This window comes from Pleurodeles waltl, chromosome 1_2, assembly GCF_031143425.1.
Source record: "Pleurodeles waltl isolate 20211129_DDA chromosome 1_2, aPleWal1.hap1.20221129, whole genome shotgun sequence".
Taxonomy (NCBI): domain Eukaryota; kingdom Metazoa; phylum Chordata; class Amphibia; order Caudata; family Salamandridae; genus Pleurodeles; species Pleurodeles waltl.
In genome coordinates, this window is record NC_090437.1 from 373,756,888 (window position 1) to 373,901,066 (window position 144,179).

Sequence of the window (144,179 nt, forward strand, 5' to 3'; positions counted from 1 at the left end):
TTTTGATTAGGCAATCAGACTTGCCCCATTGATTATGCTTTTGTAAATGCGTGGTCCTTTGGAGAAGTGCAGGATTTTGAAGTTGAGCAGATAGAGGGCAGTGATCACTCGCCACTTCAATTAACAATACGATCAACTGATAAAAATCAAAGAGAAAAGGCAGTGATAGCACTAGTTGAGTACCCTCATAGAATAACGACCGTTTGACAGAAAGCAGTCTAGAAGTACTTAATGAATTGATAGTCAATTATCCATGGAGGAAGATTCAAAGATGCGTTTAAAGGTTATAATAAGGTCATTGCGTTAATGGTGGATTGCGTAAAAACAAAATTAAAAAAACAGCAAGTGGGAAAGATGAAGGGAGAACAATATAAGATTAATAATAGCAAAGCATGGTTTGATTGGGAATGTAGGAATAAAAAGCAAAAGATTAGAAGATTAGAAAGGGAATTAAGGAAAAGACCTACTACCGACATAGAAGTGCAGCTCTGTCAGGCAAAATTGAGATATAAAACACTCATAAGACAAAAGAAACGGGAATATTGTGGTAGGCTTCTATACGAGCGGATCAAGTAGAGTCAGTGAAGGGGTATATATGTTTTATGCTTGAAGTTTTATTCTCTGTTTTATTCACAGGATATTCACTTATTCAATGTTTATAGATATTTGGTAAGCCTCGGGTTTTCTGCTCTTCTCAATTTCTTTCTTTCTTTCTTAGGTTTCCTCTCCCTCTGGTCTGTCCCGGTTGTGAAGGATGTGGGCGTCTCTCTCTCTCTCGAATTCCGGGCATGAAGGGAAAAGAAAGGAACAGGTAAGTCCTTCTGCAGAACCGGACTGTTTATTGTGCTTGTGAGGGAAAGGGCAGCAATGAGGGTAAGTCCGTGAGGGGGTGGTCAGGGTTGGGGTTTAGGGTTCCTGGTGTCCGTATAGTGCCTGGTTCCCTTCCTTCCCCTTCCCTTGTAACTCCTTCACCCTCCCCGTACTTCCTCCCGCCTCCCTGGTGCCTTTTCTAGTGCCCGTGATTCCCCGTAACCCTCCTGTCCCTAGGAGGGACCGTACCTTATTGAGCCACGACCCTCCGGGATCGTGGCGGCATTCTCGTGTCTCCGGCGTCTCTCCTTTCGCCGTCTCACGCGTTTCTTCACTCCTTCCGCGGTCTGACTCCTGCTTCCTCGAGGGGGCTGCCGGTGACTCTGTTCTCCCGGTCGGCGTTCTCTCGGTCTCGTTCGGCTTCTCCGTCGCATTCTGCCTTTTCCCAGGATCGTTGTCCTTTTTCTTTACCTCTGCCGGAACCCAGAAGTCGTCGTAGCTGTTACGGCGTGGCGTCCCCTCGTTGCCAGAGGAACGCAACGTCGTCTCCGGGGAGCCTGCCGAGTAATGGCGGATTCGGGGTAAGTAAGAGGTGGTCTCCGAGACCCGTCTACAGTCCCCTGCCCATGATCGGGACTGCTCGAGGACCGAGGAGGACGAAGGAGGAAACCGGGAGAGGTAGTCGGCTGGACCTTGTTGGGAACCAGGGATGTGGCGTACCTGGAACGTAAATGGTTGCAGTTCTAGGAACCATCTCAAGATTCTGGAGTTAGAGTCTTTGTGAGAGGCAAGCCAGGTGAGAGGGGCATGGTCAGTAAATAAAACGAAGGGCCTGCCTAAAAGATAATACTGCAAGGAGTCCACAGCCCATTTGATGGCGAGACATTCTTTTTCGATAGTTGGGTAATGGGTCTCTCGCGGAAACAGTTTTCTACTTAGAAAAACCACAGGGTGGTCGAATCCCTCTCCATCGGGCTGGGTGAGTACAGCTCCGAGACCGACGTCCGAAGCATCAGTATATAAGTGAAAACTGTTTGAAAAATCGGGACATTTAAGTATCGGGTCTGTGGTAAGGGACTGTTTCAATCGTTCAAAACTACTCTGTTGGGATTCGGTAAATGGGGCCAGTTTCGTGGGGCTTTGTTTAGTCAGGAGGTCAGTCAGAGGGGCTGCAATGGTAAAATAACTGGGGATAAATCGGCGGTAGTATCCTACTAAGCCTAGGAATGATCGTAGGTCTTTCTTCGTTCTTGGTTTAGCTGCTTGGAGTATGGCCTCAACTTTGCTTTTCTGCGGTTGTAGAGTGCCACTCCCTATGACATAACCTAGATATGAGACTTCAGTGCTTCCTAGAAACATTTTTTAGGGTTGGCAGTTAAACCGGCCTCAGTTAAGGCAGAGAAGATTGTATGCAGATGCAATAAGTGATCTTGCCAGGTTTCGCTAAAGATGACAATGTCGTCTAGGTAGGCTGCGGTAAAGGTCTGGAAGGGTTTTAAGAACCTTCCCTAATTTCTCTAAGATGTCATCCACTCTGGGGATAGGGTAGGTGTCGAACAGGGAGATCTCATTAAGTTTGCGAAAATCAATACAAAATCTAATCGATCCGTCTGGTTTAGGAACCAACACTACCGGGGAATTCCAGGGACTGTTAGAGGGTTCAATGACCCCTAACGCTAACATGGTTTCGACTTCGGTTTCAATGATGGGTTTTCGTGCTTCAGGCATGCGATAAGGACGAAGACGTACTACATGTCCTACAGGTGTTTTAATGTGATGATATATCAATGAAGTTTTTCCCGGTATTTCTGAGAAGAAATGGGGATGTTGTTCGATTAGGGTGTATAATTGTTTTTTTTTAGTTTCGGCTAGGTCCTCATTAATACTGGGTTTCTCTTCTGGATGTGTTATTCTTAAAGGGCATAGATCTAGTTCCCGTTCTTTGGTAGAGGAGACAAAACAGCCGGTGTCCGTTTGTTCCTGAGTCTCTTCTGAAGGTCTCCATTGTTTTAATAAATTTATATGGTAAATTTGGGTTTTCCTCGGGCAGGTGTTTATCTCTAATAGATAAGTAACAGGAGAGACTGCTCTAATAACCCTATAGGTTCCTTGCCATTTAGCAATCAGTTTATGATCAGATGTAGGCCGCATGATGAGGACCTGGTCATTGGGGAGAAAAGACCGTATTTTGCTTCCCTTGTCATAGTATGATTTTTGTTGTTTTTGAGCCGTGACTAAATGACTATGGACGTCTTCCCAGAGGGTCTGTAACTGATTTTTGAGTTGGTGGATATAGTCAATCAGAGGTTTCCCTTCTTCCTGTTCTTCCTCCCACGTCTCAGCGGCCATATCTAGGAGACAACGAGGTTGTCTCCCGAACACCATTTCAAAGGGACTGTGTCCCGTAGAAGACTGTTCGTGGGTTCGTATGGCATACAGGACCAAGGGAAGCTTCTGATCCCAGTTGCGACCGGATTCGTCCACAGTTTTCCGCAGCAGTGTCTTTATAGTGCGGTTATTTTGTTCTACCAACCCGTCTGTCTGGGGGTGATAGACCGAGGTCCGTAGTTGGGTGATCCCTAATATCTGACATATCTGTTTCATGAGTTTTGACATAAAGGGTGTACCTTGATCTGTCAGTATTTCCTGGGGAAAACCTATCCGGGAGAACACTGTTATCATGGCTTGTGCTATTGTTTTGGTTGTCATGCTGGAAAGGGGTATGGCTTCGGGGTATCTAGTCGCATAGTCAACTATGACTAAAATGTAAGTATGTCCTTTAGAAGAGGGAAGTAGGGGCCCTACGAGGTCCATACCCACCCGTTTAAAAGGAATATCAATAATGGGTAAAGGGCATAGTGGTGCTTTCCTGGGCATTCCTGGTTCAGTTAATTGGCATCTAGGACATTGGGAACAGTATCTGCGCATCTGAGCATACACTCCGGGCCAATAAAATTTTCGCATAAGATTTTCTTCAGTTTTTTCCCGACCATAATGACCTCCCCCGGGTTGATTATTGGCTAAAAACAGTACTTGGGCTCGAAATGGTTCAGGGACTACTAATTGTTGCTTGGTTTCTCCCGTAACAGTTATAGTTATTCGGTATAGGAGGTTTTTCTTGACAAGAAAATAAGGACCCACCTCATTGGGGATCTCAGTTTTGGCCGAACTCCAGGCGTGGGAAAGGGTAGGATCTTCTCTCTGGCTGGTTTGGAAGGAAATGGGCCTGCTACTAATTTCTGCTACTAGTTTAGGAACTTCCTTTGTCCTTCGGGATTCCTGATATTGTCTTCTCTCAAGTCTTTTCTCATTTCGTGTGAATTTCTTTCGGTGGGGTGGTACTTCAATGGTGGAATCGGAAAAAGGGGCTTCGGTCCACCACTCGGGAGTCACAGCGGGTCCGCGGACTTGGTCTAATAGGTCATAAAATCGAGTATAATCAGTCCCTCTAATACAGTCCTCGATTAATCGATCCATAACCCCTATCAAAACCATATCGTGAAAGGGACCCCATTCAATTTTAACCATTGTGAGGGGATAACTTCCTTTGTCTCCATGTATACAACAGCTGGAGACCCAGTGGTCAGTAACAGAAGTATCGAGATGGATTAGATCCTTCCGGATTACAGATTGGCTGCATCCTGAATCAATTAATGCCGAAATGACCTGTCCATTTATGGTGACAGGGTATCTAAATTTCTCATTCCCTTTTCCTGTACATAGAACTCTACGTCGCGTGACCCCAATTTCCATGGGTTCCGGTCCTTCAGCTTTCCTTGGACATATTCGTGCAATATGGCCCCACTCTCCACAGTGGAAGCATTGGGGGGACTGCATAGGGTGATGTTCAACGGGTTTAGGGAACCGGATTTCTTCTGGGAGATACCTGGGAACTGGTTTTGATGGAGGGGTGGGAGGTTTTAGGAAAGGTCTAGGAGACAAGGGTTTAATTTCTGCGGAGTGATGGAAAGCACAAGCCAAATCAATAGCAACCTCAGTGTCCACCTTTGGGTGTTGTCGGATCCAGTTCTTAGTACTAGGGGGCAGGGAATCTAAATACTGTTCTAAAATAATTGTCTTAATGACATCCTCCCGGGTTGTCCCTATGGGTCCCAACCATTTTAGAGCCAAGTCTTTCACCTGGAAGTAGAAGGAGCGAGGGTCTTCGTTCGTACTCCATTTTATTTTTCTAAATTTTAAACGATAATATTCCGTATCATGTCCGACTCGCCCCAGGATACTCTTTTTTATATCTTTGTAAGGGGTAGTACCGTCAGGGTTGGCGGACTGGTATGCGGTCTGTAGGAATCCAGTAAGCAGGGGTGCCACATACTGACCCCAGCGGTCCTCTGGCCATTGAGCAGACGAGGCTACCCTCTCAAAGTTAGTAAAAAACGAATCTGGGTCTTCCCCCTCTTGGTACTTTTGTAGGACCGAACTGGGAACGTTTGGATGCACCTTACTGGTCGCTATTGTATCGGTTAACTTTTGTAATGCGGTCTCATGTACTAGTTGGTTATTGGCTAAGATTGTAGCCTGACTTTTTAAGGCCGATTGTAAGGCCTCCCGGTCTTCCTTGGCCTCTCTTTGGTGTGCTTCCCACACCAACTGCAGATGTCTTTGTCCTTCTGCAAGTTGCTTAATCATATCCTCGAGGGATGGGGATTCACTCATGATGAAGCACGCTCGTAAGCCCACCTGGGAATTCAAATCCCACTTCTGACACCACTGTGGTAGGCTTCTATACGAGCGGATCAAGTAGAGTCAGTGAAGGGGTATATGTGTTTTATGCTTGAAGTTTTATTCTCTGTTTTATTCACAGGATATTCACTTATTAAATGTTTATAGATATTTGGTAAGCCTCGAGTTTTCTGCTCTTCTCAATTTCTTTCTTTCTTTCTTAGGTTTCCTCTCCCTCTGGTCTGTCCCGGTTGTGAAGGATGTGGGCGTCTCTCTCTCTCTCGAATTCCGGGCATGAAGGGAAAAGAAAGGAACAGGTAAGTCCTTCTGCAGAACCGGACTGTTTATTGTGCTCGTGAGGGAAAGGGCAGCAAGCAGGGTAAGTCCGTGAGGGGGTGGTCAGGGTTGGGGGTTAGGGTTCCTGGTGTCCGTATAGTGCCTGGTTCCCTTCCTTCCCCTTCCCTTATAACTCCTTCACCCTCCCCGTACTTCCTCCCGCCTCCCTGGTGCCTTTTCTAGTGCCCGCGATTCCCCGTAACCCTCCTGTCCCTAGGAGGGACCGTACCTTATTAAGCCACGACCCTCCGGGATCGTGGCGGCATTCTCGTGTCTCCGGCGTCTCTCCTTTCGCCGTCTCCCGCGTTTCTTCACTCCTTCCGCGGTCTGACTCCTGCTTCCTCGATGGGGCTGCCGGTGACTCTGTTCTCCCGGTCGGCGTTCTCTCCGTCTCGTTCGGCTTCTCCGTCGCATTCTGCCTCTTCCCAGGATCGTTGTCCTTTTTCTTTACCTCTGCCGGAACCCGGAAGTCGTTGTAGCTGTTACGGCGTGGCGTCCCCTCGTTGCCAGGGGAACGCAACGTCGTCTCCGGGGAGCCTGCTGAGTAATGGCAGATTCGGGGTAAGTAAGACGCGGTCTCCAAGACCCGTCTACAAATATATTAACAAAAATTGGGACACAATGATTGAAGTGATAAGAACAAAGAATATTAGGGGATTCTGGCAGTTGGTAAGGGAGGGGAAAGTATCAGGAACCATGCAGTGTTTGGTTGGGGAAGAGGATTGGTGTAAATATCTGTCTATTGTATATGATGGTATTGGCACGAATGAAGGACATGGTGTCATTAGGAAGATGGGTGAGAATATGAGATTAGCTTTTGCCCCACAAAAAAATAAAAGAAACTATTGCAGCACTTAAACTAACTAAAGCGTCAGGCCCGGATAATCTCCCAGCTATAATAATAAGAAAAAATATTGATTGGTGGTCTAAATTTTTAATGATACAGTTTGTAAGATTCTTGATCTCTGCCGTTTTCCAGAGAATTGGAAGGGAGCCTTGATAAGACCTATCCATAAGAAGGAAGACCCAACACAACCTAAAAATTATTGGTTGATAAGTTTATTAGATGTAGGTGAAAAGGTATTCACAAAGATATTGCTGGGGTTAATTAAAGTCTGGGCAGAGGAAAATTATTTGATACCTGTAGAACAAGGCGGATTTAAGGAAGAGCACTCGACAATAGTTCATTGCTTTAGTTTATGGTCTTTAGCAAAAAAATCAATGGAAATGCGAGGAAGCCTGTACTGCTGTTTTGTGGATTTGCACGCTACATTTGATCTGGTAGATACAAATTTGCTATGGAATATGCTAAGACAGTTAGGGATTGAATTGAATTTCTTATATCTCCTTCAAGCCTGCCTTCGCAAAATTGGGCCCAAGTAATTTTAGACACAAGTGGCTCACTGTCAAAAAAGATTCCTATAAAAAATGGTTTGCGCCAAAGTTGCGGGTTGGCACCAATTTTATTCACATTATTTTTGTCAGATTTGCCCGTGTTTCTGCAGGAGGTCAAAGGCCTAAGCCCAAAAATGGATGATGTACACGTTTCCTGCTTATTATATGCTGACGATTTAGTGATGATGTACATGACGGAGTTAGGTCTACAAAGGAAATTAGAGGTGTTCCACTTTTATTGCCAAAAGAAAAAAATGGTCGAAATTTAGAAAAAACAAAGATTATGTCTATAGGGAAAATGAAGAGTGATTTTGTTTACCGGCTAGGAGCACAAAAAGTAGAGAGGGTAAACAAATATAAATACTTAGGTATGTGGTTTGACTCAGACCTGAAATGGAAAGATCACATTGAATCCTTAAAAAAAAAAGCTTTATCCTAGGTCTGGGGATTGAAACATTTTAGTAGTAAATATGGGGGTCCTTCCCTCCAGCCGGTTATCTCTGCCTTTAATGCAATGGTACGTCCCCAATTTCAATATGGGGTGGAAGTCCTAACACTATCGGGGAAACAAAATTGGGAGACAGAAGAAAGCTTTTGTGTAATGCGTCTGTTATCATTACCTCCATCAAGTATGTTACAAGCTATAAGAGCAGAATGGCAAATGACGGCAAGGACTTATCAGGGATTACAAGTACCACTGAAATTTTGGTTAAGCGTTAGAGATGAGGGGATTTGTAAAATCGCGAGATTGTGTAAACAAGAAATAATAACAAGTGAATTATATTGGGCGCTACAAGTGAGAGGTCAGTTAGAGAAGATCTGTGTTCTCTTAGCCTTACCTGGCAATCAGTACACGCAAAAGTGAAGGAAAAGGCAAGAGAAATAGACCTGAAGTATTTACAGTGTAAAATATCAACCCAGGCTACGGTAGGGGGGTGTTGGCACCTGGAAAACCTTCCCTATATGGAGGCCCTACCGAACCAAAAATTAAGGGATGCAGTGTTAAAATTCCGAATTGGGCTGAATCCAGGCTATATGGACCCTAAAGCAAAATTGTTTCTTAAGGATACCTTGGGTGTATGTACATGTGATTTACAACAGAAATTTAGCATGCAACACCTACTTCTGGATTTCTATTGGTTTTTAGATGTGCGTAAGAAGTTTTTAAAACCAGTTTTTATGGAATATAATATTATTAACCGAGTTCAAGCACTTAGACTATTAATAGACATGAGATTTCTGAATGTAACTTGTGCACTAGGCCAATTTGTAAAAGGTTTAAAAGGGGTCTTAACTGAACTTACAGTGCCGGGTACATTGTAGGGAGGAAAGATGAACTATGAATTTGAAATGGCACAAATTGATTGGTTTTTAAACTAGACAATGGAAATATGGAAATTCTGCTATGTAAAATGTATAGCACTTTAGGACATTGCACTTTATGTCATTATAAGGATGTGAGTCTTGTTAAAACTGTATATGGGATGATTTGTTTAGTATGTTGTACTTTTAAATATTTACAAGGAAATTAAATTGGTCAATAGGTAAAATAACTTAATGAATTATGTATGTTGAGTTATAGGTTTTTAAATCAGATTTTGTATATCTTTTTATTATTTTTATACTTTTAAGGTTTAAGCCAAATAAAATAATTTATGACTGACTGATAACACCATCATTGAAAAGCCACACAGCTGTCTCCTTTTTTTAAAGTGATGGGAGACGGTACCACCCATCAAGGAAATGTAGACTCACATTTTGGGAATGTGTCAAAGAGGCCCAAAGACACAATAGATCGTCTATACTGTAACCTACTGTCAGCAACTTTCACACCTCTAACTGAAATAGGTGTCACAGGCACTGTGGTTCCCTTTTATAAAAACCATTTATTTCTCGACAGACAGCCCATTGATTATACACTTAATTGTGCTGTACGTGATCAGACGACCCAACTAACCCCCGCAGCTCTCCCAGAAGGGAAACTCAATGTCAGCATATGTCACTCTACTAAACTTAAAGCCAACAGAGAGACCAAAAAAATAGTAGACATTATGCTATATATGAAACTGTATATTAATATATCTATCATAGGCCATGTGGTCCCATTATTTATTAGAAGTTTGTATTCAGTAGTCAATTTGCAAAGTGGTATAGTTGGTGAATGAATCTATGTTTGTGTTGTCAGTCAGATTTCAGGGTGCTTAAGCTGTGACAAAAACGTCCAAATCGGCATCAGGGAAATTGTAATGATTTTCTTTGCACAGAACCACTTTTGAAACATGATGGTGGACTGATGGTAAACTGAGTACAGGTTGGTTTCTCAGTTACCTGTCATCTCTTTACCACTCCTCTTTCTCACTTGTCTTTACAATGTGGCATTCTACTTTGATTCTACATGATTTCATAACAAATAAGGCTAGATTACAGCTGCCTCATTCTCTCTATGTAGATTGTTACTAACAGTGAGTTGTTTTGCCTATCCTTTGTAAGGTATTGTTTATTTTTTTATTATTGGTAACTTGAATCAGAATAAATACAGTGTTGTATCTAGGCAACAAAAAGTGTGGTGTGGAATAGTAAACAATCTGGTTGTATTCCAGTTCATAATTTTTTTCTGACTGTGACACTACGGATGGAGATCAACTTTGACTGAGCTCCAGTACAAACAGTCCAGGACAAACTACTAGGCCATAGCCCCTCGAACTAGAACCACAAGCAAGTTTTAGACCTGATTTAGCATTATTAGAACTCATCAGTTAGGTAAAGCTTAAGTTCTAGGCAGGATAAGCTACAGGTCCCACATCACGGTATACCTACTTACAGTGCTTCACTGACAAATACACAAAAGCAATCAGTGAATTAGTCTCATCCCGTGGCTTGACCGTTTTCCATTGCTTGTTTGTTTTGCTTACCTTGCCATTACAGATCGGAGTTAGCCATATGCAAATTCAATCTTGGTCCTTGTAGGAGGTGGGTGAAACCTTACTCAAGCAGAAGCCACAATGTCTGTCAGGGTGAAGTCACAAGCAAACTACGAATTAACCTTTGCTTCATCTTCTGGTAGCATAGGACATAGCAGTCAGGCTTAACTTAGAGGCAATGTGTAATGTATGTAGGCAGCACTTCAAACAGTGATAGAGTGAAAACACAAAACAAGAAGAATCCCACACCAATTCAGAAAATTGAAATAACATTAAAATAAATATTTGAAAATAAAACAACAAAAATCCAATTAATAAAATCAGAGATACACAATTTAAAAGTTTTAAGTATTAATAGTGCCTAAAAGCACAAAATTACAACTGTGGTTATGAAGTCAGGCTGCGCCGGGACATAGTCACAAGTTCGAGCCAACCGCAATGGAATTTTGGCTAGATACATGGAGCTAGTTAGGCCAGATGAATAAAGTACCTTAAATCCTGGTTTTCAGGATGCTGCAACATCTCCTGTTGGGGTGTGTTGTGCAGTGGTAGAATGAAGGAGATGCAGAGCTGAGATGTAGAGTACCGTGTAATCTGCTAGGTTGCTTTAGATGAGGCGTTTGCAATGCAATATCTGGCATCGAAGATGTGTTGTGCAGCAGCAGTTCAAAGAAGCTGATGGGCTTCTATGCAAAGCCCCGTGTTCGCATTGAGAAGGCCATCGACCATGGACTTGTGATTCGAAGGCCTGTGTTGAGGTTGTGTCACTGCAGGCTGCGATGTGAGGCCTGGTGTCAGGGATGCATCATGCTTCAGCAGTTTCAATGCTTTTGTGGGGAGATGCATCAGATTTGATTGGTTTTGCTCACAGGGCCAAAGCTGGGCCTGCAGATCAACTTCAGGCTCACTTCCAAGGGTCCAAGACTATGGCAGTACTTTATGAGATAAAGCTCACAGCACACAAATTACAGGTGCTGGAGTCAAGGTGGTTGCAGCCTTTTCTGTCCTTGATGCTCTGATCAGGGGGCCAGCAACTAGCACTTGGTCTCACTTTGGTGGTCCTGTGCTCAAGATGCATGTCCAGTCCTTTTTACTCAGGCAGCAGGGCAGCTGGGCAGTAGAGAAGTGGTCCTTATTGTAGAGCAATGCACCTGTCCTTCTGAATTATCCACAGGTCCAGAGGTGTACTGAAAAGTTGGGTCTGAGGATCTATTATTTATACATAGTGCCCACTTTGAAGTAGGAGAAGGTTCTGAGGTTTCTACTGTCAAAGCCCTTTATGAGTGTGCTCAACAGGGCCTCTGTGATGTGCAAGTGTGGAAGGTGACAGGTCCTTCTCCTCAACAAGTCAGACATGGCACATCCTGCTAAAATCAATAGCCCCTTTGTTTCACTGTCTGGGAGCAATGCACAAAGACCAGTTTCCAGCTAGACCTAGTCATGTGACTTCAGATACAGGCTGCAGGCACCAAATGGTTGGGATAAGAAAATGCCAACTTTCTGAAAGTGGCATTTTCAGAATGGTAACATAAAATCCAACTTTACCATTGACAAAGGATTTTAAATTACAGTTCTTTAGACACCAAGCTAGACATTCTTACATGCCCCCATTTGAGAGTTATCATTTATTAAATGTAATAAGCTAACACTTGGTTACCTTGCAGTAGTGAAAAATTAATCTGAGTTTGTCTCTACCAGGACACTTCAGAGTTAAAAGTTCATGTCCAACGTTTTAAATACACTGCACTCTGCCCTTTGAGCTATTGACGGCCTACCCTAGAGGTGACTTGTATGCATTTAAAAGGAAGGGTGATGCCGGGCAAAATGCTTAGGCCCATATTTAAAAGAAAATGACGGAGCGCGATGTAGCCAAAATTGGCAGTGCCACTCACCGTCACTTTATCAATGCAGGGATGCACTGTATTAAACTGAATATGGTGCACCCCTGTGTTGTCCCCTGGGCTGGCACTGAATTGAGCTGCCTAGTGCCAACGGAGGCATCCTTGCACCATCATGCAAGGGTGTGTTAATTGAGGGGTTTGATTGTTTATGTGCGGGAAGGTGTCCCTTCCTGCACATAAATAATCACTAATGGCAATTTGGAGCTTCTGTGTGTGCTGAAGAATGAAATGCATCATTTTGACATGAAGGTACACCTTCCAACACATGAACAATCATGTCTGGCATTTTTCTCTTTCTATGCCTGCTGCATAATGCAGCACACACATAGAAAAAGCATAAAAACAAGGAGGAATAAAAGTTGCTTAATGTCACCTTGTAAATACTGCTCAGGACATTGCACTACAGACGTTCCGATGGCGCTAGGGGCTCTTAAATATGCCCATTATTTTGCCAGGTCAAAATGGCAGTTTACAAACTGCACACAAATGTGCAATGGTAGGCTTGGGGAATGTGTTTTGAAAGTGGGTGACAATATGTGCTGCAGGCCCACTAACAGCACTTCATTTACAGACCCTGGGTACATATATATCACATTTACTAGGGACTTGCAAGTACATTAAATCTGTCAGTTGGGTGCAAGCCTATTTCACCATGTTTAAAAGAAAGAGCACACACACTTTAGCACTAGCCAGCAGTGATAAATTGCACAGAGTGCTAAGGCCAACAAAAACGAAATCAGCAAAAATTGAGGTGGAAAGCAAAAACTCTGCAGGACAACCACCATAAGGATGACAGGTCTAACAATTATGTTCCTGTCTGAACAGTTCAGCTCAAACATCAGTGAGAAGCAGCCTTGATTCCTAGGCACAGTGACCCACAGGATGCCCTGCCCAGCAGTACCCATCATGCAAAGTGTATCTCACTGAGATAACCAGAATTTTTTTTGGCGGTATCCTTGTGTTAATCTCCGCCTCTGACAATTAATCTGGGTCACATTCCAGTCCATTGATCAAAGTGGTCAAGCTGGACTATTCCTGTTGAAATGGGGATATTGAATAAAAAAGTTTTTTTTTAAATTATCTTTGTAAAACTATCACTTTAGAAAATGTAGTTGTATATACTATCAATTGTGTTATGTTTTATTTATTTTACTGTGATGTATTTGAGCTGGTGTGTTTAGTAATGTTTTTAATGTGTGTGTTTAGCAAGTCAAAGTATTATTTTTTACACATTTGAAATGTTTATTTTCAGTTGTATTAATCTCTAAAATTATTTAAGATATATTTTTCTTTTTTTAGTAGAGGGATTTTGGATTTTAGGCAAAAAAGGAGGGAAGATTTTTAGAAAGTGAATATTTTAATTTAACTGTAATGTATATTTTTAATGATAGGCAAAATAATATTGTAAAATTGAGACATTTATTGTTATAAATTATTACTTTTATTAAACATTCTAATAATACCTTTTAATGTATTGATAAATTGAATTCATGTTCAAAAATTGAATTTTATTGCAAATACTAAAATAAATATTTTAATTATATAAATTCTGAACATTCGTATTTTTTAATTTAAGTTGAATAATGTAAACTCTTTGGGCCCCAAATATGACTGTGGCGGTCCGAGTACCTCCACACTCACGTTGATGGTCATACCTCTGCAACTTTGGTGGTCTGACATCCCAATTACAACTCTGGTGGGTCGATAAGGCAGGGGGCCGCCATCCCTATCTGGAGCATGGTTCCCAATGGCATAACAGCGGTCAAGCTTGTAACCTGCCAGAATGGTGCTGAACTGAGCGCTGCCTGGGTGATTACAACCCCTCATTCAACAGCCTTTCCATGGTGGGAACCACTCCATGAAAAGGCTGGTGGAGAGCCATTGCCAGGGCCCCTACACCACTTTTGCAGACAGTGTACATTCCGAGGGTGCTGGAGTGTTAGGATATTGGCATTGGCTCCCTTAGAGGAGCCGAGACCAATATCCTAAATCCATTCCCGCTGGTCAGCCCGGTGGAAATGTGTATTGCAATGTTCCCGCTGGTCAGCCCTGCGGGAACATTGTAATATGCTTATGCTTATGCTTATGACATGTCACTGCTATGGAGGTTATGTCCTCCTCTTGACTTTGGCGGTCCCGTGGTGAAACCGCCAAACTCATAATGAGGCTCTTTGTTATTTTTATTTTTTTACTATATATTTTATAAAGTCATACATTTTTTGCTATAAATTGTATCTTGAAAATGTTATAGGGCCTCATCACAGGTTTGTCAGGTGAACTGCCAGACCGCCATAGCGGCGACTGCCAAATGACCACCATGTTGATGGTCCTACAGACAACCGTATTATGAGTTACACAGACAGGCCCACCAAAAGCCAGCTAAAAACCCAACTCCCAACCGGACTCTCGAGAGCAGGAAATAGGCGGCACTCCCAGACCCTCAACCATCCACCAAACCTATTACAAGTCGAAAAATTACCATGGCGGTCTTCCAATGGTGGTTTGCACCACGGCGGTCGGCGTTCACCACAGTAATACACAACACCACATTGGATGTATTTGAAAACAACACAGCTGACACACATTACCACACTTGACACACCTGTAAAGCACACAATAAAACACATTCCTTGACACACTACAATCCTTTGCAACTCCTACATAAAATACACCATCCATCAATACAATCTTTCCAATTAAATAGGTACCCCTCCACTCACCATACATTCCACACCATCAAAACACCCACATCACACACATTTGCACATCTCCACAGTACATAATCTTCGTCACCTGTTCAGCACCCAGCACCCATCTGTTTTTTTAAAGAATGGTGGTGGTCCCCTATCTCCTCCCCTACAGCACACATCATGGAAGGGGAAGGTCTTGGCCATCCTGCATTCTGAAGGCTTGACAGGAATACCTGGGGGAGCTGAGTCAGGTAAGTTACAACCACAAAAAGGGAACACAAATCTTTTGTCATGCATGCTCACTGATCACCTTTGGCCATCTTCACTGTCAACCCACCCATCAGCCCAGTAACCACCTGTCCAAAAACCACTGTCTGCTACCTCACATGGGAACTAGACCCACCGGGGGGAACCACGTCTCCGTATACTGGGTGTAGCACAGGGAATTGACTGCACCACAATTCCCAGCAGGCACTATACTACCATTAGTAAGAACAGAACTGTGAACACACTTAAGATTACCATGTCCTGCAATTCCTTAGTGGACTCCACTCACCTAAGAGGAGGACAACTCTACAGTGTATGGGAGTAGGGCAGGCACTGACAGGAATGGAAAGGGCAGGGGGCTAGTGTAGTGTTACCCACCCCTAGCCAAGAAAGAGTATCCCCATACAAAACACCCTTCCCCCTCCCCACCCATTGAACTATACTCACCTGCCAGAAGGACAACTATACAGTCTGTGGGATACATGGAATGAAATGGTTAGTGCTCATAGGAGGATCCCTTACTCACACCCCAAGCAACAGTACACTGTACATCTGGCAAAATACCTTTACCTGGGAATACACACTTGACGTGCACACATCTGGGAGAGTCAAATTGAAAAACTGCATGTAGTACAGGGAGTCGCATGACTGGTGAGACCAAGATGATCTGTCTACACAATCCAAATACCCAGCCCACCCTGCATATGGCCAAATATCCCTGTTGGTATACTTGCTATGAAAGTCCACTCACATCAGAGGATGGACAATGTGAACTGTGAGTTGTGATAAGAGTAACTTCTGAATAAATTCCAGGAGGAACAGGCCATGCAACACCAGACACCTGGCCATATGACATTGTGCCAGAGTCCCTGAATCCACTAATGCAGGGGCAAGGATACAGGTCACACCCTGTGATGTGGCAACACACCCAGATCCATCTACAGCTGCTATGCCAAGATGACAGAGGAAGAACAGCTCAAAATGCCATGAAAGAACTTCCTACAAAGATTAAAGGCCCCAAATTGTGTCTGCCATCTGGGCAACCTGGCCAGATGTCACCTGTCAGCCTCAGCCTGACCACATCGACTCCTCCCTTCCCTGTGGCCTCTACATTGCAGGCATCCAATCACCCCAGACCTGTGTCTCTACAACTGTCACCAACATCTTGTGGCCCCAAGTCCAGGTTCCTGAGTCACAACATGCCAACCCTGACAATGATGGACCTGAAACCAATGGAAGGTGGCAGGCTGCACCTAGGGCACAGGTGTGGGGGTAGGGTGCGTGGGAGGGATGGTGTGGTACAGCAGGAAGAGGCTGCTGGTGATGCCCCTGGACAGGACACCATCAGCCATATCTTGGGAGCCTACTAACAGTCCCAAGGCGTGATGGGCCAGGTACTGACTGAACTCAGGGAAATCAAGGAGCTACAGAGGGATTTCCATCGTGAGATGTGGGAACAATGGGAGTCCCACAATTCTAACATGGCCTCCTTAACAGGGGTGCTGAGGGACCTTAGGGGTACCCTGAGCAGGGATAGGCAACAACCTCCACCCTTCCTATTACACCAGGCCCTTCATCTGTGTCAGCCACTGGAAGGGAGGCCCTGCCAGGGGAAGCACCTGCCTCAGTCACCCCAGCCTCTGTAGTTTCTGACTCCCACTGCAATCGGGGACATCCAGCCAAGCATCCAGGGGTGAGGATGACAAGACAATCAACACTAGACCTCTAATGTTGTAGCCTCCACCATGAATGATCACTTCACCTTATCATTTTTCGTTTTTTTTCATTATTACTATTGAGTTCTGTAGTAATGTAAATAAACACACACATCATTAAAACACTTCCTACTACCTCTCTAACTGTCCAGAATGTTGAATGCTAATCTCATGTATGGCACATGATTAAGACACAAAAAGGCAATGGATGGAGGGAGATGTCTCAGGTAGTGTCATGCTGAAGATGACTAGCAACACAATGTCACAAGTGTCTGGTCACAGCAAACATTTTATTGTATTGTGTAGCACATAAGGTGTTAAGAATGTCTATACAGTCATAGCCAAGAATGTCCTAGCCATATGGGGTCAGGCCAGATATCCTATTACTACCGTGCCCCAGACCATACCAGAAAGGACTTTTAAAACGTTATCCCGTAGATTAGGCTAACAGAGTATGGGATGTTATCTTCAGTTTGATCCTTATCACTTACCAAAGCTAGGCCTACCAACTTAACATATGCCATGGCACAGACAGAGGGCAGTACAACAGAGCCTGAGCCCCAGACCCTTTCCATAACAATGAGCAAGCATCTGATGGAATATCACAAACATGTTTCAGTGTTGTGGCACAGGAACACTTGCCTACCATGACAACCAGTAACAGGTCATACAGGATCAATGCCAATACTGTGAAGGTAGAAGTAATGGATTTCACAGGATGACATGTTACAAGGCCACACCATAACAAACAGGTTTATTGTGTAGGTCTGAGTCCTGCACTCCCAATGTCAGGCAACCTGGCCATAGGACTCATATACCCCCAAATCTGCGACCAACATTAACTAGTTCAATCCATGTCGACTTCACATGTCAGACCAGCAACAGCCACCTGCCAATGACACAACTCTGAACTGCCCACATGACCATGGCATGATGAAGGCACCTGGAAGGAAAAAGTGACAAGGATGTTAGGCAGGTGAAGGCATGCATAAGACACAAACCTCATTGCCAACTTCAGTTGTTTCTCTGACAGTGCAATGCGACTGCCCCTAACAAAGGAGATCATCAAGAGAGTCATATTTTCAAGTCTGATTTAGCCACCAAACATTAGCTGTATGATGCATAGGATGAGATATCCTGCCACATGGTGACAGAGATACCGTTCTCAACAAATCCTGACTCCTATAGTACTCCATGCAGTCACAGTAATCACAGAACATCACATACTTACACTCAAGTGAAGCAGTGATTGATGAGATATGCCAGCATGTCTCCACTTTCGTCCTTATTACTGTTGTCCTCACTTGGCATTTCCATGTCATGTTGCTAGCTCATGTACCACAAAAGTCACAGTGACCTATCTAGTCAGTGCATGGCCTGAGCTGGAGAAGTGTATAGGGCACCCCCTTTTGGGGTGTGTTTGTAGTCATGTCCCTGTGTCCAATGACTGCTATGTACCACAGGTGAACAGGATGGTCAAGACAGGATGTTATTAGCTTGGTGCCCTGACATGTATGTGACTCAGCCATTTTATATGGGATTTGAGGATGTGACATCCTGCCTTGTCTTTTGCTTCCATGCAGGTCAACACCCATCAGAAGAAGGGGATCTGGAGAGCCATAGTCAAGAAGGTGCGGACCCTAGGGTCCACAGCCAGTGAAGTGCTCACTGTCGGAAGAGGTGGGAAGACCTGAGATGCTGGAACCGGAAGATCGCAGAAGCCCAGCTTGGGCTGTCCTCTCAACTAAGACGGGGTGCCTGTCGGACAATTATCCCCCTAATGGCCCCGTTTTGGTGTTTAAGGGCAGCACATCAGCCACAAAGGTGTAAGTATAAGGCAAATTAATGCTTGACCCTTTTCCAGGTGATTGACGGAGGGACTGACTGCTCCCTCTGACAATGTGGGATGCGTCATGTGTCACAGATCATCTGTGATGAAATTGATGTAGACGGGTCATGTGTTTCTAACTGGTATGCTCATCCTTTTGGAGTTGGGGTTCCAATTGCACAGCAGGGAACACATATGGCTGTGTTTAGTGTACAGATATTATTCTTTACCTACTCTGGTGATTGTTAGTTATCACCAACAGATCACTTCTCTCAAATGTCACAGTACAACACTGGGTAGGATGTGGCTCACTGTCCTATGCCATGAGTCTGGAGGTATGTGTATGCAGACATCTGCCACCCAGGGGCACATTTTCTCCATTGTATGTTGGGTGCGTTACAGCAGTCTGTGATGCTTGGGTATCCATCATGCATGTGACATGGCTTACATGACCAAATCTTGGCATCAGCAGCAAAGTACTTTCACTTGATAAGTGAGGAATGTGTATTGTCATGAGTGATGTGTCATCACTGTAGTCAAACTTCCTTTTGCCTATGTGTCTGCATGTGCTCCATTCTCACTAGGATACATATCTATGCATTAGATGTAGGCATGTGCTAGCCATGCAGATGGGTTGATGTCTGGAATCTCTCACATATAGGTACATGGGGTCCTGTTGTCGCAATGGTGCATCTGTAATGGTTGTCCATTTAATTTGTTGCCCAGACAGGACTGTTTCACCATCATATGTCATCTGACAGATACATTCATGCCTCATAATATGTCATTAGTCATGTGTAACTGCAGTAGTTATGACGGACATGACCGGAAGGGCCAGGATGTGGATCCACTTCATGATCTTTGGTACCCTTGATGTGGAATGATGGCTGTAGGTACACAGCACCACTATGATGAGCAGGGATTGTGCCCTGACTGTTGGGATGCATCATGGATTGAGTTGCAGTGATGTTTGCATCACATGTGTTTGGGGTCAGGAATTCATCACAGACAGATGCCATATTTGCCATGTCTGAGATGTGAGTAGTGATGTTGCTTCTCCTTGAACAACAAGTTGGGGTCCTTCTGTTAGTGATTGCAAGATTTGTGCCACTCCTTCCTGCACTGTACAGTTGTCCACTACAAGCACACTCAGATGTAAATCTGGAAATGGGTGTGAGACATTGGTGGGGGCTAACCAGGATCTTACAGGATCATTCTTGTGTGTATTCTGGAGATGTCTCTTCATTAGGGTTAGGACCTGACTTCATTGTTGTTCCGTTCAACACCACATGTGGGGCATGTCTGAATGACCTTGCTGCTACCTCCTTGACTCATTTAGGGAAGGTGTTACTTGTGGAGCTATACATTGGTGGGATATGTCCATAATGACATGGGTGTTTCCATGTCACCTAATCCAGGTATGGCACGTCTGTACCAATGTTGTCTGCATTTCTTAGCTCTGTTTTTGTTGGTACATTACGTCAGTGCATTTCATATGTGTGTTTAGGCTTGTGTTTGTGTAATTGGTAGGGTATCTTACAATGGGATCCAAATGTTGTCTACTGGTTCCCTGGGGTGTCCTGCATGTGGCACAGGTTTGGGGTGGAGTGGTATGGTTAGTGTGGTAACTAGACTTCATGCTTGATATTGTAGTTGTCTGATGCCAAGATTTATTCATGTGTTACTTTTGTAATTCCAGATGGCATGCATGGTTTTGTATTGGCACATGTTGATACCACTTTGTTGGCATTTCATACAGAGTGGCACTTGACATGATGGTATGTTTTATCTTTCAGAGTTGTGACTGAAGTGATTTCATGTTCATGTTATGACCCTACTTCACTTTCTTTTGGCAGCATCAGCACCAGCAGGTCAAGGAGACGGGCTGAGCTGACAGGAGAAACAGCTGACCATGGGACGTCGGGTCAAGACATCACTGACACAGAGGGACCCAGTGGCCCGGAGGGCGAGGGGAGTGCCATGGGGGAGCACGGACTTGCACCATTTTTTGACGTACAATCTCCATTTTTCCCTACATCGGCGCTGCCTGGTTTGAGTCATTTGTTTTACTCTGACCAGCCCGCAGCGCCGGCTAAGGTCAATCCTTAAATAAGGCGCCCACCTGGCGCATAGGAATGGCGTTAGCCGGCGGTAAATCTTTTGATGCAAACCAGCTCTGGCGCTGGTTTGCATCAAAAAGTATAAATATGGGCCGAAGTGTGTTGAGTTGTGATAGTTTGCTTTGCATTTGAGTATGCATGTGTCCATTTAGGAGTGGGTCCCTTTCAGCTGGTTGGTGAAGGGTATGTCCTATGGAGTTTGAGTTGAGTGTGCTTTGTTTACTTGCCTTCCCCATTGTGTGACTGTGCATGACAATTGGTTTTGGTATTGCTTGTCCTTGAGATCCAATTAGGGCCAATTGCTGTGTGCATGTTGTTGAGGCCCAGCTCAACATGGTATGTATCCCACTGCAGCCTTCTTCCATCTGTGGGCCTGCTGATCCCATACCAGATGTGCATGCACTATTGTCGTGGTGCGCTTTGTCTCTTTTGCCTATTTGTCTCTCTGTGTTTGGTGCATGGCATTGTGCTTCCATTGTTCTATGTGTGTGTGTGTGATGTGTGTGTCTATTGCAGGGTTGTTCGATGGTGGTTTTGTGGGTGTGCCATGGCACATGGATGTATATGTGTGTTGTACATGTGGACAGTCCCAGGCCAGTGTTGGGTGTGAGTGTGTGGAATGTATTTGTATATGGGCAGTAGTTGTGTTGCTGTTGCTATGTGTATGAATATTGTGAGGCCTTCAGTGTCCCTGAGCCTGTGCTGTGTAGCTGTATGTAAATGTGTAGTGTTTCTGTGCAGGGTGTGTGTGTGTGTGCTGGCTTAAGTAAGCGTGTTTGAATGTTTGGGTGTCCGTGTTGCAGTATGTGAGAGTGTGTGTATCGAATGATAGGTGTAGTTGCTGCCCATGGCATTCTCCCACGATGTGTGTGCCGGTGCAGCGTGCTGTTTTTAAAGGGATGACATTACAGGTAGGTGTGTATACTTACGGTTGATGTCGTCCACGTCGGTATTAATATCATTGTCTTTCGACAAGCAGGAGCAGAGGCATGACATTTGCGAAGGGATCCATGATGACTCCAGATATGTATGGCAGTCTGCAGGTGAGTGTCTCCCTTTAAACTGTCTGTTTCTACCAGCTTGTAGGTGGTGGTTGGACTGCCTCAGCCACATTTGCAGTTTGCAACCTCGTAATAGGGCAGACAGAAACATGGTCTCCGTCGGCCTGTTTGTGCTTCCAGGAGACTGTGGTGGTCTGTGCTGCCTGGTGGTGGCAGAGGACTGCTGACGATCTTCTATTTGTTCAACCATCAAACTCGTAATATGGCGGTCCGCTGAAGCTCATTGGCGGTCAGACTGCCACCGTCAAGATGGCAGCCCTCAAACAGCCAAACTCGTAATCAGCCCCTTTATTTTTAATGTGTTTTTAAATGTTGGGAGTTATACTGTCACAGTTGATATGTTGTTTCGAGCTTTTTTAAATTTTTTAATTTTTACATAAACGACATCAAACTATGTATGAAAATAGAATAAATATGTATTTTGTATTATGTATTAATTAGTATGTATTTGTATATGTATTTGATATGGGACTATCTATTTTAAAAGTAATTGACAATTGTATTATTTATAATAATGGAATAAGATCTGTTGTTGGAAGTATATCCTCTAAAATGTATTAATTCATTTGTATTATATAATTATAAAAACTGTTTCATGTGTTTTTTGTATAGTCAATGATTGTATTCTTTAGGTTTTGTTTCAATATTTAGGAATCTTAATAAATAATAATAAAAAAATATCATTTTTAAATAGTGATTAACACATAATTGTAGATGTTAATGCTTCATTTTAAGTATATATGTTTTTAGTATGAGTTGCTATGTCTTCTAGGTAGTTTTCATTTTGTATATTTGTATATATTTATTATATTTTGTATATACAAATTATGTAAGATTATGGAGTACTGATTGTGTCCACCACCTTTCCCAAAAAGGTGTAGATTGGGGTGGGAATAGTAGCTGTTACCCCTTTAGTGTCCAAGACCTTTCCCTAAATGGTTACGATTGGAGTGGGAATATTAAATGCCACTCCATTAGATGGGAACACCTACCTTGCAACTCATTGGCGCAAGGTAGGTTTTCACATCCAGAAAACAATGTTAACTTCATTACTTTGGCGCTAGATGTGTCTAGCGCCAAAGTATAAATATGGAGTTAAGTTTGCACTGTATTAGCGTAAAAAAATAATGACGCTAATTCAGCGCAAACTGAATATAAATACGGACCTTAGTGTCCAACACCTTTCTTAAAATGGTTTAGATTGGAGTTTGACTAATAAATGTTGCCCCTTTAGTGTCCAACACCTTTCCCAAAAATTTTTAGATTGGAGAGGGAATATTACATGTTGAAAGTTTAGTGACCAACACTTTCACTAAAATTGTTCAGCTTATCATGGGAATATTAAATGTCACCCTTTTAATGTCCAACACCTTCCACAAACTGGTGTGGGACTAGTAAGTGTGACCACTTTAGTGCCCAAGACCTTCCGCATAATGGTTTGGATTGCAATGGGAATTGTAAATGTCAGTCCTTTATTGTCCAAGATCTTCCCCAAATTGATTTAGATTGGAGTGGGAACAGTAATTGCCACCCCCTTTTACGTTGGAGTGGGATTATTAATTTTAACACTTTTAGTGTTAAATTACTATGTTAAAATGTATTCATGTGTAATAGGAGAAGTTTATGTCATTTAATTAGTATTTTTGAAATGTATAAAGACAATAAACATAGTAATTATTTGTATATTTTTAATAAATACCATTATTTACATAGTTTCATACAATAAAGATATGTAACATATTTTTTTCAATTTTTACTTAGTTTTTCACATTTTACTCAATATATATTTTTTAGTACTAGTCATAAAAACATGTATATAGTCATACATAAAAAACACATGTTTACTACTAGCTAAACAATGTAAATAATATTTTAATAGTATTGAATGTTTTACATGTGTCAGGATTTTTTTCATTGTTTACCATTTTTTGGTACATTAATTCAGTTGGTTCATATATACATATTTGTAGCATAATTTTTACATATTTGTTCAGCACATTTGAAATATTGTATACTATATATATTTAATTTATACTTATACTTTACAATGTCATTTCACATTTTGTTAACATTTCCAATATATTTTTACTTATTCTATAAATGTTCTTTTTTTTACAATTTCTAAAACATTTTTGAATATTTTAACTCATATTCTCATTTCTTTCACATGACAGCCCTTTTTTGCTTTCCTCTATTTTATAGCCCATTTATCAAATTTTTTGTCTATTTTTCAAGATCCAGGTTCAGGGAATGTGGGAAGGTGCAGAACAGGTAAGACATTTTTAAAGGTTTTAATTAGGATTTTGCGGGTAGGATGGACCTAGGGGGGAATGTACTGATATGTTATGATGTATTGTGTTATGTTACTTGCTTTTTGATGATTATGTTTAATATTTATGTAATTTTTTATTGTACTGTGTTTTTGCGGGTGGGTGTTCTGTTTTACTTTACATGTTTTTCCTTATGAATATGTCTCATGGACATTTGGATTTAGGGCCTGATTATGAGATTGTTGGTCAGACCACCAGACCACCCTAATGGTGGTCGCAAAAAGACCACCATGTTGGCAGTCATATAGATCGCCGTATTCCGAGTTACACAGGCAGGACCGACAAAAGCAAGGCAAAAATCCAACAAGGTCAGTACCATTGAGGGCAGGAAACAGGCAGTCCAACCACCAGTACTGACAGCCCATCAACCAACCACCGAATGTATTACAAGTCAAAAGTCGCCATGGCAGTCACCCATGGAGGTCCACCAATAGTGTTCCAAACGATGGCAGTTTGAGCTCTACAAAGTAATACACAACACCACATTGGCTGGATTTGAAAACAACACAGCTGACACACATTGCCACACCTGACGATCCCGCAAATGACATCATAAAACACACACCTTCACTAACCACAATCCTTTGAATCTACAATGCCAAACACTCATGCCATAGCACAGCCAAAACTTACAGAACCATAGATTAGGCACCCCCACAACTTTGTAAGTACATAGCCCACACCCTTAACACACTCCTATTTCAAATCACATCTATTTGCAATTCCCAACCCCATTAGCTCACCATCACCTGTTCATTTCCCACCACATATTGTTTTAATCCCCATCATGTCACCCCACAAAAATCCCTGTTTCACTGAAGATGAGTTAGGAGTCATGGTGGATAAAATCATAAGAATAGAGCCACATTTATTTGGAGCCCAAGTCTAGAACACTACTATCGCCCGGAAAATGGAACTGTGCCAAAGCATAGTCAACAGAGTGAATGCTTTAGTCCACACCCCGCGCACAAGGGATGACATTAGGAAGAGGTGGAGCGACCTCTGGGAGAAGGTCTATACCATGGCATCCAGGCACCAGCTGCAGGTCGAGAAGACTGGTGGTTGTCCCCACTCCTCCTTTACAACTCACATCCTAGGAGAAGAAGGTCTTGGCCATCCTGCATCCTGTGGGCTTGACAGGAGTACCTGTGGGAGTGAAGTCTGGTAAATCACAACACAAAAATATCACCTAAATTTATTGTCAAACATGCTCACTGATTACCTTTTGCTACCTTCACTGTCACCCCACGAACTAGCCCAGTGTCCACCTACATGGACCCCGGCCTGGCATCCCATATGTGAAGTAGATAAGCCTGGGGACACAAAATCTCTGTATATTGTGTGTAGTACAGGGATTGACAGCACTACAGTTCACAGCAGGCACTGTCCTACAATTAAAAAAAACCAGAACAGTGTATCCTACTCAAAATTACCTTTTTTATCAACTCCCCATTGGAGTGTACTCACCTGGAAAGATGACATCTTTATAGTGTGTGTATAGTACAGGCACTGACAGGACTGCTAAGGCCAAGAGGCACTGGTCCTGTCACTCCACATAACCAACACAGGGGCATATTTATAGGCCCCTAGCGCCACAGGAGCGTCACTTTTCATGACGCTCCTGTGGCACTAAGCACTGCACCGTATTTACAAGGTGGCATTAAGCCACATTTTGTGGCTTAACGTCACCTTGTAAATAATGCCCCTTCCCATGCAGCATTGTGTGTGGAAGGGGCATGCAATTGGTGTTGCTGCAGGCGTGCAACAGCAACACTTATTGCATTTTGACGCTCTATCAGATTTATGAAATTTTGTAAACCTGAGGCAGCGCCAAAATCTAACACCATCCCCAGGGGTGGCGTTAGCAGGGCGCAACGAGGAGGAATACTTTTATTTCTCCTTGTTTTTTGCTTTTTCTATTTGTGCTGCATTCTGCAGCACGCATAGAAAGAGCAAAAATGCCAGAAATTATTGTTTATGTGACGGAAGGTGTCCCTCCTGGCACATAAACAATCATTTGAAAATGACACATTGGCACTCCTATGTGTGCTGCATTGTGCACCACACACAGAAGTGCCAAAGCACCATTAGTGGCTGTTCATGTGCAGGAAGGGACACCTTCCCACACATAAACAATCACACCCCTCAACGCAGACATCCATGCACGATAGTGGATGGATGCCTGCGTTGGAGCTCATAGCTAAATTTAGCACCAGTTCAGGGGACAACAAAAGGATGTGCTGTATTCAATTAAATACGGCGCATCCCTGCATTTCTGAAGTGACTCAGTGCGGTGCTGCCAATTTTGGCACAGCACCGCGCTGCTCCACTTTTCACAAATCTAGCCCACAGTGCCCACTGCTCCAATGACCCTTGTCCCTGAACTCCTCATTGAAGTGTACTCACCTGGAAGGATGGCATCTGTATAGTGCAGGGCTATTCAAACTGGGGTGCCTCAAATTATCCCAGGGGGGCACCAGACTCTGCCTAAAAGAAGCATTATGCTGATAACAGGACTTTGTTTTAAGCAGAAGAAGTTAACAACAGTAAACCACTTTGTGATGGACCATCACTAACATGTTTTGTCATTTATATTGAAGCTGAGAGTGTGTGTTAAAAGGAAAGAAACTGCAAAAACCCTTCGAAACCCCCACCACCTCCCCCAATAATCACTTTTTGTATACATTTACATGTTAGTAAGGCGTGCTGGACCAGAATATTATGTTTGGCATCATGTATCACAATTTGCAACACAGTAACAGAACTTAACTGCAATGTTTAAATAAGTCTAGACACATTTAAACGTTGCCAGTTTAACAAAATAATTCTTAAAAATGTGGAGGTGGGGCTGATGATTTTTTTTCCACTGGGGTGCGTGGTGTTAAAAAGGTTGAAGACCACTGGTATAGTGTGTGTGTCGTACAGCCACTGACAGGACTGGTAAGGCCCGGGGGCACTGCTACTGCCACTCCACTGAGCCAACACAGTGTCTTCTGCTCCAATGACCCTTGTCCCTGAACTCCCCATTGAAATGTACTCACATGGAAGGATGACATCTGTATAGTGTGTGTGTGTGTAGTAAAGACACTGACAGGACTGATAAGGCCAAGAGGCACTGGTTCTGACACTTCAAACACCAGTGAAATGTCCCCTTCCCTAAAGACAACAGTATTTCAGATCTCAAATGATGTGTACTCACTAGGGGAGTTGGCATCTCTCAGGCATTGTGAAGTAGTGACAGTACTGCAACTCACAGCAGGTAATGCTCTTCTAACTACAAGGAACACAACTGTGTCCATCCCCAAATTGCACCTGTGTACCAAATCATCATTGAAGTGTAATCACCTGGGAGGAAACCATCAGTTTGGTGTGTGTAATACAAGGAGTTACATGGCTGTAATTCACAGGAGACTCCCATACTATCACTCAATACACCAGTCAAGTGTACACTAGCAAATATACCCTTATTTTGGAAATCATACATGAAGTGTACACACCTGGGGGGTGACATAGAACAAGTGCATGAAGTACAGGGAGTGAAATGACTGCTACGACCAGCAGGCTCTGTCTCCCCAAATCCAAACACAAGCCCGGTGTGCAACTGTCCAAATATCCTTGTTCGTCAGCTTGCAGTGGAAGTGTACTCACCTGAGAGGATGACCTATGTATACTGTGTGCAGTACTTGCAGTAACATGACTGTAGATCCCAGGATAGCCAGTACCTGTAAATCCATTAACCAGGTCAGTGTCCATGTGGCATTGTGCATCTGTCTGCGAGCTCACAAATAAAGTTTGCCCACCTAGGAGAGACCAAGGGCCAGATGTAGGAAACTCCTGCATTGCGACTTGCAAATTGTGAGTCTGAACGACTCGCAATTTGCGAGTCGCAATGCAGGATGCAGGATGGTGTCCCTGACACCATCTGCGAGTCGCAAGGGGGTCGCAAAGGTCCATCTCATTAATATTAATGAGGTGGGTCGCAATTTGCGACCCCCTTGCATCTCGCAGCACTCACAGGGATGGTGGCCTGCGACTGCTTTTAAATAAAGCATTTTTTTTTTTGTAATACAGCCCGTTTTCCTTAAGGGAAAACGAGATGCATTACAAAATGAAAAAAATGAAACGTGTCAGTTTTATTTTTTCAGATGAAAAAATGTTATTCAAGGCCATTCACAAAGGGGAAGGGGACCCATGGGGACCCCTTCCCTTTTGCGAATGGGTTACCACCAGTGTGACACTGGTGGTAACTGTGATCGCTTTGCGACCGCGTTCGCAATCACAAAGCAATCCTGCATCGCACTGCGACTCACAAATAGGAAGGGGAACACCCCTTCCTATTTGCATCTCGCAGTCCCTTTTTGCGAGTCGGTAACCAGGTTAACGACTCGCAAAATGGGAATGGGCATCGCGATGTGTTTGCGACACGTAAAACCCTTTCTACATCTGGCCCCAAGATACAGATCATGGGATACTCTCTGATGTGGCTAACCACCTAGCTCCATCTTGAGGAGCTAAGCCAAGATGAAAAGTTTGTGGACAGGAAGGACAGTGCAAGCTCTGTGCAAAAAAAAGAAAAAGTCAAGGGCCTCAAATGGGAGCAGAGACATTCACAATGCACTGACTACATGATGACAGCAATCACATATACAACAAAGTTCTAAGTCTGCCTGCATAGCAGTCAACTAGGCCTTAAAATTATCTGAACCACATTCTGCCCAGCCAAGGTTTTGTCTGCATTGTGGCAAGAAGTAAGTATATGACCATCCTCCCAAGTGCTAATGAACTCATACATTCTGCAGCTGATTGACTGAAATGGAAATGGTATGTTACTCAAATGTCAGGTCAGTACAATTGATACCATATGTACCTGTAACATAAGGAAAACCTGTAAATCCAATATGTACATTGCCTGCTACCTTCTTTTCCACATTTTGAAATGTTGAAATGTAAGCCTGTGTGATGCACATGAGGAAGACACAGGATGGTAATGGAAGGAGGGATATGTCTCAGGTAGTGTCATGCTGATAATTAATTGCCACACAATGATGCAAGTTTCTGGTCACCTAACATTTTATTGCACTGTGTAGTACATAGGCTGTTAAAATGGCTAAGAATGGCTGAACCATATTGAGCCAGGCTAGATATCCCAAGGTACCAGACCCCAGACCAAAGAGGAAAGGTTTTCGTCAGACCTCATTCTGTAGAATAGGCTAACAGACTGGTGGATGTTGTCAGCAGCTTGAGCTTTATCACATACCAAAACCAGGTCTGTCAACATAACATATGCCATGGCACAGACAGAGGCAGTACAACAGTCCATGATTATAGGTCTATCCCATTACAATGACCAGACATCTGGTGGTATGATACAATCCTATGTCAGGTTTGTGGCATGGACACTGTGGTCTGCAATTATGAAACACATCTAAGGCTACAAAAAGGTCACACTGGATCATTGACAGCACAATGTGAAGGGAGAATACCTGTTTGCACTTGAAGAGGACGTATTTCATGGCTGCCTGATCACCCACATGAGACAATTGAACCAACATACTACATCAAACCAGTGTATTGTGCACTTCAGAAGTCCCACTGTCTAAGCTGCATTGGCAATAGATTTATACATCCTAAATCTGTGACCAATATTACCTGGATCAATCTATGTCCAATTCATATGTCAGAACAGCATAAGATACCTGGCAATGTCACAACTCTGAAATTCCCACATGAGGATGGTATGGTGATAGTACCTGGTTAAGAACAATACAAGGAGTTTAGGCTTGAAAATGTATACCTATGACAAAAACCTCATATCAAACATCAATAGATCCACAGACAAAAAACAGATAATCAAGGTAGTGAAATGTTAAACTCTGACTTTACAAGCAAACCTTGGCAGTATACAGCAAAGCATAAGATCCCCTGTCTTTTGGAGAAAAAAAAACCTTACTCAACACATCTTGACAACTACAGTTCCTCATACAGTCCCAGTAATCACTTAACATTACATACGACTCAAGTAAAGTAGTAATTGACAAGATCTGCCCACAAGTCTTTACCTTCCTCTCCATCACTGTGATCCTCACTTGGCATTCCCAGGATTCCCCCCGGGTGGCACAGCTAGCTCCTCTTCATCTGGAATGTATGGGATATTCCTCCACAACTCAATGTTGTGGAGAATACAGCAGGCTACAATGATCCTGCAAACTTTTTTGGGTGAATAGAGGAGGGTTCCACCTGTTTCATCCAGACACCTATAACTCGTGTTCTTCCATGTGCATCATTAAAGTGGACTTCCCCTGGCGTAGTTTTGTTCCTCACCGGCATCAACAACCATGAACGGTTTGGATATGCAGAGTCCCCTGTTATGGTATGGGACAAATGTGTAACTATGAGTCCCTCTCGTCGCAATTTGTGCAGCAGACATTGCACACATACAAACAGGACATTTGTGACTTACCAACCAGCCAAGCCCACTCTAGGTACAGTCGTGACATCCCCTTGGGGATCATGCTGTTCCACATAATGAAGGCATCATAGAATGAACCAGGATAATGGGCACAGACCTGTGAAATGTAGAGGTCCTCCAAACAAACAACTTGGAAATTGATGGAATGTAACTTGTTCATTGTCATGCGGTGGGACCAAGGCAATATGTGTACCATCAATGGCTCCCATCACATGTGGGATGTGTGCCAAACCATAAAACTCAGCCCTTACATGGGAGAAATCCTCACACTGAGGAAACCAGATGCAGCTGTCAAGGTGCTTCAACACTGCTGGGAGTATATTCTTCAAAACAAGACCTAACATAGGCTGGGACATCCCAGAAGATAGCGACACTGTATTTTGGAAGAACCCTGTGGTCAGGAAGTGGAACACTGCCATGACTTGTGCAGTGGGTGGTATGCTATTTGGATGATGAATGGCAGGCATCAGATCTGACTCCAACTGACGACATAGATCCATGATTGTTTGCCGATTCAGATGGTAGATCTGTATGATGTGGTGTTCTTCCATGGTCTGGCAGTCCGGAAGTGGACAATAGACAGGCTGATCCACTTCCTCTCTGGGTACCTATGCATGACAAGAAATGATTTTGTCCATCATTTAATGTGTCCCTTGCAACATACATGATACATATAAATGACAAACTGTGACAAGGCATGTCGTAAGTTGAGGACATGATAGACAGTGCACATCACAACTATTAATCACACAGAAGAAACATGTTACTTGCTTGCTTTTCAGCATATTTGTATATATCATCTATCCGCTCATCAAAATTTGTGCATGGAACAAGGCACTCAGACTGTGACTTCAGGTCCCAAGCTTTAAAATGACCTTTGTCGGGGGGGCTGTGCCCCAAAGTAAATAGCCATATGTCCCTAACAATGTACACACATTATATCTGAGTAGTAGGACCTCCATGACAGGCACTTATCACTGGAAAAAACAAACGTTTTGGAGTTGTGTCACTTTTTTCTGAGGCATATAACGCATTTCAGGCCTTTAAAAATTGCAGCTGCCTGACCTACTCCACTGGACATTAGGGCCCATATTTATACTTTTTGACGCAAAACTGCGCTAACGCAGTTTTGCGGCAAAAAAATTAGCGCCGGCTAACGCCATTCTGAAGCACCATGCGGGCGCCGTATTTATTGAATGGCGTTAGCCGGCGTTAGCCGACCGGCGCTGCCTGGTGTGCGTGAAAAAAAAACACGTACACCAGGCAGCGCCGGCGTAGGGAAAAATGGCGTTTGGGCATCCAAAAATGGGGCAAGTCAGGCTGAGGCAAAAAAAACGTCTTAACCCGATTTGCGGCATTTTTTTTTTTTGCCCAGACGCCATTAACATGACTCCTGTCTTAGCAAAGACAGGAGTCATGCCCCCTTGCCCAATGGCCATGCCCAGGGGACTTCTGTCCCCAGTGCATGGTCATTGGGCATAGTGGCATGTAGGGGGGCACAAATCAGGCCCCCCTATGCCAAAAAATTAAAAAATACAAATACTTACCACAACTTACCTTTTCTTCCCTGGGGTGGGTCCCTCCATCCTTGGGTGTCCTCCTGGGGTGGGCAAGGGTGGCAGGGGGTGTCCCTGGGGGCAGGGGAGGGCACCTCTGGGCTCATTCTGAGCCCACAGGTCCCTTAACGCCTGCCCTGACCCAGGCGCTAAAATCCGGCGCAAATGCGGGTGTTTTAGTCCCGCCCACTCCCGGGCGTCATTTTTGCCCAGGAGTATAAATCCGACGCAATAGCATTGGAGTAATTTTTTTAGACGGGAACGCCTACCTTGCATATCATTAACGCAAGGAAGGTGTTCACGCAAAAAAATTACGCTGACTCCATGAACTTTGGCGCTAGACGCTTCTAACGCCAAAGTATAAATATGGAGTTAGTTTTGTGTCGAATTTGCGTCGAAAAAAACGACGCAAATTCAGCGCAAACGGAGTATAAATATGCCCCTAGGAATCTCCCACGATCAACGGTAGCAGTCATCTTGGCGGTAGACGGTTGCAAACACGACAGACACAGCCAGAGGCTAATGTTGTTGCCACAGTCAGCCACAGGCCAATGGCTGGGTATGCCAGTGGTGACGAAACATTCATGATGGACGTGACCGCCATGTTCTGCAAAATCCCTCACTTGACTCCTGACACTGTTGCCAGCAAGACCTCCGCTACCTGAGCTGCTGAGTACCCCATCTGGGAGCAATCAAGCCACATCCAGAAGGTGATAGTGCCCCTGCCTTTTCCCCATAGGAGCCGGAGAGGGTGGTGACTAAGTTCCTACCCCTGTATGGATATCTTTATGGTGCACCAGAGGAGCAGGTAAGTGCCTCATGTTGACATTTATTTTTCTGTAGTTCACCATTTATTCCCTCTACACAGGCTAGATTGTGCCCGCTTGTGCCAGAGTGTGTCAAGACTATGGAGGTGCAGTCACTGTAGCATCAATGGGAGTGTCAATGTACATGTATCCGTGTTCAGTACCAGATGTTGAGTCCACCTGCGTCAGAACAAGGACCTCCTTACCTTCAGGAGACATCTCAGGAATTGGCTGTTCGAGCAGTAGCACCCCCCCCTCAGTGCCTTGAGACCCTCACGGGTGAGTAGTGCGCTTTACAAATTCTCTGATTGATTGATTGTTGTGTGTGTTCTGAGTGTACCATGAACTACCTTATGTTGGATGCACCAAGCTAGGGACCAGATTTCTAAGGCCCTAGCACCACCAGAGTGTCACTTTTTGTGATGCTCCGGTGATGATGTACAGTGTGCCATATTTTCAAGGCAGCAGCAAGCCACTTTCTTTTATCCTGCCCCAGATCTACGAGAAGGCATAAATCTGTGACAGCACTAAAAACAAATGCCACCCCAGGGATGTCGTTAGCGTGGTGCAACAAGGAGGAATACTTTTATTCCTCTTTGTTTTTGTTTTTCCATGTGCGCTGCATTCTGCAGCACACATAGAAAGAACAAAAGCCATGAATGATTGTTTATGTGCAGGAAAGTGTCCCTTGTGTTCATTGAAAGTGTTCCCTGTGCAGCACACTTAGAAATGCCAAATCGTCATTGTAGATTGTCAGGGATTGTCTCTCCCTGACATATTGAACCAGACGTCAAAAGTATTCCTTTTAATGGCACATGTGAGGCCTCTCTGAGTATCATGGATACTACCTCCTTGACTCCATTGGGACAGGTGTCACTTGTTGAAGTATACATTGTTGAAATGTTTAAAGTGTGGCATGGGTATTTCCATGTCACCTACTCCAGGGTATTGAACGTTTGCAATCAACATAGGAGGATTTCACTGCATCATTTCTAATTGTTGGTACATTGTATATGTGCCAAATAGATGTGTGCAAGACCTTGTGTGTGAAATGTAGGAATGGACTTTATAATGGGATACCATTATTTGCCAAATGTTAACTTAGACCTGCTGCATGTGGCACAGCTTTGAGGATGGAGAGGTCTTCTAGTTGTTGTATGGTTATTGTGGTTGCAAGACTTCAGCCATGCAATTGTAATTGTCTGAGGTCCTGATTTTCCTGTGTGCAACTTTAGTAAATCCAGATGGCATGCATGCATATGTTTGGACACATGGATGTGCCACTCAGGTGTAAGTTTTTGCTGGTGCATACTTGACTTGTTATGACCCTATTTCTATTTCTTTTTGCAGCATCAGCACAGGCAAGAGGAGACGGGGCTGAGCCAAGTGGGGAAGCATCTGGCTATGGGACTTCGGGTCAAGAGACCACTGACACAAAGAGACTCAGTGACCCGGAGGGTGAGGAGAGTGCCATGGGTAAAACCGGGACATCATCATCATCCTTGGATTCCTCCTCCAGTGGCCACTCTCTAGTGGTGGCAATCCCCCAGTACCATCCTTGTCTGCCACCATCCATTCTATCACTGTCTTCCCTGTTGCTCCCCACCCAGTTGGCTGTGCTCGCTCACCCAAGAGTGTGGGGATCTCCTTTGCCACGGGCACCTCTGCCAGAACCCCTGTTACCCCTGCTGCCCTCAGTGAGGAGGCTATTGCCCTTCTGAGAAGTATATCTGTGAATGCCATCCAGGGATTGACATTCAGCTCCAACGGACTAATGTATTCCTGGAAGACATTCATGGTGCAATGGATGTCCTACAGAGATCTTTCCAGGCTCTGGTCTCCACACTAATAGCAACCCATCACCCTCCCATCTTCCACCCCACCTCCAAATCCCTATTCCCAGTCCAAATCCCCCCTTCCTCTACCTACCCAAAACACACTAACAGATCTGCAGACATCAACCTCGACAGAAAGATGGAGCACACACGAACACAAACATGACAAGTCACATCGGCACACACACAAACAACATCCAACTACAGACATACCAACACTCACAACTTCCCCTGACACCCCTCCACATCCAGCAACATACAGACAACATGAAGCATACCTAGAGAAACCACCACAACAGTCACTAACACAGCCACCAGAACCATACTACGTGCACACCACCCCACCAGACCTACAGCCATCCACCACAAGCACCACAGACACCACAACTGCAGACACACATACATCCACCACATCTACCATACCTGCATCACCACCACAAGGGACACCCATGCACCACGTCATCCCCCAGCACCTCAACCCCTCCAAGCCCAAGACACATAAACACCCTCACACAGCCACACAAAGCCTACCTCCCTAAGCATATACCCACGATGTCCACACCTACACATCAGACAACCACTCTCTTAACCACCAAACCCAGACCCCCTTCTGATGACTACCTAGTGTGTCCACAAAATGTTTTTTCTTTGACCTTGACCTATGCCCTCTCCCCCATCCCAGACCCAAAAGGACCCCAAACAGCTCCCAGGCCATTTTTCAACCCCAATGCCTCACCTGCCCCCCCTACAAGTACCCATACCTCTTGCCCCTGAAGAGGCCCACCCCTCCCATAAAGAAGCCCACCCTTCCCAAGAAGACCACTCCTGTCAAGCCCAAACCTCCCTCCCAAATCTGCTCCCCTACCCCTCTTACCCCCAGAAAATCCCTGAAGTGCCTGCCTTCCCCCTTGATGCCCCCTCCTGTGAAGGTTAGATGGCAGTTGGGAGTGAAGATGAGGCAAAAACTGTGACATTTTTGGACTGTTTTATGGACTGGACAATGGGGTTTGGACATTCCAATTTTTCATATTTGATAAACCCTAATCTTTGGGGCCCAATTCACAAAGGTATACACTTAGACCAAAAGTCGAACCTTACTGTGAGTACAGTTAAACTTTTTGTCTAAGTTTAGACTTTTGGTCTACCCTTAGACCAAAAGTCTACCTTTACTATGAGTAAAGTTAGACTTCCGGTCTAAACTTAGACTTTTGGTCTAAGCCTAGACCAGAAGTCTCATCTTAGAGCAAAAGTGTAATTTTACAAATTGCGACTTTCTAAATTAGAAATCGCAAAAAAGGATTCCTTATTTGCGATTCCTTAGCACATATATGAAGCAATTCCTAAATGTGATTTTGGCATTTAGGAATCGCTAATTACCACCAAGTTGAATTTGGTGGTAACCATGTGCAAAATTTAAAAATGCATTTAAAATGCATTTTTAAATTGTACATGTAAAGCACACATGCCCTTTTGGCATGTGTGCACCTTACATGTCCCCCAAACCTTTTTTGGGGTGCAGCAGAGTGGTCCTTAGGCCCCCAGCACCCTGGGGTTTTGCATTTCCAAAATTGCGATTTCTGGTTCAGAAATCGCAATTTTGGAAATGCAAAAAATTTGTAAAATGGGCCAACAGGCCCATAGCTGCGAATGGGGCCGGTATCGCAATTTGCAATTCGGTAATTACATTTGCGATTTTTAAGAAATCGCTATTGCCGATTCGCAGATGTGATACATGGCACTTTGCGAGTCGGAAATAGCGATTTCTTAAAAATCGCTATTTCCGAATCGCAAATGGCTTTGACAATACATCTGGCCCTTGGTCTTATATTAGACTTTTAGTCTAAGTTTACCTTTGTGAATCGGGCCTTCATTTTTTTGTGGGTATACATTTGTTATAGTTTATTGAGATAACTATAACTACAACTGCAGAATTTCTTTGATTTTGTGTGTGTAAAATCTGAACCTAACTCTAGCATCCCTGTAACCTTTGATTTTTTCATGAAAAAAACATATATATATATATGTATATATATATATATATATATTCCATTTATGTGTATATACATATATATATATATATATATATGTTTTTTTTTTTTGTTCATGAAAAATCAAAGGTACAGGGATACTAGAGGAGTTAGGTTAAGATTTTACACACACAAAATCAAAGAAATTCTGCGGTAGTAGTTATACTTATCTCAAGAAACTATAACTCATGACTGATGTAGTATGTGAGGTGATTAGCAGTCCATGGCAAGGGCACAAGTTATGGTTACCTCAGGGCACAAGTTATAGTTTTTTGAGATAAGTAAAGCCATGAGACTGAGTTTCTATGGTTTTATACATCACAGAAAGGAAAACAGATATTAAGTCACATTGGCCACACCTACAAACTCCTAAAAACAGGAAAGTACATTGACAGAAACTGAATTGGAAACATCTTAAATATTACTATAAATCATGCCTGGTTCACCGCAGACCTACAGACCTCCAAACGAGAATGCCGGAAAGCTGAGAAAACCTGGTGCCAAGAACAATCAGAGAGCAACTTCTCCGCCCTCAAATCAACCATGCGCAAACACCACAAGCTCCTCCAGACCACCAAAAGATCTACAAAGAATGAATTGACAACAACACACACAAAAGCAAGGAGCTATTCAACATCATCAAGGAACTCACCAACCCCAAGTCCTGCTCCACCGACCCTCCCCATTCACAAGACCTCAGTGACTCCCTCTCCATCTTCTTCCACTGCAAGATCACAGACATTCATGGAAGCTTCACAACGAAGTCCCCCACCACCGCCACCACCGACATGGTCGACCCCATCGTACCCTGCTGCACCAACGTACTGAGCGCCTGGACCCCCACCAACAATGAGGAAACCACCAAAACCAAGAGCACCATTCACTCTGGCTCCCCCGCAGACCTCTGCCCTCACCACATCTTCAATAAGGCCAGCCAAATCATCGCTCCCCAGCTCCGGACCATCATCAACAGCTCATTCGAGACATTCGCCATTTTTCCGGAAAGCTGGAAACACTCCGAAGTCAACGCCTTACTCAAAAAGCCCAAAGCTGACCCCGAAGACCTCAAAAACTACCGACCTATCTCCCTACTTCCCTTCCCTGCGAAGGTCATAGGGAAGATAGTCAACAACCAACTTTCCCGCTTCCTGGAGGACAACAGCCTACTCAACATCTCCCAGTCTGGAGTCGGCATAAACCACAGCACTGAGACCGCCCTCATCACCTGCACTTGACAACATCAGGACCAGGCTAGATAAAGGTGAAACCGTTGCCCTCATCCTCCTCGATGTCTCTGCAGCTTTTGATACCGTATGTCACCAAACCCTCTGCACACGCCTCTTCGATGCCGGAATCTGCCACAGAGCCCTGGATTGGCTCACCTCCTTCCTCTCCGAGAGAACACAAAGAGTTTGCCTCCCCCGTTCTGGTCTAAGGCCACCAAAACATTCTGCAGAGTCCCCCAGGGATCCTAACTCAGCCCCACCCTCTTCAATATCTACAAGGCTCTGCTCGCCAACATCGTCCGATCCCACGGCCTCAACATAATTTCCTAAGCTGACGACACCCAGCTCATCCTCCTCCTCACAAGGAACCTCGCAACCGCCAAGAACAACCTCCACACCGGACTCTTCACTATTGCCAACTTGATGACCGCAAGCCACCTCAAGCTGAACTCAGAAAAAAACGAGATCATCATCTTTGGCCCCAATAAGTCAGCATGGGATGACTCCTGGTGGCCAGCCACCCTGGGGTCGCCCCCAATGCCCACCACCCACGCACGCAACCTCGGCTTCATACTAGCCTTTTCACTCTCCATGACCCAGCAAGTCAATGCCATCTCGTCCTCATGCTTCAACACCCTTCAAATGCTCCGCAAGACCTTCAGGTGGATTCCCGTAGAAACCAGAAGGACGGTCACCCACGCCCTCTTTGGCAGCAGACTGGACTACAGCAACGCCCTCTATGTGGGAACAATGGGCAGAAAAAACTCCAGCGCATCCAGAACGCCTCAGCACATCTCATCCTCAATCTCCCTCACCACGAACACATCTCTGCCCATTTCAAGGACCTCCACTGGCTACCCATCAACAAAAGGATCGCCTTCAAAATCCTAATCCACACTCACAAAGCCCTCCACGACCCCAGACCGGTCTACCTCAACGATCGACTCAACTTCCACATCCTGACACGCCAACTCCGCTCTGCCAACCTCGCCCTCGCAACAGTCCCTCGCATTCATCGTACCACAGTCGGCGGCCGATCCTTCTTTCACCTCGCAGCAAAAATCTGAAACTCACTCCCCGCCAACCTACGTCAGACCCCGGACCTCCTGACCTTCAGGAAGCACCTAGAGACCTGACTCTTCAAGCAGTAGCACCCTCCCCCCAGCGCCTTGAGACCCTTCCGGGTGAGTAGCGCGCTCAACAATAAATTTGATTGATTGATTGATTGATGCCTTGGGAGAGCCACTGCAAAGAAACATGCTGTAAATAATGTAAGGAAACACACTCATTCTCTATATGTGACAGGAATGGATATAAGGGAGGTATTTCAGGATATAAAAGAGGCAAGCACTAGCTCCCAGGAGCTACAAACAGTGAATTTGCCTTATATCAATAAAATGAAGGATAGCACTAGCCTATGTCACTGTCACAGTGATAGCTAACCACTGCAATGCACTAATAGAAAGCACATTCTATTAACAAAATGAACACAGACTACCCCCCTAATGGATTATTTTGAAGACACCTAGGTTGGCAGACTACATTGGTCCAGATAAAGACGCCAACCCACGTTTCAAATGCCATAGTGGAATGTCTATGTCAGTACCTTGGCACAGGAAGCCAAAACAAACAACACAGTCTAAGGATGGCACAATGCCTTCCAATCAACACTAAACAGAATCCAAACTACACTCCATAAATTTATAGAAGACCATCAAAAAGAGCCAAGCTGCAAATAACTATGAACGGAGCAATCCTGATCCTAAATTGCACCTACAATTAGCAAACAAACCAAAAGAATGTAGGACATGCTACAATTTAAAGTAAAACTCTCCACAAACAATGAAGGAGTAGATTAGTTAGAAATAATGGGCAAAAGGATATTATGAAATAAATGCTAACCTACAATACTCCCACAAAAGTACAGCATAATGTTAACCAACATTGCAAATTGTTTGTTATATAAATAATAAACACAATGGGGGTCATTCCAACCTTGGCAGTCGGTGTTAAACCTGCGGCTAAACCGCCAACAGTCTGGCGGTAAAAAAAATTGAATTCCGACCCTGGCGGAAACCGCCAACAGAGACCGCCACTGCAACACACCACCCGCCACGGCGGGACAAACAAACAGCGCGGCGGTCACCGCCAACAGACAGGCGAGAGTCAATGTACCGCCCACCCCATCACAACCTACCAATCTGCCACCTTTTCCGGGGCGGTAGCCCCGCCGATAAAAACACGGCGGAAACAGGCATTTCGAACGGAAAACGCTCACCTCCATACACCCCACGAGGAATCTGGACAGCATGGAACCCGAACTCCACATCCTCCCAGCGATTGTCTTCCTGCTCCTCTACCAGGAGCACGAACGCCGGCGCAGAAGACAACGGTGAGTACTGCACCTACGACACAGGGGAGGGGGGCGGGGAAAAAGTACGGGGACACACATACGCGACACACCCACCCCCACCCTCACCCACTACAACACACACATCAATGCATAGCAACAACTCAGAGTGACACCCCCCAAACCCCCCGGAAGAATGCAAAGACAAAAGGAAATGATTCGAAACATTGGAATATATTGTATCACTGGCTTAAAAATATATCACACATCTAAAACCTTTATATACATACATTTTAAAGTCCGATCATTGTAGCAGGCATTGTCCGTGGACCACTGGGCCCAAATCACATGGGCAAAGCCCACACAGGATACCTGACTCCAACGGAGAGAACACTGCAGGGGCATCAGATAGCAAAACTACAGGCACCTCAGGGGGAAGGGAAGGGGGGGCACCTCAGCCAGATGAGTCCACGATGCCAGATCCACGAGGGGCCTCCATGGCCACTGTTCCATCCTGGGGAGTGCAAAGCCACAGTCTCTCAAGTCTCTACAGTGGGTGGGTTGCCCACTGTTCCATCCTGGGGAGTGCAAAGCCACAGTCTCTCAAGTCTCTACAGTGGGTGGTTTGCCCACTGTGCAATCCTGGGGAGTGCAAAGCCACAGTCTCTCAAGCCTCTACAGTGGGTGGTTTGCCCACTGTGCAATCCTGGGGAGTGCAAAGCCACAGTCTCTCAAGTCTCTACAGTGGGTGGTTTGCCCACTGTGCAATCCTGGGGAGTGCAAAGCCACAGTCTCTCAAGTCTATACTGTGGGTGGGTTGCCCACTGTTCCATCCTGGGGAGTGCAAAGCCACAGTCTCTCAAGTGGATAACAGTCTCCACTGGTTCTGGAGGGGGACTGGTGCCCAGAGTGCTTCCTGCAGCCCTGCCCGACACAGATGCAGGCCTGCCCCTTCTGCCAATGGGCCAGCGGTGCTTGAGATGAAGGGCCCAGTGCAGCGGTGCTTGAGACGGTGGTGCCCTGTTCAGCGGTGCTTGAGATGAAGGGCCCAGTGCAGCGGTGCTTGAGACGGCGGTGCCCTGTTCAGCGGTGCTTGAGATGAAGGTCCCAGTGCAGCGGTGCTTGAGACGGCGGTCCCCTGTTCAGCGGTGCTTGAGACGGCGGTGCCCTGTGCAGCGGTGCTTGAGACGGCGGTGCCCTGTTCAGCGGTGCTTGAGATGAAGGGCCCAGTGCAGCGGTGCTTGAGACGGCGGTGCCCTGTTCAGCGGTGCTTGAGATGAAGGGCCCAGTGCAGCGGTGCTTGAGACGGCGGTGCACTGTTCAGCGGTGCTTGAGACTGCGGTGCCCTGTTCAGCGGTGCTTGAGACGGCGGTGCCTTGTTCAGCGGTGCTTGAGATGAAGGGCCCAGTGCAGCGGTGCTTGAGACGGCGGTGCCCTGTTCAGCGGTGCTTGAGATGAAGGGCCCAGTGCAGCGGTCCTTGAGACGGCGGTGCCCTGTTCAGCGGTGCTTGAGACGGCGGTGCCCTGTTCAGCGGTGCTTGAGACGGTGGTGCCCAGTGCAGCGGTGCTTGAGATGAAGGGCCCAGTGCAGCGGTGCTTGAGATGGCGGTGCCCTGTTCAGCGGTGCTTGAGATGGCGGTGCCCTGTTCAGCAGTGCTTGAGATGAAGGGCCCAGTGCAGCGGTGCTTGAGACGGCGGTGCCCTGTTCAGCGGTACTTGAGACGGCGGTGTCCTGTTCAGCGGTGCTTGAGACGGCGGTGCCCTGTTCAGCGGTGCTTGAGATGAAGGGCCCAGTGCAGCGGTGCTTGAGACGGCGGTGCCCTGTTCAGCAGTGCTTGAGACGGCGGTGCCCTGTTCAGCGGTGCTTGAGACAGCGGTGCCCTGTTCAGCGGTGCTTGAGATGAAGGGCCCAGTGCAGCGGTGCTTGAGACGCCGGTGCCCTGTTCAGCGGTGCTTGAGATGAAGGGCCCTGTTCAGCGGTGCTTGAGACGGCGGTGCCCTGTTCAGCGGTGCTTGAGACGGCGGTGCCCTGTTCAGCGGTGCTTGAGATGAAGGGCCCAGTGCAGCGGTGCTTGAGACGGCGGTGCCCTGTTCAGCGGTGCTTGAGATGAAGGGCCCAGTGCAGCGGTGCTTGAGACGGCGGTGCCCAGTGAAGCGATGCTTGAGATGAAGGGCCCTGTTCAGCGGTGCTTGAGACGGCGGTGCCCTGTTCAGCGGTGCTTGAGACGGCGGTGTCCAGTGCAGCGGTGCTTGAGATGAAGGGCCCTGTTCAGCGGTGCATCGGATGAGTGTCCAGGTCAGCGGATCCGGCCATGGCATGGAGGTCATTCAGCACCTGACCTGTGGCTGGTGGTGCCTTCCTGCCCATCTGTTGTGTGGCTTGCGGGGCCCTCCTGGGCTGCAGTACCGGGCCTGTGGGTGTCCTCCTGCCCACCTGGGATGGGGCTTGCGGGGCCCTCCTGGGCTGCAGTAAAGGGCCTGTGGGTGTCCTCCTGCCCACCTGGGATGGGGCTGGCGGGGCCCTCCTGGCCAGCTGGCCTGCTGGCGGACTTGTCAGGCGTGCTGCCCTTCCCACCCTTCCCTGTTCGCCTGTGGCCCTTCCCCACCTTTGGCGGTGTGCCAGGTGGCACCACACTTCCTGCCGGAGCCATGGTAGGGATTTTGGTCCCTGGTGTCTTCGGCCTCTCGCTCCGGCCACTGGCAATCTTCGGATGCTTTACCGGGGGTGGGCTGGCCGTGCCTTGGCTCCTTACTGAACTGGCTGCCCTTGAGGGTGGGGGACTCCACAGTCCATGGCAGACTGTCTTTACAGGTCCCGCTTTTGTGGTGGCTGAGGTGCTGACTGGAGTCCTATGAGATGGACGGGGTGGGGGAGTTGTTGGAAAGAGGTCAAGTTTGGAAAGGAAAAGCAATTTAGGAAGAGAGGGATGGGTTGGTGTAGTGGGTATGGGAGTGGAGGAAGAGGTAGTGGTTGTAGGAGTTTTCAGTCTGGTATCTTTGGGTGCAGGTGCTTGGGCTGGATGCTGTCGTGAGGTGGATGGCTGTTGGGTGGGTGGCTGCCTGCGTTTGTGTAGCTTGGAAGAGGGGGTCACAGACACAGTGGGAGAGGACACAGGGGACGTGTAAATGGTAGTGGGGGTGGTGACTGCACGTGTGCGGGGTGTTCTGGTGGGTGTGCTGGTGATGGACGTAGTGGCTGAAGATGTTGTGCATGCAGGTGTGAGTGGAGACGTGACAGGGAGGGAGGAGGGAGACGAGGAGGGGGACACAGTGGAGGCAGTGGGTGTTGGTATGTCTGTATGTGGATTTTGCTTGTGTGAATGCTTGTGTGATGTGTGGTGCTTATGTCTGGATGAGCTTCCCTTGGGTGTTGAGGTGTGTGCAGGCTGGTCTGATGGTGTGTCTGGGATAGGCACAGGTACATGTGATAGGGTATGGGTGGAGGAAGTTGGAGGGGGGAGGCTAGAGACAGGTACAATTGCTGCCATCAGTGCTGAGGCCAGAGTGTTGAACGATCGCTGATGGGCAGCCTGACCAGAATGAATGCCCTCCAAGTATGCATTACTCTGGTGCACCTCCCTTTCTACACCCTGGATGGCATTCAAAAGGGTAGACTGCCCAACAATGAGCGTCCTCAGGAGGTCAATGACCTCCTCACTGAGGGCAGCAGGGGTGACTGGGGCAGAGCCTGAGGTGCCTGGGGCGAAGGAGATGCCCACCTTCCTGGGTGAGCGGGCACGGGGCAAACGCTGAGGGGCTGCTGGGAGGGCAGTGCTGGTGCGCTGGGTGGCGGCTGTACCTGTTGTTGCGGGGGGCACGGATGTTGCCGCCACCACAAGGGAGCTCCCTTCAGAGGACGAGTCGCTGTCACTAATGCCTGCACGAGTCCCCGCTGTGGAGCTCCCCTCGCCCTCCGTCCCACTGGTGTATTCAGACTCCGTTGCATGGCCCTCCAGGGCCATGTGGGATGCAGCTCCCCCGTGCTCCGATGCCACTTCTCCTCCGCCTGATGATGCTAATGCACACATGAACAGGAAGAACACAAAAAAGGGAGGGGGGAGAAATAAAGACATGTTGAGTGCATGCATTGGCGACACCGTTGGCGGAGAGGACAGACACAGAAGCCCCCTGCACTACGCCGCGCACTTGGGGTCCACTACTCAATCCGCGGGACATGGCCTACAAGCCTATGGATGACAACTGCACACATAGATGACACAGGGCCATGGATAACTGTACTTGGCACCCTACAGAGGTGGGGGGCGGGGGCACAGCGCCATGCCTTATGGAGGGGCCTAGCCTACAGAAATCGCCCTGGCCTAGGGATACCCACAGCCCTCCTCCCCCACCCAGACACCTCCACTGCACGCAAAGTCAGCAGAATGAGTTTGTACTCACCCCCTTGTGTCTGCTGTGATGTCCTCACGCTCCCATCCAAATCGGGGTAGGCCACCGCCAGGATCCGGGACATCAGGGGGGTCAAAGTACAACTGGCACCCCTCCCACGTTGGGAGGCCATCCCCAGCTGAGCCTCCGCCATCTTCCTGCTCCAGCGTCGGATGTCCTCCCATCTCTTCCGGCAGTGGGTGCCCCGTCTCTGGTGGACCCCCAGGGCCCGGACGTCCTTGGCGATGGCACGCCAAATGTCTATCTTCTGGTGGGCGCTGACCTATGTGAAATGTACAGGGGGAGAAAATAGTCATCACCTTCTGCACCCTCAATGTGAGTGGCCCCCCATCCCTACCCTTGCCATGTGGCACATCCTGTCATCCGTCGTCTGATGCATGCCTCATTCGCTCCCCTCCCCACCATCTTTCATCCACCCGACTCAACACAGGCATTGGCCACAAAGCATGGTCCCAGTGTACTTACCTGTTGGTCTGGAGGACCGTAGAGTAGCGCATACTGGGGGAGGACCCCATCCACGAGTTTCTCCAATTCCTGAGCAGTGAAGGCAGGGGCCCTTTCCCCAGTAGCATGAGCCATTGTCTCTTCCAGACCGAGGTCACAGCAGCACTTGCAGTGTAGGTCCTCTCCTGTCGAAGATCAGGTATCGAGTGATTAAGCAGATAGAAATAGCGGTCACGCCCGCGGCGGTGCGTACCGCGACCGCCGGCGCACATTGTCATTGGCTCCTGAGACCCATAGGGTTCAATGTTAACCAATGCTGCTTTGCGTCGCGGTCTTCGACCGCCTACCGCCACGGTTTGTCACGCCAGCGCATTGACCTCACATCCCATTGTCACACTTCACAGGTCAGGCAGCCGCCATTTCAAGGGCCCACATGGCTTACTTTTAAATGCGTCACACATACCTAGGCCTTGCATCAACACTCCTACAAACCATTCAATGCATTGGGAATTGTGTTTTGTGCAAACTGTGGTTACGTACCTGTGGGCTGATTGACTCTGTGCTCGCTGTTGTCCTTCCTAGGCACCATCCGCTGGGACATGCGAGGAGATGGAGGAATCTTCCTGTGTACAGACCGCTGGTAGACCTGTCGACAATGGAGGAAAGGCATGTCATACTGACATACAGGCTTGACCGAGCCACTATTCAGGAACTGTGTGCCCAGCTGGAGCCAGACCTGATGTCACCCATCCGCCAACCCACAGGGATCCCACCTCTAGTGCAGGTGCTGTCAGTACTCCATTTCTTTGCAAGTGGGTCATTTCAAACAACAGTGGCCATATCATCAGGGATGTCCCAGCCTATGTTTTCCAAGGTGTTGTCCAGAGTGTTGTCTGCCCTTCTGAAATACATGTGGAGCTACATTGTTTTCCCTGAGGTGGAGGATTTGCCTACAGTGAAAGGTGATTTCTATGCCCTTGGACATATCCCCAACATCATAGGTGCCATTGATGGGACCCATGTGGCTTTAGTACCTCTCAGCAGGAGTGAACAAGTGTACAGAAACAGAAAGTTATCATTCGATGAATGTACAGATGGTGTGTGTAATGATGTAACATGGCTCCATGCCAGAACACTGGGCATGGAACCAGCTTGTTCTGAGGTTCTGTCATGCAGGGTTCTCTGCATGACAGTTGATATGCTGGCTGTTGGTTGAGGCTGTAATAAATACCTCCTACCACATATCTTCATCTGGTGTGGATTCACTTTATTACACTGGCGACGCTTGGGCGGAGAAAGGAACACAGAGGAAGGGACAGCCTCAACAACAACAAAGAAGGAAGAGCTTGGATTATTTAAGAGAAAAACTGAGATAACTTACAGAGACGTGCTGGGAGAGGATCGAGCGTCTTGCAGCATGTTCTAGCGGAGAAAAGTGTGAAATTGCGGTTGTAGGAGCTTTGTGGAAAGCTGTTTAAGCATTTACTGAGGATCAAAGTGGTCTCTGTATGCTTCACGACGTCAGACGGTCAGTGAGCAATTGGATAAGGACTGAAAGCTGTGGGAATTGTTGGTGGCCATCTTGAGTGTGGTGAAAGGAGAAAAACAAGCCAGATTGACTGAAGAAAATAGACTGGATGTTTAGTTGCGGCCATTTTGAGTGAGGAAAACGATCCGAGATTGCTCAAAGAGAAAGCAAGCCCAACTGCCTGAAGAAAACGGACCAAATGTTTCGTGGCGGCCATCTTAGATGAGGAAGAAGGAATTTTTTTTTTAAAAAGATTTTTTTACAGCGCAATTGTTGGAGGACATCGAAGAAGAACATCGACGGTCTATTGGAAGTTGAAACTTAGACGGAGACTGGATAAGGATCACTATATTGGTTTGTGGTCACGGGAATATACATTTCTTTGGAAACTTTATTGCACTTGTGGAATACAAGTATTGGGCGTTGTAAAATGAATTAAACTGAAAAGGTCGTCTCTGCGGTGACAAACACACCTGAAGACCCGTGTTTGATATAGTGGCATTGTGCTGGGACATACAGTGACTGGCACACCTTTTGGACTTTAAGTACTTTTAGCAACTAGTAGGGTTTGGAATATATTGTGGGGAAGAAGTGTTTTAGACCTCTTGTGAGTATGCAGAATGTTACGGCGCTGCCGTTTTTCTTGTCAGATCCAGGAGAACCGGTTATTAAGTGGAAGAAATGGAAAAATATTTTTGAGAATTATGCCAGGGTGTGTGGTACGAATTTGAGTGGTGAAAGGAAGCAGGCACTTTTGTTACATTGTTTAGGGGGTGAAGGACAGGAGGTGTTGGAAAATCTACCTCCATTGTCGCAAGCTGATCAGAGGGGGTTGAATGAATATGAAATATGTGCAAGACAACTAGATTTACATTACTTGCGAAAGATTAGTACTATTATGGAAAGGTACCATTTTGGTTTGCGGGAGCAAGGGAAAGAGGAGAGTGTTGAAGAATATATTACGGCTTTACGGAAGTTGGCTTCAAGTTGTAAATTTGGGGCGTTGGTAGAAGAAAGGATTAGAGATCAGTTTGTGCTGAGGTGTTGCAGTGATAAAGTGAGGGAAGAACTCTGGCTAAAGGACGAGCCACCGTTGGATGAGGTTGTTAGTATTGCAAAAAGGGTAGAGCATATGTTAAAGTGTGTTGGAGAACTAAGTAAAGCACATAAAGAAGACAAGGTCAGTGTAAAAGCACAAGAAGTGGAGTGTCAAGTCATACAAAAAGATGAGAAGGAAAAAAATATGAGGGTGTCCGTGAGAAAGGTGTTGTAATAGAAAATAGCGCAGGAAAGACACAGGGGAATAGGAGGTTTGCAACACCTTTTCAAGGAAATTGCTACAGATGTGGAAGATTTGGACACATGGCTAATGCAAGTGAGTGTCCTGCTAATAGGATTACTTGTAATGTTTGCGGAAAAAGAGGACATTTTGGAAAAAATTGTAGGATGAGGAATAGGAGAGATTCTAGATCAGAAATAAAGGAAGTCAGTTTTCAAGTTAGTGAGAGTGAGGTGGAACATCCCTCTGAGTGGGTTTTGGTGGGGGATGTTAGAGTCAAAATGAAATTTGATTTGTGCTCTCACATCACGTTTCTCTCAAAGGATTTTTTTATGAAGAATTTTTAAGGAAGGAAGAAGCTGTTCAAACCTAATATTAAACCTACGGGTTATGGTGGGTTGCCAATTAAGTTATTAGGTTATTTTGATGACTGCATTGAGTACAATGGTAGGTTCACTGATGCTAGGATTTATGTTGCTGAGAGGGGTGATAATTTGTTGAGCTGGAGTCATCAAGCACGCTTGGGTGTCATTCTCAATCCTAATGCACATCCATCTGTTCAGGTACAATCTATTGAGGGTGACGAAAACAAGTTTGTGAGAGCTTTTGGTGAATTGTTCAGTGACACCTTGGGGTGTTTAAAGGGGTACAATCACCATATTAAGTTGAAACAGGGCGCAGTACCAGTTGTGGCAAAAGTTAGACGCATTCCCATTTGTGTCCAAGACGCTGTACAAAAAGAGATAGATAAATTGTTGTCCACTGGTGTTATACAGCCTGTAGAGGCAACGGAGTGGTTAGCTCCCATTGTTGTGGCACGTAAACCAAATAATGAAATCCGTCTATGTGTGGATCTTCGTGCCTTAAATAAAGAAGTGGTGGTTGACAAGTTCCCACTTCCCAATATTGAGGAATTAGTATCATCGTTGGATGGTGCTTGCTATTTTACCACTCTGGATATGGCATCAGCATACCATCAGGTTCCGTTGAGTAAAGAGTGTCAAGAATTAACAGCTTTTATTACGCCAATGGGGGCCTTCAAGTTTTTGCGTATGCCGTTTGGGCTGGTTTCTGTAGCCTCAGTATTCCAGAGGATTATGGAAGATCTTTTTAAAGGCATTTCAGGCGTAAAGTGCTACCAGGATGATGTATTAATATGTGGGAGAAACGTGAGAGAACATGATGAGAGGGTGCATGCTGTGCTTAAAAGGATGCTTGATGCTGGGTTATCTCTTAGGCGAAGCAAATGTAAATTTGGAGTCACTGAACTGGACTATTTGGGTCATCATATTTCACGGCAGGGGGTGAGTCCTAAAAAGGATTTAGTGGACACTATCGAAATGTTAAAAGAACCGTGTACAAAAGATGAGGTTTCTTCATTCTTAGGTATGGCAGAATTTTATAACAAATTTATACGAAATTTTGCAGATAAGACAGTAAATCTAAGGAAGTTGATGTGTAAGAATGCAGAGTTTGTTTGGACGGAAGAGTGTGGTACAGAATTTAAACAAGTAAAAAATGATCTCAGGAATGCACCAAACTTACAAGCTTTTGTACCTGGGAATCCCACTTTCATTGTTACTGATGCGAGTATAAAGGGGCTGGGTGCTCTTCTTTTTCAGATCAGGAAGGGCCAAGAGGTGCAAATAGCTTGTGCTTCAAGATGCTTGAAAGGGGCAGAGATATGTTATTCTGTTATAGAGAAGGAAGCGTTGGCAATTTTCTGGGCCATAAACAAGTTCAAAAAATTTGTGTGGGGATCTTCTTTCGTAGTCAGGTCTGATCATAAACCCCTGAAAGAAATTTTTGAGAAGAAGGGTTTGGACTCAATTTCCTCAAGGATCAGGAGATGGGTCATTTCCTTACAGGAGTATAACTTCATGTTTGAATACATTCCGGGAAAGACAAATGTAACGGCAGACTGTCTGTCGAGATTGGTGGAGGTGGTAGAGAATGATAAATCTCAGGATGAAAATGATCAATGTGATGCTGAGTGTGGCATAAGAGTTTGTGATGTTACGCTGGGGGCTGTAAAGGAAGATGAATGGAGGGATGAGTTGCAAAAGGATAGTGAATTGTGTTCTGTGATGTCTCTTTTGGATCAGCATAAGTCTCGAAGTCTGGTTAAACCTTGGTCGTTAGTTGCGAATGAGTTAGCCGTTGTTGATGGTGTTCTAATGAGGGGCACAAGAATGATTCCCCCATTGAGTTTGAGAGAAGTCATTGTGAACATGGCTCATGAAGGGCATATGGGCATTTCTAAAACCAAAGAGCGCATCCGTCAGGATTTCTGGTGGCCTGGATTAGATTTGATTGTGGAACGTACTGTTAGGGAGTGTACACCTTGTCAAGCTAGTGATAAGGTACTCAAACCAAGATGTTCACCTATGGTTTGTAGAAGTTTACCAAAAAGTCCATGGGATGAATTAGCTATCGATATTGTGGGGCCATTGCATGGAGAACATCAGACTCCTTACCTGTTGGTGTTGCTGGATTTGTATTCACGATGGGTGGAGGTGAGTTTGGTGAGAGAGATCACTTCTCAATCTGTGATCAGTTTTTTAGAATCTGTGTTCAAACGCGAGAGTTTTCCTAACTCTATTCTTTCTGACAATGGTCCGCAGTTCTGTTCTGCTCAGATGGAGGAGTATTTTGTAAAATGTGGAATTGTACATAAAAAAATTGCGTTATATCATCCAGAAAGGTAAACCGTTTAGATTGGAGAAAAGAACTGCAGGGTCGTATAACAGCTTACAGGTACACTCCTCATGCATCAACGGGGAAGACTCCTTTTGAACTGCTCAGGGGAAGGTCTCCAAATACTTGTTTGTGTCCTGGCTGGATGGTTGCTGGGAAGGGTTTGAAAAACAATGGTATTGGGGAATGGAGAGACAAAGAAGTGTCTCTGCAAAGCAAAAGGAAGATTTATGTTGATAAAAGGAATAATGCGAAAGTTACAAATTTTGAGGTTGGAGATAAAGTAAAGGTCAAAGCTCCTGTTGGGTGTCAAAATTGGTCAAAATATACCTCTCCAAAAACTATCATTAAGCTGTTTAAAAATGCTGTTAAGACGGATGATGGTCGCATCTGGAATCATAGTCGTGTAGCACATTTTGGGGGGTGTGGTGTGGCCGACAGGAGAGATGATACTTCTTATCTTTTACCCTCTGACATTGATTTAAGGTCTGATAATACTCGTAGGAGTGTCAGAACACGCAGGTTTCCTTTACATTTGCGTGATTTTGTGTAGTTCTTTCTACCCTCTTTTTCTTTCTATTCAAATGTGTTTTTTGTTCTCATGTTATTTCTGTTCTAATGTAAAGAGGAAGAAGTGTAATGATGTAACATGGCTCCATGCCAGAACACTGGGCATGGAACCAGCTTGTTCTGAGGTTCTGTCATGCAGGGTTCTCTGCATGACAGTTGATATGCTGGCTGTTGGTTGAGGCTGTAATAAATACCTCCTACCACATATCTTCATCTGGTGTGGATTCACTTTATTACAGTGTGTTTGGCAGACCAGTACATCTCCCATGTTAATGCCAAGTTCCCTGGCTCTGTGCATGACGCCTACATCCTGTGGAATAGCAGCATCCCTTACGTGATGGGTCAACTCCAGAGGCACCGTGTGTGGCTAATTGGTTACCCCAACCTGTCATGGCTACTGACTCCAGTGAGGAATCCCCGGACAAGGGCAGAGGAACGGTACAATGAGGCCCATGGGCGAACTAGGAGTGTGATCGAGCGGACCTTCGGCCTCCTGAATGCCAGGTTCCGCTGCCTCCATATGACAGGTGGATCCCTATTGTACTCACCAAAGAAGGTGTGCCAGATCATTGTGGCCTGCTGTATGCTTCACAACCTGGCTTTGCGACGCAAGGTGCTTTTTCTGCAGGAGGATGGTCCAGATGGTGGTGTTGTAGCAGCTGTGGAGCCTGTGGAGAGTGAAGAAGAGGAAGCCGAAGAGGACGACATAGAAAACAGGAGCACAGTAATACAGCAGTATTTTCAATGACACACAGGTAAGAGTCCAACCCGTCATATTACATATACTTAACCCCTACTAACTCTCTACTGTCTGACCTTTTCCCCCTGTCTATGGTAACTGAGTTGTCACTTTCCCTTCCAATTCCAGAGATGTGGCCCATACTGCGTGACATCTGCTTTGTTTCCCCATGGACTACAGCTGTGTGACAGTGGTATGTTGGCATCACAATGTAAATATGCATTTTGAGACGGTAATGTCTAACACATTAGTACAAAATCACAGCCAGACTCCTGATTGTTTTGTGCAATAACTGTGTTTATTTCAGTGCTCTATTATGGTTGGTGATTGCAAATAGGTGAGGGGTGATGGTGGAGGATTGTCCATGGCAGAGACCAGACTATTAGTATCACAGCTGCAATGTCCAAATGCCTGTGGAAAGTGGAGCATGGGCAGTACAAGAATGGACAGGGTGTCAATGTGGGACAGTGGGATGACAATCAGGGAGGTATCCTTTCCTGGCGGGGGTCTTGGCATCTTACTCTGTCTTCTTCCTGGATCTCAGGGCCCGCTTGAGGGGTGGTTCTCCTTCTGCAGGGGGTGGCGTGCTGGTGGCCTGTTGGTCCTGTGGTGGGGCCTCCTGTCCACTAGCGCCGGCGGAGGTGGTAGGCAATTCTTGGTCCATGCTAGTGTCAGGGGCCCTTTGTCCTGCCACAGTGTCCCGCAATGTGGTGACTACCTGATTCAGAGCCCCTACAATGGTGGCCAGTGCGGAACTGATGTTTCGTAGTTCCTCCCTGAACCCCAAATACTGTCCCTCCTGCAGAAGCTGGATCTCCTGAAACGTGGCCAGGACCGTCGCCATCGTCTCCTGGAAGTGGTGGTAGGCTCCCATGATGGAGGAGAGGGCCTCGTGGAGAGTGGGTTCCCTGGGCCTGTCCCCCCCGTTGCACAGCAGCCCTCCCAGTTCCCCTGTTTCCCTGTGCCTCTGTCACCTGGACCGTGTGCCCACTACCACTGCCCCCAGGCCCCTGTTGTTGTTGGGGTTGGGGGTTAACCTGGGTGCCCTGTAGTGGTGGACACACCGCTGATTGACGTGTCCTGGGGACTGAGGAATGGGCCCGCTGGGTGGGTGCTGTGCTGGTGTTCCCAGAGGGGGGAAGATCTGCTATGGGCTGTGGCTGTCTGAGGGGAACCGACTGTCCTGAGGTCCCCAATGGGCCGGGCTGGTCATCTAGATCCAGGTCGACAGAGTTGCTGTCCTCACTGTGGGCCTCTTCTGGGGGTGGAGTGGACATTTGTGGACCCTCCTGCGCGGTGACGTGGCGTTCGGGTCCTGCAGGGGTGTAAAAGTATGGTTATTGCATTTGTGTGTGCCATAGCATGTAATGGGTGGGTGCCCTTGTACCCCAGTGCTGGCATTCCCGTGTGGGGGCTTTTGTGACGGTGATTTGGTGGGGGATGGGTATGTGCAGTGGGCATGCTTTGGTGATGGGTGTCCATGCTTTGTGGTCACATGCAGGGCTTGGTGTTGGGATGGGTGGGCTGTGATGGTGAGACATTTGCAAGGAGCAGGATGTGATGGGGGTGAGGGTGAGGGTGGGGGTATGAGTTACATGCTGCTGGGGTGGGGGGATGAAGTAGTGAAGATGAGACTTACCAGAGTCCATTCCTCCAGATACTCCTGCGAGGCCCTCAGGATGCAGGATCGCTAAGACTTGCTCCTCCCATGTTGTAAATTCTGGGGGAGGAGGTGGGGGTCCGCCGCCAGTCCGCTGCACCACAATGTTGTGCCTGGATACCATAGAACGCACCTTCCCCCGTAGGTCGTTCCACCGCTTCCTGATGTTGTCCCTATTTCTTGGGTGCTGTCCCACAGCGTTGACCCTATCGACTATTCTGCTCCATAGCTCCATCTTCCTGGCAATGGTGGTGTGCTGCACCTGTGTCCCGAAGAGCTGTGGCTCTACCCGTACAATTTCCTCCACCATGACCCTGAGTTCATCCTCGGAGAACCTGGGGTGTCTTTGCGGTGCCATGGGGTGGTGTGGGTGATGTGTGGGGTGGATTGTGTGGTGATGTGTATTGGTGTGTTGTGTGAAGTGCGTGGAAATATTGCTGGGTGAAAGTAAAATGCGCGTCTGGGTGCTCAGTTCTCTTTTTCTCAGTGCGTGGTCCCGATTCTGTAGAAGTGGGGGTTTGTGTGTGATGTCGGTCTGTGTTTTATATTGTAATGGGTGTGTGGGAGTGGTCTGTGTATGTGTATCAGGTGTGTGTTTTTCGATTTCTCCAATGTGGATGTGTTTTGACCGCCGCGTGGATTCGTGGGTCGTGATAGTGTGGGCGTATTTCTGTTGGCGTGACGGTGGAGGTTTGGTCATCGCCAGTTTCTCGCTGTCCTTTGGTGTGGCGGACGTTTGTGGATGTCTGTATTTTGGCGGTTTGCCTGTTGTGGGTCAGAATGACCGTGGCAGTTTACCGCGGCCGCTGCGGTATGTTGGCGGTCTTCTGACAGCGGTAAGCGGCTTTTACCGCCAAGGTTGGAATGACCCCTCTAAGAGTCTCATTACGAGTTTGGCGGTCCCGGAACAGCCATGCTGGCAGTCTGACCATTAGTGGTCTGGCAGATGTGACTGCTGTATTACGGGTTTGGCGGTCGTACCAATAGAAGACCACCAGCGGTCCACCGGCAACACCATGCAGCAGAGACAGTCACGGTCACAAGGAAGCACAAACAGGCCGACGAAGCATGTGTTTCCGCTGGATTCATTCAGATGTTGCACACAGCCAATGCAACTGTGACAGTCCAACCTCAACAGAAGGCATCAGAAGGCAGAAACAAACTATATAAAGGGAGACACTCCCCTTCAGGCAGACTTACACATCCGAAGCTGCCATGGAGCCATTCACAAAAGTACACACACCTAACTGTCTTACCATCCTTAAAAGCATATTGTAGCGCCGGTGAACACGTTATAGGGGGGGGCATGCCATAGGCAACAGGTACATGTCACAAACACACACTCACAAATGTACATCAACACAGACATGTACACAGTCACAATACACACACTTTGGGCAGCACACTCACACAGCACTGTAACACTACACAAATACACATGGCCACACAGCTCAGGTCCAGGGAAACTGAAGGCTACACAAAATTGTCATACATATCAACAGAAGCACACCTACAGCACATATACAAATACAACTCACACACTTGCTTTCCACACTGGCCAGGGACTGTCCTCACATACAACACACATATGCAGCAGTGTGGCAAGTAACACAAACTTCACCACCGCTAAGCAACACTGCAATGGACACAAATACCACACACATCACAGCACAATGGAAGGACAATGGCATGCACAAAACACAAAGACACAAATAGGCCAAGAACAACATGACAACTATACCTACGTAATTGGGATGGGGCCACCTGGGACACCCAGGGAAGGAGACTTCACTGGCACACTTTGAACAGACCCCCAAACAACACAGGAAATGGCTCCACATGGGTCTCAGGGACAAACAATACTAAAACCAATAGTCATGTACATCTGCTAAATGGGGAAGGGTAAGTAAAAAAGCATATACATCTCCAACTGTATGGGATATACATCTACAGGAACTAGCTACAAGGGACACACAACGAAATGGACACATGCATTAGCAAATGCAAACACAGCTAGCACAATTGAGCACAATCCATGTCTACACAAACAAAACTAAAGATGACACACATCACATACGCCACATCAGGGGGACATGTCTAACACCATGCATGCCCACATTGGACAACGCAAAAAGAAATAATTACTACAAAAAACAGTACACAATGCCATGACACCACCATTGCATTTACACACACATGCCTAGACACACAACCTATACCCTTCTCTTGGGGAATAACAGCACTGCACACAAACTCACATACCGCTAACAATAGCACATGGAGCACAAGAAGGCTCAAACACACACAACTGGAGGCACACAACCAAAGTCACTCAGGAACAACATCAAGCTAGAAAAAAAATATATATATGTATATGTAAGTATAGATATATACATATATAGATAGATATATACACACATGTATAGATAGATAGATAGATAGATAGATAGATAGATAGATAGATAGATAGATAGATAGATAGATAGATAGACAGACAGATAGATATTTTATATTTGTAGTTTATATCATTGTTTTAGCTCATGTTGTCATGTAGTGAGGAATAGCTTTATTTGGGATGATTTATAATAAGGATCTCAGATGTTTTGATTGTTAAACATAGATATCTTGTTAAATATTTAGTTTAATGTTATTTAACATACAATCTTGTTATTTGTATGATTATTTATGATAATATAATTATTTTGGCAATAATATTGTAGTTGATACTGTGTGAGGCGATTTTGTGACTACACATATGTTTATTCAAAGGTGATATTTTAGGTTATGATATTTTTGTTTTCAACATTAGTAAAAAACATTATTTTTAAAAGTGGTGGCTGCGGCCTGACTGTTGTCCGATTGGTGGTCCAACCACTGTATTATGATGCATGCAGTTACCTAGACCAAAGACCTCTGCTGTCCCACCGACACCACAAGGCAGTACAGACTACTGCAGCTGTGAGACAGGCCAATGAGACAGTTGGAGCCTGTTAGACCTGACAGCCTTAGGGTGGTCACCCCTAACTTTTTTCCTGCCTCCCTCCACTTTTTGGACACTGTTTTTGTTGGTTTTAGACTCTGTGCACTTTACCACTGCTAACCAGTGCTAAAGTGCATATACTCTCTCCCCTTAAACATGGTAACATTGCATCATACCCAATTGGACTATTTAATTTTCTTATAAGTCCCTAGTAGTGTGCACTATATGTTTCCAGGACCTGTAGATTAAATGCTACTATTGAGCCTGCATCACTGGTTGTGCCACCTACTTAAGTAGCCCCTTAACCTTGTCTCAGGCCTGCCATTGCAATGCCTGAGTGTGCAGTTTCACTGCCAATTCGACTTGGCATTTAAAAGTTCTTGCCAAGCCTAAAACTCCCCTTTTTCTACATTTAAGACACCCCTAATGTATGCCCTAGGTACCCCATACGGCAGGGTGCTGTATAGGCAAAAGGCAGGACATGTACCTATGTAGTTTACATGTCCTGGTATTGTAAAACTCCTAAATTCATTTTTACACTGCTGTGAGGCCTGCTCCCTTTATAGGCTAACATTGGGGCTGCCATCATATCTTGTTTGAGTGGTAGCTGCTGATCTGAAAGAAGTAGGAAGGTAATATTTAGTATGGCCAGAATGGTGATATAAAATCCTGCTGACTGGCTAAGTCGGATTTAATATTACTATTTTAGAAATGCCCCTTTTAGAAAGTGAGCATTTCTCTGCACTTAAATCTTTCTGTGCCTTACAATCCACGTCTGGCTGGGTTTAGTTGACAGCTCCTTGTTCATTCACTCAGGCACACCCCAAACACAGGATACTCAGCCTCACTTGCATACATCTGCATTTTGAATGGGTCTTCCTGGACTGGGAGGGTGGAGGGCCTGCTCTCACACAAAGGACTGCCACACCCCCTACTTGGACCCTGGCAGACAGGATTGAACTGAAAGGGGCCCTGGTGCACTTCTAAGCCACTCTTTGAAGTCTCCCCCACTTCAAAGGCACATGTGGGTATATAAACAGGTCCTCTGCCCCTTCCAACTCAGACACTTCCTGGAGAAGATAACTGGAACCAGAACCTGCATCCTGCCAAGAAGAACTGCCTGACTGCCCAAAGGACTCACCTGACTGCTTTCTGTGAAGGACTGCTGCCTTGCTGTTGGTCTGCTGCCTTGCTGCTCCCAGGCTGTGGTGAAGAAGTGCTCTCCAAGGGCTTGGATAGAGCTTGCCTCCTGTTCCCTGAAGTCTCAGGACCAAAAATACTTCTCTCTTACAACTGGGCTCCTTGTGCAGCGACAATTTCGCGCACAGCTTGCTAAAACTGGCGCACAACCTACCCCGCGGTGAGAAAGTCACCGCACTCCGAACTGGAATGACGCAGGGCGACTTCACAAGAAGAAGATCGATGTGGCGCCTGCGTTGCGACCGGAACTTTGACGCATGGCCCACCAGATCGATGCACAGCCGAACTGGGATGATGCAGCCCGACTTCCTAAGGAGAAAATTCCACGCAAAGCCCACCGGATCGACACAGCACTTGCCCAGGATTCCACGCACAGACCCCGGAGCATCTGAAAACCCCGCAAACTGAAGAGGATCCATGAGCGAGCACCGGAAATCGATGCACAGCCGTCCCTGCGTGGAAACGGAAAAACCCATCACCATGTGCGGCCCGAGAAATCAACGCACATCCCTTTGTTTCCACGCTTCTCCTCCTCTGCGGCCCTTTGTGGAGATTTTTCACGCGAAGCAGGTACTTTGTGCTTGAAAGAGGCTTTGTTTGCTTTAAAAAGGATTAAGACACTTTGGCCCTTATTACAACCCTGGCGGTCAAAGACTGCCAGGGTTGAAGTGGTGATCGTACCGCCAACAGGCTGGCGGTACGATCACCGTATTTTGACCGCGGTGGTAGTACTGCAGTCACACCGCCGGGACCGGCAGTTTTCCGCCATGGTTGTCCTGGTGATTTTGACTGCCCTTCCCGCCAGCCTGTCCATGGCTGTAGAGACCACCATGGAAGGGCTGGCGGGAAGGGGAGTTGCGGCGCCAGTTACGGCCGACATCCCAGCTAGGCCAGTTTCCGCCTGCCGGCCCAGCAGGGATGTCCAAATGCGGTTGTAATGAGGGCCTTTATATCACTTTTCAGTGATATCTCTACATTTACTTCATTGATCATTTTAACCTGCAAATATCCAGATAAATATTATGGCCCTCATTCTGACCTTGGCGGTCGGCGGAGAGGCGGCGGTCGGACCGCGAACAGACCGGCGGTATTAAAAATGGCATTCTGACCGCGGCGGTCACCGCCGCGACCGACCGCCACTTCCCCACTCCGACAGCCACGGCGGTCATGACCGACGGGCTGGAGTCTGCGCACTCCGGTCCGGCGGTCGACCCAAGAACGCCAACGGTATCATGACCCTGCTTACCGCCGCGGTTTCTGGCGTTCGGGAACCGCCATGCGAACCATGGCGGTAGGCACTATCGGGGCCAGGGAATTCCTTCCCTGGCACTGATAGGGGTCTCCCCCACCCCCCACTGCCCCCCCGAGTCCTCCCCCCACACCCTCCACCCCCCTGCCACCCCCCAGAGGTGGTACGAACCCCCTCCCCACCCCCACCCCGACATGCACATACACGCACCCCGACATGCACACACCCCCAACATGCACATATACACACCCCGTACACACACACATACACAACGGGGACACATACCCGCACACATACATGCCGACATGCGCACCCGCCGAACTACACACATCGCCCATAGGCACAGCAGCACTCCCCGCCCGCATGCACGCACTCACACACCCCCTCTACACACTCACACGCACACCCCCATGCACGCACACATCACACAACACCCCCCCACCCCCTCCCCTCACGGACGATCAACTTACCTTGTGCGTTGGTCCTCCGGGAGGCGACGGGAGCCATAGGGACGTGACCGCCAACAGAAGACCGCCAACAGAAGACCGCCACACAGAAATGTGGGTCGTAATTCTGGGGGCGGTGTTCTGCTGGCGTGGCGGTGGAGGTTGACCAGTCTCCACTTTCCCGCCGACCGCCAGTGTGGCTGCTGGCGGTATTCCGGCGGAACGCTCCCAGCGGTCGGAATACGCGCAGCGGCATACCGCCGCGGTCGGCGGTCTTTACCGCGGCGGTAACTCGGCGGTCTTGCGAAAAGACCGCCAAGGTCAGAATGAGGGCCTATATGTTTTTCTAAACACTGTGTGGTGTATTTTTGTGGTGCCATATTGTGGTATTGTATGATTAATTGCACAAATACTTTACACATTGCCTTCTAAGTTAAGCCTGACTGCTCAATGCCAAACTACCAGAGGGTGGGCAAAGGATAATTTGGATTGTCTGTGACTTACCCTGATTAGAGTGAGGGTCCTTGCTTGGACAGGGGGTAACCTGACTGCCAACCAAAGACGCCATTTCGAACAGAGCCACTGTTTCCGCCAGACAGATTATGATGTTGCCTTGTGTGGACGTGACTGTGGCGAACCAACCACCACATCCCAACTGTCGGAGGCAGAATAGGCAAGAATTCACTTGGAGATAGCATCACACATCCTGTGCTACCATGGACCTGATCATTCACGTCCTACCACTGCTGCTGCTTATAGATGAACCCAAAATCGGCAGGTCACTGACACCGCACCACCACACTCCACAAAATCGGACATGTCTGCTCATCCAAGTTTCAGGGACAGTGAAGCATACAGAACATTGCGTCACCCAACAGCAACATCACATGAGCATCAAAACTAGTTGAACTGACACCCTCACTCTGCTCACATGCAATGGCCTCTCCTGATAGTGAAGATACATATGTATGGATGTGTCATTTAACACAAACACCCCTTCCATGAAACAGCCCTGTAATTGACCCACACAAATCACCTACATTGCAAAACAATGGAAGGTCAGGGGGATGCACAATATATTATGAGACAAACATCCTAAGCTTACAATGTAAACAATACCTGTAGACTAGGGATGGGGCATCAAGGGCACCCCAGGAAGGATGCTGCCCTGGAACACATTTCACTTTTCACATGCCCTTAAAAGGACTACTTGCACAGGAACTGGACCTTCATGTATCTCAGGAACAACCAATAGTAGAGGCAAGTGACATCCCAATCTGCTAAATGTGTAAGTGCAAGTCAAGAAAGCAAATGCAACAGCATGGATCACACATGTAGATGAAGTAGCTGGAAGGTACACACATGAAGATGGACACATGGCCAGTCAAATGTATAGGAAGGCAGCACAATTGAACGCCCTTCATGTGAGGACAAACAAAACTCCATGCCTCACACATGATACGAATGTCGACTCTACATCAGGGGACAAATCAAGCACAATATATGTTGACATTGGGCAAGCCAAGATGAAATACTTTCCAGATCAAACATAACACAATGCAATGACACTCAAATCGGATTACCACCCACATATCCATCCAGTGAACATCTACCCTTGTCCTGGTTGACACAAGCACTGCCCCTAAAGTCAGATCTTGCCAACCACAGCAAATGAAACAACAATCAGGGTGAATCATACACAACTGTAGGCATATATCACAAATTACAATAGAACAGCAAAAAGGTAGAATTGTAATGGCAGGAAAAATGTGTACCCCAAAACACCTTGGATTTATTAACTCAAGAGTAATGAGAATTAAAGGCAATTGACCAGTCTATTAGAAAGTCTCTGCACAGTGTTGTGCACCAGCTTGACTCTGATCACTGCCAATGAACCTCCACAGGAAGGGGCATCAAGTGGGCATGCAGGTACCTCAGCAACCATCCTTGGTTGGGGTGGGGTTAGATTTGGGATAGGTGGGTTTGGGAGGGGTGGGCTTCACTTTGGGAGGAATGGACTTATCTTTGGTAGGGATGGGCTTCACTTTTTTATAGATGGGCTTTTTCTTCATGGTGGGAGGGATATGTATGCTTTTGGGGGGTCAAGTGTGACAGGGGAGAATTCAGATGTGGAAGGGATGGATCAGGATGTGGGGAGTGTCCTTTTAGTTTTTGGAGCGGGGTGGGGATGACAGGTGTAAGGGCAAGGTCAAAAAGGAAACTTTCTTTGGGAACATGGGTAGGGACCTCAGAAAGGATTAGGGGTTGGGAGGTTGAGGAATTGGTTGTTCTGACTGTGGGTGTTGATGCCACTGGTGTGCGTGTCTGAGGCATGCTTGGGTTTGGGTAGTATCTGTTGCATGTGTAAATATGGGCATTTGTATTTCTTGGAGGACTGTGAGGTGGAAGTGCTAGGTAATGTGGGAGTGGTGGCTGTTTTTGTGGGTGTTAGGGTGGTGTCCAGGGATATGGTGTGTGTGGTTACTGTGTCTGTAGGTGATGGGGTGGTATCTGGGGGTATAGTGTGTGTGGTAACTGTGTCTGTGGGCGCTGGGGTGGTGTCTGGGGGTATGGTGTCTGTGATGTGTGGGTCTATGTGCGTTGGGGTGGTGTCTGGGGTATGGTGGCTGTGGTAGCTGTGTCAGTGGGTGTTGGGTTGGTGTCTATGGTGTTTGGGTCTGTGGGTGTTGGGGTGGGATCTGATGGTATGTTGGGTGTGGTGTGTGGGTCTGTGAGTGTTGGGATGGTAGGTGTGGTGTGTGGGTCAATGGAGGTGGGGGTGGGGGTGGTGTCTGTAGTATTGGTGTATGGTGGTGTGTGTGAGTGTGTGACTGTTTTATGCCGGTGCGTCTTGTGGGGCCTGTGTTTATTTATGCTGTTTGTGTGTGTTGAGGTGTGTGTGTGGATGTTTCTGTGTGCCTGGGACAGGTATGGGACTAGGGAAATTGGATGGGGAAAAGGTAGGTGGTAGCGGGTAGGATTGTTGGAGGAGGAAGACTGCCATCATTGAGGAGGCCAGAGCCTGAAAAGATCTCTGTAGGCCAGACATGGCACTATGAATGCCTTCCGGGTATGCAAACATCTGTTGGAGCTGGCTGTCCTGACCTGGATGGCATTCAGAAGGCCAGTCGTACACACAGAGATACTTCTCAGCAGGTCAATAGCCTCCTTACTCAGGGCAGCAGCGGTAAGGGTGCAGGAGCTGAGGTGACCGGGGTGAAGGTGTCCTCTGTGGCACTGCCCTCACCCTCCGGGCCACTAGGTCCCTCTGTGTCAGATGTCTCGTGACTGGAGGTACCTTGGCCAGCTGCTTTCCCACTTGGTTTAGCCCTGTCTCCTTTGCTTGCCTGTGCTGATGCAGAAATTACAAAGACAAATAAGGTCACTACAAGTGCCTGATCACACTTGAACAACAGCTGTGATTAGCAAACATTATCATAATGTACAGTAGCCCCCAGCCAAAAGCTCCAGCAAAGTAGTTCCAACATTTGCAACAGCATCTGGATGCATGTTACATGAACTGGGAACAGTTGCCTATAGGAAATTCAGAATCACACACAACTCCAATTGCATGGGTGACATTGTGCAATCACAACAGCCATGGAGCAAGTAGGAGACCTTATCACCGTGAATGGTTTGCCTTATGTAGCATCCCTCAGTAACCTGTTGTCACAAATTTTATGGCAATGCCATGTTCAATCTCACAGATCCCACACAAGGTCATGCATCCAGCTTATCTTCATATTCCTAATATCATATCATGATGAAATGATGGCAAAATAATCCAGCCATGTTGCTGAAAGAAGTAAAGTAGCTGGAAGAAGGTGACATGGAAACACCCATGTCACACTGAAAACAATCCCCAAAGGTAATTTCACTATATATGTACATTGTCTAAATAGACTCAGGCAGGTAGTACTAAGGTTGCTCAGATGGATAACTCAGCTTGCACAGAAATGTACGCTGGAGACAAAGTGGGCAAATGTTCTGTGAGATTTGTCTATAAATATCCACACCACAATGAATCAGCTAACCCTAGGGAAATCACCTCTCTTGATTGCTACTCCTGAGAATACCCTACTCAAATTACAGAAGTAAAAGCCAATAGTTTTTTGAATGTTGTAGAGGCCCAGGGATTCTCAAGTAACCATAGAAGGCCCCTAACATGTTGCTTGAGAAAAATATAATTTCCCTTTTTGTCAAGCAAGCACAGATTCCCTTGGATGAATGGTTGTACACAACCACATATGATTTCTACATTACTGCAAGTTACTCCCTGATGCATGTCAACATTTAGGTAATGAACCTTCACCATTTAACATGCTAACTACTTTGTTAAATGATTCTACATAAATGGCATGGAAATGCACATTGAGAGTAAACACTATAGCCCTGTAGCCATGTCCTTCAACGCTTCTGCAATTGTACATGCCAAATTATGTGGAATGACAGGTGAAGGTATGTGTGAGCCACCAAACAATGGTGGCACACTCCTGTCTGTGGCACCGCATGAACTGTAGCCCCATCACATATGTCCAATTCAAAACACATGTTCGCATGCACACATATATGAGGGAATGAGACATCATCCAATGATGACACGTCGACCATGCATCAAACAGCAGTGAAAATGATATGGCAAAAGTAAAAGGGAGAAATGCTAATATGTAAGCATAAGGGATGATGACAACAGTGATGTCATCAAAGTCATGTCAATGGGCATTCACTACTTACCAAGGGAAAGTATTGATCTGTGACTGCACCCAAAGAGCAATCCCTTCTCTGTCATATGCATTATGGCCACCTTCACATGGCAGACAGTATTGAGGCACCAGCACTCGTTAGACACTGAAGACAAGTTGCCTGTGGGGGACAGATGCCAATATACTCACTTGAGCAGACACATGGCTGATAACAGTGATCCATTACTTCATGTTGTTTGGAATGACACATTGACGGCAAACAACAAACAATCTGACCTGATTTATCACTGTACTCAGCCATGTGTTGGCCCTGGAGAGTGTATTGGTTCTGTTGTGTCCTAGGTCAATGAGCCAATAGGCAAGGAACATCAACATGCGCAAGCTTCCATACCTACACAAACAATTACTCAGTTTGTATGGCACACAAAGCCCATCTCAAATCTCCAGGGGGAGATGGCAGACTCTAACACATCCACTTGGCAGTGTAACATGCAGGAATATGCACAGGACTCACCCCCTTATAGCTTCTGTTCTTCCCTTGAACGCCCATCATACTCAGATGGCCGGACATTAGGAGGGTCAGGCTCTGACATGTGCCCCACCCACGTTGGAAGGACAGCCCCAGCTGGACCTCTGCAATCTTCCAGGCCCAGCATCTCAGGACCTCCCACCTCTTCTGACAGTGGGCGCTTCGCCGGCTATGGAACCCCAGGGTCCACACATTCCAGGAAATGGCTCTCCAAATCCCTTTCTTCTGTTGGGTGTTGACTGTATGGACGCAAGAGACAAATAAAGAGGTTATAAATCAATTTTTTGGCCAAATGGCTGTGTCACACAGATTTCAGAAACAGCAAACACAAAAATGTTGTAATTGTCAACACACCACTGGTGTAAAGCACACATGCTGATAAGTACAGGGACATGGCTGGATACTTTTGGAGTCATCTGCAGACTAACCCACTGCAGGCTAATGGTCTATACTGACTAGTAGTGCAGACTCAGGCAACGTGTACTGTGATATGAGCCAAAAAGACACACAACACACCATTGTGGCCTTCTGGAGGGTAACCTCCTTGGGCCTGACTGGACATATACATTTAGAGGCATATACCATAGCACAGACTTTACCCTAAGACTTATGTGACAATGAAAGGGCTGTCATGGGTGGCATGGAAAGTCTTTTCCCTATGCATATGTGAACATGTGGGCTACCCAATGTAAACTCATATCACTTCAGGGTGGGTTTGTGTGGTATGTACTTGTACACAGAACATGTGTGGCAGTCCTACAGTGATGCAATTTAACCTACTAAGGAATGTTTGGATCTGATTGTTTGCATGTAACCAAGCTAATGAATCACGTCATGCCCTCCCCGGAATCAACAATCTACACGATTGGTTTGTCACTTGTGCAATATGCCGGTACTAGACAAATATGACTTAGGTAAAGGTGACAACAGAGCTGTAGGAGTAAGCGGCCTGTCATGAGTCAAAGACACACATTGACAATGATGCAAAATGCACTACTAGGTCAGGGAGTTACCTCAGTACCCATTCCTAATGTAGTTAATTGACAAAGGCCTTCAGGCCAAGGGTTACCCCTGGGGACTCATTTTGGCCACATGCCAGAATCTGCAGGTCTACAGGAAGTGGGCCCAGTGCCACAGCTGTATATCCACAGTAACTTTGGCCTACATTCCATACAGAGAGATACATTTGACATGTTCTGGTCTCTGTCGGCTGAGCATACAGAACCTACATTATAGTCACATGTCTATCACTGCCATGCATGTCAGTACAGCATGTGCCCATTCTCTATGTGGGTTGTGGCTTGTGTGGCACTCTGAAGTTCACAGTGCGATTTATACAGTTTTCATACAACATTTTGGCAAGGGCAGGTGTGTGCTGAGTGTTCTGTGGCACTATACACATCTCTTACAAGATCCTCAAATGACCCAAACAGTATACATACATCGCTCATGCTGTGATGCACATATATGCCGTTTGACATTCACAACCATCATATCCAAAGATATGTCATCATATGACTGTAAAGTCTCCCTGCCTAGTGTTGGACCTGGCATCCTTGGTGTGGTCTTCCTTGTCTTTTTTTGCCTCTGCTTTCCATGTTTTGATTGTTTGGACTGTGTGCTGGACTCAGTTTTTGCTGTTTTTGGTACTCTCGGCACTTTATCACTGCTGACCAGTGCTAAAGTGCAAGTGCTCCTTGTGTAAAATGTTTGTGTAATTGGATTTTCAATGATTGGCACATTTGATTCACTAGTAAGTCCCTAGTAAAGTGCAGTGTCTGTGTGTGCAGTTTTAAACTGCCAATTCGACCTGGCACCCAAACCTTCTTTTTCTATACATGTAATGCACCACTAAAGTAGGCTCTAGGTAGCCCCATGGGCAGGGTGCAGTGTATGTTAAAGGTGGATCGACGCATCACCGCTGGAGAAAAAATACAATACCCGCATGTGGCTGCTGATAACGTTGCAAACCCCTCACAGCGTGGTTTTCAAACACCGTGCAACTGGATTTCACATGCATCATTGCTGGGTGTCAAAGTCATCGTGAGCCTGTGCGGATTTGAGGTGCCCTGTCCGGAAGTCGATGCATTGCTCTCCTGCGAGGGAGAAAAATGATGCATCGCCAACAGACCGGAGAAGAAACAACACACGGCCTCACTTGCGTGTAAGGAATCAATGCATCGCTGGCTTTTCCGATGCACACTCGCCCGTGCGGCTTTACTATTTACGCAAACCAGGTACTTTGTGTAAAATCAACGTTTCCATTGTTTTCTATGAAGTAAAACTCTTATTCTTTTGAAAATTAATGTCTTGACTTGTGTATGTAGGATTTTTGTCATTTTGGTCTTGTTTGATTTAGATATATATTACCTATTTTTCTAAACTAGTGTGATGTAAATTTTGTAGTATAATGACAATTCTATGTGTGTTGGTACAAATACTTTACACATTGCTTCTGAGATAAGCCTGACTACTTGTGCCAAGCTACCAAGGGGGTGAGCAGGGGTTATCTAAGTGTGTATCTCCATTGCCCTGACTAGAGTGACGGTCCCTGCTTGGACAGAGTGCAAACTGACTGCCAACTAGATATCCCATTTCTAACATTGGTGATCAGCAGTAAGGATTGGACTTGTATTTGTACTTGACATACAGTGATTAAGTGTATACTACTGTTTTCAGTGCAGCCCATTATGTGACCACATACTACTTGTTTTTGCTTTTTCTCTTTTTGGACTTTTTTCCTGCTTCCATATTATTGGTGATCTTTTTGTTGATTTTTAAACTTCTCATTGGGAACTCTTGTTTCTGCCTTCAAACTTTGCACTTTTGATTTGTCATCATGTCTCAATCTGGAGATGCACCAGCTTGAGTTATTTTTGAGTTAGGGAAACTGGAAAGTTACACAGTTGCTCAACTGAAACTGTTCTGTAAGGGTCTTGCCTGTCCAGTTAAGAGTTCCATCAGGAAGGAGGAGCTGCAAAAGGCACAGAGGGCCTGGGTGACAGCCAAGGATTTTGCCTGTCCCTTTAAGAGTTCTACCAGGTAGAAAGAGCTACAAAAGTCACTGAGGGTCTGGGTGACAGCAATGGAGGGCGGGGGGCACACATAGGAGAAGGATGAGGATGAGGAGGTGCAGAGTGTTCACAATGGTGTAGTGGATGAACCTGTTATGCCTGGGGGAGGGTCTCTAGGGCAGGTGACAGTGTGTCCTAGGGTCTGACTCCTGAAGAGTTGCAGGACAGACAGGCAGAGAGGATGCACCTACTCAACATCAGAGAAGCTTATGATGGAAGAGAGGAGGCTGGCCATTGAAGAGAGAAAGTTGCTCTTGGCTCATGAGCTCAGCTTAAAGGAGCTGGACCAGAGGAGCCAGTCTAGCAGAGATGGTGGCAGTAGTACCACAGAGCAGCCTGAGAAGAGGGTGCACATTTCTAATGACATAGTGAAGGATTATAAGAGGGAGGATGACATGTACTTGTGTTTTAAGGGGTATGAGTCTGCTGTCCACATGAACATGGTCCCTGAAGCACATTGGGTGGAGGTCTATGGAAGCGATACTCTGACAACCTTAGGGGATCCTCAGGGGCTCAATTACTCTATCATGAAGGATGCTCTACTCATAAGATATGGTCTTACCGCTGAGCAGTACAAGGACAAGTTTAGGACAAGTTTAGGTTCTACAAAAAGAAGGAATCCCAAACATGGTTAGAATGTGTTGACTCTTTTTGCAGATCACTGGATGGTTGGGTGAAGGGCAGTAAGGTAATAAAATTTCAGGGGCTGTACAATGTGATTGCTTGGGAGCATTTGTATAGTCTTTGGCACCAGCACCTGATTGACACCAAGCTGACAGACCCCAGGAAGCTTGCACAGGAAGCAGACTGTTGGGAGAGCACCAGGGTCCAGAGGAGGAATGGGGGAGACCATGCCAAGGGTAGGTAGGGTCCCTCTCAAAAGAATAAGGTGGTAAGGGTAAACAGGGGGAGTTCGCTAAAGGCCCCAACCTAGTTCCCAAGTTAAGGATTCCCAGCCCCAAGTTTAAAAGAAGCCTCTGTTTTCTAAAGGGAAACTTGCAGAGGGGGGTTCCGGCAAATGTTATGCATGTGACCAGGTGGGTCATGTGAGGGGGGACCCCGAATGTCCCAAGTGGACATCAACATCCACTGGTGACTAGTCACAGGGCTTGGCGAGGAGTTGGATCCAGGTGGGTGGGAGCCAGCTGAGATGACCCTTGCCTCACTAGGAGACAGTGAGATGGTCCACAAAACCCTTGTGCCTGAAAACACTAAAAGGTACAGGCAGTGTAAGAATATCAATGGACAGAGGGTAGAGTCTCTAAGAGACACCAGAGCCAGTGTGACTACTGTGAGAAGTCACCTGGTGTCTCAAGAGCAGCTACATCCCCATGTACCTTACCAAGTAGTTGCGGGTGACAACTCAGAGAGCCTGTGCAGAGTGGCTCAGGTTCCCTTTGAGCCTGAAAGGGTGGCCCAGGTGTTGGCCAGAAGGAGGAAGGGCAAGGACTGTGGGAAATCCATCGCAGGAGTTTCCACAGTCCGGCAGGAGACTGAGCCTGAGGGGAATGCCCCAAGCCTACAGGGGAACAGGTGGTTAAGCTGGGGGAGGTCCCTGAGCTGACTCAGTGGCAGCAGGAAGGAGGACCCACCAGGGAGGCATTCTGTGAGACACAGAAGACATGCCCTACTCTGGAGGGTTTGTGGCAGCAGGCTGCAGACCAGGCATCTGACAAGGAGCCTGCATCACACTTGATCTACTGGGAGGATGGCCTCCAATATAGTGAGCCTAAGGTGGCTAGGCCTGGGTTAGTCTGTGTGCTGGTGGTACCCCAGTGCTTCAGAGCCTTCCTAGTGGGTCTGGCTCATGATGTGCCTTTATCTGGACATTTGTGGCAGGACAATACCTTTGAACGGCTTGTCATCCACTTTTACTGGCCCCAAATGCACAGGCACTCAGATGCACACTGTAGGTCTTGCCAAACTTGTCAGGCAAGTGACAAGTGGCAATAGTGGGAGGAAATGTGAGGCTCCTCTCCAGACTTTTCCTATTGTCAGCACCCCCTTTGAAAGGGTTGGTATTTATATTGTGGGGCCTTTGGATCCCAAGACAGCCATGGGCAACAGGTTCATCCTGGTTTTGGTGGACCATGCCACCCGGTCCCCAGAAGCCATTCCTTTGAGGTCAATCACCTCCCCTGTGGAGGGACGTGCTTTCATGTTTTATTTTACCCCGCATAGGGCTCCCCAAGGAGGTGGTATCTGATAGGGGTACCAACTTCATATCAACTTATACGAAGTCTCTGTGGAAAGAGTGTGGGGTGACATATAAGTTCACCACTCCTTACCACCCCCAGAGTGGTTGAGAGATTCAACCGCACCTTGAAAGGCATGATCATGGGCCTGTCAAACTCCATGAGGAGTAAGTGGGACATCCTCTTGCCATGCCTTCTGTTCACCTACAGGGAGGTGCCTCGAAAGGGTCTTGGATTTAGCCCTTTTGAGTTACTCTATAGCCACCCTGTTAGGACACCTTTGATTCTGGTTAGGGAGGGCTTGGAGAAGGCCTCCAACATGCCCCCCAGAACGTATTCAGTTACATGCTGGCTTTTAGGAACCATAAAGGAATTTCAGGAAGCTCACCGAAGAACACCTGGAAGCAAGGCAGGAACTCTGGTTGAGTTCAAACCTGGCCAAAAAGTTTGGGTGATGGCCCCAGTGTAGCCTAGGGCTCTCCAAGATAGGTGGACTGGGCTATTTGAGGTAGTGGAGTGCAAGAGTGAGGTCACCTATCTGGTGAACGTGTGGACTCCCAGGAACCCTTTGAGGGTCCTGCATGTGAACCGCTTCATACCTCATTTTGAGAAGAGAGAGGAAACAATGCTCTTGGCAACAGATGATAGGGGGAAGGAAGAGAGTAAGCCTCTTACTGACCTCCTGTCTGCCAAAGAGAAGGATGGTACAGTGGAGAGTGTGAACCTCTCCCCCTTGCCCCAGAGGGACTGTGGCCAAGTGCTGTAGCAGTTTGCCTCTCTCTTTTCCTTGGTCCCTGGGGTCACTCATCTGTGTACACATGATGTGGACACCGGGGACAGGCCTCCTTTTAAACATAAGGTTTAAAGAGTGACTGACAAGGTTAGTGCCAACATAAAGGATGAGGTATCCAAAATGTGAGCGCTTGGTGTTATTGAGTTCTCCAGTAGCCTTTGGGCCAGCCCTGTTATCTTGGTCCCAAAAGTTGCCGCTCCTGGTGCCACTCTAGAATTCAGGTTCTGTGAGGGTTACCGGGGACTCAATGCTGTCACAAAGACTGAAGCGCACCCCATCCCCAAGCTGATGAGCTCATTGACCGGTTAGGGGCTGCCCAATGTCTAAGTACTTTTGACTTGACCTCTGGATATTGGCAGATTGCTCAGACTCAGGAGGCTTGGGAGAGGTCTGCATTCTCCACCGCAGATGAGCACTACCATTTTGGGGTGATGCCCCTTGGGATGAAGGATGCCCCTGCCACCTTTCAGAGGTTGGTTAACCAGTTGTTGGCTGGACTGGATTATTTCAGTGCAGCCTACCTGGATGACATTGCTGACATTGCTGTATTTAGCTCAACTTGGGTGGAATACTTACAGCACCTCTGCAAAGTGTTGGAGACCCTGAAAAAGGCAGGACTCACTACTAAGGCTAGTGACCGTCACATGGAACAGCGTTATGTCCATCCCTGGAGTGGAATCTATGCACCCGGAGTGGAATCTCTGCACCTGGTGTGGAATTCTTACATTTGGGGTGGATCTTCGCCCCGAATGCAGATATTCTGCTCCTAGTATGTAGGAAGATTGCCCTCTATGTAATGTGCAAAGCTACATATACTGTCCAGGGGGTACAGGCAACCACAAATTGGTTTACAGGGGTAAAACCTAGATCACCTAATGCTCTAATTTTTAAGGTAGCTCAGTCGAAAAGTTAGGGAAATATTGGAGAAGTACAAAGCATTTGTTATACTCACAGTATCAATCTTCCAAATCACATACTCAAAGGAATAACTCCAGACCAATTTATAAAAATACTTCAGATCTTCATGCAATATTTAAGAAGATTATCAATGGGTTAGAGTACTTTTTGAGATGTGGATTTTTGAAGTTTAATAAAAATAGTCTTTTTCTTCGTAATTACACACTGTAGGAATCAATGGAAAGTCTTCTTTTTTGAAGGCTGGTCGAGATCATCAGTGGGCACGCTGTGCCAGCTGGAGAAGTTCGACCGGCTCCTGACTCTGTTGGGAGCAGCGGTGAAAAGTCTCTGGAGCTAGTGCAGGGCCACTGCGGGGGACCCCTTGGAAAAGGACTACACAGGTAAGTTTAGTTGTGGCTCCTCGGGGTCCCCATGGGGTGTTGAGGTTTCAAGGGAAGAGGGACATTTAGGGCAGAGCAGGTTCTTCGTTGCAGAACACACTGTTGCCTGGTACAGAGCGAATCGGTAAGCCAGAAGCTTTGAACAAAGATGTCCTTTAGAGCAGGAGGTAATTCAGTTCAAGGGTTGTTTGCAGGACAACAGGGGCACTTTAGCGAGAGGTCTAGAGTGTTCCTGAAGTCCCTTGACTGTGGCTTCCTCCTGGTCCTTTTTCAGCCCTAAGCTGCTGGTTTTCTTGGTGTCCGATGTCAGCTGACCAATACCCACGGTATTGGTATGGTTCGACCACTGGAGTGTGCAGTGCCACCAAACTTGGCACACTTGCATGGTTTGTCCTCGCCGTCGTTGGTGTGTCATAGAGTCCACCTTAAATTTCCATTTCAGGAGTTAGCTGCTGATCAATTAAGTGACCCTCACTGGTTTGCTGGTTTCTTCTTGTAGTAAAATGGTGCCTCTACTATGAAGAGAGTTCTTAGGTGATTTTTTAGGTCTGGAGGTCCTCTGGGAGTTTTTCAAGTTGTTTAGCAGCTCCTCAACGGCAATGCTCGGGTACCTGGGTGCAGCAGGCAAGGTTTGGCACCTTTTCTTTGTGCATGTCCACAGTTCTTGTGCTTTGAATCTATTAGGTGCTAGTCTTCTTTTTGTCCATCAAATCTGATTACTTGGTCTAGGGGTGCCTACTAAATATTGAATTTAGTGGGCGTTTAAGGGGGAACCTGCTAGTGTCCAATAGGAAACTTACCTTTGGGTGGCTACACCCACTACAGTGACAACTTCCAAATAAAAGGGTCACTTCTCTATCCCTGATTCGCTATTTTCCTTCCATATAACATGAGAGGGAAGAAAATGAAATGGAGGGTCCGCCTCACAGGCAACACAGGTGGTACATACCAGGTGGGGCCACTCCTCCTACTCTTAGTATAATTTCCCATCTTTGCTCCCGCCAAAAGTGGGGGTTTCCAAACGGGTTAAACATCTGCTGTTAGCAGCAGGCCTGGGGGTCAAGCTTCAAAGGCAGTAAGCCCTTTGAAGCTCGCCGCCAGGGCAGTATTCATTCCTGAGGGAGAGGTTGTTAGCACCTCCACCCAGGAAGGGCATTGTTCTACAAACCAGAGAGACAGATCTCTCCCCGAAGGTTAGTAGATTGGGTTTTTGGAGGTGGCAGTCTGGATAGAACCAGTCAGCAACCATGCCAGGGTTTGTTAGCTTTTGCAGGGGGCACCTCTAAGGCGACCCCTGGGTACAGTTAGGGATTAATCCAATACTGGTACCAGTTTGGATTTGTCATTCTAAGTTGTTTGTTACCAAACGAGCCAGGGTTCAGAATGGCCATCATGTAGCTGGGAAACTCGTGTTGTCAGTGTCCAACACATGTGTTAAAATGGCTGCTCTGTTCACTCACTATATCCCAAGTTTGGCAAGGACATAGTGGGAGCATATTGCTCATACAGCTATGCCCTCACACATGATATGGTGCACCCTGCCTTAGGGCTGTAAGGCCTGCCAGAGGGGTTCCTTAGCCATAATGTATGCAGTGTATGTGGACAAGGCACACAGGTAGGGTGCCATGCCGAGTTTGTGTTTTAGGTTTGCACCAGTACACTCAGCCTATAATGGCAATGCTGGATGTATGGCCCCAGAGAGTGGCACAATCAGTGCTGCTTCCCTCAGGGGCCTACCCATAGTAGCCCATGCCCTGGGTACCTAAGTACCTTTTACTAGGGACTTATAGTATTAGCTAAAGGTGTATCCAATTGTACCAATGCATCAGAACAGTTTTAGGGAAAGAGGTCTGGCATGAGGAAACCTGGTTAGTAGAGGCCCTGGGCACTGTTACTACTAAGGCAAAAACGTTGGGGCTAACCATGTCAAAAAGAGGCCTTTTCTCACAGAGTGCAGATGTGAAGATATTACTCGTAACTTTCTTTAGTGAATTCCAAAAAGTCACACACTTGGGGCCTGATTACAACCTTGGTGGATGTAATACACCATCACAAACATAACGGATATCCCGTCCATTATTTTTCAGGTCCCATAGGATATCATGGAACTTATAATACGGCGGACGGGATATCTGTCACATTTGTGATGGAGTATCCCATCTGCCAAGATCAAAATCAAACCCTTAGACGTTTGGTCTAAACTTAGACCAACAGTCTGAGTTTACATCTGTGATTCAGGTCCGCAGTGTCTTGACCCCAAACAACATGTTAGGTGTTAGGTGTTAGGACCACCACACTCCTGGGTCCTTAACCTACCATAGCTACATATCTACTTACCATACATAACCTACCATACCTAATCTAGCATTCTTACCATTCTTACACTCTTACTCTAAACAAATGCATTTCTAAAATAGGAATAATTAAAGAAATGTAATCTAATATACTTTCATTTAAGATAAGTATTACAATTCCTTTCTATTACTTCTATTTTAATGTTGTAAGTATATGGATGCAGGCAGTAAGTATGGGAGTTAGACTTGGGTGTGAGATAAGTGAGCCCTGTTAGCTCAGGAAGGGCATCCTTTGAACTGTTCAGGAACTTGAAGCGGTCCTGAGTGAAGCCTGCTCATTCATAGTTAGGTGTAAAGGAAGAACTGGGGCAGAGAGGGGTTTGTTCCCTTAGCTATCTTTAGCCAGATTAGCACCAGCCCCATGTAAGGGGGAACACATTTTTGAACTAGTTTGGCGTAGTTGAAGAGGAGAGGAATGCACATTTCACTAAATATAACCCCAGCTGGCACATCATCCTCCTAAAAGGGCTAAAATGTAGTCTAATATTGGATTTGATTTTACTTAGAATAGTGCACTGTTGAATAGCTTACAGTAAGGCAAAGATGAAGTCCTTCGAAAATGGGAAGGGTTGCCCCTGGACAATTTTGTCTCATTGATTAGGGAGTATCCAGGAACCAGCCCCACTCATTGTTGAGTGAAACTTACAGGAGTGGCACCTCACCCACATGTAGACTTAAGAAAGAACAGAAGAGAAATGGACCTGTTGCCTGTGACTTTTGTGATGAAAATAATGACTGGACCTTTTCCCTCTTGTACTCAGGACTGTGAAGTTGGCTTCAAAGGTCAGTTAGCTGACCTTTTTTGTAGCTACAGAGACACAACAAGCTGCAAAAGGCCCTTTTTCTGAAGTGCCAAGTTGACCGCCCATTAGAGGGCACTAGCAGTCCTAGCTGTCCCTGAATTACTGGTAGCCCTGGAGGTGACCAAGAAAAGCTGTTCCAGAAACTGAGTTAGGACTTGGACATTTTTTGATCTTCCAAGACATCTGCAACTTCAGACGGACCTCATGACATAAATGCTCTATTTTAGAAAGGAAGTCATAGGATACAGCTCTAGGCTTGCCCGCTGAAGGATTTTGACTTCTATTTCAGAGACTAAGGCGGTCATTAGGAACACGGCGGTAAACACCGTCGACCACGTGGTGATGGCGAACAGAAACCCGCCATATAATGATGCAAAAATCAGAAACCGACAAAAATCTCCCTGCCACCAGTCACAACCAGGACCTTGTTGACGGAAATGCTGGACTTCCCACCCCGCCACTGCCGAGCACACAAACTCTCTGCCCTCCAAATAATGATGCACAAATCACTGCGGTGGTCACTGGAAGCCGAACGACCACTGGCGGTAAAGACCGCTACAGCCGACAAGTGGACCCAACATTAAGAAATGCACACATAGGCAAGTTCGAAAACCACACACCTGACACACATCCACAACACTATAAAACACCCACAGACACACCTCACAATCGTTTGCAACGAAATTAGGGCAACTGATACAGAGAACCCCAGAAGCAGACACCAAACGCCACAATACATGATACATACACCCAACCACACAACAGCACCCTCACCTAGAGCCACACAAGACACCATTCACAACACACACCATGGCACCCCCCAAACACCCACGCTTCACAGAAAGACCATGGTGGATGAGATTCTGAAGGTCAAGCCACAATTATTCGAGGCACAGGTCTAGCACACACCCATTGCCAGGAAGATGGAGCTATGGCAGACAATAGTGAACAAGGTCAATGCAGTGGGATACCATCCACACAGTAGGGATAACATCCACAAGAACTGCAACAACCTGCTTGGGAAGGTGAGGTCCATGGCATCCCGGCACAACATTGCAGTCCAGCAGACTGGGGGAGTACCTCTAGCAACACCACCTGACTACACTGACTGGGAGGAAAAGGTGCTGGCCATCCTGCACCCTGAGGGACTCACTGGACTCACTGTAGGAATGGACTCAGGTAAGTCATTTACAATTACCCCATATCCATCACACCTGTAGTGTATGCACCACCCCACCCCTCCAACAGCCACCATGACCACTACCCCACCCAGCTCATGTTCACAACACCTGGTCACCATGCATGCCCACAAACCCACTAACAGGCCCACATCCGTCCCCCTGTGCACAGCCACCTACCACTGCAAGGAATCACAAAGGCACAACACCACCCACATTGCACCTCCACATCCTAAGCAAAATGCAATGCAAGCCTCACAAAGGCACCCTGCATGGCCCCAAAGTGTAAAAACCTGCACAAAACACCCCAGACCTGTGCACTCCATCCGATCTACGGACGGCGGACAGGACAAGGAGTGGCAGTGCCCCATAGACAGAGGCACCATCCAGGACACTGGAGATCGAACCCTGGACATTGACGAACACTCTGGCCCCTCACACAGTCCTGGACTGTCACCATCCAGCAGCCCCACCCAGGAAACCACTGACACCCCTACCACCCAGCCAACAACATCAGCCCAGGGCAACCGTCCCCACACCTGTGTATCCAGGCCACAGACTGGTGGAACATATGGACAGAGGCCACAGTCACCTCCTACCAACAGGCAGGAAGATGATGGCCCCAGTACAAGTGGTACCGCCAGACCTGTGCAGGGAATACAGGGGGCTAGGCCCAGTGGGAGGGCATCAGTGGCCCAGGGGGAGGCCACAGGATTGATGCTCCAGCCCAGGATGTGATCTCTGAGGTCCTGGGAGCATACCACCATACCCAGGACAGTTTGGCCCAGATAGTGCCCACTCTGCAGCAGAGGCAAAGGATGCTGGTAGCACACCACCAAGAGGCCATGGAGCAGTGGAAACTGCACAATGCCCCAATGGACACCATAGCAGGTGCGCTGCTGCACCTTGCCCCAACACAAACTGAGACCCCCACAGACCAGGAAGCCCCTAATAAAGGCCAAGATACAGGCTGGACAACAACATCAGCAGCAGCAACTGGACTTGTGCCACCATCTCAGGACACACAGGAGACCTGCATCTTAACCCATACAGGCCAACCCAGGCACCCAAACGGTCCCTCAGGCCAAGAAATGGGACAGAAACACCTGCCAAGACCAAGGCCCCCTCAAAGAAGTGACAGTGGCAAGAACTGTCCTCCAAGAGTCCCACTGAACCAACGACCAAACCGTGTAAAAACAACACCAAACACTGGAAATGATAGATGGACATACCACTACTGCCAACAAATGCTGTGACCATGTTGCCATATTGTACAACCACCAGTAGCTCACTCCCATCACTGTAAACTGCACAATGTAATCCCTGCACCAAATAAAACACCGGTTCACCAATTACAATGTCCCCTGTCATTATGTTGAAACAAAAGTATGGATGCAATTGTATTATAAATCATTCATTCTTATCTGAGTAGCAGGAATTGCACTCCACACATAACATGTTGTTGTCCCTACAGATTTGTCATACAATTTTACCATAATGTTCCATGTCCTTTGCAGACCTGGTCACAGTGGCAATGTCAATTGACCCAGCACCCCCCTAGATGAAAAGGCACCCTGACAGTATGCTGCATAGACAGCAATCTCATCTATTCATCCCACATAGTTACTGGAAGTAGAGTTGTATCAGTTGGGTCCTGGAATGTACATCTTCCGCCTCCTCATCATATCCATCACTCTTATCCCTTCTCTGAGGAAGCAGGTCTGGATATTCAGCACCCTCTTCCTCCAAGAGGGGGATAGAATTCCTCACAGCCACGTTGTGCAGCATGCAGCTGGCCACCACAATTCTATACACCTTTTCAGGCTCATAGGCCAGGGTTCCACCAGAGATATGTAGGCAACGAAATCTAGCCTTCAGGAGACTTATTGTGCCCTCTATCACTCTTCAAATACATCCAACGGCCTCATTGTAAATCCTCTCTGCATCCGTCCTAGGATTCCTTACTGGTGTCAGGAGCCAACGCATGTTGGGGTAGCCAAAATCACCTAAAAAAGGGGGCAAAACAGGACTGTCAATGACAACCCTCAGCCTGGCTGTCTGCTATGTAGCAATAAGTGTCAGACACACCTACCTATGATCCATCCTCTGACCCCTTGTAGTTGTTTCATCTTGTGGGCACACTACTGTTCCTTAGCACAAAGGAATCAAGGACTGATCCAGGGAACATGGCATTCACATGTGAGATGCACTGGTCTGCAGTGTACACCAATTGAATGTTCATGGAATGAATGTTCTTCCTGTTTCTGTACACCTGTTCACTGACTCTTGGGGGGATGAGAGCAATGTGGGTTCCATCGATGGCACCTATCAACCTATCACATGGGGTATGTTGGCAAAGGCATAGAAGTCCGACTTGTTGGCAGGGAGGTCAGCACTTTTGGGAAACCTCACATAAGACTGCAGGTGTTGTACAAATGCATCCAGGAATCTGGACAGTATAATGCTAAACATTGGCTGTGAAAAACCTGCACCCATGCCCACTGTCACTTGAAATGAGCCAGTGGCCAGGAAATGGAGTGCAGAGAGCACCTGCACTTCAGTAGGGATGGCATGCTGATTATGATTAGCCAGTCTCAGTGCTGGATCCAGTAATGCACAAACTTCTTGAATAGTAGCAGGAGTGAGTCTGTAATTGATAATGACGTGACGCTCCACCATGGTCCCCAAATCAACAAGTGGTCTATATACCGATGGGGTGCTCCCTTGCCACAAGGGTCTGTTGTACCTAGGATGAGTATAGAACACAAGTGAGGAACACACATACATCTGCCCACAATGTTTCCTATTCAACACTGCTGGCATGATTGTCGACAACACAAATTGATAGTATGTGTGACTCAGTAGCAACATGACCACAATCATACATCAGGACTGTTCAAGTGAGCGAATGTATATTGGTTCATGCCTATGGGTGTTTGGGACAATAGGGCCTGCATGGGGCACATGAGGATTTAACAACTGCGTAGTTAAGGCCAAATTGTCTGTCCCCTGTAATCCAGAAGTGTTGTGGTGGAAGTGACCTCATACCGCTAGCAGTTGACGTAATAGCGTAAGGCAGTGTTTACCGCCATGTGCAAATTCATTGGTTAACATGGTTGTCAATGGGTATTCTTAGCGTATCATAAGTGACAGTGTACACCGCTGTGGTGCGTACGCTAACTCGTCACCCCAACTTCACTTGACTCCCGGATCTCGTGCATATAGGTACTTCACTGAGTGTACTGCTGTGTCCTGCATCTGGTCATGGAAATGGCACATGTGGCAGGGGAAAGGCCCTGGCCTTCTCCAGCGAGGAAGTGGAGAAGCTCACAGATGGGGTCCTACCCCTGTACGCCAAGCTCTACTGTCGGCCAGAGGTACAGGTGAGTAGGAGGATTGGGGGCATGGATGTGTGTAATGGTGGTTGATGGCTGTAAACATGTGTGCACATGTGACACTGTAAAGTCCAGGGTACCTGACATGCTGCGTGTGTGTGTACTGTTAGGCTGTTATATGTCCGACCCATAATAGCCGTATAGCCAGCTGTATGTAATGACCATTGTTTGAGCTCTGTGTTCCTTTTTCTGTGTGTCCCATATAGGTCAGTGCCCATCAAAAGAGAGGACTTTGGCAGGCCATCGCCTGGGAGGTGTGGACTCTGGGGGTCTACAACCGGTGGAGCACCCATTGCAGGAAGCGGTGGGAGGACCTGCAGCGCTCGACGGGGAAGATCTGCGAGACCCAGCTGGGGAAGTCCTCCCAATGAGGAAGGAGTGCCCGTCGAGCACTGACCCCCCCACCTTATGCGACTCATTCCGGTGGTGGCGTACCCGGACCTGGATGGGCCCTTGAAGGCTGCACAGCAGTCACAAGGGGGTGAGTACAAAAACCATACTTTGGCTCCTTGATGGATGTGTGTGTGTGAGGTCGTATGTATGATGTCTAGTGTCAGGGACTCTTACTGATGTTCATCTACATAATGGCCACCATGGGGAGTAGGGTTGTAAGGGTCAGGTTTGCAATACTTCAGGTCCTTCAGTGCTGTGGGGAATGGCTGTAGAGCAGGGTTGTGGCCACTAGTCAGGGGCATAGCCATGTGTCTAGCGGTAGGTGCTGCCTGGTGGAATATTTGCAGGTTGGTGTATGTGTGAACCACTTATGTACCTCCATTCGGCTATTTACAATTGTCTCCCCTGGTTTGTCTCCCCATCCCTGTTCTCTTGTGTTGTCTGTGTACATCAGCATCATCTGGCAAGGGAGCTGAGGCACCGGCGAGTGGGGATGCAGCGGGCCGCGGTTCCACGGAGGCAGAGTCGTCCGATGCCAAGGGGACCAGTGGGTTGGAGGGCGAGGGGAGTTCCACGGGGGAGGCAACTACCACCGGAGGTAGTGACTCTGATACCCCCTCCGATGGGAGCTCCCTGGCGGTGGCGGCCCCTAGTGGGCCCACTCATTCTGTGTCATCTTCCGCCACCCCCATACCATCACCGCCCTCCCATTGGCTCCCCACGGAGTTGCCTGTGCCCGCTCACCCAGAAGGGTGGGTGTCTCCTTCACCCCAGGTATCTCATCCCCTGCCCCAGTCAGCCCTGCTGCCCTCATGGAGGAGCCTATTTACCTCCTGAGAACCATCTCTGTAGAGTAGACAACCATCGTCAATGCCATCCAGGGACGTGCATCAGAGGTGCAGCAGACCAATGCTTATCTGGATGGCATTCACAGTGCCGTGTCTGGCCTACAGAGATCTTTTCAGGCTCTGGCCTCCTCTTTGACTACAGCCATTGTCCCTGGTCATTCCATCCCCCCTCCAGCCACCTCTACCCCGTCCAGCACCCCACTCCCTTCACCCGTCCAAAGCACACATTCTGACACGCAGGCATACAACTCAACACACAAGAAGCACACTTCAAAAGACAAGCACCACACCTCCCACCACACAGCCAACATACACACAGCCAACATACACAGGCACACACACCAACATCCGCTTCCCCCAGTGTGTCCACATCTTCCGCCTCCCTGTCTGCTCCCTCTACATGCACACCCATAGGCACTGCACCCTCATTCAATGTTGCTGACCCTATTCTTGCAGTCACCACAATATCAGACATCCATTCATGCACCCCAGTCACCACACCTGCACTCACCACAACGACTTTAGTTGACACATGCAGCACACTCACCAGACTTGCAGACACCCAGACAACATACATTTCACTGGTAGCCTGTCTTGTCCCATTGTGTCCACCTCCCCTTCTCCTAAGACACTCAAACGCACCAAAACACCCACCCATCACACGTCCACCACACCTCAGCATACTGTCCAGTCACCTGCACCCACGTCACGCACACCTACACCTGTCATGACCACTCCCTCTACCTCCACTCCCACGCCTTCCTCCAGGTCCACCCCAATTGCCCCATGGAAACTTTTCCTATCCCATATAGACCTATTCGAACCCACTGGCTCACCCCGTCTCTTCCCTAAACATGCCCACCTCCTTGCCCTGTCCACTCCTCCGACGTCACAGCCCGCCCCTGTCCGCCCTTCCCATTCCCATGCTACCTCCCCTGTGATCAAGAGACCCCGTGCTGGCTCTGGAACATCTGCTGCATCCCAGGCCAAGTCCGATCCACCTGCCTCAATGTCCAGGTCCAAGCCCCCTCCACTATCCAAACGTAAGGACAAGCCCCCCCAGTTGTAAATCCCCACTCCCACCATCCCCTGACCCTGTTCCCTGAGGTGCCTGGATGCCCGATTGTTGCCCCTATGAGGTGGAGTACCTTTGCACTTGTGGGAGTCAAGTTGGGGCCAATTTGGTCCTTCGGACTACCAACACTGGACTGGCCACTGGCCTTATGTTGCACTTATATTGCTCATTTAGCTGAATAAAAATTCATGTTTAGCCAGTGTTGTTTATGGCACACTCAGGATCCGTGGTTCATCGTTTCTTTGGTTGGGGGTGTTGGGCACATATGTGTACTTTGGGCAGGTTGGATTTGCCTTGTGTCGGGTAAGTAACTCTTGCTGTGGGGTGTATGGCTTGTGCTGCTGTGAAGGGTTGTGGGTGCGTTGCGGGGTGGGTAGAGTGGGTGGGTATGTAACTGTGCCCTTTCTTCCGTTGTCTAGTAGGTTGCGGTCCTTACCATCATCGTCTTCGTCAGCGGTCTCGGTCGTGGAGGTATATGGCAAGGAGCAGGGCTGGCATGATCTGCAACTCTCTATCCATTTCTGCTTCGGCGTGATGTTTGTGCCTCTGGTGAGTGTTTCCTTTTATTTGGTTCATTTCCGCCCAGCTTTGCGTGGTGGGGGTTTCCGCCCCAGAACTGACGGCGGTCTAGTGTTTCATTATTTGATCGGCGGGTAGGGCATTTCCGTTGGATTGTGGGCGGGCTCAGCCGTTGTTGTCGGCACTCCTCTGCTGGCGGTGAGTGGTTTTCATACTGCCTGTGTTTAAGGTGGCTCATTATTTGGCGGTCCAGACCTCACAACTGTTGGCGATTGCTACCCATGTTCATAATGAAGGTAAAGACTTTGACTGGAAAAAACCCACTTGGGTTAGCTGACCTGCGCTCTATCGCAGTCACCCTGACATCACACTTAAGTCTCAGTCAGGAACGATCAGTAACTTCCCATTGTTTTACTTTTACTTTTAGATTTTTGCCTTAGATGTTTAAAGAAACATGTCTTCTGTAGTCATTTATGTTTTTTTGTTATTTTGTTGTCAAATTGCTCATGAATTGGGACTGTGTTTGGGCCAGACAAGTTTGTGTTCTTATTCCTTGTAGTAGAGTCACATACGCAACCAATTAAGAATCCACTTTCTCACAGTTACCCAAAACCACCTATCAGTGAAGCACCAAAAAAAAAGAACATCAGTACATGTAACAATGTGACAGTGAATGTACTCTCATATAGAAATAGTGTTATAAGTACATCATGCACATATAGGCCCTCATTATGAACACAGCGGTTTTCACTGCTCTGTTCAGGCCGACGGTCATTCTACTGACCGCCAGCCCACCTGGGACCCCGCCGGCCGCATTATGAACATTTTGCTGGGCCGGCGGTGTAGGAAAGTACCATCTTGCCTGGCATGTTACCCCCATATTTCACTGTATATATGTTATTTTAGTTGTATGTGTCACTGGGACCCTGCCAGCCAGGGCCCCAGTGCTCCTAAGTGTGCCCTGTATGTGTTACCTGTGTTATGACTAACTGTCTCACTGAGGCTCTGCTATCCAGAACCTCAGTGGTTATGCTCTCTCATTCTCTTTCCAAATTGTCACTATCAGGCTAGTGACCAATTTCACCAATTTACATTGGCATACTGGAACACCCTTATAATTCCCTAGTATATGGTACTGAGGTACCCAGGGTATTGGGGTTCCAGGAGATCCCTATGGGCTGCAGCATTTCTTGTGCCACCCATAGGGAGATCTGACAATTCTTACACAGGCCTGCCAGTGCAGCCTGAGTGAAATAACGTCCACGTTATTTCACAGCCATTTACCACTGCACTTAAGTAACTTATAAGTCACCTATATTTCTAACCTTTACCTGGTAAAGGTTGGGTGCTAAGTTACTTAGTGTGTGGGCACCCTGGCACTAGGCAAGGTGCTCCCACATTGTTCAGGGCAAATTCCCCAGATTTTGTGAGTGCGGTGACACCATTACACGCGTGCACTATACATATGTCACGACATATGTATAGCGTCACAATGGTAACTCCGAACATGGCCATGTAACATGTCTAGGATCATGGAATTGTCACCCCAATGCCAGACAATTCCATGATCCCGCGAGTCTCTAGCTCAGACCCGGGTACTGCCAAACTACCTTTCCCGGGGTTTCACTGCAGCTGCTGCTGCTGCCAACCCCTCAGACAGGTTTCTGCCCTCCTGGGGTCCAGCCAGGCATGGCCCAGGAAGGCAGAACAAAGGACTTCCTCAGAGAGAGGGTGTTACACCCTCTCCCTTTGGAAAAAGGTGTCAGGGCTGGGGAGGAGTAGCCTCCCCCAGCCTCTGGAAATGCTTTGATGGGCACAGACGGTGCCCATCTCTGTATAAGCCAGTCTGCACCGGTTCAGGGATCCCTCAGCCCTGCTCTGGCGCGAAACTGGACAAAGGAAAGGGGAATGACCACTCCCCTGACCTGCACCTCCGCTGGGAGGTGCCCAGAGCTCCTCCAGTGTGCTCCAGACCTCTGCCATCTTGGAAACAGAGGTGCTGCTGGCCCACTGGACTGCTCTGAGTGGCCAGTGCCAGCAGGTGACATCAGAGACTCCTTCTGATAGGCTCCTTCAGGTGTTGCTAGCCTATCCTCTCTCCTAAGTAGCCAAACCTCCTTTTCTGGCTATTTAGGGTCTCTGCTTTGGGGAATTCCTTAGATAACGAATGCAAGAGCTCATCAGAGTTCCTCTGCATCTCTCTCTTCACCTTCTGCCAAGGAATCGACTGCTGACCGTGCTGGAAGCCTCCAAAACTGCAACAAAGTAGCAAAGACGACTACTGCGACCTTGTAACACTGATCCTGCAGCTCTCTCGACTGTTTTCCTGGTGGTGCATGCTGTGGGGGTAGTCTGCCTCCTCTCTGCACTAGAAGCTCTGAAGAAATCTCCCGTGGGTCGGCGGAATCTTCCCCCTGCAACCGCAGGCACCAAAGAACTGCATCACCGGTCCTCTGGGTCTCCTCTCAGCACGACGAGCGAGGTCCCTTGAACTCAGCAACTCTGTCCAAGTGACTCCCACAGTCCAGTGACTCTTCAGTCCAAGTTCGGTGGAGGTAAGTCCTTGCCTCCCCACGCTAGACTGCATTGCTGGGAACGGCGTGTTTTGCAGCTACTCCGGCTCCTGTGCACTCTTCGAGGATTTCCTTTGTGCACAGCGAAGCCTGGGTCCCCGGCACTCTAACCTGCATTGCACAATCTCCTGAGTTGTCCTCCGGCGTCGTGGGACTCTCTTGTGCAACTTTGGGTGAGCACCGATTCACTCCACTTCGTAGTGCCTGTTCCAGCACTTCTGCGGGTGCTGCTTGCTTCTGAGTGCGCTCTTTGTCTTGCTGGATGGCCCCTCTGTCTCCTCGTGCAATTGGTGACATCCTGGTCCCTCCTGGGCTACAGCAGCATCCAAAAACCCTAACCGCGAGCTTTACAGCTAGCAAGGCTTGTTTGCAGTCTTTCTACGGGAAAACACTTGTGCACGACTCTTCACGATGTGGGACATCCATCCTCCAGAGGGGAAGTTTCTAGCCCTTGTCGTTCTTGCAGAATCTTCAGCTTCTACCATCCAGTGGCAGCTTCTTTGCACCCACAGCTGGCATTTCCTGGGCATCTGCCCACTCTCGACTTGATCGTGACTTTTGGACTTGGTCCCCTTGTTCCACAGGTACTCTCATCTGGAAATCCATTGTTGTTGCATTGCTGGTGTTGGTCTTTCCTGCAGAATTCCCCTATCACGACTTCTGTGCTCTTTGGGGAACTTAGGTGCACTTTGCACCCACTTTTCAGGGTCTTGGGGTGGGCTATTTTTCTAACCTTCACTGTTGTCTTACAGTCCCAGCGACCCTCTACAAGGTCACATAGGTTTGGGGTCCATTCGTGGTTCGCATTCCACTTCTAGAGTATATGGTTTGTGTTGCCCCTATCCCTATGTGCCCCCATTGCATTCTATTGTGACTATACATTGTTTGCACTGTTTTCTATTGCTATTACTGCATATTTTGGTATTGTGTACATATATCTTGTGTATATTTGCTATCCTCATACTGAGGGTATTCACTGAGATACTTTGGCATATTGTCATAAAAATAAAGTACCTTTATTTTTAGTATATCTGTGTATTGTGTTTTCTTATGATATTGTGCAAGTGACATTAGTGGTACTATAGGGGCTTCACTCGTCTCCTAGTTCAGCCTAAGCTGCTCTGCTAAGCTACCATTTTCTATCAGCCTAAGCTGCTAGACACCCCTCTACACTAATAAGGGATACCTGGGCCTGGTGCAAGGTGTAAGTACCCCTTGGTACTCACTACAAGCCAGTCCAGCCTCCTACATTGGTTGCGCAGCGGTGGGATAAGTACTTTGCAACTACTTACCACTTTTGTCGTTGTACTTTTCATAAGAGAAAAATATACAAAACAAGTTCAGTGTATGTACACCTAACCAAAAAGTTTTGCTTTTCTTCTCTCACTTCTTTGCTAAGTGCTGAAAAGTACCTCTAAAACTTTCTTAAAGTTCTTAAAAAGTTTTAAAACTTTTTTTCTGTCTTTTAAAAAGTTCTGAAAAACTTTTTTCTCACTTTTTCTATCCCTTAAACACTTTCTAAAATGTCTGGTACAGGCCAAACTGTTGATCTGTCCAAACTTGCTTATGATCACCCTGCTGGAAAGGAGCAAGGAGTCTCTGCATTGAAAGAGGTTTAGGGGTAGGGAAGAATCCCTCTAGAGAACTGTTGGTTAATATGCTCATTGAACAAGATAAGACTAGAGTTGGCACTTCTGTTGAGAAATTAGCTGATGGTTCCCAATCTGACCCTGGGGCACCCCTAGCAAAGGATTTAGAAGAGAACCTTTCCAACCTGCCCATTAGCAGACCACCTAGCATAGCTGGTACTGATGTGAATTCACACCACAGTAATAGTGTTGCCTCACATCACAGTAAGAGTGTTCCTTCTCATCATAGTAGGAGTGTTACTTCTGTTAGCCAGGTTGTTAGAGTGCCATCTGTTAGGGTCAGGTCTCCTTCTGTTCATTCTCACCATACTTCTGTTTCAAGGCATGCCCCACCCACCCACCCTGATGACAGAGTGTCAGAAAGGGAGCTCAATAGATTGAGAGTGGAAGAATCCAGGCTGAAGCTCAAGAAGCAACAGCTGGATTTAGATAGGCAGTCCTTAGAGATAGAAAGAGAAATACAGAAATTGGGGTGTGAACCCCATGGTGGCAGCAGCAGTATTCCCAATAGTCATCCTGCAAGAGAGCATGATTCTAGGAATCTGCACAAGATAGTTCCCCCTTACAAGGAGGGGGATGACATTAACAAGTGGTTTGCTGCACTTGAGAGGGCCTGTGTTGTACAGGAGGTCCCTCAAAGGCAGTGGGCTGCTATCCTATGGCTATCTTTCAGCGGAAAGGGTAGGGATAGGCTCCTTACTGTAAAAGAAAGTGATGCCAATAATTTTGCAGTTCTTAAGAATGCATTCCTAGATGGTTTTGGCTTAACCACTGAACAGTACAGGATGAAGTTCAGAGAAACCAAAAAGGAGTCTTCACAAGACTGGGTAGACTTTGTTGACCATTCAGTGAAGGCCTTGGAGGGGTGGTTACATGGCAGTAAAGTTTCTGACTATGAAAGCCTGTATAACTTAATCCTGAGAGAGCATATTCTTAATAATTGTGTGTCTGATTTGTTACACCAGTACCTGGTAGACTCTGATCTGCCCTCTCCCCAAGAATTGGGAAAGACGGCAGACAAATGGGTCAGAACAAGGGTGAACAGAAAAGTTCATACAGGGGGTGACAAAGATGGCAAGAAGAAGGATGGTAAGTCTTCTGACAAGGGTGGGGACAAATCTAAAAATGAGTCTTCATCAGGCCCACAAAAACACTCTGGTGGGGGTGGTGGGCCCAAATCCTCTTCAAATCAAAACAAAGAAAAGAAACCATGGTGCTATTTATGTAAAATAAAAGGCCATTGGACAACAGATCCCAGTTGTCCAAAGAAAAGCACCAAGCCTCCTACCACTACAACCCCTGCTGCTACACCTAGTGCCCCTAGTAATAGCAGTGGTGGTGGGAGCAAACCTACTAATAGCCAATCCAAGGGAGTAGCTGGGCTCACTTTTGAAAATTTAGTTGGTGTTGTTCTGATTAGGGAGACCACAGAGGCTGTGTTAGTCTCTGAGGGGGCTATTGATTTAGCCACCTTGGTTGCTTGTCCCCTTAACATGGATAAGTACAAGCAACTACCCCTAATAAACGGTGTTGAGGTGCAGGCCTACAGGGACACAGGTGCCAGTGTTACAATGGTAATAGAGAAACTGGTCCACCCTGAACAACACCTACTTGGTCACCAGTACCAAGTAACCGATGCTCATAACAACACTCTTAGCCACCCCATGGCTGTTGTGAATCTCAACTGGGGGGGGGTTACTGGTCCAAAGAAAGTTGTGGTTGCCTCAGATTTACCTGTAGACTGTCTATTAGGGAATATGTAGAGACATCAGCTTGGGCAGAAGTGGAGTTGGAGGCTCATGCAGCAATGCCAGGGCATACTTTTCCTTAACAAGGGCTCAGGCCAAAAAGCAAAAAGGACAGGGTGACTTGGATCCTGGAAGAATGGACCAAGTGCTCCCTAAAGCTAGGGTTAGTAAAGGTAAAACACTACCTACTATCCCTCCCTCTACAGTGGATTCAACTTCTGAGGAAGAAGAATTTCCACCCTGTGCAGAACCTACACCAGAGGAGCTGGAAGCAGACACTGCTGAGCTTTTGGGTGAAGGGGGGCCTGCCAGGGAGGAGCTGAGTGTGGCACAGCATACCTGTCCCACACTAGAGGGTCTAAGACAGCAAGCTGTCAAACAAGCAAATGGGGATGTCAGTGACTCTCACAGAGTTTACTGGGAGGACAACCTTTTGTACACTGAAGCAAGGGATCTAAAACCTGGAGCTGCCAGGAGATTGGTGATTCCTCAGGAGTACAGAAAGTTCCTCCTAACTCTAGCCCACGACACTCCCTTAGCTGGACATTTGGGGCAAATGAAAATTTGGGACAGGCTTGTTCCCTTGTTTCATTGGCCTAGAATGTCAGAGGACACAAAGGAATTTTGTAAGTCCTGTGAAACCTGTCAAGCCAGTGGCAAGACAGGTGGCACCCCAAAGGCACCCCTTATTCCACTGCCTGTGGATGGGGTTCCCTTTGAAAGGGTAGGGGTTGACATAGTTGGCCCCCTTGACCCTTCTACTGCTTCAGGCAATAGGTTTATCTTGGTGATAGTGGACCATGCCACAAGATATCCTGAAGCAATTCCTCCAAGGACCACTACAGCTCCTGCAGTGGCAAAGGCCCTCCTGGGAATCTTTTCCAGGGTGGGCTTCCCAAAAGAGGTGGTATCAGACAGGGGAAGCAATTTCATGTCTGCTTACTTAAAGGCCATGTGGAAGGAATGTGGTGTGACATACGAGTTCACCACACCCTATTATCCACAAACAAATGGACTGGTGGAGAGATTTAACAAAACTCTCAAAGGTATGATAATGGGACTCCCTGAAAAACTCCGCAGGAGATGGGATATCCTGTTACCTTGCCTCCTTTTTGCTTACAGGGAGGTACCCCAAAAAGGAGTGGGCTTCAGCCCCTTTGAACTCCTATTTGGACACCCTGTGAGAGGTCCTCTAACACTTGTGAAGGAGGGTTGGGAACAACCTTTAAAAGCTCCAAAGCAAGACATAGTGGACTATGTACTTAGCCTAAGATCCAGAATGGCTGAGTACATGAAAAAGGCCAGTAAAAACCTTCAGGTCAGCCAAGAGCTCCAAAAGCAATGGCATGACCAGAAGGCTGTTTTGGTTCAGTACCAACCAGGGCAGAAAGTGTGGGTCTTGGAGCCTGTGGCCCCAAGAGCACTCCAAGACAAATGGAGTGGACCCCACATAATTGTTGAAAAGAAGGGTGAAGTCACCTACTTAGTTGACTTAGGCACTGCCAGGAGTCCCCTTAGGGTGCTCCATGTCAATCGCCTGAAACCCTACTATGACAGGGCTGATCTCACCCTGCTCATGGCAACAGATGAGGGACAGGAAGAAGAGAGTGACCCTCTCCCTGATCTCTTCTCTTCCACAGAACAAGATGATCTAGTTGAAGGTGTAGTACTGGCAGATTGTCTTACTGCTGAGTAGAAAGACCACTGCATAAATCTCCTGGGTCAGTTTTCTGAACTCTTCTCTACTGTGCCAGGCACCACTTCTTGGTGTGAGCACACTATAGATACTGGAGACAGCTTGCCTGTCAAAAGTAAGATCTATAGGCAGCCTGACCATGTCAGAGACTGCATAATGCAAGAGGTACAGAAAATGCTTGAACTGGGAGAGGTTGAGCACTCTGAAAGTCCATGGGCCTCTCCTGTGGTACTTGTACCAAAACCTCATTCCAAAGATGGTAAAAGGGAAATGAGATTTTGTGTTGACTACAGAGGTCTCAACCAGGTAACCAAAACTGATGCTCACCCTATACCCAGGGCAGATGAGCTAATAGATACACTGGCATCTGCCAAGTATCTAAGCACTTTTGATTTGACTGCAGGGTATTGGCAGATCAAGTTATCAGAAGATGCAAAAGCAAAAACTGCATTTTCAAACATTGGAGGCCATTACCAATTCACAGTAATGCCTTTTGGATTGAAAAATACACCTGCCACTTTTCAAAGGTTGGTGAATACAGTCCTGCAAGGGCTGGAAGCTTTTAGTGCAGCATATCTAGATGATATAGCTGTCTTTAGCTCCAGCTGGGATGATCACCTGGTCCACCTATGGAAAGTTTTGGAGGCCCTGCAAAAGGCAGGCCTCACTATCAAGTCTTCAAAGTGCCAGATAGGGCAGGGGAAAGTGGTTTATCTGGGACACCTGGTAGGTGGAGAACAGATTGCAACACTTCAGGGGAAAATCCAAACTATTATAGATTGGGTTCCCCCTACAACTCAGACTCAGGTGAGAGCCTTGTTAGGCCTCACTGGGTACTACAGGAGGTTCATAAAGAACTATGGCTCCATTGCAGCCCCTCTTAATGACCTCACATCTAAAAAAAATGCCTAAGAAGGTATTATGGACAGCAAACTGTCAGAAAGCTTTTGAGGAGCTGAAGCAGGCCATGTGCTCTGCACTTGTCCTGAAATGCCCCTGTTACTCCAAAAAATTCATTGTCCAAACTGATGCATCTGAATTAGGGGTAGGGGCAGTTTTATCACAACTTAATTCTGAGGGCCAGGATCAACCTGTTGCTTTTATCAGCAGGAGGTTGACCCCTAGAGAAAAGCGTTGGTCTGCCATAGAGAGGGAGGCCTTTGCTGTGGTCTGGGCACTGAAGAAGTTGAGGCCATACCTATTTGGCACTCACTTCATTGTTCAGACGGACCACAAACCTCTACTTTGGCTAAAACAAATGAAAGGTGAAAATCCTAAATTGTTGAGGTGGTCCATATCCCTACAGGGAATGGACTATACAGTGGAACATAGACCTGGGAGTACCCACTCCAATGCAGATGGACTCTCCAGATATTTCCACTTAGACAATGAAGAATCATCAGGTCATGGCTAGTCTTATTGTCCTTCGTTTGGGGGGGGAGGTTGTGTAGGAAAGTACCATCTTGCCTGGCATGTTACCCCCATATTTCACTGTATATATGTTGTTGTAGTTGTTTGTGTCACTGGGACCCTGCCAGCCAGGGCCCCAGTGCTCATAAGTGTGCCCTGTATGTGTTACCTGTGTTATGACTAACTGTCTCACTGAGGCTCTGCTACCCAGAACCTCACTGGTTATGCTCTCTCATTCTCTTTCCAAATTGTCACTATCAGGCTAGTGACCAATTTCACCAATTTACATTGGCATACTGGAACACCCTTGTAATTCCCTAGTATATGGTACTGAGGTACCCAGGGTATTGGGGTTCCAGGAGATCCCTATGGGCTGCAGCATTTCTTGTGCCACCCATAGGGAGATCTGACAATTCTTACACAGGCCTGCCAGTGCAGCCTGAGTGAAATAACGTCCACGTTATTTCACAGCCATTTACCACTGCACTTAAGTGACTTATAAGTCACCTATATGTCTACCCTTTACCTGGTAAAGGTTGGGTGCTAAGTTACTTAGTGTGTGGGCACCCTGGCACTAGGCAAGGTGCTCCCACATTGTTCAGGGCAAATTCCCCAGACTTTGTGAGTGCGGGGACACCATTACACGCGTGCACTATACATATGTCACGACATATGTATAGCGTCACAATGGTAACTCCGAACATGGCCATGTAACATGTCTAGGATCATGGAATTGTCACCCCAATGCCATTCTGTCATTGGGGAGACAATTCCATGATCCCGCGAGTCTCTAGCTCAGACCCGGGTACTGCCAAACTACCCTTCCTGGGGTTTCACTGCAGCTGCTGCTGCTGCCAACCCCTCAGACAGGTTTCTGCCCTCCTGGGGTCCAGCCAGGCATGGCCCAGGAAGGCAGAACAAAGGACTTCCTCAGAGAGAGGGTGTTACACCCTCTCCCTTTGGAAAAAGGTGTCAGGGCTGGGGAGGAGTAGCCTCCCCCAGCCTCTGGAAATGCTTTGATGGGCACAGATGGTGCCCATCTCTGCATAAGCCAGTCTGCACCGGTTCACGGATCCCTCAGCCCTGCTCTGGCGCGAAACTGGACAAAGGAAAGGGGAGTGACCACTCCCCTGACCTGCACCTCCCCTGGGAGGTGCCCAGAGCTCCTCCAGTGTGCTCCAGACCTCTGCCATCTTGGAAACAGAGGTGCTGCTGGCACACTGGACGGCTCTGAGTGGCCAGTGCCAGCAGGTGACATCAGAGACTCCTTCTGATAGGCTCCTTCAGGTGTTGCTAGCCTATCCTCTCTCCTAAGTAGCCAAACCTCCTTTTCTGGCTATTTAGGGTCTCTGCTTTGGGGAATTCCTTAGATAACGAATGCAAGAGCTCATCAGAGTTCCTCTGCATCTCTCTCTTCACCTTCTACCAAGGAATCGACTGCTGACCGCGCTGGAAGCCTGCAAAACTGCAACAAAGTAGCAAAGACGACTACTGCGACCTTGTAACACTGATCCTGCCGCCCTCTTGACTGTTTTCCTGGTGGTGCATGCTGTGGGGGTAGTCTGCCTCCTCTCTGCACTAGAAGCTCAGAAGAAATCTCCTGTGGGTCGACGGAATCTTCCCCCTGCAACCGCAGGCACCAAAGAAGTGCATCACTGGTCCTCTGGGTCTCCTCTCAGCACGACGAGCGAGGTCCCTTGAACTCAGCAACTCTGTCCAAGTGACTCCCACAGTCCAGTGACTCTTCAGTCCAAGTTTGGTGGAGGTAAGTCCTTGCCTCCCCACGCTAGACTGCATTGCTGGGAACCGCGTGTTTTGCAGCTACTCCGGCTCCTGTGCACTCTTTGAGGATTTCCTTTGTGCACAGCCAAGCCTGGGTCCCCGGCACTGTAACCTGCATTGCACAACCTCCTGAGTTGTCCTCCGGCGTCGTGGGACTCTCTTCTGCAACTTCGGGTGAGCACCGATTCACTCCACTTTGTAGTGCCTGTTCCAGCACTTCTGCGGGTGCTGCTTGCTTCTGAGTGGGCTCTTTGTCTTGCTGGATGCCCCCTCTGTCTCCTCGCGCAATTGGTGACATCCTGGTCCCTCCTGGGCCACAGCAGCATCCAAAAACCCTAACCGCAAGCTTTGCAGCTAGCAAGGCTTGTTTGCAGTCTTTCTACGGGAAAACACTTCTGCACGACTTGTTACGACGTGGGACATCCATCTTCCAAAGGGGAAGTTTCTAGCCCTTGTCGTTCTTGCAGAATCCTCAGCTTCTACCATCCGGTGGCAGCTTCTTTGCACCCACAGCTGGCATTTCCTGGGCATCTGCCCACTCTCGACTTGATCGTGACTTTTGGACTTGGTCCCCTTATTCCACAGGTACTCTCGTCTGGAAATCCATTGTTGTTGCATTGCTGGTGTTGGTCTTTCCTGCAGAATTCCCCTATCACGACTTCTGTGCTATTTGGGGAAATTAGGTGCACTTTGCACCCACTTTTCAGGGTCTTGGGGTGGGCTATTTTTCTAACCCTCACTGTTTTCTTACAGTCCCAGCGACCCTCTACAAGGTCACATAGGTTTGGAGTCCATTTGTGGTTCGCATTCCTCTTCTACAGTATATGGTTTGTGTTGCCCCTATCCCTATGTGCCCCCATTGCATTCTATTGTGACTATACATTGTTTGCACTGTTTTCTATTGCTTTTACTGCATATTTTGATATTGTGTACATATATCTTGTGTATATTTGCTATCCTCATACTTGAGGGTATTCACTGAGATACTTTGGCATATTGTCATAAAAATAAAGTACCTTTATTTTTAGTATCTGTGTATTGTGTTTTCTTATGATATTGTGCAAGTGACACTAGTGGTACTGTAGGAGTTTCACTCGTCTCCTAGTTCAGCCTAAGCTGCTCTGCTAAGCTACCATTTTCTATCAGCCTAAGCTGCTAGACACCCGTCTACACTAATAAGGGATACCTGGGCCTGGTGCAAGGTGTAAGTACCCCTTGGTACTCACTACAATCCAGCCCAGCCTCCTACAGGCGGCCAGAAACATTGTTTCTGCCCGCTGGCCCTGCAGAATGCCTGGACGGGACATTGCTGGTGGCTCCGTGCGACGGGTGCAGCTCCACCCGTTGCGCAGATCACCGCCGGTAAATCGGGCAGTGTCCTGCCCGATGGGGCACTGCACAGGGGCCCCTGTACTGCCCATGCCAAGTGCATGGGCAGTGCAGGGGCCCCCATGGGGGCCCTGGAGCACCCCTTCCGCCAGCCTTTCCCTGGTGGAGGAACCAGCCAGGGAAAGGTTGGGGGCAGTAGGGATCATTAACCGCAGGTAAGCAGCGCTGCCCTGTCGGATAATGATTCCTTCCACTGTCAGGCTGCCTGTTGGAGGCAGCCTGGCGGTGGAGGAGGGCCTCCTATTGTGGCCCTCCATGTGTTCATTATATGGCGGTTCAGCCCGCCATGCCAGTGGCGGGCTTTTCACCCCCTGCCGGCATGGCGGGATGAACCGCCAGGGTTCATAATGACCCCCATAGACATTCATTAATTTTCAATAAGAGGCAATGTTTTGTTCATGTCTCTCTTTACATTGGCAGTTAGGAACACTGTGAGCCAATGATGCCAACAGCCTTACTGTCCTCATTGTAAAGACACTTGGACCTTTTCAAGTAAAGTGAGCACATTCTTAAGAAATTGAAGAGTTAAAGCAGCACTATTTTACCACCGTAGAAAGTGATGCATGATTGCTTGTCACAGGGACTTTCCAAGGTATGTGCTTCTTTTGGCTGTAAATATATCAGCACTTGTTGACATATCTAAAGTAAACAACAAAACACACCACGCCGACATACGTAATTAAAGCAGCATTACACAGCAATTTAAACATTACATGGTATAACACAATTAAACAGTCAAAACAGAACACAACACAACAAAATACTGCACTACTAGAGAACAAAATCATATTGCAATAATTATGATCCAAAAGGCAAAATAGAGGAGGTTCCTCTTTTATGGTTATGGCGGCCACTTTGTGGAACTAATTGCCTGCACAATTAAGATCCATAACTGTGGAAGCAAAATGTGAAAAGGAGCTGAAAACATTCTTGTTAAACCAGTAGGGATGAGTGAATCTGGTTAGCCTCAATTTCTTCCCTTTCTAGGGCCTAAAAAAGTGCTGGGACACCCTTATGAGTAATGGTACACCACAGAAGATCTTTTCATTCATTCATAGCACAGCACCACAAAATACAACAGTACATCTCCACAGCACAAAGTACCACACAGCTAATGTCCACAAACTTTCTTTTCACACATTACAATGTCCAGAATCCTGTTTCATTATACTGTTGTTTATGTGTTCACAGCAAGCAAAACCATAATAGAATCAGTGAACCATGTTTTGTGATCTGGTTCTTCGACTCCCTCTGTGTCATGATCCGGGAATAGGTGCTTTTAAAGAATATGAATATGTGGTTTTCAGTGTCAGTAATTCATTTCAGGCAAAGACCAGGAGTAAATCTGTTGCTTAAATGTGATTTTATCTTAAAAATGAAACAAAAGATAAGAGGCTTGTGGCAAAACAGGAACAGTTTGTTTAATTAAACATTGCAGCCTGGAGAACAGTTACAGAACTAGGGCCTTAAGACTGTCTCTAGGTAGATGGGCTCTGTGTGGTGTTTTATATATTTCTTCAGGTGCAATAAAATACTCACAACATTCTTTTTGACATGATGAATGTGAACAGTTGTCATAGAGTCATAAATAAGGTCCTGATAACAAAAACACGTCAGCCTCGACCTTGCATGGACACAATGTGGGCTAGCCGGTAATATGTCAAGATGTCTGGCCTGAGGGGCGTGTGATCGCTGTGTGTTACTGTGCGTGCTGTGTTCTGGCTGGCTATGTGTTCCTACGTCCAAGTGGCATCTGACATTTTGGGAATGTGCGCACCCTGCTGGCCATGTGTGCTTTACAGGGGAGAATCTCCTTGGAACATTGTGGTGTTGCTTCCTATCTGTGATCTGAGTTTCCTGTTTGCATGGTTGTTCGTCGGCTATGTGCTACCCCACCTATGACCTGTCAGTCAATAACCTCCAGCCAAGGTCTCAGACTTTTGTGTTGAGGTTGATGAAGAGTGGATGACGAGGAATTTAATAGTGGCTATGAAACTTTGTTTTTATATATTACTCTATTATTGTGTGCATTGACACTGAATATTCCAATATTAAAATTCCCCCCTCTAGTTGAATTTTCAACTACTCTATCTGACATGTACATCATGACAGTCACTTTGCTGGAGGCTTGTTGTTCTTTGTCTATTTCTACTTCCCTAGCTGCTTGCATTTAACCCAATTTAAGGGCTGTATTTTTATAGCAGGAAACCCCCAATTGCAGGAATCCACACTAAAACAGTAATACAATAAAAACATGCAACAATTAAGTGCTGGTCGGCCAATGGGGGAGCCAAGAGAACCAATTTGTGATCTACTGTAATGCTGTCTATCAGTATTTAACCACCAACTCCATTTTGACCACTGATTTCATTTTATATTTAGCTTCAGGTGCTTTCACTTCAGTGGTGCATGGTTTTTCCACACTGAACGTGTTTGTGCTTTTACTCATGAGCACAGGGTTACACCGTGCAGAAACATAATATAGGGGATATGGAACTTAGACATGATAAGAGAGTATCAGCCTGGAAATGTTTTAATCAAGGAAAAGTACAGCTTCTCTGCCTCTGGAATGCGCATTGGGGCAGGACCCGTTCCTTTGCGTGCTCTTGATGCAGACTGAGGACAGCCAGCTCTTGAATTTCACAACTGAAGGGAGAGGGAGATTGTGCAAATCTTCCTCTTGAGTTTGTTTTAGGTATATAAGGTGGGGAAACTTTGAACTGAGGAAGAAGGACCTCGTCCCAACTTGGACGCACGGTTCAGGGTCCCATTTTGGGAAGACCTCCTGACTCAGCCGTCCAGGGTTTCTCGGCTTGATGTTGACAAGAATTCAACTCCCATGGTGATACATTTTAATTCTTAATTATTTAGCTTGACTGTATATGTATATATATATATATATACATATATATATATATATATATATACATATATATATATATATATATATTCCCTGCATATATTCATTACTGATATATTGCACTTTTTCTGTTTGTCATTGTTTAACTGCTGTGAATATTTTAGCATCTACACGTGTTTTACTGCATTCAAGTGAAATGCCCATGTTTATATTTTAATGTGCTTTTATTTGAAATCTGGGAAGTGACTTAATACATAAAGTTTTAAGGCTAAGAACACAGCATCCTTTGGCATCGTTTCCTCTTAGTTCAAGGTAGACACAAGGTAGCAACACAACTACTCCTGCTTAGGGGCACCTCCCTCCTCATGTATGCCTGTTTGTTGTTGGTGCAATGCTTGGATAGCCAGAGTCAGAGTCCCATTGTCCATGTTGTTGCTTGGTATAAATGTACTGCCAGATGCACTGATGCTTGTGCACACTCTCCATTGCATTTTTAAATCCAACACATACCAATGATGCATCACCATGAGGCGGATGGCTCTCAGTTCGTATTGATCACATTAAGGCTGAGCTCAGCACTGTTCATCATTTTGAGCATTTCCCACCTAGTGATTTGCAACCAACATGCATTCAAATTTGTCTACATGCTGAAGAAGGATATGGACCCTTCCGCTGACACTTGTACATCACAGAACAGTCTGAATTCCTCTGGAATGTCCTTTTACTGAGCCAGGCCAAACTAATCACAAGTTCTTTTCTCTTAAGCCTGATACAATAGAGTTATTTTCTTTCTTACCGAGTGTTGGTACAGTTCTGGCAGATCTTCTCTGGGAAAGATCAGGGTCGGGTATGTCTGGTGAAGAGGGAGCAGAGGCTATGCCATCCAGGGATGAGCTGAGTGTAGGCAAACTTGCCACATTGTCTGTAAGTACCCATCAGCGTGGAGGTGCCTCATTGCATGTCTGGAATGTGCAGTATTGTGCCACAGTTTTCATTTGTACCCAGCAGAATTTTTCCTTTGCCTCTAAAACATAAGGAATACAGCATGAGTTTCCATATAATTAGGGGTTGCCTTTTTCCTTCCCTTCTCTTCACGTATACCTATCTATCCCAATATCCCAGATTTCATGACACGGGGTAACTATGCTATTATTCAACTCTCCCCTACAAGACCAAATTCCCTTCATATCATCAAAGTGGGTGGCTCTACATTGAAACTCCATGTCTGGGGTCCACTTGTTGTTAACAAAGGCAGCGCCAGACATGCTTAGGGCCACCCTTGGACCACAGATGAAAGCTATGGCAGACATGTTTGTGCATGGGTTTGGTGGTTTTGCTCCTTCCAAGAATCTCTTTTCTAGAAAGTCTTTGGCCAAACAGTATCCTCCCTTATAGCGTTCTTTCTCTGTATCCTACCTAGCTCAGTTTGGATACCACTAGGTTCGGTGAGAAGGTACAGAGCTGTGGGCTTGGTCTTGTAGTGGGTCAGATTCACTACTATCATGTGGGGTTATACTTTGTGGGGCTGTAACATGGCCCTAATCCTACATATGTACAGATGGACAAGACATTTTGCTTTTACAGGGTCTACCTCTTGGGACAAGTGAAACTTGTCTGTGCCTGCTGCATGTGGAATCAGTGAACTGACGTAACTTGACCCTGATGATATCTTGGAACCTACAGTGGTCAGGTGCTGATTCCATGTTTTGTGTAAGCAGGCATTGTGTAGTGCTTGTGAAATGGTGGTGTTGTGTTTGGTGTACTCATAAGCAACATGGGAGAGTTCCACATGCAAGTGTGGTGATATTTTCTGAACGGACTCCATTAGACTAGGCAGTTCCTTGGAATGGACTGGATATGGCAGGACACATGACACTGGATATATACAAGTGCAAAAATACATATCTTTTTGAACATTTTGGAATTAATTCCAGGGGAGATGTCTGCAGCCCTCTGGTGGTTGGATTTTCTTAGCTTTGACAGTTAAAAACGTTTGTGGTGCGGTTTGTGATTCTTGATGCTGTTGGGATTGTTGATGTGGTATAGTTCAGGAAAAATTCACGATGTCGTTCACAGAATGGAATGGTGGTCCTGTTGAGGTTTTTGGTATGGTCAATGAAGAAGTAATGGTCTGTTGTAAAGGTGGTGCACTTGGTGGCTCGATTGCAGGCCTGTTGGATAAGAGCTAGGTTTTAGTTTTTATTTGAGAATGCAATGTATCCGTAGATGTGTCATCCTAGGAATTCCTGCTTATTTGTAAAAAGAAAAAGTTATTGCTCATAAGCCTATTGATTGTAGGGGTTGTTGGGCTTCTCCATGCCTGACTAGGTGTGTGGCTGAATAACTGACACTCTGTGTGTGTCGCCAACCCTCCAATACCTTAGTGTGCATGGGTGTGCATTGGTGTGGACGGTGTATTCAACCAACACGTGCACGGGGTGTATGAAGAGGAGGCGTGTCACACTGAACATTGGTCAGCAAGTGCTTCCTGGATTACCTGGGTGAGGCCCAGATGGTTGTAGTCAGTTGACATGTGCTTCCTGGATTATCTGGGTGAGGCCCCTTTGTTCAGAAGTTATCCTGACAACAAGCATTGTTGTAGATGTACTTAAGCATTGCCAATATGTTAACAACCGAGTTGTAAAGTTACACTAGGTCTCAAAAGCATACCATGATTCAAACTGGTACTGTGATGAAAAGAAAATAACATCCCCTCTGATATCACTCATAAAGGGGCGGTGGGGGGAATGCATGACTAGCCCTGCTCACAGCTGGAACCATGACACAGCCAACCAAAAAATGGGCCACATGTCAGACAAATGCTGGCTAAAGGCATATCACAAGCAGAGGTCAATGAGCCAGGGCCAGTCTCTGCAAAATTTCCATTCATAAAACCGAGCCAAGGAAAACCTGAATGCACCTTACACACAGCAGCTGGGAAGTCAGTCCACACCTGCACCACCACAATAGGGGTCAGGTGTTTAAAAAGCAGCCAACAATGCTTGTTGTCAGGATAACTTTTGAACACAGGGGCCTCACCCAGATAATCCAGGAAGCACATGTCAACTGACTACAACCATCTGGGCCTCACCCAGGTAATCCAGGAAGCACTTGTCAACTATCAACAGCTGCTGGTTCTTTAATTGATCCCCCTAGTGGAAAAAAGACAGTTGAGAAACATGTACAATTACAATAAAGACTAACGAGTTCCTCTGTTTTCCCCATGTGTTTCCTTGCACCTGGTTCAGGACGGCCAGTCATGTTTAACTTGGAAGCAATGCTTACATGTCTCCAGTCTTCACCAGCTTTACCTTCGCAGCAGCATCTATACCTTCACAGTGACAGGCTTCTCCTCGCAGTGATGTGCTTCTTGAGTTCTAACCTAGGGCATATTTATAAGCCCCTACGCCACCTTGCGCCACATTTGCATCAATTATTTTATGTTAATGTGTTCCAATGAGTCCAAACACTTCTCACCTTATTAACAAAGTGGCACAGTGCATGCACTGTGCCACTTTGTAACCCTTTCTGCTACATTATTCCTGCACCAGGCATAATGGAAGCGCAGGGAGCATTACCACGTTAAGAGGGCCGGCAAAAATGTCTCAAGGAAATCTAACAGATTTCCTTGCATAATTTTTTACTGCACTTTTAACACCTGCTCAAAGCAGGCATTAAAAGGGGGCTTCCATTATTCTTAATGGGCCTCTGTGTACTCTGCAGGAATGGCGCCAATATTTTAGCGCTACTCCTGAAGAGTACATCAATAGAGTCAACAAAATGACGCTATTGCCCTCTACTTTGCGCCATGCTGCACCATATCTTAGATACAGGGCACACATGCTGGCAGTAGGAGGGACGATAAGGGGCACAAGGAAGGGCAGCACCACTTTACATAAATATGCCCTCTAGTATTTACAATCTTCTCCGAAGTTACCACAGTACCTATCAAAGACGGGCAGTGTACAATTCATCTGTCACATCTCGCTTTCTTGCAGTGGGAAAAAGACACGAGTCATCCCAAATAAGGTAAGGTTTTTCTGTTTAATTTGAGATCGAGATCAGTGCTGATTAATCAAATTTATCTAAAGCCAGAAATAATATTTGGATCAATCTTGTGACTGAAAAGATATTAGAGAAAAGTCATTTTTTTTGCAATACCTGTGCCTTTCTCCATCTTGTGCTCATAGCTGGTTTTCAATCTGAGTTTTCTCGATCAGAATCTAATGTTAGTGTTCTAAAGACTTTTGGGATAACTGAGAGCTATAATCAGATTGCCATTAAATATATTTGCATATGAACGTTGAGCTCTTGAGACTCTTGATCTACTGAAGAATTTGAACTAGTTGACTCAGTTATTTTCTCTCAAGGAAATCCTTCTACATGATAATTCCAGTTCATGATAATTCCTGGATAATTCTTGAATCACACTGGGTAATGTTTCTAGTGTGAATTATGGCATGTTTATTTGACGTTAGTTAATGCCAAAGATCTATTTAGTTTTTCCGGTTTGGTTTAAAGTTTGGTTTAATTGTAGGAAAATCCGAGTCCAGACCCTTGTATCTGAGTAATCCTGATTGCCAGTATTCTGAATCCAGAACCCGAATCCAGATAACCTTGAGCCCAGCAGTGCCTGGAGTAGAGAAATACGAATACGCAGAAGTCCTGGTATTTTGTCTCCTTCTCTCTAGTCCCCCTTCCTCTTGGAAACTCCAAGGGTTGAAGTTTGCCCTTCATTGCTGTCCTGTCAGTTCTCAGTGAGATTTGGGGATTATCCTCACCCCAATAGAACCACATGGCGTTCCGGTGAGTGGCTCACAACAGGCTGCTGCCAACCGCCCTGGTTTCTGTCATGAAAGCTGGATTGAAACCCTCTAGGCTTTTGTGGTAGATCTTCCTTCAGAACTGGTTCCATTGCATGCTCATGACCAACGTGGTGCTCTTGAGGGTGGTCTTTTTCAGCTTGCGTTGGACCAGCTTAGGGGTGTCTCTCTGGGCTTTCTATTGTCTTTCCCTGTCCTTTTTAAAAAAAAATGTGACATTGAAATGTATGAGCTTGTGTCTCTCAACAGGGCTTGGTCTAGCCTCACTGCACTATCAATCCACTTTGCATTTCAGTGGGCAGCCCTTTTTTGAGGATATTGTAAAAAAAATGCAACTTGCTGCATTGCTATCATTTCTCTTATCCCCATTGTTCTCTCATCCTATCTAGAAAAACGGTTATTGTCTTCACAGGAACATTTCCCTCAGGGCTGTCCATATTTGGTGCCTGTACGAATTGAATGTGGCTCTTTATGCTCGTTGTATGTCAGTGTGATTGCCGGGATGCAGGTTCAGGCGAACACTGTGTTAGTCTGCTCTCCAACAAAAAACTAGTCAGCAGACTTTTGACATTGCCTATCTATAGATTTATTCCTGCGGTGTTCTACTTAAAGCATGAGATCCATTTCTCTGCCCCATCCAACAATGGTGGCAATTGGTCCTTAGCCCTTCTTTATGCATCTGAGCCCTTGGCACGTAGATGGTTCCTGAAGTACCCTTCTGCATCAGCGGTCATATGTTGGCTTTGGGTTGCTCCAGAGAGTGTCGAACCTAATCTGCCAGTACCTTGTCCATGAGAAGTGTCCCCCAACCCTTGGTATCGTGGAATGAGGTCTCTAGTTCAGACTCCTTGGGGACACAAAGACAGGGTCGGCATCAAGGCGACGTGTAGCATTGATAGCATAGATGGCATCTGGTAGGAATCCCTCTGATTATCTGGGACCTCATTACAATTGTGGCGGTCTTATGACCGCAACTGCGGTGGCAGTCTTAACGCTGCAAACCCAGTAGGAAAGACCACTGCGTTACGAGTACGGCAGTGTGGCTGAAGCCATGCTGCCACAACGCTGCCTGGCTCGCCAATGCAGTCGCACCAACATGGATGGTGGTGAGCTGCTCTGGGCTGGGGGCAGACCTCAGACCGCCAGCTGTGTTAGGAGGCAGCATACCACCAGGTTTTTCGGGGAAGTCATGGCACATGCATCCCCACATGTCCACACCCCCCACTCAACCCCACATATCCATACAAGCACCCCCACCCGCTCTCACACTAACATACACACACACACTCGCACTCACACATACTCACTCCCCTCCACAATCATTCACACCCCCAGCCCCTCCATGCACGCATACATTCACACACCCTCAACTCTGCATAAGCATACATGCACACATCCCCCTCATTGCACACTTGCACACACACCCCTTCATCCACACACATGCACCCCCATCCACACACTTGTACACACTCTCCCCTCATTAGCATAAATGCAGACACACCCCCCCACCCGCAAGCATACATCCAGACATCCCCACTCGCTCACTCACATACACGCACTCAGGCACCCCATTCGCCCACATACACGCACTCAGACACCCCCATTCGCACACACACATGCATTCAGACAGATTCCCCCACCCCGCTGCATACAAACACACATGCACTCGCATCCTGACACACTCCTCCCCTCTTTTTCCATTTGGACACACACCCTCCAAGCACACATGCATACGCACTCGCACACCCATTCCACCACACATACACACATGCACACACCACACACATGCACCCGACCCCCCCCCCTTTGGATAGTCCACTTACCTGTTTCAGCAAGGTGGCCATCCAGGAGGGGATGAGTCCTGGTGTCTTCCACAGCCAGCAGCATACAGCCGTACAGGAAACCACCGTACCATAATACACATCGTAATACGGTAGGCGGAGTCCTGTTGGCGTGGCAGTGCGGATGGTAGAATTCCACCGGGGCGGAAATCCTGGGCAGAAATCCACAGCAACTCCAAATATGGCGGTCTGTTGGCTGCAGCGGCTTCAACAGTCTTGCAGAAAGACTACCGAAGTCATAATGAGGGCCCTGGTCTGTGTGAGATGTATTTATACATATCTTGTAGGGCCCCTGACGCAGGTTTGTTTCCAAACAATAGATAAGAAGGCATGCTTGGGACAGCAATTATATAAACAATTCCCTAAAAAGGTACATTATGTTACTGTCACATGAAAGCAATGATGTGAATACCTATGTATTTAGTTTATCTTTGATGATGACAGTGACACCTTTACAGAGTGGCACTGATAACGTGAAATTAAAACATCTTCCGGTCAACATGACACTCAGAAATAATTAAATACAAACAGAGCAAGCTAAATAGGTTAAAAATCACTTGGTGAAGGGTGCACAGGCCTGCAATCCAAAGGCTAAGCTAACCTAAACTCCTGATTCCCATTAAAACTAAATAGGATTCACTCCACTGCATCTAAGCTGAGTTTGCACAAGGCTACCTTGATCTTTTATTCCATGGTCAGTCCCTCTCCTACATGGATGATCTGATGAGGCTTGGACCCCAGCTAATTCTGCCTCAGACTGTTCTTCATATGGGGCTCTGTACCTACACCTGCTCTTCTTGGGTGGAGAGCGTACTGCTCTACTCTGTCATTGTGCTTCCGAGGTGCAAGCTCCTACTCTCTCTCCCTCATGAGCTCCTGCTTTTCCTCTAAATCTCACCTAGATTGCCTCCTTTGTTCTGAGTTAGTGCTGTTCTTTTTGGTCAGTACCTGCCCTTAAACTCCTCACCAACCTGAGCATGCCATGTGCCCCGCCCCCTAATTTTCGGATCCTGGAGAACTGGGGCCCCCTTCACCCCCACTAGTTGTCTCACTGTCCAGAATGGCTATGAATCTCCCTTTTACTCGAGTAGGTTCAGTGGGAGTGCACCTTTCCTGAACATAAACAATCTGTCCCCTCAATGCAGACATCCTTGCACTATGGTGCAAGGATGCCTGCATTGGTGCTGGCAGCTAAATTTAGCGTCAGCGTAGGGGAAAACACAGGGGTGCGCTGCATTTCAAAAGTGGCACAGTGTGGCTCTGCAAATTTTGTTGCAGCACTGCGCCACTTTTTTTGTAAATCTGGGCCACAGTTTGTGTCTGGTTTTTTGTGTGTTCAATTATGATAGTATCAAAGGTTCCCTCTTTTGGCCAGGGGAACTTGTGTGCCTTAGTATATATGTGTGCCATTCATGGCAAAACATGTTAAGCCTTTCCGCCTGTGTGGGGAATCTGTTTTGAATGTGCTTTAGTGGAGATTCCATGATAAGTTGGGCAGTCATTTTAGGGGACAGTTACACTTCTAGTGTTTATGATTTTTTGGGGAATCTTAATTTATCTACCTCTAACTTTTCTGTTTTTTAGGGAATCTTAAGGTTTACTCTTTTACTGGGGAAATATGTACACAGGGTTTTACTAGTTCTACTCTGGTAGTGAGGGTTAGCATGGGTAGCAAGGATTACTGGATCTAGTAAGCTCAGTGTTATTTACTGGTGCATTAACATAAACATTTAACAAACACAATAAACAATGCATATGAAGGGTAGTGCAGTTGTTAATTCAAACATAGCGAGCCTTTACTTTGGTATCAAATAGAAATTTGTGGTGATTAGCAATGCCGTCATAGCACATTGAGTCATTGACAAAACACAATACAAGACAAAAACACACTTGCTTTAATTTACCAGAGCCACAATATCAAAATGACATCATTTTTTGACTGGAACAAAGACAAAGCACAAATAAGAGATGACTGTCAATAATACCTTGACCAGTTCCTTGCATACGCTACCCTGTGACCAGAGGAAGCTTTGCACAGTTCACAGGACTAAGTGAGCCTGATCGGCTCCAGGGCAAAGATAACAACAAATTATGTAGAGAACAAAAGGAATAACTTAACAACCATAGGCCCTTATTGGCCAAACACAAACTACGCCTAATCTCCTAGATCCCAATCTTTTGTTCCCCAATGTCCGAATCACACCCTATATCACACCCAGGGGTTATGCGTCCCATCTTTGTCACACCCAGTGGTCCAAGGGAACACAGTGCTCTTTTCTTTTAGATACCAACAGTGTTAAGAAACTGGTAGCACTGAGCAACCCTTTTAGACTAAAAATAAGATTGAGGTGGGCGCCCTATATCACACCCAGGGACTATGTGTACCATCTGTGCCACACCCAGCTGCCCAAGCTATAGACACCTCTCAAAATTTAGATTTTTGCCCTATATCACACACAGGGCATGTGCGTAACATCGCTGACACACCCAGAGTTCAAATTGTAAAAAAAAAAAAAAAATCACCTTTCCTAGTGTGCTGACTATCTCAAAAAGGTGACTTCCGCTTGTTACACTTTTTCCTAGTTTGCCATAGTCAAATACTAGCACTAAGGCTCTTTAGTTGTCTCTTACCTTTCTGACAATATCTTCAGGATGGACCTCTGCCCTTTAGACTCAGCAGAACTTCCAATCAATTACTGAGCCTCCTCACTTTTCCTTGTTGCGTAAATGTGAATTTGTCCGAACGGGGTCCCCTTCCCTTGGTTGGTCCGAGGAACCAATCAGCTCCTATCTGGCTCATCAAAATGTTGCTCAAATGTGCATTTACCTTGAGAACAAAAAAAAAAAATGACAAGAGGTATTTGGCAAACCAGAAAAGTTTTGTTTAATTAAATATTGCAGCCGGGAGAACAGTTACAGAACGGGGGTCTGAGGACTGTCTCAAAGTACATGGGTTTTGCGCAGTATTTATACATTTCTCAGGTTATAATAAAACACAACTATCCTTTTGAGGTGAAGAATGTGAACAGTTGTCATGGAGTCATAAATAAGGTCCTGATAACAAATGTAGGTTGGCTTCAACCTTATGTGGACACAATGGCCCTCATTACAACCCTGGCGGTCGGTGTTAAAGCGGCGGTAATACCCCTAACAGGCCGGCAAAAAAAAAATGGAATCATGGCCATGGCGGAAACCGCCAACATAGACAGCCACTTTAACACCCCGACCGACACGGCGGTAGAAACAAACACCGCGGCGGTAACCGCCAACAGACAGGCGGAAGACAAAGTACCGCCCACCGTATCACAACAGGCCTATCCACCACCTGTTCCGGGGCGGAACAAACGCGAACAAAAACACAGCGGAAACAGTACACAGAAGGGAAAACACTCACCTCTCCACACCCCACGAGGAGCCAGGATGTCATGGAGCCCAAATTGCAGATACTGCCTATGCTAGTCTTCCTTCTCTTCTATCAGGAGCACCAAAGACGGGGGCGATGACTACAGTAAGTACTGCACCTACAACACAGGGGAGGGGGGAGGGAAAAGAGAGTGACACACACATGCAGCACACAACACGCAACACCCCCACCCTCACCCACACCATCATACACACAAATATATTCAGCAACATTACATATACACCCCCCCAACACCCTGCAAGAAAGCAAGGACAAAAGGAAATGATTTGAACAAATGTAATCATGTGACAGTTCATTATCAAAGTTCAAAATCCAGTAAATACAATTATGTACACCAACTACACAAGTCCAGATAGTGCACCAATCATTGTCCGTGGACCACTGGGCCCAAAATGCATGGGCGAAGCCTATACTAGATACCTGACTGGAAACGGAGAGAACACTGCAGGGGCATCAGATCGAAATGAAACAGGCACCTCAGGGGGAGGGGGGCACCTCAGCCAGATGAACGCACGATGCCACTGCTGCACGAGGGGGCCCCATGCCCATTGCTGTATCCTGGGGAGTGCAAAGCCACAGTCTCTCAAGTCCCTCCAGTGGGTGGTTTTCCCACAGCTTCATCCTGGGGAGTGAAAAGCCACAGTCTCTCAAGTCACTCCAGTGGGTGGTTTGCCCACTGCTTCATCCTGGGGAGTGCAAAGCCACAGTCTCTCAAGTCTCTCCAGTGGGTGGTTTGCCCACTGCTTCATACTGGGGAGTGCAAAGGCGCAGTCTCTCAAGTGGATAACAGTCTCCACTGGTTCTGGAGGGGGCATGGTGCCCAGAGTGCTTCATCCTGCCAAGGACTGAGGTAGTGGATGTGATACTCCACTGGATCTGGAGGGGGCCTGGTGCCCAGAGTGCTTCATCTTGCCAAGGACTGAGGTAGTGGATGTATCTCTCCACTGGTTCTGGAGGGGGCCTGGTGCCCAGAGTGCTTCATCCTGCCAAGGACTGAGGTAGTGGATGTGATACTCCACTGGTTCTGGAGGGGGCCTGGTGCCCAGACTGCTTCATCCTGCCAAGGACTGAGGTAGTAGATGTATCTCTCCACTGGTTCTGGAGGGGGACTGGTGCCCAGAGTGCTTCATCTTGCCAAGGAATGAGGTAGTGGATATGATACTCCACTGGTTCTGAAAGGGGCCTGGTGCCCAGAGTGCTCCACATGCAGTGTGGCCAGTACAATTCCCTCACCTGGGTGTGCATGCCACGACATTGGCAAGGTACAGGTAGCATGATATGCCATGGAGGAAGTGACATACCCCACACTGCTGCGGCTTCGCCTTCCACCTGCAGGTGCCAACAGTGATGACAGTAATGCATCATGGAAGCTGCCCAGGGTCCTGGAACTCTCCTCCAGCCTCGGGCGACTGACCACTGGGAATGGTAGGCATGTCAGCAGTGGTGCCACTGTCAGAGGACGTTGCGGGGCCGCTGGCGGTGCTTGCTGCGGTGTTTGTTTCGGTGTGGCTTGCGGCGGTGTCTGTGGTGGCGGTGGTGGCGGTGCTGGTGGCGTGGTCTGTGGCGGCGGGTCTGGCGGCGGTGCATGGGTCAGCACTTGCTGATGGAGAAACCAGGATGTCTCCTGTAGCCTTGGACGACCGGGGAAGACGATGTGGACTATCGCTGCAGCTGTAGACGTGCCAGAGGCGGTGCAGGTGGCGGTGCAGGTGGTGGTGCAGGTGGTGGTGCAGGTGGCGGTGCAGCTCACGGTGTTCTCCGCCGTACAGGTTGGCTTGGACGTGGACAGAAGGTGGGACACTGGTCCCTCAGTCGGTGCCACCATGCCCTCTCCTGACCTGCCCTTCTGTTTTTGTCCCTTCCCCACCTTTGATGGTGGCGCAGTTGTCTTGCCACTATTCCCTTTCGATTTCACTGAGCCCTTGATGGCTGGTACTTTCGGCTTCTTCCTCTGGGATGTGGGCACCTTTTTCACCTTGGCAGGTGGTGGAATGTTCTTCCCCTCTCCGTGGCACACTGGCAGACCTGATGGTTGGTGCACTCCATGACCCCGCAGTTGCTGGCACCACCACTGTGCCTGGGGATGTGGTGGCTGAGGTGCTGGGCTGGGACCTGGAAAGCCTGGCCCTAGGGGAAGGACAGGGGGAGGTGAAGGGAAGAGGTCAAGGTTTGCCAGGAAATGTTTTTAGACACACTGGGACGGACAGATGGAGGGGATTTGGGAGTGGAGGAAGAGGTAGTGGTTGTAGGATGTGTACGTCTGCTGAATTTGGATGAAGGTGCATGGGCTGGGGGCTGTTGTGAGGTGGATGGCTGTTGAGTGGATGTGTGCCTGTGTTTGTGTACTTTGGGAGGAGGGCTCACAGACACACAGTTAGAGGACACTAGGGATGTGTAAATGGTAGTGGGGGTGGTCATTGCACGTGAGCGGTGTGTGGTGATGGGCGTGTTGGTGATGGAGGTAGTGGCTGAGGATGTAGTGCATGCAAGTGTGAGTGGAGATGAGACTGGGAGGGAGAAGGGAGACGTGGAGGAGGGGGACACAGTGGAGGAAGTGGATGTTGGTATGTGTGCATGGGTATGGTGCTTGTGTGAGTGCCTGTGGGATGTGAGGTGCTTATGTTTGCCTGAGCTACTCTTGTGTGTTGATGTGTGTGCATGCTGGTCTGATGGTGTGCTTGGGTTAGGCAGAGGTACAGGGGATTGGGTCTGGGTGGAGGTGTTTGGAGGGGGAGGCTGGACACAGGAACAATGGCTGCCATCAGTGCTGAGGCCGGAGCCTGAAATGCTCTCTGTTGGGCTGCCTGGCCTGAATGAATGCCCTCCAGGTATGCATTTGTTTGTTGCAAATGCCTCTCAACAACCCTGGATGGCATTCAGAATGGTAGACTGCCCAACAGTGAGGGATCTAAGGAGGTCAATAGCCTCCTCACTGAGGGCAGCAGGGCTGACTGGGCAGGGCCTGAGGTTGCTGGGGTGAAGGAGATGCCCACCTTCCTGGGTGAGCGGGCATGTGACAGATGCTGATGGGCTGCTGGAAGGGCGGTGCTGGTGGGAGGGGTGGCGGCTCTACCTGTTGATACGGTGGGCACAGAGGGACCCGCCACCACAAGGGAGCTTCCATCAGAGGAGGAGTCGCTGTCGCTGGTGTCTGCTCCTGTCCCTGTCATGGAGCTCCTGTCGCCCTCCGTCCCACTGGTGCCTTCAGACTCCGTTGCTTCACCCTCCAGGGCCAAGTGGGATGCAGCTCCCTCCTGCTCCGGTGCCAATGCTCCTCTGCCTGATGATGCTATTGCACACAAGAACAGGGAGACCACAAAAAGGGGGGGGACAAAAGAAAGACATGTTCAGTGCATGCAACACTACTACCGTTGGTGGACACAACAGACAGTGAGCAGCCCTCTGCACTACCCCATGTATTTATAGTTCCTAGATTTTTCACATGGCCATGGGGTACGAGGCCTAAGCCCAATTGCTGCACACCTGGAAGTCACAGGAGCCTGACTAGGTGTAGATGGCTCTTACCACTAGTGGGGTTGGGGTGCCACACAGCCTGCCTCAAAAGGAACCTTGCCTACCAAGATCACCCTGGCCTAGGGAAATCCACTGCCCACCTCCCCCGCCCAGACACCTCGTAATGCACACAGAGTCAGATGAAGGAGAGTGTACTCACTCCCTTGTGGCTGCTGTGATGCCCTTAAACGCCCATCCAACTCCTGATAGGCCACCGCCGGGATCCTGAACATCAGGGGGGTCATTGTGCGACGGGCAACCCTCCCACGTTGGGAGGCCATCCCCAGCTGGGCCTCCGCCGTCTTCTTGCTCCAGCGGTGCAGGTCCTCCCATCTTTTATGGCAGTGGGTGCTCCGTCTGTGGTAGACCCCCGGGGTCCGGATGTCCTTGGCGATGGCACGCCAAATAGCCTTCTTCTGGTGGGCGCTGACATAGAGGAATGGTACAGGAAGAAAGGGCATTAATCACCCAGCTGGACCATCATACTCATTGCCCACCAGTTCCCAACCATACCATGACACAGATACACTCAGTGTAGGTCCTCTCCTGTTGAAGGTCAGGTATCAAGTGAGTGAACAGAGAGAAAATGGCAGTCATGCCCGCGGCGGTGCGTACCGTCACTGCCAGCATACACTGTCATTGGCTCCTCGGACCCATAGGGCCCAATGTTAACCAATGCTGAATTGCGCTGTCGTCTGCGACGGTGTACAACGCCAGTGCAGTTACCTCATATCCCCTTGTCCCACCTTACAGGTCAGGCAGCTGCCATTTCAGGGGGCCACATGGCCTTATTAATAACTGCGTCACAGCTATCTAGGCCTGGAATACACACAGTTACAGGCACATTGCAGATTAATACATTTTCAGCAAATAACATTTTGTGATACCTCAGTGTTGGCTGACTCTCTGCTCACTGTTCTCCTCCATAGGGCACGTCTGCTGGGGCAGGTGATGAGATGGCGGCATCCTCCGGTGTACAGACCCCTGTTGGACCTGTCGACAATGGAAGAGAGACACATCATAGTCACATACAGACTTGATCGTGCAACAATCCAGGAACTGTGTGCCCAGTGGGAGCCAGACCTGATGTCAGCTATCTGCCATCCCACAGGGATACCCCCTCTAGTGCAGATCCTGTCAGTACTCCATTTCCTGGCAAGTGGTTCCTTTCAAACAACAGTGGCCATTGCATCAGGGATGTCCCAGCCAATGTTCTCTAACGTGTTGTCCAGAGTGTTGTCTGCCCTGCTGAAACACATGCGCAGCTACATTGTGTTCCCTCAGTTGGAGCATTTGCCCACAGTGAAAGGTGACTTATATGCCCTGGGACATATCCCCAACATCATTGGTGCCATTGATGGGACACATGTGGCATTAGTACCCCCACGCAGGAGTGAACCAGAAGAGCTACCATTCGATGAATGTGCAGATGGTGTGTTTGGCAGACCAGTACATCTCCCATGTGAATGCCAAGTTTCCTGGCTCAGTGCATGACGCTTACATTTTGAGGAATAGCAGCATCCCTTATGTGATGGGGCAACTCCAGAGGCACCGTGTGTGGCTAAGAGGTGAAGCCAAGGACCCAATACAGTGTGAATAGGTGTCTGGGTTTGTCCCTATGGTTTAGTGTGTGTCTAGCAGTTGTCCCTTGATATTTGCAGGTGACTCTGGTTACCTCAACCTGTCATGGCTACTGACCCCAGTGAGGAATCCCAGGACAAGGGCAGAGGAACGCTACAATGAGGCACATGGGCGAACTAGGAGGGTGATCGAACGCGCCTTCGGCCTCTTGAAGGCCAGATTCCGGTGCCTCCATATGACAGGTGGTTCCCTATACTACTCACCAAAGAAGGTGTGCCAGATCATTGTGGCCTGCTGTATGCTGCACAACCTGGCTTTGCGACAGCAGGTGCCTTTTCTGCAGGAGGATGGGCCAGATGGTGGTCTTGTGGCAGCTGTGGAGCCTGTGGACAGTGAAGAAGAGGAGGCAGAAAAAGAGGATATCGACAACCGAAACAACATAATCATGCAATACTTTCAGTAAGACACAGGTAAGAAGATGTCACTGCTTCCCACATCTCATACTATTGTTTGAGCTAGCATAAGTCTGTCATTTTCACTCAGTGTATGGACCCTGACTTGTCACTTTGCCTTTTCATTTCACAGACGTGGGTCCCACTTTGTGCCCTCTGCTATGTCTCCTCCTGGTCTACAGCTGTGTTACATTGGTATGTGCACGAGTAAATTGACATTGCTATATTCCATGGTTGTTGCAATTACACATTTGTGAAAGCACAGACTGACTCCAGATTGTTTTGTGATTGAAGTGTGTTTATTTCTGTCCTGGAGGGGGTTGTAAAATGGGCTGGGGGGATGGTGGAGGAATGTCCATGGCAGAGTCCAGTCTATTTGTTTCACAGGTGCATTGTCCAAAGGGGCATAGGAAGTGGAGCAAGGGCATTTGAAGGATGGACAGGGTGACGAAGTGGGATATGAGGGTGACATTCAGGGGGGTCTCATTTCCTGGCGGGGGTCTTGGCAATGTTCTCTGTCTTGTTCCTGGATCTCAGAGACCGTTTGCGTGGTGGTTCTCCATCTGCTGGGGGTGGGGTGCTGGTGTCGTGTTCCTGTGGCGGTGCCTCCTGTCCACTAGCGCTGGCGGAGGTGGAGGGCTGTTCATCGTCCAGGCTAGTGTCAAGGGCCGCTTGTTGTGCCACTGTGTCCCTCCTGGTTAATGGACTTCAAGTCCTCCCTGATCCCAAGGTCGTGTTCCTCCTGCAGCCGCTGGGTCTCTTGAAACTTGGCCAGTACCGTTGGCATCATCTCCTGGGAATTTTGGTAAGCTCCCATGATGTTGGAGAGAGCCCCGTGGAGCGTGGGTTCCCTGGGCCTGTCCTCCCCCTGTCGCACAGCAGTCCTCCCAGCTTAACTGTTGTCCTGTGCCTCTGTCCCCTGAACCGTGTGCCCACTGCCCCCAGGTCCCTGATCGTCCTGTGTTAGTGGGGTTGCCTGGGTTCCCTGTAGTGGTGACACACTGCTGATTGTCGTCTCCTGGGGACAGAGGGATGGGCCAGCTGGGTGGGTGCTGTGCTGGTGTTTCCTGAGGGGGGATGCTCTGTGGTGGCTTGTGACTGTGTGAGGGGAACCAATTGTCCCGAGGTCCCTGATGGGCCGGGCTGGTCATCTTGATCCAGGCGTGCAGAGCTGCTGTCATCACTGTGGGGGACCTGGATATGTCTGGCACCTCCTGTCCGTGACGTTGGCTAGGGGTCCTGCAGGGGTGTAAAAGCATAATTATTGCATCTGTGTGTGCCATCGTGTGCAATAGGTGAGTGACCCTTGACTCCAGTGCTTGCATTCTTGGCTTGGTCCTTCTGTGATAGTTGGTTTGGGGGTCTGTGTGGGTATCTGTACTTGACATGCTTTGGTGATGGGTGTCCATGCATTGGTGTTACATGCAGGGCTTGTTTTTGGGATGTGTGGGTTGTGTTGGTGGGGTATATGTGGGTTGTTGGGGTGATGGGTGTGAGGGTAAGGGTGGGGTATGTAATGGCATGCCGTTAGGGTGGGGGATAAAGTAGTAAAGATTAGGGGCCAGATGTAGGAAAATGCCAATTTGCGACTTGCAAATTGCGAGTCCCTGCGACTCGCAATTTGCAACTCGCAAATTGGTATGCAGAACGGTGTCTCAGACACCGTCTGCGAGTCGCTATGGGGTCGCAATGACCCACCTCATTAATATTAATGAGGTGGGTCGCAAATTGCAGCCCCATAGCGAGTCTAGGCACTCGCAAACATGTAGGCCTGCTGTCGTCAGCAGACCTCCACGTTCGTGACTGCTTTATCAATAAAGCAGTTTTTTTTTTTAAGTGTAGCCCGTTTTCCTTAAAGGAAAACGAGCTGCACTTAAAAAAAAAAACGAAACCTTTAGTTTCGGTATTTTTTCAGGGCAGGTAGTGGTCCCTTGGACCACTACCTGCCCTGAAAAAATTGTTTTGGGTCCATTCGCAAAGGGGAAGGGGTCCCATTGGGACCCCTTCCAATTTGCGAGTGGGTTACCATCCACTTGAAGTGGATGGTAACTGCGATACCATTTGCGACCGCATATGCGGTCGCAAATGGTATTGCATGTCACTCCGAATCGCAAATAGGAAGGGAACACCCCTTCCTATTTGCGATTCTGAAATGCATATTGCGAGTCGGTCCTGACTCGCAATATGCATTTCTGCATAGGGAAATGCGATTAGCGAGTCGCAAACGGCAATTTTTGCCGTTTGCGACTCGCTAATCGTTTCCTGCATCTGGCCCTTGCTTTACTAGAGTCCAGTCCTCTTGCTACTCCTGCAAGCCCCTCAGGGTGCAGAATTGCCAAGACTTGCTCCTCCCATGTTGTTAGTTGTGGGGGAGGAGGTAGGCATCCACTGCAAGTCCTCTGTACTGCAATCTGGTGTCTGGAGACCACGGAACGCACCTTCCCCCATAGGTCATTCCACCTCTTCCGGATGTCATCCCATGTTCTTGGATGCTGTCCCACTGCGCTGACCCTGTCGACAATTCTCCGCCATAGCTCCGTCTTCCTTGCAATGGAGGTCTGCTGCACCTGTTATCAGAATAACTGTGGCTCTACCCGGACGATTTCCTCCACCATGACCCTGAGCTGCTCCACAGAGAACCTGGGGTGTCCTTGAGGTGCCATGATGTGGTGTGGGTGATGTGTGTGGTAGTGTGTGTTGTGATGTGCGAGGGGATGTGTTGGTGTGTGTTGTTTGAGGTGCGTGGATGTTGCATAAGTGATGGTGTTGTGTGTCTGTGGATGCTCCTGTTGTTTCAGGTAGTGTATCTCTCTGGTCTGCTTTTAATTTCGGGTTGTAAGGGTTTGTGGGTAATGTGGGGGGGTGTTTTATAGTAGATTGGGTGTGTGGGTGTGGTGTGTGTATGTGTATCAGGTGTGTGTATTTCGAATTGTCCAATGTGTTTGTGTTTTGTAAGTGTGTGTGTATTTTTAGCACGGCAGTGTGTACTGCCAATGGTTTACTGCTGTTGAAAGTCTGTTGCGTTGATTCGTGGGTCGTGATAGTGTGGGCGTATTCTTGTTGGGGTAACAGTGTGGGTTTTGTTATCGCCAGTTTATCACTGACCTTTGGTGTGGCGGACTTGTGTGGGTGTCTATTGTGGCGGATTCCGAGCTGTGGGTCGAAATACTTGTAGCGGAATTCCACGGCCGCAGCGGTCTGTTGGAGGTCTTCTGCAGGGTGGTAAGCGGGATTTACCGCCAGGGTTGTAATGAGGGACATTGTGTGCCAGCCAGTCCCCTGCCCATAGAACCGGCCTGAAAGGTGCATATTCACTGTGTGTTACTGTCCGTGCTGTGTTCTGATTGGCTCTGTGTTCCTAACTTAATGTGGCATCTGACTTTATGGTGTTTGGGAATGTACACACCCTGCCGGCCATGTATGTTTTATGGGGCCAATCTCCTTGGACCATTGTGGTGTTGCTGCCTGTCTGAGTTTCTTGTTTGTGCATTTGCCGGCTGAATTTCTATGGTTTTGTACGAGTAAATTCAGAACCTAACTATAACATTCCTGTAACTTGTTTTATGAGTAGGTGCGTATGTGTCTGAGTGGGTGTGAGAGTGGGAGAATTGATTGAAAGAGAGACAGAGGGAGAAAGTGAGTGTGAGGGAGAGAGATAGAGTTTTTTAGGCTATGATGTCTGATATACTCAGAATTAGATATTTGTCTTCAATTTAAAATAAGAAATGTATTTTGTTTTTTAAATATATCATAATTTTTTTAGTGAACGGCAATGAATCCAGGGTGAAAGTCTGCAACCTTCACACTGAGCTATTGGTTTATATTTTTTAGCCCTTTATGGGCTTTCTGAGACCCCAAAGGAGCCCTCAAGTACTCCCCCGTGGTCCCTATAAACGTATTTATTTATTTTTTAAAATTTCTTTTTAAAAATTATTTTTTTATTAATAAAAAATCCTTACGGGCTACCTGGCAATGCAGGGAGAGCCATTGTTTCAGCAAGCGTGGAGCTGCTTTGACAGCAGCACTGTGCTTGCTAAAGCATTTAGTGTGAGAAAGTAGCCTCTTTCTAGCCTTGTTACCCCCACTTTTGGCCTGTTTGTGAGTGTATGTCAGGGTGTTTTCACTGTCTCACTGGGATCCTGCCAGCCAGGGCCCAGTGCTCATAGTGAAAACCCTATGTTTTCAGTATGTTTGTTATGTGTCACTGGGACCCTGCTAGTCAGGACCCCAGTGCTCATAAGTTTGTGGCCTATATGTGTGTGTTCCCTCTGTAGTGCCTAACTGTCTCACTGAGGCTCTGCTAACCAGAACCTCAGTGGTTATGCTCTCTCATTTCTTTCCAAATTGTCACTAACAGGCTAGTGACCATTTTTACCAATTTACATTGGCTTACTGGAACACCCTTATAATTCCCTAGTATATGGTACTGAGGTACCCAGGGTATTGGGGTTCCAGGAGATCCCTATGGGCTGCAGCATTTCTTTTGCCACCCATAGGGAGCTCTGACAATTCTTACACAGGCCTGCCACTGCAGCCTGAGTGAAATAACGTCCACGTTATTTCACAGCCATTTTACACTGCACTTAAGTAACTTATAAGTCACCTATATGTCTAAACTTTACCTGGTAAAGGTTAGGTGCAAAGTTACTTAGTGTGAGGGCACCCTGGCACTAGCCAAGGTGCCCCCACATTGTTCAGAGCCAATTCCCTGGACTTTGTGAGTGCGGGGACACCACTACACGCGTGCACTACATATAGGTCACTACCTATATGTAGCTTCACAATGGTAACTCCGAATATGGCCATGTAACATGTCTATGATCATGGAATTGCCCCCTCTATGCCATCCTGGCATAGTTGGCACAATCCCATGATCCCAGTGGTCTGTAGCACAGACCCTGGTACTGCCAAACTGCCCTTCCTGGGGTTTCACTGCAGCTGCTGCTGCTGCCAACCCCTCAGACAGGCATCTGCCCTCCTGGGGTCCAGCCAGGCCTGGCCCAGGATGGCAGAACAAAGAACTTCCTCTGAGAGAGGGTGTTACACCCTCTCCCTTTGGAAAATGGTGTGAAGGCAGGGGAGGAGTAGCCTCCCCCAGCCTCTGGAAATGCTTTGTTGGGAACAGATGTGCCCAATTCTGCATAAGCCAGTCTACACCGGTTCAGGGGACCCCTTAGCCCTGCTCTGGCGCCAAACTGGACAAAGGAAAGGGGAGTGACCACTCCCCTGACCTGCACCTCCCCTGGGAGGTGTCCAGAGCTCCTCCAGTGTGCTCCAGACCTCTGCCATCTTGGAAACAGAGGTGCTGCTGGCACACTGGACTGCTCTGAGTGGCCAGTGCCACCAGGTGACGTCAGAGACTCCTTGTGATAGGCTCCTTCAGGTGTTGCTAGCCTATCCTCTCTCCTAGGTAGCCAAACCCTCTTTTCTGGCTATTTAGGGTCTCTGTCTCTGGGGAAACTTCAGATAACGAATGCATGAGCTCAGCCGAGTTCCTCTGCATCTCTCTCTTCACCTTCTGATAAGGAATCGACTGCTGACCGCGCTGGAAGCCTGCAAACCTGCAACATAGTAGCAAAGACGACTACTGCAACTCTGTAACGCTGATCCTGCCGCCTTCTCGACTGTTTTCCTGCTTGTGCATGCTGTGGGGGTAGTCTGCCTCCTCTCTGCACCAGAAGCTCCGAAGAAATCTCCCGTGGGTCGACGGAATCTTCCCCCTGCAACCGCAGGCACCAAAAAGCTGCATTACCGGTCCCTTGGGTCTCCTCTCAGCACGACGAGCGAGGTCCCTCGAATCCAGCGACTCTGTCCAAGTGACCCACACAGTCCAGTGACTCTTCAGTCCAAGTTTGGTGGAGGTAAGTCCTTGCCTCACCTCGCTGGGCTGCATTGCTGGGAACCGCGACTTTGCAGCTACTCCGGCCCCTGTGCACTTCCGGCGGAAATCCTTTGTGCACAGCCAAGCTTGGGTCCACGGCACTCTAACCTGTATTGCACGACTTTCTAAGTTGGTCTCCGGCGACGTGGGACTCCTTTGTGCAACTTCGGCGAGCACCGTTTCACGCATCCTCTTGGTGCCTGTTTCTGGCACTTCTCCGGGTGTTACCTGCTTCAGAGAGGGCTCCTTGTCTTGCTCGACGTCCCCTCTCTTTGCTGGTCCAATTTGCGACCTTCTGGTCCCTCCTGGGCCTCAGCAGCGTCCAAAAACGGTAACCACATGATTTGCAGCTAGCAAGGCTTGTTGGCATTCTTTCGGCGGGAAAACACTTCTGCACGACTCTCCACGGCGAGAGGAATCCGTCCACCAAAGGGAAAGTCTCTCGCCATTTTCGTTCCTGCAGAAACCTCAGCTTCTTCTGTCCAGTAGAAGCTTCTTTGCACCCGCAGCTGGCATTTCCTGGGCATCTGCCCATCTCCGACTTGCTTGTGACTTTTGGACTTGGTCCCCTTGTTCCACAGGTACCCTAGATTGGAAATCCACAGTTGTTGCATTGCTGGTTTGTGTCTTTCCTGCATTATTCCTCTAACACAACTTCTTTGTCCTTAGGGGAACTTTAGTGCACTTTGCACTCACTTTTCAGGGTCTTGGGGAGGGTTATTTTTCTAACTCTCACTATTTTCTAATAGTCCCAGCGACCCTCTACAAGGTCACATAGGTTTGGGGTCCATTCGTGGTTCGCATTCCACTTTTGGAGTATATGGTTTGTGTTGCCCCTATCCCTATGTTTCCCCATTGCATCCTATTGTAACTATACATTGTTTGCACTGTTTTCTAAGACTATACTGCATATTTTTGCTATTGTGTATATATATCTTGTGTATATTTCCTATCCTCTCACTGAGGGTACACTCTAAGATACTTTGGCATATTGTCATAAAAATAAAGTACCTTTATTTTTAGTATAACTGTGTATTGTGTTTTCTTATGATATTGTGCATATGACACTAAGTGGTACTGTAGTAGCTTCACACGTCTCCTAGTTCAGCCTAAGCTGCTCTGCTAAGCTACCATTATCTATCAGCCTAAGCTGCTAGACACCCTATACACTAATAAGGGATAACTGGGCCTGGTGCAAGGTGCAAGTACCCCTTGGTACTCACTACAAGCCAGTCCAGCCTCCTACATTTAGTCTCTGAACCCTGAATGTGTGCAGGGAACAGAGATGAAAGCTCTGTATTTTGACAGCGGGACCTGCTTTACAGGTACCGCTGTCAAAACCCAAAATGTTTGCTGTGGCTTGACAGTAGCTGCAGAGCTGCAGCCAGGGAAAAGCAAACAGCTATGTCCCTGGGGTGGGCACCCTGGGACATAACAAAAGCCGGCCCTAGGGTAGCCGTTCCCAGGGCAATCAGTGGCTACACAATGGTGACTGCTTGGTCGTCCCCAAAGAGAATAGCCCAAGGGGTGGTGGTCCACGGGTCTTGGGCTTCCCACAGGGATGACCTTTCTTTATTTAAATATTTGCCTTGGGGTTGTGGTCCCTGTGGAAGCAGGGGGGACATGCCTCCTCCAACAAATAGATTACATTTTGCCATGGGGGTGTGGGTACCCAGGGTGCAGGGGCTACAGGCTCCTCTGCATTAATCCCATTTATCACCCCGGGGAGGTGGTGGTCCCTGGGGCAGCAGGAGGGGGGCGGACACCCCCTGCATATTCTAAATAACACAGCCCCAGGGAGGTGGTGGTCCCCAGGGTGGTGGGGGGCAGGAGGACACCTCACACATAATTTGTAATGCACATGGGACCTGGCCCACCGAGGGGCCTATAAAAAGACCAGCACAGGAGCCCACACTTGATTTTTTTTTTATTTTGTTGTAGCAAATTTGCAAATAGAGTAAATTTGCAGCAAAAAAATTATTTAAGAAAATGTGTTTTTGCTTTGGATGGTCCCTCTGGGTGTCCCTACCCTGGCCCCCTTTCTTTTTTTATTTTACTTTTCTTCTGAGACTCGGCTCAGGCTAGCTGTCGGTTCGCAGACTGTGCTTTTTTTTATTTGGTGTAAATCTCTTCAGATGTTTTTGAAATAATAAAATATATATATTTTTTTTATATCAAGGGTCGCAAAGGCTTCACAAATCGTCCCTGTCTCAGCTGAGATCTGATTGGCTGCCAACACTTCATTCAGGAAGTGCTGGGAGCCATTTTGAGACTGAACGTCATCTGACTCTCCAAAAAATATTGTAAAAAATAAAAGGAGTCAGTGTATTGTTACCATAACGCCCTAGCCTTGGACCTCCAGGGCTAAAATGCATTTTTCTTAAAAAATATCAGTGCAAAATTCATGAATATTTGAAGATTTCACTATGGATTAAAACAACAAGATGCAAGTGTGGTCTCCTACACATCCTTTTCATTTTGTTCCTGGCAGGGCCAGGTCCTGGGGGCATTGCCAAATATAGGAGGGGCGCGGAGGTTCCATCCTATGGTTCCCCAGGGCAAGACTGTTAAATGTATGCAGGGAGGACCACATGGAACACCATTGCCCAAGGGACCCTCACCGCCCTAGGGCAATGAATGTTAAAGAATGCGTGGCCAGCATGGTTCCCTACACCCTGGGGACTGCCATCTCCTGGGGCAATGAATGTTGATGTATGGGGGGCCTGTGGCCCCCACTTCCTGGGGTAAATACAATATAATGATGTGTAGCACACAGCCCCACTCTTATGTCCCTGGAGACCATAATTTCCCAGGGCCAGCTCCTGCTACCTCCTGAAGTGTCTACCCTCAGGAGATAGCTGTTTGCTTTTGCTTGGTGCGAGATGACAGCTCCTGCCAAGCTAAAGCAAATCTAACACCACTTTCAGCAAGCAGGAGCTGTCAAATTCTTCACACTTGCTGAAAAATTCTTCACACTTGCTGAAAGTAGAGTTTTCATCTCTTTTCCTGTCTGCTGTCATGTGGGCAGTGAAAGAGATGAAAACATTATTCCCTCAAGAAGGGAGCTGTTATTAAAAGTGTAGGAAAGTCCTCCTTTTTGCCCTGGTCACCCCTAAACTCTTTAGACAGGTATTGGTGGTTACTGACTCTTGGCTGTGCCCTGGGTACTGCCTACCAGTCCCAGGGCCAGTGCTCTGTGTAAAGTGGATATGCATTAGGCTAATTATAATTGGCAAAATTAACCTACCTATAAGTCCCTAGTATATGGTAGGGCATGGAGGTTTAGGGACCCCAGCATAGGTAATCCTCCCATAGCTGCACTTCTGAGGTGCACACTGTCATTTTAAGGGCAGGCCTGCCTTACTGGCTGCTTTTAAATTAAAGTTGCATGCAAATTCAACTTTGGAATTAAAATTAGTTCCAAAGTCTTAAACTACCTTACTTGTACATATAAGTCCCCCCTAAGGTGTGCCCTATGTGCCCCTGGGGCTGGGTGCCATGTAACTATAAGCAGGGACCTTATAAAAATAGTTGTATAAACCCTGGTGAGGTAACACAGCCCAAATTTGTTTTTCCCTCATTGTAGTGAATGGCCTCCATAGGCTAGAATGGGGAGATGTTATTTTAATTTTAAAAATCCCCTTGAGTAACACATACTACAAGTTTGGTATCAAATTAATTGTTATAATAAATCTCACAACTTCACGTTGTGGGATTTAATATAACTTGTTCAGGTAAAGAGTTTTAAACTTTACCTGAAAAGTTGCCAACTTCAGCCCTGCAGTGTGTTTGCTTCTTTGCTCTGATTGGCCAGCCTCTGGCAGCCTGGCCAGGCTGCCTTGATGAGGTGTGAAGTGGCCTGGCTCAACACAAAGAGATGTGCATGGGGGAGGAGATCTTCCCTCAGCAGATGGGGAAGCAAGAAGGGGGAGGGCTGCCAAACTGGTCTTCACAGGCAGAGAAGGACATTTGGAGCCACCCAGCAACACCCTCACATCCTGCCAACCCAGACAATTAGGTGCCCCCTTGATTACATTAGGAGAGGGCAGGAGGGGGGGGTGTTTAGGATTTTTAGCCACACCAGTGGGTGGGCTCAGCCAGATGTAACATCCAAATATCACTTTCAGCCATGATGGATTTTTGAGGAATGTTGCTCCCTGGGATTCATTTTGCCACACTTCCCAGGAAGTGGTCATCACAGGGGGAAGGACCCTGCCCCTGATTGGAGAACCAGGACCCCCCTGTTTTTCACCTAGGAACAAGGATAAAACTGGCAGACATGCAACCACACCTCAGATCCCTATCAGATTCCAACAAGGAAGAACTACAGAAGAAGAAGGACTGCCCTGCTGGACCCCTTGCCTGCACCTGGACACTACACTCTGGAGGACTGCACCAGCTGCACACTCGGGCTTCACCACAAGAAGGACTTTACCTGGCTTCAGCTGGTTCAAGGAGGGACTCCCTGTTTGCTACATGTGAAAACTGCTAACCAGAGTCCCCTGCACCAACTCCTGAAGAAACCAACCAGCTGACCACTGTCAAGTGGCCAAAAAAGAGTTTACACCAGGTGCATTCTCGGAGTTGTAGTCCGCACCCCCAAGGAGCATCTCAGAGCTTCTGGGACCTTTGGGTGAACAGTGGACCTCAAAAGAACCTTAAAAGAACATCTGTAAGAAGATCCAGAAGTTTAGAGAACTTTAGAGAACTTTTTGAAAAAAGCTCCATAGAAGAAACAACCTGCCGCTGCAACTCTAGCTGGCTTTCCTCAACTGCGACCTGGTCTGACTTGCAGGTTCGGCCCGGTAAAGAAAATCTCCAAGACAGCGTATCCAAAGAGGGGTCACGTAGGATCAAGATTCAGGTTTGCCCCGGTCGAAGGATTTTCACCTCGAAAAAACGACTAAGTACTAAGGTAAAAATCTCCGTTGAGGGATACCCCGCCACTCATATCCGAGGAAGAGTTCCAGGAGGTCAGATTGTACCGGCAGGTTTCTTCCGCTGAAGGAAATCTCCAGAAACAAATGACTAAGCCAAGCCGGGCTCCATGCGGTCGGCCTTAAACTTTGACTTTGCCCCAGTCGAGTGTGACCAGATGACCAGATTGGTGCTTATTGTTTCTATGCACTAGAAAGCAATAATTCTTTTAAAATGTATATCTCCGGTTCCCCTTATCCGATTTTATTGGATTTGGTGTCATTTTAAAGCAAAAAATATCTCCTATTTTTATAAAGTTTTCCTGTGTTTTATTTAATTACTGTTTTGTGATATTTGAATGCTTTACGCTTTGACTCCTAAGTTAAGCCTTGTCGCTCGCTGCCAAGCTGTCAAGGGTTGAGCTGGGTTTAGTTTACTGAGACCTAACTGGACCTAAGTGGAGGTTGGTGGCCCATTGCTAAGTGGAGGTACTTACCTGCCCTTACCAATAACCCATTTTCAAAAATTTTTGGTGTACAGTGGTGGGATCCTGTACTTGTGTTCTTGTAGGAGGCTGGACTGGCTTGTAGTGAGTACCAAGGGGTACTTGCACCTTGCACCAGGCCCAGTTATCCCTTATTAGTGTATAGGGTGTCTAGCAGCTTAGGCTGATAGATAATGGTAGCATAGCAGAGCAGCTTAGGCTGAACTAGGAGACGTGTGAAGCTACTACAGTACCACTTAGTGTCATATGCACAATATCATAAGAAAACACAATACACAGTTATACTAAAAATAAAGGTACTTTATTTTTATGACAATATGCCAAAGTATCTTAGAGTGTACCCTCAGTGAGAGGATAGGAAATATACACAAGATATATACTGTATACACAATAGCAAAAATATGCAGTATAGTCTCAGAAAACAGTGCAAACAATGTATAGTTACAATAGGATGCAATGGGGACACATAGGGATAGGGGCAACACAAACCATATACTCCAAAAGTGGAATGCGAACCACGAATGGACCCCAAACCTATGTGACCTTGTAGAGGGTCGCTGGGACTATTAGAAAATAGTGAGGGTTAGAAAAATAGCCCACCCCAAGACCCTGAAAAGTGAGTGCAAAGTGCACTAAAGTTCCCCAAAGGACAAAGAAGTCGTGATAGGGGAATAAGGCAGGAAAGACACAAACCAACAATGCAACAACGCTGGATTTCCAATCTGGGGTACCTGTGGAACAAGGGGACCAAGTCCAAAAGTCACAAGCAAGTCGGAGATGGGCAGATGCCCAGGAAATGCCAGCTGTGGGTGCAAAGAAGCTTCTACTGGACAGAAGAAGCTGCAATTTCTGCAAGAACGCAAAGGGATAGAGACTTCCCCTTTGGAGGACGGATCCCTCTCGCCTTGTAGAGTCGTTCAGAAGTGTTTTCCTGCCGAAAGAATGCCAACAAGCCTTGCTAGCTGCAAATCGTGCGGTTAGCATTTTTGGACGCTGCTGTGGCCCAGGAGGGACCAGGAGGTCGCACATTGGACCAGGAGGTAGAGGGGACGTCGAGCAAGACAAAGAGACCTCTTAGCAGCAGGTAGCACCCAGAGAAGTGCCAGAAACAGGCACTACAAGGATGCGTGAAATGGTGCTCACCCGAAGTTACACAAAGGAGTCCCACGTCGCCGGAGACCAACTTAGAAAGTCGTGCAATGCAGGTTAGAGTGCCGTGGACCCAGGCTTGGCTGTGCACAAAGGATTTCCACCGGAAGTGCACAGGGGCCGGAGTAGCTGCAAAAGTCGCGGTTCCCAGCAATGCAGTCTAGCGAGGTGAGGCAAGGACTTACCTCCACCAAACTTGGACTGAAGAGTCACTGGACTGTGGGAGTCCCTTGGACAGAGTTGCTGGATTCGAGGGACCTCGCTCGTCGTGCTGAGAGGAGACCCAAGGGACCGGTAATGCAGCTTTTTGGTGCCTGCGGTTGCAGGGGGACGATTCCGTCGACCCACGGGAGATTTCTTCTGAGCTTCTAGTGCAGAGAGAAGGCAGACTACCCCCACAGCATGCACCACCAGGAAAACAGTCGAGAAGGCGGCAGGATCAGCGTTACAGAGTTGCAGTAGTCGTCTTTGCTACTATGTTGCAGTTTTGCAGGCTTCCAGCGCGGTCAGCAGTCGATTCCTTGGCAGAAGGTGAAGAGAGAGATGCAGAGGAACTCGGATGAGCTCTTGCATTCGTTATCTAAGGAATCCCAAGAGACAGAGACCCTAAATAGCCAGAAAAGAGGGTTTGGCTACTTAGGAGAGAGGATAGGCTAGCAACACCTGAAGGAGCCTATCACAAGGAGTCTCCGACGTCACCTGGTGGCACTGGCCACTCAGAGCAGTCCAGTGTGCCAGCAGCACCTCTGTTTCCAAGATGGCAGAGGTCTGGAGCACACTGGAGGAGCTCTGGGCACCTCCCAGGGGTGGTACAGGTCAGGGGAGTGGTCACTCCCCTTTCCTTTGTCCAGTTTCGCGCCAGAGCAGGGCTAAGGGGTCCCCTGAACCGGTGTAGACTGGCTTATGCAGAATTGGGCACATCTGTGCCCAAGAAAGCATTTCCAGAGGGGAGGCCAAATTTGGACAGAATGACCACTGGACTGTCGTGGTAACTAGGATCCAGCTCCTGTGTTCCAGGTACCACGCTCGTCAAGATGAGAGAGGACCCAGAGGGCCGGTGATGCAGAAGTTTGGTGCTTCGTTAGCAGGGGGAAGATTCCATCGACCCACAGGAGATTTCTTCTTGGCTTCCAGTGCAGGGTGAAGGCAGGCAGCCCTCAGAGCATGGACCACCAAGAAACAGTTGAGAAAGCCAGCAGGATTAGGCGCTACAATATTGCTGGTAGTTGTCTTGCTACTTTGTTGCGGTTTTGCAGGCGTCCTGGAGCAGTCAGCGGTCGATCCTTGGAAGAAGTCAAAGAGGGAGGTGCAGAGGAACTCTGGTGAGCTCTTGCATTCGTTATTTGACGAGAAACCCACAGGAGAGACCCTAAATAGCCCTTAGAGGAGGATTGGCCACCTAAGCACCTATCAGGAGGGGCCTTCATTGTGCCCTCACACCTCTGCATTCAAGATGGCAGAGGTCTGGGACCCACTGGAGAAGCTTTGGGTACCACCCCTGGGGTGGTGATGGACAGGGGAATGGTCACTCCCCTTTCCTTTGTCCATTTTCACACCAGAGCAGGGGCTGGGGGATCCCTGAACCAGTGTAGACTGGCTTATGCAAGGAGGGCACCATCTGTGCCCTTCAAAGCATTTCCAGAGGCTGGGGGAGGCTACTCCTCCCCAGCCCTTAACACCCATTTCCAAAGGGATGGGGTGTAACACCCTCTAACAGAGGATATCCTTTGTTCTGCCTTCCTGAGAATGGGCTGCCCAGACCCCAGGAGGGCAGAAGCCAGTATGTGGGTTGGCAGCAGCGGTAGCTGCAGTGAAAACCCCACAGAGCTAGTTTGGCAGTACCCGGGGTCCATGCTGGAGCCCCAGGGATGCATGGGATTGGCACCCCAATACTGGATTTGGCATGGGGGGACAATTCCATGATCTTAGAAATGTTACATGGCCATATTTGGAGTTACCATTGTGAAGCTACATATAGGTATTGACCTATATGTAGTGCACAGGTGTAATGGTGTCCCCCCCCTATCAAAGTCCAGGGAAATTGACCTGGACAATGTGGGGGTACCTTGGCTACTGCCAGGGTGCCCTCACACTTAGTAACTTTGCACCTAACTTTCACTAAGTAAGGGTTAGACATATAGGTGACTTGTAAGTTACTTAAGTGTAGTGTAAAATGGCTGTGAAATAACGTGGACATTATTTCACTCAGGCTGCAGTGGCAGTCCTGTGTAATATTGGTCTGAGCATCCTATGGGTGGCAAAAGAAATGCTACAGCCCATAGAGATCTCCTGGAACCCCAATACCTTGGGTACCTAGGTACCATATACTAGGGAACTATAAGGGTGTTCCAGAGTGCCAATCAGAATTGATAACAATGGTCTATAGCCTTCAGGGACAATTTTAAAAGCAGAGAGAGCATAATCACTGAGGTTCTGATTAGCAGAGCCTCAGTGATACAGTTAGGCACTACACAGGGAACACACACTTAGGCCACAAACTATGAGCACGGGGATCCTGGCTAGCAGGATCCCAGTGAGACAGGCAAAAACAAACTGACACATAATTAAAAATGGGGGTAACATGCCAGGCAAGATGGTACTTTCCTACACACAAAACAAGTCATATGTGCTCCATTCTGTGCTATAGGAATGAGTCGTCCCTATAGTTGAATAACAGGTCCAAAACCCAAATGAATGTACACACCTGTTGTCAATACATGACCCGTGCACACAAATGTGAGCACAGAAGATCTGTGACACATGACACTTCCCACATTTTGAGCTAACATTCTGTCCCTCACTCAATCACCTGGTAAAGGGTCAAACATGAGTCAGGTTTGTACTCACCCCCTTGTAGCTGGTGTGCTGCCCTCAAAGACCCATCCAACTTTGGGTAGGCCACCACTAAAATGTGGGCCACTAGGGGGGCATGGTCTGATGGGCATTCCAACCTCTTTGGGAGAACAGCCCCAGCTGAACCTCTGCAATCATCCTGGCCCAGCGTCTCAGGTTGTCCCACATTTTCCAACATTGGGCCCCGCACTGGCTGTGGACCGCCAGGATCTGCACCTTCTTGACGATGGCTTGCCAAATCCCCTTCTCTTGATGGGTGTTGACTTGCAGGGATGCAAAAGACAAAGACAGAAAATCATATCCGCAAGTCCCAAACAAGAACAGGCAGAGTTAACTACAAGTCAGTCCAACGCTCCAATAACAACCTGTCTGGAACATCCTGACCACCAATGGCACATAGCAGTAATTGGCTGGGGGACATTACTGCAAACACTCCCCACAAGGGTACCCATCACAACCACCTGCTCAGCCCCTGCACTAACCAGTTAGTAAAGCAGTGTATTTTGTAAGACATGAGCAATCCACATGACATCAATCAGGAAAATTATACAACTGATCATACCAAATGGCAAGTGACAGGTACACCAACTAGTAAACATTACACACAGACATCCAGAACTGCTGATGATCACAAGCTGCATATGGTCCCCTCAGGCCATAGCCAGGCTACACACAGGCCCATATTGCTAGGACAACATACAAGTGAGTCACATGTTGTGCACACAAAGATGCAAGTCTTTACATGTGTGCACCTATGCACATTCACAGGCATGCACATGCTTCTTCTGGGAGTTGAGGTCTTTGTGCCAGTCCAAAAATTTTTAAACATACTTCCAAAACATCTATGCACACAAAAACTATGTCAAAATAAGATACACCTGCCTTGCATTGGGCATATCCACACATCCTGTTCAAAACACAGGATCATATGGCAGGGAACATCAGGGCACAACACACTGTTTGCAGATGTTCAATACCCAAATAATTAGGAGCATGCACAGTATGCATCAGAGCCGGATTCAGGAGCCAACAGGCCAGTGTCAGCATGGGACCTGTTAAGGATATGTAACACAAATGGTCATAGCTGATCTGAGTGCACCTGTCACAGCTCTCCACCAGGCCCCCAACGCAATGACAATAGTAATCACTGGCCATAGGCTCAAGTTAATGAACCTTAGTAGTGAGGCATGATTTTCTTTCTCACATGCTGCTTATGAATACAGGTTGTGGCTACGGGCTCACACTTGCAGCGCACATGCTATTCAATAACAGCCCATATGGCAATATTTACAGAAAGTGGCAAATCAAAAGTCTTCTTTCTCTGCAGGTAGACCACATAAGTCTACACATAATACCATGTCCCAAAAGGTTAGATGCATTACAATAGTCCATGTATCCCACAACCAATTGCCAATGTTCAGATCTTAGGGCCATAGAGTGTCATTAGCTGGCTTCAGTACAAAACTACAGAAAGCCCAGATGTGGCCACAGATGTATGTGCAGATACAGAAAGGGAACACGTATGGGAACAAACCGGCAAACAGCATGCATCAACACCTCCTGCTGTCATGTTACCACACATCAAGTACATCTAATGATAGGATTTACCTGGTGATGGCTGTCATGACCCCTCAGCTAACCATGTGCATCAACCACCAGGTGGCTCAGGGAACACTCATAGCACACTCACTTCACCTAGCTACATGCCCAGGAACTCATCTAGTGAAGTACACTGTTTGCACCTGCAGGACTTTAAGGACACATTCTGAAATGTTGCCCATAAGCCTAGGATAACTAAGGAAAAGATTAGTAGAGTTACAGAAACATATGTGGACATGGTGCTCTTACCTGCTCCTCTGGTACACCATAGAGCTCATCAAAAAGGCACAGGACCTCCTCCACAAGCTTCTCTAGTTCTTCTGGTGAGAAGGCAGGGGTCCTATCAGCTGTAGGATGTGGAATTATTACTCCCAGAGGCAGTAGACAGCAGCTCAGGTCAGAGGTCCTACTGGCAGCAGTGTCAGGAGTCAAGAAGGAGATTAAGCAGGAGCTGGTAGTCACGTCTACCACTTACACGACCGCCAACACCCGTGGACACTGCCGTTGGCAAAAGATGGCCACAGCCAGCAATGTCATCCAATAGCAATGTCTTCCGCAGACACATCCGACTATCGCCATGACAACTTCCAACGGTGGTCATGGTTGTTTCCTATTGTCCAGTGGAATAGGTCATGGAGTTGCAATTTTAATGCCTTTTGATGATTGGAAAAGGTCATTATTGATGTGTCACAATGTGGAAAACATTTCCACTGCATAATCGTTAGTGCTGGCATTGCCTGAAGATTTATTTGTCCAGATTGAAGGATGATATGGTGTCATGTTGTTCTGCTAATTTCAACAAATCATTGGTGGTACAGTCACCACCCTCTCTGTCATGGACAATCTTGTTTTTTTGTGCATTTGATCACAGGCATTGTCTGATGTTAGTATCACATAGTCTTGCAGCTATATTAGTTAATATGTACACCTCTTTTTTGAGGCAAGGGGATGACATGTAACTACTGTGCCACTTTTACCATTGGTATGTGCTGTGTATCATGTTTTCACTGTATCAAATGGCATGTCACAATTATTTCACTTACAAGGGACACAATGAGTGAGTGACATACCTTCTTATTTTCTCTCACATTGTTACCCTGGAATCAGAAAGGTCAGACAACCTCATGTGTACCATACACTAGCAGACTTGCAGACCATGGAGAATATACATTTCATACAAATCTACTGCCTGGATAGGCAGACAATCAAGGATCTGTCGTCAGTTGGAGCCAGATCTGATGACTGCCATCAGTCATCCAAGCAGTATACCACCCATTGTTCAAGTTATGTTAGTGCTGTACTTCCTGGCCACAGGCTCCTTCCAAAATACATTGGCGCTATCTGCATGGATGTCCCAGCCTATGTTCAGCAACACAAAATGATGATGGATGGAGTGCTGAACAATGCAACACTCAACCCCAATCACAGATCGGGGTTTAATCCATCGTTCTTTTGCTCATCATGCCACCCCAGTTTGGACCCAGCCATATGCAAATCAGTCTTGACCCTGTCCCTCATGGGAACAGTCCAGCCCGAACTGCCAAGACAGGTCCTCATTGGACCAGAAACAAGCATCCTAGGACCGGTTTTAGGGTTTCACCCTTTATCAGCCAGGCTAGCTTGAATCCAATGGCACAGTGAGCAAGGGACCCAAGCCTGGGCATACTCTTCCCACTTGGGGCAACTTTAGCAACACAAAAGGATGATGGACAGAGTGCTGAACAATGCAGCCCTCAACCCCAATCACAGATCTGGGTTTAATCCATTGTTCTTTTGCTCACCATGCCACCCCAGTTTGGACCCAGCCCTATGCAAATCAGTCTTGACCCTGTCCCTCATGGGAACAGTCCAGCCCGAACTGCCAAGTCAGGTCCTCACTGGACCAGAAACAAGCATCCTGGGATCGGTTACAGGGTTTCACCTTTCATCAGCCAGGCTAGCTTGAATCCAGTGGCACAGTGAGCAAGGGACCCACATCTGGGCATACCCTTCCCACTAGGGGCAAATTTACCAACACAAAAGGATGATGGACGGAGTGCTGAACAATGCAAACACTCAACCCCAGTCACAGATCTGGTTTAATCCATTGTTCTTTTGCTCACCATGCCACCCCAGTTTGGACCCAGCCATATGCAAATCAGTCTTGACCCTGTCCCTCATGGGAACAGTCGAGCCCGAACTGCCAAGCCAGGTCCTCACTAGACCGGAAACAAGCATCCTGGGACCGGTTTCAGGGTTTCACCGTTCATCAGCCAGGCTAGCTTGAATCCAGTTGCACAGTGAGCAAGTGACCCATGTCTGGGCATACCCTTCCCACTTGGGGTAACTTTAGCGACACAAAAGGATGATGGACAGAGTGCTGAACAATGCAAACACTCACCCCAAGTCACAGATCTGGGTTTATTCCTTTATTATTTTCCTCACCATGCTACCCCAGTTTGGACCCAGCCATATGCAAATCAGTCTTGACCCTGTCCCTCATGGGAACAGTCCAGCCGGAACTGCCAAGCCAAGTCCTCACTGGACCCGAAACAAGCATCCAGGGACCAGTTTCAGGGTATTACCCTTCATCAGCCAGGCTAGCTTGAATCCAGTGGCACAGTGAGCAAGGGGCCCATGTCTGGGCATACCCTTCCCACTTGGGGCACCTTTAGCAACACAAAAGGAGGATGGACAGAGTGCTGAACAATGCAAACACTAGCCCCCAGTCACAGATCTGGGTTTAATCCACTGTTCTTTTGCTCACCATTCCACCCCAGTTTGGACTCAACCATATGCAAATCAGTCTTGACCCTGTCCCTCATGCAAACAGTCCAGCCCGAACTGCCAAGCCAGGTCTTCACTGGACCAGAAACAAGCATCCAGGGACCAGTTTCAGGGTATCACCCTTCATCAACCAGGCTAGCTTGAATCAAGTGGCACAGTGAGCAAGGGGCCCACGTCTGGGCATACACTTCCCACTTAAGACAAGTTTACCAGCACAAAAGGATGATGGACGGAGTGCTGAACAATGCAAACACTCAACCCCAGTCACAGATTTGGGTTTAATCCATCATTCTGAAACTCTGAAACTGGTCCCAGGATGCTTGTTTCCGGTCCAGTAAGGACCTAGCTTAGCAGTTCGGGCTGGACTGTTCCCATGAGGGACATTCCCTCAACTTTCACATTGTGTTGACAATGATCCCATTTGACTTGTATGTAGCTGTCATTGCAGGCCACAGTACATGTGTGCCAATACTGACATGGGTGAGCGACACGGCTTTGGATGCCTGAGCATTGTACGTTGAAAGTTCTCTGACTGGGGATTGTTGTACTGTACTCTGTAGTATGTTGATTTGGTAGGCACAGTATTGATATGTGATAAGGGTAAGCTGATGACAAGTTCAACCAATCTGTTAGCCTACTCGGAGGGACATAGTATGACATGTCCCTTACTTTAGTGGTCAGTGGGATGTTACTTACTGACACCTATCCAGAAGCAAAATATGTTTATACATACTTGACCATGACAGTTCTGACATGTGGGCAGCCTATGTGCTGCACAGTGTAATAAAAAAAGTTTGGTGATTGTCCACTTGTGTCATTGTGTTGGTAGTGTCTCACAGCATGGCACTCCCTGTGACATGTCCCTCCTCACATTTCCTTCTTATGAGTTAATCATGATCATGAAAAACTCACATTGATGAAACACTGAATATAATACATAGATAGGGTATTAGTTGTGTTTATTTTCATGTGCACAGGAGATCAGGATGAATGTGAGGAAAAAATGAAGGTCAAACAGTCAAGGGATCAGTCATTGTGATGTTATCATTAGAGCAGCTACCACAAAATTTGAAGTCCCAAGTCCAGTGTCCTACTATCTTGGAAAATTGGAAAGCAATTGTAGAAAAGTCAACAGGGTGCATCTGAAGCACACCAAGGGAATCTATTGGTTAGAGGTTACTTCCTGGCAGTGGTTGTTGTCTTGCAATCTGCACCTCCTAGTTGTTTGGGTGGATATCCATGCTTATGAGGGGTTCTTCAGCTACAGAGGTAGGGGTGTCTTGGCAGGTCCTTCCCCTGGCAGGGCCTTCATTCCACGGGGTATCACAGATATTGAAGGGGCTAGTGTAACTTGGCCAATGGAAGGGGTTTGGTGATCTGGACGTTCCCTGCTCAGAGTGGTGTTGATGTCTCTCAGCATCCCTGTTAGGGAGACCATGTGGGCATTGCGGGCCTTCAGCTGTTACATGACTTCCTGGTGATTGTTCTTCTGCAGCTGCTTGTTCTCCCCCAGCATGGCAGGTACCTGGCCCATCACGCCTTTGGATTGTTGGTAGGTACCCTAGACTTGGGAAATGATGTCCTGGACAGAACTATCCCTAACAGCCTCATGCAGCTGGCTCACATCATCCCTCCCATGCACCCTACCCCCATGTGCCTGCACCCTTGGCACAGTTTGTCCACTGCCACTCATGCCAGGTCCATCATTGTCAGGGATTTTGAGTTGTGACTCCAGTATCTGGACTGGGGGGCACATGATGGTTGTTACTGTCCTTGGGGCACAAGTTTGGGGGTGACGGGTTGGCTGGGATGTAGATGCAAGAAGGGTGGGTGGAGTTGATGTGAGCAGGGTGAGGCTGACTGTTGTCATCTGACCAGGTTCTGCAGATGGGCCAGAGCCATCCTTAACGTTCACACATCCAGGAGTGCTCTACTCACTGAGGGCTTCATCCAACGGTAAGTGCCAGTCTCAGGAGTGCTTTCCATGGTCCCAGTGGCAGGTAGACCTGTCGAAGATGATGAACAGACAATTACAGGTTTTTTTGTGACATGTAGGACCAATTTGTACAGTAAGATATTCTTTGAGCCATATACAGATTGACTTTGCTTGATCCCCTCATGTGACAGTGACACCTGCTTTCAATGATATAGACCTGACATTTGGGTTACAGACATTTTCTTTTTAAGTCACCTTGCTACAGGATGTCTGAGTATCTTCGCACTCGGATATCTGTTCATAGATTCATATCTTGGAAGCAGTGGAGCATTATATGTTTCAGGGTACCTCCCAGTTAGCAAAACTTTATTGCTGAGTTAACAGACCGCTGCATAATGTCATGTGGACAGTGACCTGGCCATCAGTTTTGGAGTAACCATTCTAGCTGGCTATATGTGGCAGGTTACACCAAATACAGCACATTGCAAAGATGTGAGATCCCCACAATGAGTATAGTCCAATAGGTGATAGGAGGTAGAAGGGACAGAGTAGCAGAGGACACAGTTGTAGCTGTGTGTAAGGAGAACACCAGTGGCAGCTGTTCTTTGCATTCCAGTCAATAGTTTTCCTATGCCAACAGACTATACAATTGTTATCCCAACAGATGAGTACAGTTCTATAGGTGATGGAAGGTAGAAGGGACAGATTAGCAGATGACACAGCTGTAGCTGTGTATTAGTGGTATTGTAGAAACAGCTGTCCATAGCATTGCTGTCATTCCCACAGACTATAACATTGTGAACCATTCAGGTGAGTATACTCTATTGTTTAGTATACATGCATGGCTATTTTCAATATAGTACACTGTTCTGGCTTTAGTAATGGTAGAACACTGCCTGCTGGGAGTTGTAGTATGTCAGTCCCTGTACTAACTACACCATACACAGGTACTGTGCCCCTAGGTGAGTTACCTTCACATGTGATATGCCAGACAGGGGTATTCTGATATTTAGACACAGGGGTGGTGTGACAGTGAAGGTGGCAAAGGTGATCAGTGTGCATGCATGACAATACTTTTTGGTGACATTATTGTGATTCACCCAACTCCACTCCCCCTGGTATTCTTGTCAAACCCTCAGGATGCAGGATGGCCAAGACCTTCTCCTCCCATGATGTGAACTGTGAGGGATAGGTGGGGGACCACCGCCAGACTTGAGTACCGCCAGCTGGTACCTGGCAGACATGGAACGCACCATCCTACTGAGGTCATTCCACCTCTTCCTGATATCCTCACTTGTGCGTGGGCAGCTGACTACAGAATTCACATATTCTTTCTACATTTCAATCTTCCTCACTATTGTAGTCTGCAGGACTTGGGCTCCAAACAAGTGTGGCTCTACTCTGATAATTTCATTCACCATGACTCTTAACTTGTCATCTGTGAAACAGGGGTGTTATTGTGGTACATGGTGGTGGTAAACAACACAAAAAAAGGATGATGGGGTGTAGATGCTGTGTGTTGAGAGGGTGTCACTTAGTAATCGATATGTAGAGGAGCTTTTATGTGTGTTTGGTGTGTTGTACGGGTGTGGGATAAGTGCTATGTGAAAGTTGGAGGGGTGCCTAATTTATGGTACTGTGTCTCTGATTTGGGGCTTTGGCTTCTATGCGTGGTGTTGTAGATGCAAAGGACTGGTGTGTGTTTTACAGTGCAGTTTGTAGGTGCGCCGGGTGTCTGAGTGTGCGTCAGCTGTGTGGTTTTAAATCCATCCAATGTGGTGTTGTGTATTACTGTTGGAACTGCCTACTGCTGCGGTTCATGCTGCCATTGGAAGACGGCCATGAAAGAACCTCCATTGTAATTTGTGAGTCGTAATACTGTCAGTGGTTGGTTGGTTGACGGCTGGCAGTGCTGGTGGTTGGACCACCTATTTCACAACCTCCAGAGTCCTGCTGGTATCGGTTTGTTTTCAGCGCAACTCATAGTTAGGTGGTCTGTGCGACTGCTAACATGGCATTCCTTTGGCGGCCGCCACCATGACAGCCTGGCAGTCAGACCGCCAAACTCATAATGAGGCCCTTAGTAGCACAACTGAACAACGAACAGAAATACATTTATATCAAAGTAAAATATAAACCAGAGCATGGTTTTCTGCAGGAGAAGAAACAATGTGAATGTTCTTCATTTTATCCAGTAACATTATACATCAGTGGTCAAGCTGGCACCGGGAAAAGCTTTCTAATTTAAACTCTCACTGCTTATCAACGGATGACTACAGAATTAAATTTAGCATGTGCAGTAACAGCACCAACAGGAGTAGCTGCACATGATATTGAAGGAATTACTTTACATCGATTACTTATGCTACCTGTTTAACGTGAAAATAAACTGGATTACCAGAAGTAATCTGGTGAAGCTTGTCATGAGGTCTCAAGAGTATTGAATAAACTGAAGCTTTTAATCATTGATGAGATGAGTAAAGTATCTAACCTAATGGTTGCCTTCATACACGTAAAAATGCAGCAGATTTTGAAAACAAACTATGACGTACCATTAGGAGGAAAGCATTTAAGTGTGTTCGGTGACCTACTGCAACTTACCCCTGTAAAAGGACACACTGTTTTCAAGACACTTCTCCATAATGAAACAAGAAGGGCCACATTTATACTCCATTTGTGCCAAATCTGATTCATTTTTTTGTATGCAAATTCGTCTCAAGACGAACTCCATATTTATATTTTGACTTTAGATAAGTCTAATGTCAAAATATTGGAGTTTGCACCATTTTTTAGATGCGTGAACCCACCTTGAGTCAATGAGATGCAAGGTAGGTGTTCCCATCTAAATAATGGTGCTATTCCCACAGCCCCATATTTATCCCCCTGGGTCAGACGAGTGTTTAGGGGACCTGTGGACCCATTTCTATGGTTAAACACCATGAAATGGGTCCACAGGTGCCCTCCTAAAACCCCAGGAACACCTCCACCCACACCAGAGGGACCCTGGAGGATGGGGGAACCCATTCCAGTAAGTAGGGTAAGTATAGGTAAGTATTAAAAAAAAAATTAAAGTGCCATTAGGGGCCCGACTTGGGACATGGTATGGCACAGGGTGGAATGGCAATGCCAAGAGGACCCTTGTCCCCTATGCTATCCATTAGGGTGGTGGGCATGACTCCTGTCTTTTCTAAGACAGAAGTCATGTGGTATGGACATGAAGCAGATTGCCTGTTGTATTATATGTTTTTTGCTTGTAAAGGACTTATATGACCGGCAGCAACAGTTCCTACAGCCATTGAAAAGTCCAGTAACACACTAATAGAGGCACCCATGCTTCCAGTCACTCACTCATTCTGCCACTCACACACCCAATCAGTCACTGATATAGTCAGGAACATATTGAGTCACTTATAAATACGCATCTATTACTACATGCATTCACTTACACATACAGATATTTACACACTCACTTACTCATTACTACATATACTAATGCATACACTCACTAACCCACAAAATAACTCATACATCCACTCAGTCATGCATTCAATGATTAACACACCCAACCACTCTCCCCTCTAACTACTGATACACCCAATCACTGACTCATTCAGCTATAGAGCTACATACGTACACTAACACACCCAGACACATGCTGATGCAGAATCTGACACACCCAGGCAAACACCGATGCGGACACTGACACAGCCAAAGCTACACTCGTCCGAACACTGACCCGCTCAAGGACTAACTCATGCATACTCTGTTACATCTAAGCACTCACTCATACAGTTACTCACAGAGCCACTCAATCACTCACAGAAGCGCAACATAGCCAGTCACTCATAGAGTCACTCAAACTTCCAGACACTTACTCATAAAGCCACTCACAAACCAAGTATCTTACTCATACAGCCACTCATGTCCCTGTCACTCACTCATACAGCCACTCACCCACCCACTCACTCATTCAGCACAGCCACGAACACAGCCACTCAGTACCCATACGGCTATTCTCACACTCCCAGTCACTCACCCACACAGCCACTCATACTCCCAGTCACTCACCCATGCAACATCACAAAACAAAATAAAATGATGGACAGAGTGTTGAAACTTTTCAAACACTCACCCCCAGTCACAGATCTGGGTTTAATCCATCGTTATTTTGCTTGTCACGTCACCCCAGTTTGGACCCAGCCATATGCAAATCAGTCTTGACCCTGTTCCCCATGGAAACAGTCCAGCCTGAACTGCTAGGCTAGGTCCTCTCTGGACAGAACACAAGTATACTGGGACCGGTTTCAGGGCATCACCCTTCATCAGCCAGGATGGCTTGAATCCAGTGACGCAGCGTGCAAGGGACCCACATCTGGGCATACCCCTGCCACTTAGGGCACACAAAGCAACATCACAAAACAAAAAAAAATGATGAACAGAGTGTTGAAACTTTTCAAACACTCACCCCAGTCACAGATCTGGGTTTAATCCATTGTTATTTTGCTCGCCACGTCACCCCAGTCGGGACCCAGCCATGTGAGTAAATCAGTCTTGACGCTGTTCCCCATGGGAACAGTCCAGCCGAACTGTGGAAAGGGTATGTCCAGACATGGGTCCCATGCTCACTGTGCCACTGGATTCAAGCTAGCCTGGCTGATGAAGGGTGATACCCTGAAACTGGTCTCAGGATGCTTGTTTACGGTCCAGGGAGGACCTGGCTTGGCAGTTCAGGCTGGACTGTTCCCATGAGGAGCAGGGTCAAGACTGATTTGCATATGGCTGGGTCCAAACTGGGGTGACATGGTGAGCAAAAGAACGATGGATTAAACCCATATCTGTGACTGGGGGTGAGTGTTTGCATTGTTCAGCACTCCGTCCATCATCCTTTTGTGTTGCTAAAGTTGCCATGCAGCCACTCACACTCCCAGTCACTCAACTGTACAGTCACCCATGTCCCCAGTCAGTCACTCATAGAGCAACTTACACACCTAGTCACTAACCCATACAGCCCTCACACTCTCAGTCACTCACTTATGCATCAACTCATACACCTTGTCACTAACCCATACAGCCACTCCCACTCTCAGTCACTCTCTCATACAGCAATTCAAAGGCCCACTCACTCACTCACACAGCCACTCACTCCCCCAGTTGGTCACCCACACAGCCACTTACACACCTAGGGCCAGATGTACCAACGGTTTTACACGTCTCAAACAGCAATTTTTGCTGTTTGCGATGCGCAAAACCCACATCGTGATGCCCTATTCCCATTTTGTGAGTCGGTAACCTGGTTACCCACTAGCAAAACGGCACTGCGAGTCGCAAATAGGAAGGGGCGTTCCCCTTCCTATTTGCGTGTCGCAGCGCGATGCCTGGATTGCTTTGTGACCGCGAACGTGGTCGCAGAGCAATCGCAGTTACCACCAGTGTCACACTGGTGGTAACCCATTCGCAAAAGGGAAGGGGTCCCCATGGGACCCCTTCCCCTTTGTAAATGGCATTGAAAACATTTTTTCAGAGTAGGCAGTGGTCCTATGGACCACTGTCTGCTCTGAAAAAATGAAAGTGACACGTTTAATTGTTTTCATTTTGTAATGCATCTCGTTTTCATTTAAGGAAAACAGGCTGTATTACAAAAAAAAAAGAACTGCTTTATTTAAAAGCAGTCACAGACATGGTGGTCTGCTGTCTCCAGCAGGCCACCATCGCTGTGAGTGCTGTGAGTCACAAGGGGGTCGCAAATTGGAACCCACCTCATTAATATTAATGAGGTGGGCCTTTGCGACCCCCTTGCGACTCGCAGATGGTGTCAGGGACACCATCCTACATCCGGCATTGCGAGTCGCGAGTCGCTCAGACTCTCAATATGCGAGTCGCAATGCAGGATTTTCCTACATCTGACCCCTAGTCACTCATTTATTGAACCCCTCTTTCTTATACATACACAGAGATACAGTTTATCTTTTTTAACCATGAAAGGTCGTTCCAACAAGAACCTTTTTTCTCATTTTTCATAAACATTTTTTTTTAAATTGTAAGCTTTTTTTCAAAACGTTTAGGAAAGTTTTTGGCCAGATGTTGCTCCACTTCAGTTGGAGTTGACTCTCCCACAGTAGCTGGTGTGGCACTAGAAGTGGCGGTTTCTCCTGCACTTAACTCCCTCTGTACTCTTGCCAATGCTTACTGTCTTCAAATATGACAAATTGCTTGTAGTCCCACATGAATCTTTCTTAGAAGTCCCCCTGGAAAGATTCTTTTCACATAATGAGCACTTCATGTGTTTGGCCACTGTTTTGTTTGTCCCCAGAGAAGATAGTGAAAACTTCCCAAGTGATGGATTGATGCTTTCTTTATCAGATAAGTCCTCCTGTTCAGGGTGTGGCTCCTGCTGCTCACTTCCACCAGGTGCCATTTTATTTGTTGAATTAAACACAAAAACCTCAAATGCAGTAGTAGTAGTTCAAAATAGAGGACTGCTGCAAAGATTCTTTTAATATCTCCACTGGAAGTGTGAAAGACAGAAAAATGAGTGGGGACTTCCTTTGAAGATTAATGAAAAGTGTCTTCTCAAATGAAATCCCTTTCTCACATAGTCACGTGATATGTTGTTGCAAATACCGGCATCATTGCAAATAAGGGAAATAGAATAAAAAGGTGTTCAACACTAACATTTCTTACAGAAATATCAGTTCATACATTATATTAGTAAGCTACCAATCTCAAACATTAATTGCAATATGTAAATATATGTGTTTTACACTTTTTGAAAAACACTTTAAATTCACAAATATCTGTGACACTGGAATATACATAATGCAACATTTCACCACAAATATGCAAATAATAAAAAAAAACACAAACAAATGCAGTAAGCGAACCACTAAATAAACTCCTCAACGGAGGAGTGAGTATCCTTGTACTTTTGAACACAATTTCTTATATACTGATATTTTAACATGATAAAATGTCCTAGAAGCCCCACCTAATACACATTAGTGGTCCCAGAGTGTTTAACAGCTTACCATAATGCATTCTCAAGCGCACTACCCACCTATTTTAGAGACACGTTGTGGATGCATGGCAAAATGATCACATCTCCACAAAAGAAAGAACCACTTACTTGTGTAAAAAACTAAGCATACTAATGTATTGCACATGGCCAAGTAAAAGCAAATGTGTTCCTATTCTCCTCTGCTCCAATCAGGATTCAATTCGGTGTCTCTCTGATTATAGACACATGCTTCTGCAGTGCATTTAGTAGGAGAGGGACAATATAATTAAGATATAGAATACAAAAAACAGAGAACTTCACTGAAAAAAACAAAGGTTACAGGGACATTATTGTTAGGTTCTGAAGTTATTTGCACGAAACCATGGAAATTCAGCAGTTATAGATACCAAACCTAACTATAACTTACACCGCCACAATGCACTGCTTATCACCTCACATATTACATCACTCACAACATAGTCAGTAACATCACTAATGACATCACAGATGACATCTCAAATTACATCACTGATGATGTCACTGATGACATCATCCACCTAACGACTCACATCCCCATACAAACCTCTCATACACCACTCACACAACTATTCACATACCCATTGTCGCACCCATAAGAGTACTCACAAAACCTCTCAAGCATTGTGACAAGTACTCATACATCCATTCACTTACTCATAATGCCAGTCACACAACCACTCAATCACCTATACAATTACTCACACACCAACTTAAATACCCATAGAGCTATTCAGACAGCCACACAGTCACATACACAGCCAATATTACCTTCACTTATTCTCCTATACAGATACTGACAGAGCCACTCACATACCCATACACTGACTAATACAACCACTTTTTCACCAATACAGCCACTCAGCCTCCCAGTCATGCAGACATATAGCCACCCAGAAACTGAGTCACTCACCCATGCAATTACTTACACACCCACTCACTCACCCGTGAAACAAATAACACAACCACTCACTCACCCACAAAGATACTCACATACCAACTTACTTAGTCTTACAGATATTAACACATAAACTCACTCACCTATGCACACTGACACAAGTACGCACTCACCCATACATTCAGTCACACACTCATTCACACATAGGGGGTCATTCTAACTCTGACGGGCGGCGGAGGCTGCCCGCCAGAGTTCCCCCCTCCGAAATACCGCTCCGCGGTCGAAAGACCGCGGAGGGTATTCTAAGTTTTTCCCTGGGCTGGCGGGCGGTCGCCAAAAGACCGCCCGCCAGCCCAGGGAAAAACTCCCTTCCCACGAGGATGCCGGCTCGTAATCGAGCCGGCGGAGTGGGAAGGTGCGACGGGTGCTGTTGCACCCGTCGCGTATTTCACTGTCTGCCAAGCAGACAGTGAAATACTCGTAGGGGCCCTCTTACGGGGGCCCCTGCAGTGCCCATGCCAGTGGCATGGGCACTGCAGGGGCCCCAGGGGCCCCGCGACCCCCCCTACCGCCATCCGGTTCCCGGCGGTCGGACCGCCGGGAACTGGATGGCGGTAGGGGGGGTCGGAATCCCCTCGGCGGCGCAGCTAGCTGCGCCGCCTTGGAGGATTCAAAAGGGCGGCGGTACACTGGAGGGAGACCGCCAGTGTTGCCGGTCTGACCGCGGCTTTACCGCCGCGGTCAGAATGCCCTGCGGGGCACCACCGGCCTGTCGGCGGTGCTCCCGCCGACCCTGGCCCCGGCGGTCTAAGACCGCCGGGGTCAGAATGACCCCCATAGTCACTGACACAGTCACTAACTTGTCCGTACAGAGACTCCCACAGCCTCTAATTTAGTCATAGAGCCACTCACTCAAACACAGAAGCACTCAAAGACTCACTCACTCACTTAACAGTATAGCTAATCACATAACCGCTCACTCATAAATAGAACTACTCACACGTCCACTTGTTCACCCATACAACCACACACAAGCCCACTCACTCAGCAAAACAGTTACTGCTGTGGCCCCTCACCCAAATGTACAGACACTTACACAACCACTCACATACAAATGTAGACACTCGTATATCCACTGAGATGATATATGTTACAAATAGTAGCACTGATCAGCAGTACTGAAAGAATGCTAATTTAATTTATGCAATAGTTCAGTATCTATCTT